The 144,179-nt window shown below is 29.4% G+C and overlaps 17 protein-coding genes across 20 annotated transcripts in view; 7 read left to right on the forward strand and 10 right to left on the reverse strand.

The window, feature by feature from the left end:
* The first annotated feature begins 816 nt into the window (after positions 1-816).
* On the forward strand, positions 817-2,210 carry LOC115715585 (early nodulin-like protein 8). Its single transcript, XM_030644223.2, has 2 exons — positions 817-1,230; positions 1,607-2,210. The coding sequence occupies exons 1-2, from the start codon at positions 1,011-1,013 to the stop codon at positions 1,984-1,986; spliced, it is 600 nt and encodes a 199-aa protein (XP_030500083.2). The 5' UTR covers positions 817-1,010; the 3' UTR covers positions 1,987-2,210.
* Positions 2,211-6,603: 4,393 nt separating this feature from the next.
* Positions 6,604-10,908, reverse strand: LOC115716250 (N6-adenosine-methyltransferase MT-A70-like). Its single transcript, XM_030645009.2, has 7 exons — positions 9,617-10,908; positions 8,701-8,799; positions 8,501-8,584; positions 8,035-8,390; positions 7,709-7,925; positions 7,512-7,591; positions 6,604-7,212 (listed from the first exon to the last, which is right to left on the reverse strand). Exons 1-7 carry the CDS (start codon positions 10,754-10,756, stop codon positions 6,915-6,917), a joined length of 2,274 nt encoding a protein of 757 aa, XP_030500869.2. The 5' UTR covers positions 10,757-10,908; the 3' UTR covers positions 6,604-6,914.
* A 1,485-nt stretch (positions 10,909-12,393) lies between these two features.
* On the reverse strand, positions 12,394-19,095 carry LOC115717268 (oligopeptide transporter 7). Its single transcript, XM_030646237.2, has 7 exons — positions 18,874-19,095; positions 18,253-18,785; positions 18,056-18,153; positions 14,906-15,475; positions 13,594-13,849; positions 13,191-13,373; positions 12,394-13,112 (listed from the first exon to the last, which is right to left on the reverse strand). Exons 1-7 carry the CDS (start codon positions 18,908-18,910, stop codon positions 12,528-12,530), a joined length of 2,262 nt encoding a protein of 753 aa, XP_030502097.2. The 5' UTR covers positions 18,911-19,095; the 3' UTR covers positions 12,394-12,527.
* Positions 19,096-21,322: 2,227 nt separating this feature from the next.
* LOC115717192 (protein yippee-like At4g27745) lies at positions 21,323-22,918 on the forward strand. Its single transcript, XM_030646152.2, has 4 exons — positions 21,323-21,560; positions 21,939-22,004; positions 22,120-22,258; positions 22,481-22,918. Exons 3-4 carry the CDS (start codon positions 22,166-22,168, stop codon positions 22,706-22,708), a joined length of 321 nt encoding a protein of 106 aa, XP_030502012.1. The 5' UTR covers positions 21,323-21,560; positions 21,939-22,004; positions 22,120-22,165; the 3' UTR covers positions 22,709-22,918.
* A 303-nt stretch (positions 22,919-23,221) lies between these two features.
* On the reverse strand, positions 23,222-26,739 carry LOC115717191 (serine/threonine-protein kinase WNK8). The gene is made up of 7 exons (XM_030646151.2): positions 26,109-26,739; positions 25,703-25,740; positions 25,357-25,584; positions 25,050-25,270; positions 24,813-24,970; positions 24,278-24,710; positions 23,222-24,181 (listed from the first exon to the last, which is right to left on the reverse strand). The coding sequence occupies exons 1-7, from the start codon at positions 26,196-26,198 to the stop codon at positions 23,463-23,465; spliced, it is 1,887 nt and encodes a 628-aa protein (XP_030502011.2). The 5' UTR covers positions 26,199-26,739; the 3' UTR covers positions 23,222-23,462.
* Positions 26,740-30,740: 4,001 nt separating this feature from the next.
* Positions 30,741-34,923, reverse strand: LOC115716394 (plant UBX domain-containing protein 10). The gene is made up of 4 exons (XM_030645180.2): positions 33,855-34,923; positions 31,750-31,920; positions 31,407-31,610; positions 30,741-31,253 (listed from the first exon to the last, which is right to left on the reverse strand). Exons 1-4 carry the CDS (start codon positions 34,668-34,670, stop codon positions 31,023-31,025), a joined length of 1,422 nt encoding a protein of 473 aa, XP_030501040.2. The 5' UTR covers positions 34,671-34,923; the 3' UTR covers positions 30,741-31,022.
* Positions 34,924-35,278: 355 nt separating this feature from the next.
* Positions 35,279-39,000, reverse strand: LOC115717358 (uncharacterized). The gene is made up of 7 exons (XM_030646327.2): positions 38,855-39,000; positions 38,662-38,733; positions 38,127-38,212; positions 37,967-38,039; positions 37,346-37,499; positions 36,558-36,599; positions 35,279-36,448 (listed from the first exon to the last, which is right to left on the reverse strand). Exons 3-7 carry the CDS (start codon positions 38,201-38,203, stop codon positions 35,571-35,573), a joined length of 1,224 nt encoding a protein of 407 aa, XP_030502187.2. The 5' UTR covers positions 38,204-38,212; positions 38,662-38,733; positions 38,855-39,000; the 3' UTR covers positions 35,279-35,570.
* Positions 39,001-40,372: 1,372 nt separating this feature from the next.
* Positions 40,373-43,404, reverse strand: LOC115716944 (aluminum-activated malate transporter 10). Its single transcript, XM_030645870.2, has 6 exons — positions 42,805-43,404; positions 42,554-42,694; positions 42,194-42,466; positions 42,009-42,103; positions 41,768-41,911; positions 40,373-41,398 (listed from the first exon to the last, which is right to left on the reverse strand). The coding sequence occupies exons 1-6, from the start codon at positions 43,142-43,144 to the stop codon at positions 40,871-40,873; spliced, it is 1,521 nt and encodes a 506-aa protein (XP_030501730.2). The 5' UTR covers positions 43,145-43,404; the 3' UTR covers positions 40,373-40,870.
* A 13,225-nt stretch (positions 43,405-56,629) lies between these two features.
* LOC115715670 (transcription factor bHLH157) lies at positions 56,630-60,797 on the reverse strand. The gene is made up of 10 exons (XM_030644328.2): positions 60,127-60,797; positions 59,698-59,787; positions 59,512-59,611; positions 59,343-59,384; positions 59,185-59,244; positions 58,058-59,083; positions 57,855-57,956; positions 57,610-57,780; positions 57,333-57,461; positions 56,630-57,246 (listed from the first exon to the last, which is right to left on the reverse strand). The coding sequence occupies exons 1-10, from the start codon at positions 60,234-60,236 to the stop codon at positions 57,052-57,054; spliced, it is 2,025 nt and encodes a 674-aa protein (XP_030500188.2). The 5' UTR covers positions 60,237-60,797; the 3' UTR covers positions 56,630-57,051.
* Positions 60,798-65,921: 5,124 nt separating this feature from the next.
* LOC133038523 (uncharacterized) lies at positions 65,922-67,106 on the reverse strand. Its single transcript, XM_061116691.1, has one exon. It carries the CDS (start codon positions 67,104-67,106, stop codon positions 65,922-65,924), a length of 1,185 nt encoding a protein of 394 aa, XP_060972674.1.
* Positions 67,107-91,132: 24,026 nt separating this feature from the next.
* Positions 91,133-93,377, forward strand: LOC115717109 (BTB/POZ domain-containing protein At3g05675). 2 transcript variants are annotated; one of them, XM_030646053.2, is made up of 2 exons: positions 91,133-91,295; positions 91,889-93,377. In XM_030646053.2, the coding sequence occupies exon 2, from the start codon at positions 91,951-91,953 to the stop codon at positions 93,247-93,249; it is 1,299 nt and encodes a 432-aa protein (XP_030501913.2). In that variant the 5' UTR covers positions 91,133-91,295; positions 91,889-91,950; the 3' UTR covers positions 93,250-93,377. The 2 variants fall into 2 exon arrangements, with proteins under 2 accessions (XP_030501913.2, XP_060971985.1); XM_061116002.1 differs by having other exon boundaries at positions 91,156-91,295; positions 91,921-93,377.
* An 850-nt stretch (positions 93,378-94,227) lies between these two features.
* Positions 94,228-96,712, forward strand: LOC115717316 (uncharacterized). Its single transcript, XM_030646284.2, has 3 exons — positions 94,228-94,696; positions 95,137-95,285; positions 96,295-96,712. Exons 1-3 carry the CDS (start codon positions 94,520-94,522, stop codon positions 96,431-96,433), a joined length of 465 nt encoding a protein of 154 aa, XP_030502144.1. The 5' UTR covers positions 94,228-94,519; the 3' UTR covers positions 96,434-96,712.
* Positions 96,713-107,010: 10,298 nt separating this feature from the next.
* Positions 107,011-109,176, reverse strand: LOC115715666 (dof zinc finger protein DOF4.6). The gene is made up of 2 exons (XM_030644324.2): positions 108,936-109,176; positions 107,011-108,454 (listed from the first exon to the last, which is right to left on the reverse strand). Exons 1-2 carry the CDS (start codon positions 108,957-108,959, stop codon positions 107,438-107,440), a joined length of 1,041 nt encoding a protein of 346 aa, XP_030500184.2. The 5' UTR covers positions 108,960-109,176; the 3' UTR covers positions 107,011-107,437.
* A 3,566-nt stretch (positions 109,177-112,742) lies between these two features.
* On the forward strand, positions 112,743-113,663 carry LOC115713673 (uncharacterized). Its single transcript, XM_030642158.2, has one exon. It carries the CDS (start codon positions 112,743-112,745, stop codon positions 113,661-113,663), a length of 921 nt encoding a protein of 306 aa, XP_030498018.2.
* A 20,215-nt stretch (positions 113,664-133,878) lies between these two features.
* On the forward strand, positions 133,879-138,137 carry LOC115715981 (uncharacterized WD repeat-containing protein C3H5.08c). Of its 3 annotated transcripts, none has more exons than XM_030644660.2 (9): positions 133,886-134,037; positions 134,153-134,306; positions 134,667-135,878; positions 135,965-136,055; positions 136,153-136,310; positions 136,397-136,448; positions 136,691-136,770; positions 136,875-136,968; positions 137,070-138,137. In XM_030644660.2, exons 3-9 carry the CDS (start codon positions 134,721-134,723, stop codon positions 137,600-137,602), a joined length of 2,166 nt encoding a protein of 721 aa, XP_030500520.1. In that variant the 5' UTR covers positions 133,886-134,037; positions 134,153-134,306; positions 134,667-134,720; the 3' UTR covers positions 137,603-138,137. The 3 variants fall into 3 exon arrangements, with proteins under 3 accessions (XP_030500522.1, XP_030500520.1, XP_030500521.1); XM_030644661.2 differs by having other exon boundaries at positions 133,890-134,037; positions 134,189-134,306; XM_030644662.2 differs by lacking the exon at positions 134,153-134,306 and having other exon boundaries at positions 133,879-134,037.
* Positions 138,138-141,868: 3,731 nt separating this feature from the next.
* Positions 141,869-143,288, forward strand: LOC115717018 (MYB31 transcription factor31). Its single transcript, XM_030645946.2, has 2 exons — positions 141,869-142,276; positions 142,402-143,288. Exons 1-2 carry the CDS (start codon positions 142,144-142,146, stop codon positions 143,160-143,162), a joined length of 894 nt encoding a protein of 297 aa, XP_030501806.2. The 5' UTR covers positions 141,869-142,143; the 3' UTR covers positions 143,163-143,288.
* A 667-nt stretch (positions 143,289-143,955) lies between these two features.
* LOC115717017 (uncharacterized) overlaps positions 143,956-144,179 on the reverse strand; it is a 3,994-nt gene continuing 3,770 nt past the window's right edge. The window contains exon 12 of the mRNA XM_030645945.2: positions 143,956-144,179. This exon is cut by the window's right edge and continues 286 nt beyond it. Coding sequence (XP_030501805.2) covers positions 144,113-144,179 — 67 coding nt within the window. The 3' untranslated portion in view covers positions 143,956-144,112.

The following is a 144,179-nucleotide window of genomic DNA, read 5'->3' on the forward strand; positions in this document are numbered from 1 at the left end:
TCTCTCTCTCTCCGCCCACCCAAACCGCCGCCCACCCTCAACCATCATCACCCACCGACCGCCCCAGCCGTCCACGCAGCCCCAACCGACATACCGACTGGACTAAAGACTCAATTGGTGTGGCAACAAATCACCGGTGGCAATGTCTAAGGTAATTTTTTTTTTCAATTTTTTCATGTTGGTCGGGCAGATGCCGTCTGATGGCAGTCCAATTGCTGTCCGATAACATGAATATGTATAACATGAATTTTCTGTCAAAGGTGAGTTCGTGTTCTGTTTTTGAGAATCTCAAATCTGTAATCTGGGGCAAGGTCCGATGTAGGTCTGATAGGGTCCGATGGGATTAATGAATCTGCAAGTTTGCGAGGTAGGAGACGTTGATCCGATGGGGGGTCCGATATGGGGTCCGACGGGTCCGATTGTGTCTGATGAGGGGGGGTCCGATTGTGTATATGGGAGGTATTTTAGTGATATCATAAAAGTTGTCATATTCTACAAATATTAGTTATTATGAGTTTAGAAAAAAAAATATTTAAGCACATGTAAGCATAAAAAATTAAATTTCCCATTTAATAATATTGGAAAATTTTTAACAATTCAAAAAAATTTAAAATACATAATTTAGTACAAAGTAAAATTCAAGACAAAAATCTTTATTAGCTTAATAATCTTATATAAGAGATCACTATTTTTTTTAATTAAAATGAAAAATAAATCTTTGGATTGATTTATAAATTGTGTTTGACTTTGACATTTTAACTTATTAAAAGATCTCTAAAACTCAGCAAAGATAAAATCCAGCATAACTTGTCCCCTTAAAAGAAGGGTATTTAAGTAAAATTACCCTTTATGCCATCTGTCTATAGAAACAAAAGGCCATTAATTTAAGATTGCTAGTAGTGACTCTTTTAGTACTCCTCATACTTCTTTGAATCACTTCAAAATTTCATATTTCAGAGGAAAAAAGGGAAAAGAAAAAGGAAACCTTAAGGAAGCTTTGAGGAACAATAATGGCCATTTTTAGGACTTGTACTACTACTACTACTTGTCCTACATATCAACTCTTATTGGCTTCTCTTTTGCTCACATTATTATTTCAAGCTAATAAAGTCTTGTGTTCTAAGTACAAAGTTGGAGATTTAGATTCTTGGGGAATACCCACTTCAGCAAATCCACAAGTCTATGTCAAATGGTCAAAATACCACACTTTCAAGAATGGAGATTCTCTATGTAAGTTTTCTCTTTTTTCAACATTTTAACAAAAACCCATCTGAAAAATCACACTATTTTTCCCCATTATGATATTTGATCACTAAAAAATTTCATTTTTTTCCGTATAAATTTCTCTTATGCAACATTTTAACAAAAACCCATCTGGGAAATCACACTATTTTTCCCCATTATGATATTTGATCACAAAGACTTCATTTTTTTCATATAACTTTCTCTTTTTCAACATTTTAACAAAAACCCATCTGAGAAATCACACATTTTTTTCTATACAAGTTTCTCTTTTTCAACATTATAAAAAAACCCCATGTGTAAAATCACACTATTTCCCCCCATTATGATAGTTAATGACATAAAGATTTGATTTTTATTTCAGTGTTTTTGTACCCACCAAGTCAAGATTCAGTGATTCAAGTCAGCAAACAATCCTACAACAGCTGCAACCTTAAAGATCCAATTTTGTACATGGACAATGGAAATTCTTTGTTTAACATAACTTCAGAAGGAGAATACTTCTTTACAAGTGGAAAGCCTGGTCATTGTGAAAAGAAGCAAAAGCTTTACATTTTGGTTGGGAATGGCACTGCCACAGCATTCTCTCCCTCTTATGGTCCCTCTGCATCAGACTCTGCTGCACCTTCATATCAAACAGCCTTTGGCACCATCCCAGCTCCACCTTCTTCATCATCTTCATTGAGTTTTTCACTTTCCATGGCTGTTTGTATTGGATTTTTGGTACTTTGCAATATTTGGTAAAACCATATGAAAACTACACCCCTTATATTTCTGTTTTGGGTAATTTTGATATTGATATTGGTTTATGTGAAATTATTGGTTTTGTAATTCTTTATTGGGGATAAAAAGGAAAGATTTTGTATTTGTATTGACAAAGATTGAAGCTTGAATTGAGTTTTACAAAGTTGTTGTATAAAGTTTTGGAAATTTATGTATTAAACCCTTATACTTAAAGGGTTGTTATGTAGATTTTCTATAATTTTTTTAGGCTAATTATTTTTTTTTATCTATCGCATATATAAGTTGTAACATATTTAAGATTACTTGTAAATTTTTAAAAAAATTTAAATAATTTATAGTGCTGAAAAATAATTACTTTTAATATTATAAATTAATTTATTAAAATCTATATGTAATCTTAAATAATTATAGCGTACACAATTATTAAAATAAATTTAATTAAAAAATTCTCTTACATGCTGAAATAAATAAAACTTTTACTGAAATTTTGTTAAGAGTGCATTGTAAACTCATTCGTAAATTTTTACTTCCTTATCTAAAAAGACAAACACACATTTTAATGAAAGAAGTAAAATTTGACAAAACAAGAGAAAGTAAACAACACCCTTTTCTTTTGTTTTTGTAAATTTGTACCCTCATCATTTTGATATTGATATTTGTTTAAATGAAATTTTTATTGGGGAAAATGAAAGATTTTGTATGTCGATGCTATAAACTATTGAGAAAGAATGAAGCTTGAATGAAATGTTTTTGAGTTTAACAAAGTTGTATAAAGTTTACTTCTTTATCTCATTTTTGGTAATTTCTAAAAAGATAAACACACATTTTAATGTAAATGAACTAAAATTTGACAAATCAAGAGAAAGCAGAAATAATAGACATAGACACAAAGACCGGCAATTAAGGTGATAAAAGTGAGGGGCTTTGTTATTGAATTTGCCAGCTGGGTTTTGCATGTTGCTTCGACAGTGTCCCATGTTAGTGGGTCAGACATTATATATTTATTTATCAAAATGACAGATCTTCCAAGTTGAAATGTTTTGTGGCTAACTATGAGCTCAAAGAGAATAAAAGACAAAACAAGGCCATACTTGAGCATGTATGTTTTAGTTTCTCAATGTACACACTTGAAAAGAAAACAAAGAAAAGTGAAGGAAATTATAACTTTCCCAATAGCATAATAATATGAGTATGAGTGAGTAAATACCATTGGAAATTAGGCATGTCAAAAAGATCCATTTAGTTGGAGCGGGTTGGAGCTCCGACTCGACGAATCATCTCTGATCCGAAACATTCGGATACTTATTGGATCTTGGATCAGATCCGCTCCGCCCCGCCTTATTTTTTTCTGAATCGGATCTGATCCGACTCGATTTCAATTAATTTAAAAAAAAAAAGAAAAAAACTTAATTTAAGACTCGGATCCCTTGGGACCTGGACTCGGACTCGGACCCAGACTCGAAGCTACACCCGGACCGGGACCCGAGACCCAGACCCGAACCCGGACCCTAACCCTGACCCAGACCCGGACCCGGACCCGAACCCTGACGCGGGACCCAAACCCAAACTCGGACCCCGAACCCGAACCTGGACCCGGACCGAGACCGGGACCCGAGACCCCAGAACCCAAACCATGGACCCCAGAACCCGGGACCCGAGGCACCAGAACCCGGACCCTGGACCCCAAAACCCAGATCCAGACCTCGACCCGGACCCAGTCCCCGGACCCGGACCCGGACCCGAGACCCAGACCCAGGACCGGGGCCGGGACCCGGACCCAAACTCAAATCCAGACCCGGACCCGGACCCAGACCCGAACCCAGACCTCGGACCCGGACCCGGACTCGGACCCAGGACCCAGACCGGGACCTAGACCCGGGACCCGGGACCTGGACCTGGACCGGGACCGGGACCGGGACCTTGACCCGGACCCAGACCCGGGACCGCGACTCGAACCCGAACTCGGGACCCGGACCCAAACCCAGGACCCAGGACCCAACCCCGGAACTGGAACCGGGCCCGGGCCCGGGACCCCGGACCGAGACGCGGACCTGGAACCAGGACCCGGGACCCGGACGCATTGATATAAAATTAAAGTGGACATAAAATTATAAGATAATATTAAAATTCTCAAAAAAAAAAATAGTTAGGTCGGATCAGATTCGATCCGAATAAGTCGGTCGGATCAGATTCGATCTGAATTAGTCGGGTCGAATCTGAAACGATCTGAGTATCTGATCTAGCGAGACGGGGCAAGGCAGATCCTTACATGATCTGGATCAGGTCGGATCATAGCCGGATCAGATCCGACCCGACCCATTAACACTCCTATTGGAAATTTCTCGAGTAGTAAAGGGTTGTTTTGATTGATTTTTTAGTTAGTTTTTGGCATTTAAAAAAGATTTGGTCAATTTTTTTTACACGATCTCGTATGTTGTAGTTATTTAGCTTTATTTGTAAATTTTAAGAAAATTTTGAATGGTTTACAGTACTAAAAATTAGGTTTAAACAATTACTTACAATGCGTATGAGAAAAAATAATTGTGAGTGCAACAAAATATGTAAATTTTATGTTCAGCATTGTAAATTATTCAAATATTTTTGAAAATTTATAAGTGATCCCAAATAACTATAACATACAAGATTATGAAAAAAAAAATTACTAAAATTTTTTTTGTATGCCGAAATATATAGAAGATTTACCAAAACACCCTTTTAGGGGGTGCATAGTAGACTTACCCAATACCATTTTAGATGTTTTATAAACAATTATAAAATTTAGACTTTATATTTTGTTGATTAGAATTCAGACTTTGTATTTTTCAAGATAGGACAAAATAAAATTTAATGATAATTTATTTGTGAGGTGTTACATTTTAATTATCGAAAATTAGGCTTAAAATAATATCTTGTCTCATTTTGGATATGATATTTAGCCTTATAATTTTGTAATTTTTTTTAATAGAAGGTGAAAACTTTATTAATTTATAATAACCAAATCAACCATTATAGAAGAATGTACAACATTAAGAATATTGCTGACATTAAACATACAATCTGACCAAGAACAAGAACAAGAACCGCGAGCAAAACAATGAGCGGTTTTGTTAGCAGATCGCGTAACAAAAGAAACAAAAATATTAACCAGACAATCTAACAAACTTTTACAATCTAAAATCAATAGACCAAAAATAGATGCTAAAGATAAAGAACTTTGGATAGCTTGGACTACAACAAGTGAATTCGATTCAACGATGACATTCAACCACTTTTTCCACTTGATCCAACTTAAAGCCTCTTTGATACCAACAGCTTCTGCAACGGCTAGTTGAACATTTCCTTTTTCAGCCACCACATCACTGTACCACTATCAGAAATGTGATATTTTTACTATTTCGATTAAAATGATTGTTAGTGCTTGAAAACTACTTTTTCTCTCAATGTGTCCAATAGAAAAGTGATGCACAACGGTCTTGGCTTCCTTCATGTGAAATTTCACTTTTTTTTCGAGATGTATAGAGTGAGATTTTAAGATAACACTAACAAGTGTAAGAGTAAGGAAAAAACTTGTTAAAATTTATCTTGAAAAAAAGAATATTTTCAATTTTTAAATTAGGGGGTCATTTTAATTAAATTTAACGAAAAACCAATCTTTACATTGACATCTTAGTAGTACAAATTCATTGTGACTAGTAGGAAAAAATATTTCGAAATAGGTCTAGGTCACATTCTACAAAGGGGTACCACTACCATAAATATCTGATTTTTAATATTTTGATTAAAATTATTGTTAGTGCTTGCAAACTACTTTTCTGCTCAGCATGTTCAATAGAAAAATGATGCACAACGGTCTTGGCTTTGTCCCTGTAAAATTTCAAAAAAATTCGAGATGTGTAGGTTGAGCTTTTAAGAGAACACTAATGAGTATATGAGTAAGGAAAAAACTTGTTAAACATTTTACTGAAAAGAAAAATATTTTCAATTTTTGAATGATGAGGCTATTTTAACCAAATTTAATGTCAAACTAATAATATTCTGAAATGGCTTCGGGCCACATTTCACAAATGGGTACTACTATTAAAAACTAGAAATGACCTTTACACACGATCCAATAAAATAGAGGTCTTAAACCCTTAAAAATAGACGAGATCTTGACAAAATTTAATAGAAATTGTATGTACCGTCATTTGTAAAAATTACGCCATCCACATTTACTTTGATTGTATTAGTTTCGGGTTTAGACCAATGCTCTCCCTACTGTGCATTTCAGGAGGCTGCAGCAAGGGCTCAAAAATATGAGTTTGAACATAACTCCATTGAGCAAGGTCTGAACGTGCACTAACAACAATTTCAGCAGCTGTCCCAACTTAACCGTTCCATAATAACTCATTTCAAGCTTTCCAAAGGGACCAAGCGATCATTTTAAACCCTCCTCTACTAAACCCGACCGCCCTCTGGGAAGAAGACTCAAACCAACGGCTGAAATCCGTGCCAATGGTTGCTGCAGAATTCAAACCAGAACCAACAAGATTGTGCAAAACACAGCCCAAGGGAACTGGAACATGTTCTTGTAAATTTTATTTCAACCTTTTTGAATGAGAGGGTGGGAAAAGACAATTGTGGAGCAAAGGGATTAACAGCAGCAATAAATAATCAAAATCTTTTACATCATTTTAACCAAAAATATGGTATTACATATCAGGCCTAATCTAATAACAACTCTTATACAATTAATTTGTTAATATTCCCTTTTCTTCTTTCTCTTCATGAATAAATTAATATAACAACTTGAAACAAATGTAATGATATTGATAAGGTTCTCCTTCAAGCTCTCAAGAAATTGACCATAAAAAACTGGACAATGTTGATTTTCTTCTCTGTATGAAAAGGCATAGCTGATGATGCAACATTGAATTTAGTGGTTTACTTCAGCTAGTCATTTCAACATCCACACCCATTGGCTTACTATCTTCGGAAGCAGCAGCCGCAGCATAGGGTGCTGCGGGAGCTGCAGGCTCTGTAAATTGAGCAGGGGTTGGCTTTGGCTGCTCTGTTGGGGAAAATGGACTCCTCATAGGAGCTGCATTGGAGTCAATATCCATAGTCGAAGCTCTTGGTGGAGAAGAAGGCTGAACTTCCACCTCGGGATAGGCAGCCTTAAACCTTGCTCGCAGGCCTTCATCGACTAGGCGTACTCCTTGCAACTGATTCCCGAGCGACATCCACCTGATGAAAGATGATAATTAAGGAAACGTCATTAAGCCAAAGAAACGCATAGGAGAATGAGTAGTCCTCAATGTATTCGCCCTACTTGATTGTTTAAACTCGAGGTTTCATGAAGCTACAGGCTACACAGAATTAGATAAATTTAGACTGCCTAACAAGTATGTATTATAAATTTAGATAAGTTCGTCTCTTCAAGCTATGCGGGTGATCAAGAAAATCATTGCATAGGTTTGCAGCAAAACGAAAAAGGGACTTAAAGATATTCATGTAAGAAGTGTAAAAGTGAGACAAAATATTACCCTGAATGAGTATTGTGCATGCGAGCAAATAATTCGAGCTTTCTCGTCCTTGGACTTATTCGCTCCAGCAGAGGATACATCTGCACGAATACACAAGAGATAACTCAACTTACATTAAAGTAAACCTGAATAAGAACATAAATAAGATTATATATCTATACTTCAAAGCTTCTAAGGTGTATTTATGTTCTACTAACCTCATCTGGCTTACGACTTGTCTCTCTAACCTCTGCAACGATAACATCAGTATCAATATTCCTGTTAACTATTGGATCTCCCTTGATTCCAACGAGGCAATGCTCCTTGCTATGATTCAGCCAATGACCAGTTCTCCCTGTTCTAATAATTCGCTGGAGTTGATTAGTCTTTACCCAAATAATCTCCTCGACACGCTTGTATCCCCAGAGATCCAAACTGAAGAAGTATAAAGATATTCAGATTCTTCTGATAAATAAGCACCAAAAGGATTGCCAAAAGAGTTTATAAACCAATTGATTAAATGATAAAACATGGTTAATCATACCATTCGCGCCCAAGCTCCATTGCACGCCCGGTGACCCAAAGAAAAATCAGACCATCAGTTTGTAGTGCAGGAACATTAAGATTTCGCATTTCATCATCAGCCATAGTCCCATATGGTAGTTCCATATGAATATCCCATGGTGGGTCTGCCATAATAACTCCAAATTGTCCTAAAATGTCCATTCTGAAGTTACGAATGTCACAATTGATCCATTGCGGTTCACCAAGCTCCACTTGTGAACAATATTCTGCACGCTGAGGCTTTAACGGTTTGGAAGGTGCAAGAACTGAAGCGCCCATTATCATGGGTGACACATCTGGTGTTGGATCGAGCTCATAATGAACATACTTGCACGTCTATAAATTGAAAGACGGTCATTACTCCACATAGAGATCATAACATCAATAATGATAACCAATACATAACCGGGTGAAATTGATCACAAAAGAAGTAAAAAATTATATACCTTCATGTGACGGCAAGTATCCAAGAAAGAACAATCTCCTAAATTGATGTCGGTATGTGGAGCAATTATTCGTCGAAAATGAACCTAAAAAGAAGTTTTTCAAAAAAACAATACTAAGAAAGGACATTTACTGAATATAAACGAATAACTCATTCTCGGAGGGTTGCTAACAATAATGGCACACTGTATGGCTCACTAACCTTCTCACATGCCACAAAGGAACCACATTGTCGTCGACAGTCTTCTTTTGTTAGGGATGAGCAGTACTCTTTAAGTTGGGAACCACCTTTAGTTTTGAACTGAATACAATAAGAGCATTAGTGTAAAATTTAAAGAAAACTTTAAACAGGAGAACCGAAATAAACTATAAAAATGTCTGAAATCATAAGAAAAACACAAAGGAAGCACATTCAAGAGATCAAACTTGGTTTTTTACAAACATTAGCAAAATCTCAATAACTTTAACTAGTAACAGAAAATTTGAAAGTTACATCAGTTCTCATGTCCAACAATATCATAACAAGGCATCAGTGATTTCCAATTGTTAAGGTAAGTTTGAATATGCTAAGCAAGATCAAAAAAGTTAAGATGCATCATCCAAGTACCTTTTACATGGACTTGAGTACTCTTCACTTACTTATCTAGCTCTCTTGACTATCAAAGCAAAGCCAAAAATACAAAGGCTAATTTAATTAGGATTTGTCTGCCCCAACTTTGACATTTGGTACCCCCAAACTTCACAGTTAAAAATTCCCTCGAATTATTGAGATTGTTGAATTTGAGAACTTTCCGTTCAATTTTACTTAAGGGTGTCTAACGTGGAAAAAAGTTCAGAAAACACGATTTGGTACATGAACAATTGCCTACATTAAGCATATGTCAGTAAAACTAAACGGAATTGCACGGAAATCCTTAAATCTTTCAATAATAGATGTTCATGAGTCAATTTGGTACATGTCAAAGTTCCGGCGAGATAAAAAATCATAATTAGCCTATTTTGTATATACAATTACTTCTATCAGTCACACTATACAACACATAAATATGCATGCTTCCAAATCAAACTAAAGTCTTTCTCCACAATATGCCAATACAAGAGGCTACAAAAGAACAAACCTTAGCAGCAACAGCAGTTTCCTTAGCAGTAGGCCGATGAATAAGGTCCAAAAGCTCCTCACCAGTTTTAGATTTCTGCAATTCTTTAAAAGACTTTTTATTCAAAAGTGCCTCAAGATCCTTCAAATCATCATCTTCACTCCTAAGTCCCTTCTGTGGCATTCCATTAGAGCCAGAAGCATTAGGACCCAATGGAGGTCTATGAAATGGAGGAACACTCATTCTAGGCACTCCCATCATCCCCATAAGTCTAGGAGGACCACCACCACCACCCCTAGGACCCATCATTCCTCCCGGACCACCCCCGGGAAACATCGGGGGAAACCCGGATAAATGTGGATCATTTGGGGCCATCCACATGTCTGGCATTGGTCTCCCAAAAACTCCACCACTAACATCAACCATCTGATTCCCATTCCCATTCCCATCAACCGAATTCGATTCGGGTGGCTGGTACTGGCAACTCTCAGGCAATTCCTTCAATAACCGAGTTCTATCAATAGCCAAAACCATAACCCTAGATTTCCCACTAACAACAAACTCCTCCAATTCAACCCCACCATTCTCCTCAGCCATTGATCTCAGAGCCATTTCCACAGCAAGTATAGCCCCAGACTCACCTCCCAACTCACGCAACGCCGCCTTCTCCGACGGCGTAGCAGACTGGTCATTCTCCAATTTTCTCAACACAGTCGAAGAATCAATTGGGGAAAAAGGAACCCTTTCAATCAAACAAACCGCCACCATCGAACGAACCACAGACAACGGACTACCGCTCTCATCAATGGGGCTACTGCTGCTAAACTTCTCGTTCTCCGAATTCGAACCCAAAGGGGGTTTATTATTATTAGGGTTTTGGGTCTTGGAAACAGGGCGAGTTGATTCGAGGGTTTTTCTGGGGTTTGGTTTAGGTTGAGGGAGTTGAGGAGTGGGAATAAAGGGACGATTTTCGAATAAAGATACAACCTTTAGAGAAAGATCAATGGTGGAAACAATGTTGGGTTGGATATGAGCTTGAAGAGATGAGAGAAGCTCGAGATGAGTGGCGTGGTGGGTGTTTATGCGAGTTTCTAAGGTTTGACGGAGTTCTTTAATGGTGGGTAGAGCGTTTTCGTCGTTTCCATCGGATTGGGTTTCCATTACTGGTCTCTCTGATCTGATCAAGCTCACTCTGTTTTTTTTTTTTTTTTCAGTTTGAAAGTTCAAAGGTTGTACTTTTATGTGTTCTTGATATGAGTTCGATAAACTGGGAATCAGTAACCAAACCCAAACCTAAAGGCTAAGTATGCTAAGGTGACGTTTGGTAACATTTTTATTTTCTAATTTTTTAATCACGTAAAATTTTTGTTTTTAAAAATTTTGGAAGCGTTTGGTAACACTTTTTTAATTAGTTTTTTGTTTTTAAAAGTAGAAAAGTGAATTTTTTTTTTTTTTAAAAATATGTTCTATAAAACTGTTTTTACTTTTCAATTTTATAATTAGAAATCAAAATATTAAAAACAAAAAAAATTACTTTCAATATTTTTTTAAACAATTTTTTTTTCTTAATCAATCTTTTAGATTACGACCAGACCCGGACCCAAATCCCCTCCCCACAGCCCGACTTTTAACTTAAACCCGAATCCGACCCCGGACCTAAACCCGACTTAAATAAAATCAAAAAATAAAAATAAAAATGAATTTTACAAAACACACTTTTATTTTCTGTTTTTAAAATTGAAAAACAAAAGTGGTTACAGAATATATTTTTGTTTTTCAAAAATAAATTTTTTAAAAACAAAAATACGTTCGGTAACCATTTTTGTTTTTCAATTTTAAAAACAGAAAATACAAGTGTGTTCTGTAAAATTTATTTTCATTTTTATTTTTAGATTTTATTTACGTCGGGTCTAGGTTCGGGGTCAGATTTGTGTTCAAGTCAGAGGGCGGGTTCAACGCCAGGACCGTGGGGGGATTTGAGTCCAGGTCATGATCGAATTCCAAGATATTGATTAAGAAAAAAAAAGTGTTTAAAAAAGTATTGAAAGTGATTTTTTTTGTTTTTAAAATTTTGATTCTCAATTAAAAAATTAAAAAGTAAAAACAGTTTTATAGAACATGTTTTTGAAAAATATTTTCAATTTTTCAATTTTAAAAACAGAAAACTGATTAAAAAAGTGTTACCAAACGGCACTTAAATTTTTTCACTAAATTTTGAGATATAATAAATTATACCAATTATTGACATGTAAGATTTAAAGATATTTACAAAAATGGAAATTTAGAAGGCATTCGATACATATTAAAATTTGAGTGACACCATTTGGTATATAGATAATCAACACATTAACAAAATTGAAGAGAACAAAATCCTTACTCCAATAATTTTAATAATTTTAGAGAATTTTTTACTATTTAAAAAGTTTAGGGCATGATTTTATACACGTTAAAATTCAAAAATTCAAAGATCAAAAAACATAATTAATTTTTTATTTATTTAATATTAGTAAATGAAAAGATATTTGATTTAATATTTACTTCACACTCGTATATATTAATTATTAAGGATATATATATAAATTTATTTAATTTAAATCGCTAACGAGAATTTTGAAAACTGTGATTGAACCATAGAATTGTAAATAGTTCAAAATAATTAAACCATTGACAACATATTTAGTTTGGTTTAAATTAGTTGAAATTTAAAACTATAAATTGCAAATTATATGGACAACCATATTATTTATACATAAAAAAAAAATATGCATATTTACACAAAACTCAAAAGTCAAAACATCTTGAATTAAAAAAGAATTCAAAATAAAAGATTTTCCTTCCATGTTAATTTACATAACAAATCTTTGATGATATTTACACATTCTTTGTGAATTTCTTCCATCTAAATAATTCTTCAATTATAAACCGGACAACCTTAAATAACAACACTTTTAGCAGTGGGACAAGAAGCTAAGGGACAACCATCGAGGTCATTTCCCCACCAATTGAGGCTAACATCCTCCAATCCTAAGCTAAAATACAAGAGCACACCCATGAAGGCTAACCCGGCATCAAGCGCGCCAGATAGAACATAGTTATGTCGACGCCACCACTCAGGTTTGTACCTATACACAACAAAGCCAGATAAAAATCCTGCAAGAATCCAAGTGGTGTAGTTCACTGCCGTAGCGGGTGGCATCATGCCCGTGGCACCTATCAGCACGGGCATGTTGATGAGCCTAATCCACTCTTGTTGTGGGAAAGCCTTAGTTGCAAACCAAACTAGTATTGGAGCAATTGCTCCCCCAAGAAAAAACCAATTTACAGCCTCATATGTCCCCAAATTACCAAAAATTCTACGTGGACCGATCAATCCCCAGATGACAGATGCATCGTAGAACACAGTGTCTGATGGACATGTCCAAAGAGATGATGTGTCTTGACATATGTCAGGGATGGTCTCAAGCAACCACCAAGCTGTGCCCAAGTAGACGAAAGCCGCTATGAGTGTTCCAACTACCTAAAAACACACGAAAACATGTCAAGATTTTGAATTCGAAGCAATGAAAGAAGAAAGAAAGAAATCAAGAAAAATGACCTGAGCCATGAACATTGTTCTTGGAGGGATTTTCATGTAGTGACCAAGCTTGAAATCTTGTAGAAAACTAATGGCTTGTGTCATACTTATGTATCCATAAACCTTGAAACACATGTTAGCAACAGGGTAACCCGGATAGATATACCCAATTATGTACTCCGTTATGATGTTCAATCCTGGAGCCTAAAATTGAAAAAAAAAAATAAAAATTATTCATATCATAATTAGAATACGAAAATTACTTTCAAGCTTCTCAAACTCTAAAAACCCTTTTAACAGAAGTCAAATTTAGTAACTTTCTTAAGAAGAATTTCTTAAAAAGCTAAAAGCATAAATAATTAGAAACTCAGCCAAACATGACGATAATAAAATTAAGTCGCTAGATTTTTCAACTTTTTCTTACCTGATTCGTGATGGCGGTAATGATACCGATGGGAAGAGTGAAGAAAAATGCAATAGCACAAGCTAATAGAACACCCCACCAAGGCAATTGAAGTTGGTCATTGTAGTATTCACAAGCAAAAACAGTTGCTGCAATGTTTACTAAAAGAATGACTATAAACCACCACTCAGGCACTTGTTTATACTTTGCCATGAGTTTAGTGTGTATGTCCATTTCTTTATCTGCAAAACTTGATTTGCTTTGCTTCCATATATCCCTGCATATTCACACATCTAAATTTTAGTTTTAAGAAAAGTAGATGTTGAGTGAATGAGTGTGTTTAGAAAGTTATTTGTTATGAATATTAAAATGAGAATATTGTGTGCAAAATGTATATAAAAGAAGACAAATTTATCAAACACCTTTTATAATAGTCTTCTTTTACACTATAACATCAATCTAATGTTTTTCTTCTTTTATTTTTTAAAAAATAAATAAATAATAAAAAATGAAATTCTAATTTGAATTTTTAAAAACCTTGTTTGAATTATCAACAACCTGTTCTGAAATGTTATTTTACAAAATATAACATAAAAATATATTGTTATAAAAGAGTTGATTTTTAATCGTAACTCTTAAAATATTTACTTATGTTGTCAATCATTAAGTTAAGTATGGCACTCTATCAATGATATTTTAATCTTTACTAATTGAAAACTATTGGATCAACCCTACTATAAATCTACAGGCATGAACAAAATATATACTCTAAACGAGATAACATATGCTGCGACACTTTATAATAATGATAGGGACTGATAATAAAGTTTGTCTTGATGTACTTTAACTTTTAATAATTGAAACCGTTTAATCAATTTAACTACTAAGATATAATTACATAAGATACTATTGTTTGTAAAACAATTACATTTTTACGTTTAAAGATTTTTTTTTTTTTTTATATTTTTACGGTTTTTTATAAAAACAACACGAAAACACTAAGAAAACTACATGAAAGTAACACCAAAACAAAACTAAAAAATAACATACAAATAACAAAAAATCAACAATAAATTAACAAGAGTACAATATAACAAGACCGTATTTTCTGTAAATAAAATCAAAAAATTAAAAAATATTTAAAATTCCATAAAACTGTATTTTTATATTTTTTTTGTTATTTTTGTGTATTTGTGAAATAATTCCAACTATTAATCTATCATAAATAAGCGAAATATACACCCTAACAAGACAAAATATGCTCCTATACTTTATTATTATATAGTAACATAGAGACTAGTAGTAAAAATGAGGTGTTAAAATTTAGGGTTACCTTCCATGAAAAAGAGCAACATGAACAATTGTAGCTGTAAGAGCTGCAAAGCCAACACCATAAGTCATAGCAAAAAAAGTTGTAATATAGAGTGGACCTTCTTTCTCATAAGCACTCAAATCAAGGTGAAATTTTGAGTCAATGATGGCTGTGATGTTGTATTTCTGACCGTCTGATCTGAATAAACTGTCTGAAAATATTGGAAATGTTTTGGCTTTGTACACATTAAGCCAATAACACAATGGAGTCAATATATACATGACCAAAAAAAAACCAGCTGCTACATTAGCTGTGGCAAACCATGGGCTTGCTAATGGGCTTCCAAGGTAAGATGAGATTGTGGACCAGTCAAGCCCAAAAGTACCAATACCAAGCCCGTATAGACCTGAGCCCAGTTGTTGGGCCAAGATTGAGTTTGGAAATATCCAACATATCCAAGAGAGTGATGTCAGCATTTCGAAGAGGTAACCTGGGAACACATAGTAAGCAAAGCTGCATATGAAGGCAATTATAAAGAACTGTGTACGTGTCACTCCTCCATTGGTTCTTTTTTCCTTCTCGTGTAAGGCTCTGCATCATACAATTTATTCGAAAATAAATAAATAAATAGTAGAAAACAAATGGAGTGTGATTAATTTTAGAAAAAATAATTTGTTGAAAATAAATAAATAAATAAATAAATAATTTTAATTTTTGACGGTAATAATACTAAATTTATATTCTTAAAATTTTTATAAGTAGGTTAAATATTAAATTATTATCTACGTATTATTTTTTTATTAGTATATTTAAATTAAGTTTTAAATAAAAATAAATATTTAATAACCTAAATCAATTAGGGACTGTCATGCAGGTATTGAGTTGATACTTAATACGAAATTTTAAAAATATAACTTAAGTATTATTACCGTAAAAAATAAATTTTTGTAATTAAAAATTAAATTTAAGTATTTGTAGCTCACACCTCACAATAAATTTGTAAACAATTCTAAATATATAGTTTATATTATTGAAAGTAAAGTTAATTATATATTAGTTGCTTAATTACTATATATATATATAAGAAAAATAGTAGTGAGTGTTTAAAATATTTAAATATTATTTTTTGTACTATAAATTATTTTATTTTTTTAAAAAAAATATTTACAAATAATCTTATATAATTGCAACTTACGTAACTATAATAAAAATCATACTAAAAAACTCTCCTAAATAACATTTTAAAAAGGTCAACGATAAACTTACCCAATCTCATAAAACTTGAGTTTGTAGGAGTAGGAGTAATGTGATGATCATCTTCACTTTTTGTTTTTAAAAATTTTTTTTACTATTCACTAATCACTATATTAATGGGAAAATTGTAATTAATTAAGGAAGATGTGTCCCCACACTAATTTCTTTTTTTTTTTAAAAAAAAAAAAAACAATGTGTGCCAATAATTATTTCAATTAATTGCATTGAATTTTATGATGTCGACCTTTTACATGGTCAACCAAATAATTAACAATTACGTACTATACCTACAGAATCTACTTTTCAAAATTATAGATATTTTGGTATTAAAAAAAAAAAAAAATTAATCTAATATTCTTTTATATATAATTATGTATGTTTTACAGTTATTTATTTAAGATTATTTATAATTTTTAAAAATTTTCGAACAATTTATAGTATTAAAAATAAAATTTATTACTCGTATATAAATTTTATTTTCGATATTACAATAATTTTTTAAAAATTTATAAGTGATATTAAATAATTATTACGTACACTAATATTAAAAAATTATACTAAAAAAATTCTTATTGAAACAAATAGGGATTTATTGAAGTAACCCTCGTAAAATAAAATCATGTAGATTCTATTCTAAAAAATAAAAATCATATTATTAATGCATGAAATATTTTAGGTTAGATATTTATTGTATAGTACATGCAAGTTGCATCAACATAAATAGCCATACCGTATATATAGATTTTTTTTTATGTGATTAACAAACAAAAACGTGTATATCATTAATTATTTCTTGTACCAATTAAACAACTCATCATTATTTGGACATATATTATTATATCGTAACTCACCAACTAATTATTTAATATAAAAAAAATATATATTTATTTTTTTTAAAAAAAAAAAATCAACGTGCACTTCACACAAAATGATCAAAATAATAATTTCATTATTGCATAGAAGAAGAAGAATACAAAATACATAAATAAGCCATGTTGATGTGTTAATATCTCTTAAGAGAAATGCTAAAAGGCATAAGTGGTGCTAAGCACCCTCCTACGTGTTAATATCGTTAGTCTAATTAAGTATTAAGTCCCATATAATTTAATATAATAGTTTTTAAATAATATCGCTAGCCAATTGCTAAGCGACACGTCGTAAGAGTGCTAGGCACTACTGGTGCCCAATAACAATATTCATCTCTTAATACAATTTGTGGGATCAAATTAAAATATTTATTATAATGAAAGAAGAGGTTATTATAACTAATTATATATATCACTTCAAATAATAATTCATTTATTCTTTTTTATTATTATTTTAAACTTTTAAGCTATAATACAATAAAGATACAATAATATATATTGAAATTTTTGAGATAATTATTACAACTAATTATTTCCTTCACATAAGACTAAAAATATTATAATTTATTACTTCAAAGTTCAAAGTTTATTCTTATTATAATTTGTTTTTTTTAAAAAAAATTTGGACTACATAAAAGTTATAGAAATATTTTTAGTATCAATAATTAACTATTTTATATTAATTAAGACAATTTATTGTTGATTAGTAGGATATTAATTAATTAATTTTAGTTACAGATAAATACAGTTTAATTTTTAATAATAATAATATCAAAATATATTTTAGAAATTTTCATAGATACTTATTCACATGTTATTTTTTATTAATATATTTAAATTAATTTTTAATTAAAAATTTAATAACATGAACTAATTATAAACTACTACCTGACAATTTACTTGACACTTAACGGTCAAGTATTTACAGAAATTCTAAAATTATAATTCAAGTATTATTACTATTAAAAATTAAATTTAAATATTTACTTACAAATAAAAAATAAATTAAATATTTACGTCATAAATTACTCTCGACTAAATATATAATTACCTGAAGAGTGAAACTTGAACCAAATTTGATGGCCACCACATGGCTGCTGGCTCCACCAAATACCTTCTATAAATCCCAGCCCAACCAAACCCCAATACCTACCATTCAATTTCATTTTTTTTAATTTAATTAAATATAAAAAAATAAAAATAAATTATAATATTTGAAATTAATTAATTATTAATACTATTACTTACTTGAGTAGTTAAGATGACAATTAATGACACAAAAAAAGTAATGTGTTGTTTGAAGAAAATCTTAACCACCGTAACTATATGGATAGCATAGACGGTGCCGGCGCCGGAGTTGGCGAAAATCGTGATGAGCACGTGCTCTTTCACGTTAAAAGGTCCCGGATTGAGTGTAAATTCCCACCTAGTTCCGGTCAAGAATGTGCGGCGAGTGAGCTTAGATGCCATGAGCTGGCCGAGCGGGACGACCGCGATTTGGGCTGAGATGGCGGTTATGGAAAGAGGCTCTTTTCGGTACCAAAAGAATTGGTTGAGAAATGAGAGGAGAGCACAAGAAAGTGTTCCTAAGAACCACATTCTAAAAGTCAACACCGGCATGGTGGGATCGTCTGTGGTTGGCACCGTTAGAGCTACCTGCTCTACCGGTGAGTTCGTCTCTTCCTCTTTCTCCTCCTCATCTGAAACGACTATTGTTTTGGAGGAGGAGAACGAGGATGAACTTGTTGGGCCATGTTCTTCGTCTTTTTTGGGCTTGAGAACTGGCCCAATAAAAAAATTTATGTTAGTTATGTTTTTTTAGTATGAAAAAGAATTGAAGAAGAATATGAATAATTATAATTAACTTACTGAATGGGGTTGTGATTTCAGAAGAGGATTCATCCATGGCGATATATGTTGTGAGTCTTTCTTTTTTTCTCTCTCTCTATATGTTTAATATATATGTATATATAGAGAGAAATATGGTGATTGTAATTTATGGAGAGAGAGAAAGAGAGAGTTGGTATGATTTTTTTTTGGGTGTGGGAAAGAATATAAGGTAGGAAAAATATGTAGTGTTGGATTTAAAAAATAAATTTTAAGAAATGGATTTTGTTATATATACTACATCAATAATTCAAGAGGTCTTTAGAGCAAATAATACATAATAATTCCAATAGATTAAATAATAATAATAATAATCTTTAAAAGCAAAAAAACAAATGTAGGACATAATAATAAATATATAGTAAATATCATTATGGGATATTAATGTGTCTAGTATTATTTTGAGGTGGTAAATATTAAACGGTACCAATGGAATCGATTTAAAAAAGACCTAAAGTTAGGGATTTCTTAATGTTGATACTTTCTGTTTCGTCGAGCCCTGGGCTTGTGGTCCTCCTTTGAGTGTGGGTTCAATTGGATGAATCTGTCAAGTCAAGGTCAACGTACGTAGCAGCAAGGAAGGTGCATCGCCTATTTCTCGTTCTCGCTCGGGAGCCAAAACGAACACGCCTGCTACCTCCTCAACACGACATTTGGCAGGCAACACTCTAAGCGAAGAAAGAAAGGCATGGAGTATGAATTTCCATTACAAGAAAATCATAATCAAGAGGTCCTTTATAATTACAAATCGACAGGTATGTTTATTCCGGTCTCAATACAATTAGGTTCATAATAAAATTTTGATATGAAAAAAAATTACTTTTAAATTTTTTAAAAAATAAATAGAAATTTCATTAATAAGTAAACCAAACATAATTTATTAAATATGATATAAATCCTAATATCTCCTTCAACTAAATAACCTATAAACTCCCAACAATAAAGCATCAAGATATTAGGAAGGAAACTAGACTTTCATCCCGGGTGAATGTGTGTCAAATCCCACCAATCAATGACAATCAATTAAAAATTTTCAAATAAAAATTAAATAAAAATACCCAATTTATTCAAAATATAATAAAGAAGAAAAACACGACAAACCATGTTCAAAACATATTTAGTAAATATATGAAAATTGTATATTAGAAAAATGTATTCTAACATAAATTTTATGTTATAATTTTTCTGCATATATGATTTATTTTTTTATCTTTAAAAAATAATTAGAAAAAATTAATTTAATTTTACTCATATTTTTAATCATCAATTTATTTTTAGTTTAATGATTTTCTAAAAATATATACATAAAAAAAAAAAGTATGTTTTAAATAACACCCGCAACACTAATTATAAGGTAATAGTACAAATATTTGTGTCATCATTATTTATCGTGTGTAACAAAAACTCACATAAAAATCACTTTACAATATTGTGAATAGTTTGATAATCATTTTTAATGATCTAAAAAATTCAAGGAATATACTAATACATAAATTATAGTTTGAGAGACAAAAACGCTGATACTAGTTTTAGATATATAAAACATGTAGATTACACAATTCTCTATCCCACCTCTAATGAGGCATACACAAGGATAGAATGATAGTAAGGACTCGAATAATTATTAGAAGAGTGTTAATTATTATTTCTTAATCAATTTTTATGTCTGAAATTACATACTAAAATATATTTTAATTTTTTTTTTCATAGTAGTATCTGTTATAGTTACAATATTATTCTTGTAAATTTTTTAAAAATTTTAAATAGTTTACACTACCGAAAATAAAGTTCTTGATATTTCAGTTTACCATACTTGTTTAAAAAATTTCAAACTTTTGGCACGGTAAACTATTTGAAAAATTTTAAAAATTTTAAAAATTTATAGGGATGATGTTAACACTATAATGAACATTGTCATGAAAGAAATTAAATAAAAAATATTTCGACATGTATTTTCGAACATTGAGGTTGACTAATAGATAATAAAAAATTAACATAGCACTCCTTTAATAATTAATAAGGATGAGAACAGAAGAACACTCCCCGCTTATTATCGACCCGTTTTACATCCTTACATCCAACATGAAAGTTCTTTTTTGGAAAACTTATAAAAATATTGGAATTTGGGTTAACTTTTACAAAAATACCGTCACACGGAAATCTTTACAAAAATACTGTGTTTTTGTAAAACACCAGTAAAACACAAAGCAGAACAGCTCAAAACAACAGTAGACACCATTAAAACACCAGTAGAATACCAGTGAAAACTTAACACAGTATACTACAGTTTGAAACTTATAAAAAAACAAAGTAAAAAAGTAAAAAATACCGCCTGGCAATATTTTTGTAAAAAAATATCAAAAGTTAGTATACCATGTAAATTTCCCTCTTTTTTTAAGGGACTTTTACCAAATTTCAACAAACGACATTAATGATGAAATATCATTAGAATGAAACGCAGTGTCGTTTTTCTAAACAACACTTCGTATCAATCTTGTCTTCTTTTTCCATTAAAAGAAAAAAAAAATGAAAAAACAGACAAACACAATTTTCTTACCATTTCTGAAATTAGAGAAAGCTTTAGAGAACCCTAACAACACTCTCTCCTCTCTTTCTCTCAATTTTCGATTCTCATCAGCTAGAAGAACCCAACATGGAAAATTCTCAAGGTACATAAAACAACATCAAACTCTTCTTTTTATCTTCATCGAGATCAAATGATAATTCATAATTATGGAAAAAAAAAAAAAAAAAAGATTGGTTTTTTTTGGTATTAAATGAAAAATGAATTTAGGGGTTTTACTCATTTTTGTGTAACTTAAAAGACCCAGATCTTCAAAAATAATAATTTAATATCTTGAACCATTTTCTATTTATGATCTTCTATGTTTCTTGAAATGGGTTGCTTTTACTGTAGTTGTTATTATATTATGTTTAAACTTCTGACAGTGTTGGTGTCCTTATCAATTACCATTTATATCTCTTTCCTTATCATTTATGGCTTTGACATTATTATTCTAATCTAAACTAACTCAATTGTGTTACAGATTATTGGCCCCAAGTTTAGTCGGTTGTGAAAATCTTATTAGTAATCACATTTGTTGTTGAGTAAGGTGAGGTTATGGCTTATCTATGGTCTCTTTAATTTAGTGAATTTTATGTTTTGTTTTGTCTTTTCTTCTCAATATTGATTATTGCTATGCTTGGGTTATGTTATGCTCTCAAAAGGGTCTTCATTTTATTGGGGTAGTTTGCAAGCTGGTCTTGTGTTTTGATGGCAGAATTGGTTGGGCCAAGGTTGTACAGTTGCTGCAATTGTAGGAATCATGTTGCTCTTCATGATGATGTCATTTCTAAAGCTTTTCAGGTGAACAATTTAGTGTTGATGTTACTTTGAGTTGATGATTTTAGTGGTGAATTGCTTAACCAAACTCTACTAGGTGAACTTCTTTCGAATTTTTTTAATGAAACACAAGCCAAATTCTCTTATGTGAACTAAAGACATGTGTAGTTGATCATTTGAGTTTTGGTTCTGTTATTACTGCTAGTATTGGAAAACAAATACAATCTTGATGATGATGATGTTTAGGGAAGGAATGGGCGAGCGTTTTTGTTCTCTCACGCGATGAATGTCATGGTGGGAGCTAAAGAGGACAGACAACTAATGACCGGTTTACATACGGTTGCTGATGTCTACTGCTCTGATTGTCGAGAAGTGCTCGGTTGGAAGTATGAAAGAGCCTATGAAGAAACACAGAAATACAAGGAAGGAAAGTTCATACTCGAGAAATCGAAAATAGTAAAGGAAAACTGGTAGTTAACAATGGAGAAGGTTTCTGATTTTCCCGTTGGACATATCGGTGAGTGTGTAAAGGTTACTCATATGTGTATTCTCAGCAACTGAAAATATCCTCAGGTCATCATTGGTTATGGTTGTGCATTGTTCTTGTGTGGATATGTGTATTGGATTGGATGATTTCTTTTGTTAATAAAATGTGAATATAATAGTGAAAGTTTGTTGTGCTCATCTGAAATTGTATAATTCTGTGAATGGCTTAATGGTTTTGATTGAACAAGTGACTGAAATCATTGTTTAGAAATTGATTATCTGAATTTGAAGGATAACCACTCAATCATGAAATTTGAACATGGGAAAACCATAAAGGAAGAAAGAACTCTCATTTTCTAAGATTTTGCTTAATGAAGATTTTGAGTTTCTTCCACTTTTTGTAGATTTTGAGTTCATTAAGCTTTTATCTATAAAGATTCAGTTGTTTGAAAAGAAAAATAAACATTCAGTTCAGTGAAAGAGAATGGGTAAATTCAATAATTACAGTAAAATTATCAAATTAATAAATTATAATGAATTCAATAACAATTAAAAGAATGAAGAAGACTCAGTTTTTCTAAAACTAAAAAAACCAATGAAATTCATCTTGTTTTAAGGAAGAAAATAAAAAAAGAATAATGAAAACCAATCATTCCCTCAATGTAATCAGAGGAAAATATTGTGAAGGAAAAAAAGAAGCAAGAATCAAACATATAAAGCCACCCAAAAGAAAAAAAACAAATCAAGCAGCAGCTACTTTTTTCTTCATTATCCATCTCTTTTTCGAATTTTCGATAGCTTGTTCCCTCAAGCTCATGAGTTCAAGACAGTATTGCTGATACTGAGTGTCAATTGCATCAAGCTCCTGCTTTAGCTCCTCATAATCATTGTTCTCTCCAAGAGACAAGGATTGCATACTTGCCAAGCTAAAATTTTGTGATAAACCCGAACAAGAATCATAATACGAGAGTACAGAGCTCTTTCCGGTTGTCTCAAGTTTTCCTTCATGAAAATTCTCTTCCTGCTCATGATTGTACTCTGAACCGAAACCACATCTTTCTGATCCCTTGAAGAGTTCATCAAGTTTGTATGACATATTCTCACCATACTCAGCTGAGATATCTGAAACTTTGTTTGCACAATCTTCCAATTGTGTCAGTTCGAGAATATGTTGACTGTCAATTTCGTGTGAAAGAGGTGTGCCTGGTACTGAATCCCAAGAACAACTTTCATCGTTTACAAGTATAGAACAATCATCGGTTGAGCTATCTGTTCCGGTTGACAAGTTTCCAGAGGTGAGTTTCCAGCTGGGCACAAGCTTCACAATCAAGTTGTCAAGCAACATGGCTATGACACTAATATCTTCATTTGTGAGATCAAGTTGCTCAACCATCTCTCCAGCAATTGAGACTGTGGTGTCAGAATCAAGAAAGAATGCAAAATGGATATTCCTTACCCGACCTGTTGTTAAAACCAAAAACAAAATTAACACTTTAACACTTCAATGAAGAACAAACTACAACAAACAAATAAACCTTTTGTATCAAAGATACTTACCACAAGAATCAGCAATCCGCAGAGTTAATGAAATTGTATTATCATCATCCTTCTTCCCCATTAGCCTGAATTCATTATTCTTAGTGTGCTTCCATAGTTCTGCACTTGAAATACTAGGCATGCCACTTGCACTTTTCAAAACTGAACCAATAGTAGAATGCTTTTTGCTGATAGAATCTACATCCATCGGACGATGTTCAGAACGTTGTGGTTCAGAATTCATTGGAGCATGTGGCGAGTCAACTAGTTTAGGAGTAATAGCAAGTATCCCATTAGGTTCCTGGTCCAGATTCACAAGATTTTCGGTAGCAAGAAATGGATCTTTCAAAAGCTCAACAGCAGGCAATCTCATAGATGCAGGAACCAGACACTTCTCGATGAACTGCTTGACTTCGGGATTATTAACTTTTTTAAGGGAAGCTGGCTTTATTCCCTGCAAAAAGAGAATAAAAGAAGTTGTTAAATCGACAATTACTATTTACAAATCAATCATGTTAAAACCGAATACTCAATATTCAAGCACTCAGCTACTTACATTGGTAACCTTCTTATAAATCTGAGCTGGATTTTTGCATTCATTGTAAGGGTATTCACATGTAACCATTTCTAATATACACAAGCCGAAAGAATATATGTCCACAAGTTCATTGTATTCTTCTTCGTAAAGCTCGGGAGCCATAAACTCAGGAGTGCCTGGACAAAAGAAAATTAACACAACTTTCAGTTGAATAATTTATCCAATATCATACACAAATAAAATAAAAAATGTTACCAATGACACTGCGAGCAGTGGGTTGTTGCATCACTACTGCCAGTCCAAGATCACCGATTTTTACTTCTCCAGTATTTCCATTAACAAATATGTTGTCACACTTCAAATCTCTATGGATAATACAAGGATTGTGAGAGTGCAAATAGTGCAATCCTCGAAGAATCTGTCTAGCCCAGTTCTTGATAGCTTTCAGATCAACGTTTTTATGCTTCTTTCGGTACCTATATTAAAATTAACAATAAATAAAACATGATACAGGATGAAGGCAAAGTACAACCGAACAAAATATTATCGAAACAAAACTCACTTTCTCAAACTGCCAGATGTAAACAGCTCAGTTATCATATTAATAGTCTTGTTAGTATCATCCACCCAAGAGTAACAAAACTTCATAATATTCTCATGTTTCAATGACTTAAGCAGATGAACCTCAGAATACAATCTTTCCAACTGGTCCGGCGTTTGCATTAAATCCTCAATACTCACTTGGTTCCAAGCTACTTCTACTCCATCAATTTCATCAAAAGCCTTATATCTAATACAGGAAAAACATAATGACAAAACAAAAATCAGAACTTAAACACTCAGAGAAGCGAAATTTCTTGCGAAAAAGTAATTGAAATTTCAATAATAAACAAAAGTATAATCCATACACAGTCTTGAATGCTCCCCTCCCCAAGACTTCTTCATACTGTAATCATACAAAGGAAAATTAAATCAAAACCAAATAAATTCAGATACAAAAAACCAATAAACAATGAAAAAAAGCAAGTATGAAATCAAAACCCAATAAATTCAGATACAAAACCCAATAAACAATGAAAAAGCAAGTATGAAATCACACAACACCAAATATTACCCAACTAATCAAATTAGTTCAGCACCAACTAGGCTTAAAATTCTAAATAGATAACAACATTTAGACAATGATAAAAATACCAACATAACATAGAATAATTACAAAGACTAAAAATTTAACAGAAAATTATCTAATTTGATAATAAAGCTACAATAAAAATTGAAATACAACAATTCAATACAGAATTTCGATTCCATTACCCGCAAATATCGTCCAGTTGGATCTTTCTCCACAACATCATCGAACCCAGAATCCGAAGTTCCACGCATTACAGCTGTACGCGAATCCATACCAAACCCAAGAAAAACAGAAGAAGAGGAAAAAGAAGAAGAAATCTTTTGGAGGGGCAAAGAAAAAAAGAAAAAAAAACCAAACTAGAAACACAATCGCTACTAGAGAACAGAATTAATTGAAGGAAGAAACTTTTCAGAGAATGCTTCACATGCAGCGGAGTAAGAATCGAATGCCGATCGGAAGCGAAACCGGCAGCCTAGAAAACAAACCCTAGAACATCCAAATCCCATAATACCGAAATTTCTGAAATCAACGAAGCTCGTAACAATCAAATCTAACCCAGGCTCAGCCATATTAGCTTTATCAGCATTTTTTGGACCATAAAAAACCTAAAATTAAAAGGTTAATTGAAACCAAAATGAACACAAACCGAAACGAAACCAAGAACAATTGGGTGAATTGAAGCGCTGAAGTTGAAAGCTTTGAATCAACTGAAGGGAAATTAGGGTTGAATTTTATGAGAATTGGGGATTTTTTTGAGGTTGGTGTCGAAGGAATAAAAGAGGAGAATCTTTCTCTTTTTATGAGCGCGAGTATAATCCACCGCCTAAATTCAGCGCGTTGACTTATATATATCAATAATTTAAATATTTAAATATAAAAATGATTTTATTTTATTTTTATCTTTTTAAAAAAGGAAAAGATTATTATATGATAACGCGAAAATTACTCTTTATCGAACATTAATTAATTAGTTTTATTTTCTTTTTTTTAAAAAAATAGTTTTATTTTCAATAAATATGATTTTTTTTAAAAAAATTTGCTTAATATTTAATACTATTTTTCTTAGGCCGGAACATAAAAACCGCTAAACCGTGGGAACCGCCTAACCCATTAGAATCCGCCCGCATGGAAACCGCCCATTAAAAAACCGCAAAAATTGGGTTGGGTTGAGTTTTAACCCGTTGATTGGCGGGCGGGTACGGGTTAGCCTAAAAGGAGCGGGTCCAACCCGTACCCGTTATTTATTATTATATATATATATATGTTAAAAAAATTTATTCCTAAGGCTGCCTAAAACAAACAAAAAAAAAAAAAAAAAAAAAAAACCTAAAACTAATTGTCGCACTATGTGTGAAAATAAATAATTGTCTTATAGTTATCTAGATGGTGGCTTTAACTTGTGATAGTAAACCAAACCAAAGCTTCAATTTTGGTGATAATATAGTATACCACAGGTTGTATTTGTATGGGGGAAGGGAGGGAGATATTTTTTTGCTGAGTAAAATTTACATATGTTGTTTAAGCAAAAAGTGGAGTCTACACTTGTGGCAATATACTTTGGAAGTTTTAATTTTTAAGCAACCCAAACCGCCCACAAAACCGCATAAAACCGCCCTCTAAAAAACCGCCCAACCCAAACTTTTATTGGGCAGGTATGGGTTGTGATTTTAAAAAATCGCCAAATAAAAAAACCGCCAAACCGCCCAAAAACCGCCCAACCCAACCCATGTGCAGGCCTAATTTTTCTTTTGAAACAAAATTAAATACTATTTTTAAAATTAATATAATTACTAAATTACTTATTTTTCTCCCAAATTTGAGGATAATGATTTGATTTGATATTAAAGATAATTTTTAAGATATAACACGTCAATTTAATAATAATAATTTAGTAAAATGGATAAAAAATAGATAGATTTTTTTTTTCATTTATGTATTCTCTTATTATTATTTTAATGGTAAATTCTGAGAATTTTAAAAGAAATGTGTATAAATTTATCAGCAATAATTTAATTTTAATAGTTTGAGGTTAAATTCTTTATTAATTTTAAGTAATTTATTTTTTAAAAAATTAAATTAGAGATAGTTTTCCAAAACAAATAAATTAACGTTTTTTTTTTCAAGATAAAAACAAAATGGGGGTTATTATTCTTATTCAATGACTTGATTAATTAGAGATACTAAGGGGGTGTTTGGAATGGGTTAATGCTAACAAGGGAAAGGTAATGTGAAATATTACCTTGTTTGTTTTGAGTCTTTAGCCTTGGAATGTTATTCCCTTAGTATTATAACTACCCTTGAGGAGGGTAATGTTGATACTTTAAAAAAGGATAGGATTGAATCATTACCTTCTATTATATTAATTTGAATAGAATTTTTGAATTAATTAATAAATTTAAATACCAATAATATTATCATTTATTATAAATAAAATATTACAGTATATATTAAGTTTGTGAGATCGGTTTTTTTTAACTGAGTTATTTTTATATTATTAGCAATAATATATGTATATTCATTATACATAAATTTTATGCGGATAGTGTACACATAAATGACATAGCAAACAAAAATAAATAATATAGTGATAAAATATATTAAAATATTCATTTTAATTAATAAAAAATACAATAAAATTTAATAGGGGCTTTTTCATTTTTACATTTCAAAATGCTTTTTTTTTTTTTATTTTGCATTTTTACGAAATTCTACATAGAAACTTCTATTGCAACTAACGCTGCAACCTAAATTGCAATAAAAAATCGTATAAAACCCATATTGCAACTAGCGCTGCAACCACTCTAGAAACCCAAACCGTAAATTTGAAAAAAAAAAGTTAAAAAAACAGTATATGAGATAATTCTCCAATTTAATATTTACTAATTAATAAATAAATTTCTTTAATAAATAATTATTTTATTTTTATATATAATTAACATTAAATAAATATATATAAAAAATATTTTTATTTTAATTTTTTAAAATAATATATAAGATTCCTGTGCTCAACCAAACACTTTAATTTGATTAACAGGAATATGATTACATATTACCCTACACAACCAAACACAGTTTACACATTTCCCTATAATCATATTCTCCTTCATAATATTCCCTATAATCAAATTATTTTGAACACCTCGAACCAAACGCCCCCTAAATAAATGAAATAAAAAAAGAAGGTAATCTAGAATTTAATAATTATAGTTATTTAGGGAATAAACAATAAAATTAAGATTAAAATATAATTAGTGGTCAGCACATAATTCCAAATCCATTAGAAACGTTCAAACTTCAAATGTCTTCCACTAATAAAAGCCAGCCAAACAGCAAGGCATTGTAGCTCAAACGGTGCCGTTTCATTAGCTTGTTTTTTATTGTTTGATTATTATAGCAAATAAAATGGTCATGAAATGGTGTCTTAAAATTTTCAGTTTGTTATAAATGGTTTTTAAATTATTCACAGTATTATAAAGAAAAATTTACAGAAATACTGGAACTTGGGTTAGTTTTTACAAAAATACTGTCACATAGAAATTTTTTCAAAAATATTGTGTTTTTATAAACCAACAGTGAAACACAAAACAGAACAACTAAAAACAATAGTGGAACAGCTAAAAAACAACCGTAAAACAACAATAAAAACTTAACACAGTACACAATATAAAACTTACACAGTATTTTTGAAAAAAAAATACAGTATTTTTGAAAAAAAATTCCGTCCACAGCATAAAAATAAAAAACTTGAAAATTTCAGTATGTGGTGTTAATTGTTCTTATTATTAAATTGATTATTCTGTGAAGTTTTGTCATGGCAAACAAAATGATGACACTAATTGCCACATAAGTAGTGTGACAAAACTTGATTGAAGGACAGGTTCAAACTTGGGCATAGGTGGACTAGGTCTGTGCCTAAGGTTCACCTAGCCTAGAAATCCAAAAAAGATTTTCTCTTTTTAAAATTACACAATTCTTTATTGATTTTGAAAAATACAATATTTTTTAAATAGGCCCAAAATTAATTTTTTTTTTTTTTATGACTCACTAAAATTTTAAGGGCGATCCTGTTAAAGGACCAAAATCCTAACGAACTAAAAAATTTAAAGGACAATAATACATAAATTATAGCTTAGGAAGTAAAAGTTCTAAAGCCAAAATAATAATAACAAATTATGATTTAAAAAGAAAATTGAGGAAGTTAATAATTGTTTTTCTTTTTGATATAATATATAATAAAGAACATTGGTCAAGAAACTCATACTGCTTTTGAGCCAAAATTCAAACATAATTTCTAACCATATAATTAGAGCAAACATCCCACAACCTAATCTATAATTAATTAATATAATTATCATTATATATAATTAAAAACAAAAAACACGTTTGCAACAACATTAAAATCATTATTTCAATTGCCATGGGCTCATTCTACTAAAAGAATTTTCACAAGAAAAGATTAAGACATAAGAGAGGAGAGAAATGGGGGTTGGTTGGGGCTAAACATTCTAATTTCTATCTAAAACAATTTGAGATAGAATGATATATATAAATATATAAAATAATTTGCAACGTAAATATTAGTTGTTAATAAACACTTAAATTTAATTTTTTAACAATAATAATACTTAAGTTATATTTCTAAAACTTCCGTAAATACTTCATCGTTAAGCGTCAAATCATTATCCACATATTATTTTTTTATTGATATATTTAAATTAATTTTAAATAAAAATAAATAACTTAATGACATAAAATAATCAGAAACTTTCACGAGACTATTGATTTGACACTAAACAACCAACTACCTATAGAAGTTCAAAAAATATAACTTATATATTATTACCGTCAAAAATTAAACTTAAATATTTATTTGCAACTAAAAATTAAATTAAGAATTTATACCGCAAATTACTCTTATATATAATATATAGCTATGACTCACTTCTCCTGAACCAAACATGAAATGGTTAGATAGAAGAGGTAAAATTTCAAGTATATATATATATTCTCAACTATGGAATTCTCTCCTTAAACTAATATGTTTCTTCATAACCAGTCACTCTTAATAATATCATCATTACATGACTAAACCCCTTCTATGAGTTTGGCTCCACAAAAAGGCTGGCTTGAGGGTGCAACCCGGCTTCTTTCAAAGATAGCGCCAGCTTCTCGGGGCCATAAACCATGCGAGGGAAGTTTGAGACCAGGCTGTAATTCTCCACCTCTAAACATCCCAATGAATCGACATAATCATACACGGTCTGGATTGTTGCTGTGCTGTCGAACCTTCTTTCCTTGCGTTCTCCGGTTGGGAACCTCACCAAAACCTGGTTTTACAAAATGTGTATTAGAGAACTTTCCAAAAGGAAATAGATAGAGTACAACGGCTGGTTCCCGAAAGGCAGAAGAGCTTAAATCAGTCAGAAGAGAAGTATCAAATGAGACAGTTAAAACTACTTTCTAAGCTGAACAGGAATTACCTGTGTTACATTAGGTCCTTTTTCAGGTTCAGCACCAAGGGATAGGGCTTTTTCTTGTCGAATCCTAGCGAGCGCAGCTGCTTTCTCCTCTGCTTCACGTGCTGCTCTCTCACGAGCCTCTTCTTCCTCTTTGCGCTTCCTCTCAGCTTCAGCAGCTTCTCTTTCCAGACGTTCTTGCTCCTCTTTCCTTTGGCGTTCCCTAGCCTGGTGGAAACATTGGAAAAAAAGGAAAATAATCAAGAAAAAGTATTCATATCTAATCATGAATCTTAAGAGCACACACCATGAGATAAGACATAGACCGGGAAAAATGAAAAACTAAAAAAAGGGAATGAAAGCATACTTGATCAGCTTCAAGAGCAGCTCTATAAGCAGCATCTTGCTCTTCCCTTAAACGGATGTTGCTTCTCCTTTCCTCTGCGTCAAGCCTTGCTGTAACGAGAACTGGAGCACTTTCTTCAAGCACTCTCTGCAATACTGTAAGCAATTCTTCAGGAGTTTTCGGACCTTCAACCTGAAAGCAACAGAAAGTAATAGGCAATAGGATTAGTAAGGTGTGCTAGCATATATAATAAATAAAAAGGGTATTTGAGTCTTTGTTTGGGAGAAAAGTTTTGAGTGAGAAATGGTATGCAACTCTTTGCATCAAAGGGGCATAAGGGCTCCAATAGTTTGTAATTGGTTCTCTCTTATATTCAATATAATTTTCCTACTGTTTGTGCTATTTGCTACTGGTTTCTCTGTGTGTTTTGCTACTGGTTTGGTTGATCGAAACAGGGTCTCATCAGAAAGACTTCTAAATTAAAGCAAAATAAACACACCAAAAGGTTCTCAGTTACATATGGACTACGAAGATAAATCCTACTGTTACCTACATGATGCTATGCTACAATAACTGGTTAAATTTGAAAAGAATCGACTTAACCCAGCATTCATCATTCAGAAAGTACATCACTCAATGCATCAGCAGGAGAAGCCTCATTAGGGAGTGAGAGTCCTCACGGTTTAAAGTTTAAAGTTCTGCAGGAACTAAAATGAAAGGGCAACAGCCCAAATCTCATAATTGATTTTTAGTGCTGGAATCAGTTTCTTCATGATACACTAGAAGACCATACATGTAAAATTCTGTTTAGAAAGCTTAATAGCTTACACCAATAATAATAAAAAAAGCTTTTCACCATTCCCTTTCATTTGGAAGGATCTAGTCCATTTGAAGGTGTTACGTTTTCAGTTGGCAACTTACTCTTAGTAAAGCTAGACACTAAGAAGACTCTTCAAGAGGGACAACCATTCATAAATATTGGTGTATTCTCTGTAAACAGGTGAAGAATCCAAACACCATCTCTTCTTTCATTCCCTATTCTCTTCTATCTTCTAAGTTTAGTTATAGGCCATGTTTTTGGGAGAATCGGGGGTGTGGTCACACTGTTGCTACAACATTATGTCTTATGGAGAAGGAACACGACCCAGTTCTAGTAGGAGAAAGAAGGTCTGGAAAGTTGCTATTTTAACTCTATGATTGGAATTCTAGCTTGAAAGAAACAGTGGTATCTTTCAAGCATCAAATCAAAGTTGTCGAAAATTGGATAATTTTATAAATCTACAGCAATAGCATATTCTATATTGATTTTTCTTTCTCTGATTCATTATGAAATTGGAATCTAGCTGAAATTTAGACTTTTGTCCATCCTTTCTGTAAACCAAAAATGATTTCTCATAAAACTAGTGACTAAAACGCTACATCTACATGTTGGCAAAACTTCATTAAAGCATTGAACTAAGCCAAATATCAAAGCCAGTGGATACGAAAAATGGCTAGGATACCTATTACAACTATATGGGAAATAGACCTATGTTAAGAGCAAAAGTGATGCCACTACCTAACAAGTTCCCTTAAATATATGTATATCATGTCCTACAGTAGGAGAATTTTTATACATTATAATTATAATAGACACCTTATGAATAGTTTACAATACCGATAATAGAATTCAAACAGCCTGCAACAGACTATTTTCAACTTGATTTTCGATATTGTAAACTATTCCCGAAAAACAATCAGGTGCTTATTACAACTATATAACTATATGGTAAAGTGATGCTGTCACCTAACAAACTCCCTATAAATACATAAATATATATCCATATCCTACAGTAGGAGCATTTCTTATACTTATAATAGACAGATCTTATGAATAGTTTACAATACCGAAAATAGAATTCAAATAGCATGCAACAGACTATTTTCAACCTTATTTTCGATATTGTAAACTATTCCCGAAAACAATCAAGTGCCTATTACAACTATATAACTATATGGTAAAGTGATGCCGTCACCTAACAAACTCCCTATACATACATATATATATATTTATATATGTCATATTTGCATTAGGAAAGAAAACTACTTTAACAACAAGAAAACTTGAAGAAGAGATAAGTGCATACCTGCTGAAGTAAAGCAATCCTCTGATTAGTGGCAGCCATTACAACAGCACAGAAAGGAAATCTAGAAGCTTTCAAGCTATTACTCATCTTAAACCCTTCACTAGCTCGAATACTCCCACCCCAAGACACGAAATTTTCATTAACAAAAGCCACCAACACCTCCGAACAGAGTGTTCTTTCACAGAACAAAGGAGTATCTTGATGATCAGGCGAGTGTAAATACACAAACAAAAGCTTAAACTCATTCCTCGATCTCTGTAAAGCATCCATAAACCCTTCACTAACGAAATTGGGTCTTCTCAAACCATAATCCCTCTCAAAACCAGCAACGAACTCCATTGCTTCAGATGCAGCAGCCGAAACCGAAACCAACGGTGTTGTAGACGATGAAGAATCCCCATTCCTTCCATGACCTAATCCAACAACACCCAACGAATACGACAAAACACCACCGGCAGCCCACAATCCCAGCCCAATCGCACCAGAGATTAACCCTAGACTACCAGAAATAACAGAAATCGGTAAAGTAATTATCTTCCAAGCCAAACCAGGTTGACCAGGGACTCTCACCGAAGATTCAGGAAATTCAGAACCGGAGGAGGAGGAGGAAGAGGATCTTCCTCCGGCAACTCCGGCGGTCGATGGTGTTTGAACTATGGGAATCTCTTCCGGTGGAATGGAATTGGGAGAAGTGTAATTGGAGATCGCGAGTTCGAGGTCCCAACCATGGGCGGCGAGGATCTCGGTACACAAATCGGAATCTTCTAAACCTGTAATGGCTTGAAAATAAGCCACCTTGTCGGCTACATCAACCATATCTCTGTACAGATGAATCAAAGAAAGGGTTTTTCTTTTCCAGTTCGATGAATCGAAGAATTTTCCCCAACAAAAAAAAAATCGAAACGATGGGAAATCAGAAAATTTTCTTGAAAGTTCGTTTTTTTTTTTTTTTTGAAGACGATACGAAAACACAGTGCCCTTTCTTCTCTCTCTCGTTTCGGTTCTGTACTGTGAATTTGAAATTCCAAAAATAACCTCCGATATATCAAAACACTGTTAGCAAATTTAAGATATTGGTCCACTTAATATTATTATTTATTTTAAAATTGATAAATTTTTTTAATTTTATAATATTAAAAAAGATTTTGGAATAATTTTTTAATAAAAATATTAACTGTAACAATATAAAAATTATCAATTGAATTCTCTATTTTAAAAAATAATAAATTAAACTTAGTATTTTTCAAAAAATAATTCAATTTTTTTTTATATAACTAACTTAAAAATAATTTCTAATATAACAATACAAAAAATATACCTAATTTTTTTTCATGATTGAGTAATCACTAACTTTTATTTTGATAAAAAATTAATTCATTGTACTAATTTGTACAATTTTAAAAAATATAAATTTAAATTTATCATTCAACAAAACAAGAATTTACTCATAAACTTTTACAAAGCAATAAGATCTAAAATAATATTTGCCAAAAAAATAAAATAATTTATTGCATGAGTATACATATGAATTTAATAATTGACAATTCCCAAGAGAGATAACATAGAAAATATTGGGAAAAATGAACCTAGGAAGTGACATTTTTCACTCACTTAAGCTTTTTCAAGGTCTTCAATACATTTTCAGAGTCAAAATTTGAGTGTTCAAAAATTGCATTTATGAACATTTGTGAGTGAGACTCACCTATGTTGATTCATTCACTCAATCTCTTCAATCATAACCTTGCTCTTCTGTTCTGTTTTTTTATCCAATTTCCTTCGCACACTAACATATTCCATAGCCGAAGCCGAAGCCTTCTCCGCCCTCACAATGGCGGCCAAGGAAGACCAAGCTTCGCTAGGTTGCTCGTGTACCCAACACATGATAAAATATATCTTCCTCTCGGCTAGTTTCAGCTTATTCCTGATCTCTACCTTCTTTGTTTTCTGTGGTTTCTCAGCCTTAAGCTCTTTTTCCCCGGTTTGAACAAGTCTTTGCAAGTCGGAAAGTAAGCACAATAGGGCATTGTTACCTAAAGTAAGTAAGCTTACTACATCATCAATAAGGCCTAAACCGAATTGCAAGCCTCCTATCTGTCTGTAAGCCGGGGAACAGGTTTGCTCGAGGCAGTAAGACAAAGCCTCCAACACTGTTTCGGGTTGTGCACATTGACCCAATACAGATGACACGCTTAACACCACCAAGGCAGATTCTGCAGCATTTGATTTCCAATCACCATTGTAGAGGCGTAGCGTGAAACAATAGCTGTATATAATGTCAACGAGATGTACAGCTAAAAGTGGCGACGGTTGTGTGGAACTTAGATTGCTGAGTGGAGGAAGTGGGGTATCTGGGCCAGGAGGAATTTCGGTTTGGTTGCTTTCTAAACTGGATTCTGGTGATGTCATTGTTTCCTCTTCGTTAACTGGCTGCACGAGTTGAGTACCTTCTCTGCTGAGTGATATCGTCCTTGCAGAAGGCCTCAGCCACCATGGTTCCCAAGGCTCAATTAACTTACTCAATTCTCCAGATGCAATAGCTCTTTGAAATTGTTTCTTTTCTTCTGAAGATAAATCATCGAAACTGATTTGATCTCCTGGAGACATGAATAAAAAACTTACTTTAGCTTCAAGCAATGTAGCATGGAGACTTAAAACGGGAAAAGATCATAAATTCACGATTCAAAGATAGACATCGAAACATACCAGACATAATCTTGTTAATGGTCTCCTCAGAAAGTGTTGAATCTGCCAAGAAAGAGAAAAACTAAGCAGAATACTTAACTAATTGGAAGATAGAAATTATGCAAAATTGGGAACCTCAAGGCTTTTGGTGATTGTATTCTAATACCATGCTAAGCAATATTGAATCAAATCATCGCTTGCTCACCTTTCTTGCCGCTATTTATATGAAAATACAATAGATGATAAAATCCAATAAAATACCCTACAAATATTCCAACCTAGTAGACGAGAAACGCCTTTTTTTGTGTGTAATTTTCCTCTTAATGGCATATGAGAGTCCTAAAAAAAATCGAACCGCACACATAACTAACGCCAATCAATCTTATGAGAAACTCCTCTTATATGATTGTATTGGACACATATTCCGAATAAATCCAACGAATCTTCTAGCAGGTTGCTAAAATCTATTAGTGTATTCTAATACCATGCTAAACAACATTGAATCAAATCATCGCTTGTTCATAGAACTTTCACAACGTACGAATATTACAACCTAGTAGACGAGAAACGACTTTTCTTTTGTGTAATTTTCCTCTTAATGGCATATCATATGAGAGTCCTAAAAAAAACCGAACCACACACATAACTAACACCAATCAATCTTATGAGAAACTCCTCTTCGACAATTAGAAGCAGGGTATTTCTACTATGAGTAATCTAGAATGCAAGGCCTGTCAAGATAAAGTGACCATGCTTTAAATCATATCTTTGTAGGGTAGAGAAGGGCTATTATGATTTCAATTACACACCTTGTTCATCCATGTCTTCTGTTTCTTCTTCTGAATGAATTTTTTTTAGTATATCCAGCATTTTCTCTTTAGTTTCATCATTAGGTTGCAGATGTTGAAGTTCCGCAACAACATTTTCCCGCATAAAGGATTCAGTACAACGAAGACTATGAGACTGTTAAAAGAAAAACAGTTAAGAGTATTACAATATAAATAATCAGCCAAAAGTCTTCATATGTGTTCAAAGAAAAGATTTCTAAAAAGAAAGTGAACTCAAAATATACAATGACAGTTGTAACAAATGCGAAAACTGACCCGAAACAAAGACTAAAAAAACAACCTTTTTTTTCTAAAGTGGTCGCGACCTAAGCATTTGCTATAACTCGCTAACATACCCCAAGTTAAGAATAAGTGGCAAAAAATAAGAAACCTTTATACTCACTCCTAAGTCATAGCTTCATACATCAATGCAAAAAACCAAATAATGGGGGAGGTGGGATCATTCATATAAAATTTTCACCTTAAATCTCATACAATAATCTTGGTAACTAAAAGAAATAAACTTTACAATATTGATTCAACAAACAATAACAGTTCTTTTTCCTCTTCCGCAATAACATACCAATTTGAATACAAGCTCACCTTGTAGCAGTGCAAAGAACAGTATCGCGAATTGCATCGAGGACAAGTATACTGGGAAAATTGCTTCTGACATCTGAATTCTTAAAAAACATCATCAGATAAAGAGTAAAATCTGAAGAAAAGAGAAATGAAAACATAATAAGTTTTCGGTAGAACATACACATGGCAGATTATTCGAGGAGTATCGAGAGGAGACGACGTGGAAGGTTTATCAGAGGTAACAATAGAGTCTGCCATAGCCAAAACCTTCAAAAAAAAATCTCTCTGTAAGCCAGAATTCTTGGCAATGCTTGAAGAGCCTAAAAGTTTCAACAACATTTTCCTTTTTTCCTTCTTCTTTTTACAAAAACTAACTTAACTTAAGAACATGCTTACTATATCCACTGATCAACAGAGTATAACTTTTGAAACAAGAGACCCTAATAACCAGAGGTGGAATAACCTCATACATGAACTAAATTCAGCTTGAATTTATGTCAATTGGGTTTCATATATCTAAAAACTCAGAATCAACCAATAATACACAGATAAAGATAAAATGTCTCAAACAGAAAAAGGGCATTCTTAATTTCACTTTATTTAGTTCTTAACAAGATAAAATAGAAAGATTCAGCAAAACCCCAAGTGGGTTCAAAACCTCAAATGGATGAAATGGGCACCATTCATAATGATTCAAAAGTACAAAACAAACTTACCAAGGAGCAATCTTGAGAAGCAAGAGCCAAAAGCAGCACCTAATTTGTTCAAAGTTTATAACTTTAAGACACCTGAAATAAGAAATATAATAGCAAATAACATTACAAATTGAATTAGCAATAAGAGATATCGGTTGAGTAAACAAATATGTACTAAGAACTGTGTTATGAGTGTAAGAAAGAAACCACTGACCAACTATACGATAGGAGGAGGAGAAGCTGCCGATTGCGGCGGCGGAGTGAGATACTCAGAGAGAGAGAGAGAAAGAAACTTGTTCTATGATCTTCCAGAGGGAACTTCTACTTTGCTTATTTTTTCAAAAGAAGAATTTATATTTATTTTAGAATCAACATGTGAAAAAAAAAATAAAGGGAATAATTACATAAATATCTTTTCTTTATTTTTTTTTACATTTTTACAATTTTTCATAAAAATAACAAAAAAAGTACAACAAAAAATCAGCAACAAACTAACAAGGGTACAATATAAAAAGATTGTATTATCTGTAAATAAAATCAAAAAAACCGTAAAAATGTTTAAAATTCTGTGAAACCGTAATTTTGTAATTTTTCTGCTGTTTTTGTGTATTTGTGAAATAATCCCAAAAATAAACCCAATTTTGTATGCAGCATGATTGGACCTAGGCTAAACCGGGGTAGGTCGTCTAAATAAAAAAATATCTTTTAAAAGTACTATTTATTCTTATAAATTATAATAAGAGTCCAAAATATTTATTTTTATTTTTTTAGACTTATTTCAACTCAGGCCAACCTTGAGATCAAGTTATTATTAACTTTTATTTTAATAAAAAAATTAGTTTAAGGTACTATGTTATACCAGTTTAGAAAATACATGATCTAATTTATCATTTACCAAACAGAATATCTAATTAATAACCTTTACAGAACACAAGTCCAAAAAAGTATTTACCTAGGATTTATAGGCACTTGAAAATTAAAGAAAAATCAGATAATTTAGCACTAAAATTAAAAAATAAAATAAATATATATTTAGCATATTTTTTTTAAAAAAAAATAGAAATATTTATGATACACCCTTAAAAAGACCATTTTGGTAACTCTTAATCTGATTCAGCATGCAGAAGAGGAGAATCTTTTAGTCTAATTTTTTTTTTTATGATCGTGTACGTTATAGTTATCTAAAATAGTTGTAAATTTTTTTTAAAAATTAAATAGTTTACAATATCAAAAATAAAGTTCAAATAGTCATTCAGTATTCACCACGCGTTTAAAAAATATCACGCACGTAATAATATATTTAAACTTATTTTTTGGCAATATAAATATTACAGATAATTTTAAATAACTACAATAAGCATAATTATAAAAAGAAATAGACTAAAAAACTATTTAATATACCAAAATATATATGTATCGAAATAAGTTTTTTAAGGGCATAATATTGAATTACTTAAAAATATATGCGTCAAATTTGAAAAATGCTATCTAATACCACCATCTAATGTAAAGTATTATATTATTATTGTTATAATTAAGGATTAAATTTTACATATTTTAGTTTAATAATTATTATAAAAATCTGCAAATTTGTAATGTTACTTCAACTTTGAGGTGTTATTTGGTGGAGATAAACTTCTTTTAAATGAAGGATTATTGTTGTTATTTTTATTTTTATTATTACAAATTGAAAACTAATTATTTGCAAATACTATGATGTAAATGAATACTATAAAGCAAAGATTCTTACTATTCTTTCATAATTACAATAAAGTTCAAACCTTTGATAATTATTCCTTGGAGTTCATTCAAACAATCCATGTTATCACACATCAACAAATCATGTGATAAGAAAAGTTTGTTAAATGGGAATAGTCAAGACAAGTAGTACTTATCACAATCTTCTTGATATTGACCAATAATATTAATATATATTTGTAGGGATATGATTTTGTCCTGTTATTGTACTTTCACGGATTGTAATCCGTGATGTACGACAACCATTAGATGAGGGAGTTATTTGATCTGACGACTGAGATTAATCTAGGGGTAATTAGGGTTAAAAAGTAGAATCGTACCCTGACACTCATTTAATGAATCCTGAGACCCCATCTAATGTACCACGGAATATATTCCGTGAAATTACATCACAGAACAAAATCATACCCCTATATTTGTATCCAAAATTAGATCATATTTATGCAAAATAGATATACATAACTAAAATAATCTAAACCCTTTGAAGGGTTCTCATAGTTTCATCTTCTTCTTTATGTTGATCTTTCTCAATCACTTTATTCTTGTTCTTGTTATTGTCACTTTTTTTCAACTTCTCATCAGTCATAGGCTGAAAATGAGCCAAGTCAGCAAGTTTTTCAACTGATTTAACTGTGCTTTTGATCCTCACTGTGATTTCAATCAACAAAGATGTTAATGTCACCAAAGGAATTATCTCCATGAGAGGAACTGAGACTGGAACTGAGGCTGCAACATTACTCGAATCATCATCATTCGCCTCGAGTTTTGGAGTTGAATTTTCGGGGAGTGGTAGAGGCAGAGGAGTTGACACACCAGGAAGAGATTTCAAGTCATTTTGTAGCTCTTCAACTGAAGTGTTCATTTGTTCAACTAAAAAATCCAATCTTGATGATTTCTTCATAGTCTTCAAAATGGTAGCTAGCTCTTTCATAACACTTGTTGAGTTTGAGCTTACTTCTAAACAAATGTTGCTCAATTGCTTCTTCAGTTGCTCTGGTGCCTGTTTTTTTCAAATTCAAAATTTGGTTAATAAATTGTTTCAGTCATTTATACATTACAACAAAAAGTTACCTGTAACTAAAGCATAGTATTTAAATATAAGTTATCACTAATTTAATTTTAGTCGCAATAAATATTGCGACTAGAAATACATTTAGTCATAACAAATTGTAATTGTTATTAATACCTTTAGTCACAAACCTTTTAGTCACAGCATAACAATGATGATTTACAATTACTTACAATTTTTTTTATTTTAGTCATAAGTTTTGTTGTGATTAAAATTAAGATTTTTTGTAGTGATATCTCAATCATATTACTATTTTTAAGCTAATTGCTCGTTTTCATTATTTTGAAACTCGAGTTTTACCTTATTTTCAGATTTGATGCAACCATTGAAAGCTTCAATGCAATAAGCGCAGCCTCGCATTGCTGCAGCGATTTCAAGGTATTGATTCCATGGATGTCGAAAGTTAAATCGGCCATGTGCAGGTTCCCACCTAGCAAAATTAGCCTAAAAAACAAAGAAAGAAAAAAGATCCAAACTTTAATTACCTAAGTTGAAAATTTGATCAAATCATTAGAAAAAGCATGTGTAACTAATTTGTTACCATAGTATCTTCTGCAGCTTTTGAACTCAGTACACATTTGTAACTTTTCTCAGATTCTTTATTGTTGTTACCACTAAAGTAATCAGCTATACAACCTGAAAAAAAAAAATAGCTAAAAGGGTTAGACAAATGAAATTTTCATGTTTGGTTAGTGAGAAAAGTTTGTATCTTTTTTCTTTTCTTACCATCAAGTGAGTCACCAAGTTTGTCCATGTTCCTATTGATGAGTGTATGGAGTTCTTGGCCAGCCCAAATGGGACAAACAGTCATAATTACAAGAATACACAATGAAGTTCCAATGATTATGGTTGATAATCTTTGATGAGCTAAATCGAATAGCTTATCAACTCGATAACCCGAAATCGAAACAAAGCTGAAAGTGAGGATGAAGATCATAGTTCCATAATCAAATCTTGATTTTACTGATGGAATAAATCTAGAGAAAGTTGCTGCAGAAGCTGAGAAAAGAAAACAAAAACAAAAAGGTTACAAATTAGTAACCAGAAAAACAAGGCAAAATTTAGTATCTTTATCTTATTACATACCTAAAATAAATACAGAAACTCCCACTATGAAAGGCTCAACTTTATCTCCTGAATGTCTAGCAATCCAATGGACACCAATGGCTACAAATCCAGCTAAAAATGTCCCACAAATTCTGTTCAAACACTTACAAAGTGTTGCACCTGAAATTACACAACAATAAAAAATTCAATCTTTGTAGTAAAGATTCAAACTTTATCAAGTTTTCTTTATAAAGATTCAAACTTTATTAAGTTTAGACAAAAGGGTTTACCAACTGTATTTTCGAAAACTACAACAACTGTCATAACTGCCCACATAGCAGTTCCTCCAACACCATCATAAAGAGGCCTCATATAATAGAAGAAAGAAACAGCAGTAAGAGCTATACCAACTTTCAAGCAATGGATAACTTTTCTTGGATCATTGCAGCCTATTTTCCAAGCATTATGGAAGAATTTCGCAGGTTTCGAAAATATCCATATGATTAGACCTTTCAGACCAAGAAAAAATTTGCTGAGAAGGCCTTTTTCTGGTGCCAAAACTTTGGTTGAGTCATCATTGATTCTTATACTCCATTGGACTTGACCACTTACTTCCTTCTCTATAGCCATTTCAGTTGAGTTTGATAAGATAACACTTTGTAGTGAAGTGTTATGGTTGATTAAGGTGAGAAAATAATGTGTTGTTGTTCAAGTATATATATACAAAGTTTTTTTTTTGTCTAAATTAAAAAATAATGTAGAGAGCAAATCATAGAAAGGTTTTAATTAAAAAAAACATGTTATGGTGTATGGTGAGAGTAAAGGCTATAAAGGGTATTTTTTATTGTGCTTAATTTTTTTAATAAGGTTAGGTAAGGTTTAGGACATGAGTGGCCTAAAATAGTCACCTTCTCTACATTAGATTTCATTGCTTAATTTACATGAAAAACTTTAATGTGTTGTGTCCATTCATAGGGCATATACCCTTCTAAAAAGTTTCAATCTTTTGTTTATTCATGAAAAATCAATTTTATTAATTTCCTTTTGTTGTCATTTTGACTAAGATGCATTTTTTGATGGAGTAATGCTAATTGACTAAGTGATTAATGCAAATTGTACTAAATTACTGTGTGTAATGGCAAAGCTAGACCGAAATTTAATAGGGAACCAACACATGTAAAAATATAAAAATTATTTATTTTTATTTTTTAATTTAAAAAAAATTGGAGGTTGCTATAACACCCTTTGACCCTCTTATCTTCGTCATTGTATGTAGTGTTAGTTAGTGATCTTAGGTACCATTGGTGCTCTTTTGCACTACTCTTTCAAACGAAAGGTGCATTTTAAGCTGTATTGGACACAAAAATTGTTTTTTTTTCTTAATGAAAGTTTCTGTAACGTTCCCGCTTCAAATTTTCATTGGGTCCTTATACCCACGGAATAATGGCTTTTCTACAGATCAACACGAGTGTTTTCAGCGTGCTTTGTCCTCACTCGCACGCTTCCTGAAAAAACTTCCCAGGAGGTCACCCATCCTAAAATTTTCCCAGGTCAAACACGCTTAACTGTGGAGTTCTTTCGTGATGGGCTACCGAAAAACAAGATGCACCTTGTTGATATAGGTAGTACCAATCAATCCATTTAAGCTCTCTTCAACTGTGCAGTGCCATACCTACACAGTCTCAGAATCATCACACTTGACCTTCCCCAGGCGGTGTGGGATTGCACAGCTTACCTGATATTTTTCCTTACGGATCACGGGACTACTTACTGTCACAGTTTCATTGTTCGAAATTGAAATGCAACATTTAGCAGCTCGAGCATTTGCCACTATCAGACTCGACCCTGATCATAAGCAGATTAAGTCTATGTTTAGAACACACTTAGCTTAAGAGTCCAATTTTTTTTTCTTTTAAAATGATACATTTTTTTTACTAATTTTAAAAAATATTATATATATTTTTTTAAAATAAGAACCTAAAAATATTTTTGTATAGCAATATGATATTATCTCCTAATATAACTTTACTTGTCAAATCAAACCGTCCAATGCAATTAACTACCAAACCAAAGTTATATTGATAACTAAACTTACTTAACAAATTATGCAAAAACAAAAAAAACTAAAAGCTTTTCATTTTAGATTATCTTTGAGATTATAAGAGCCACTACCCTTGTAGTTTTTGATTTATTACTTATTTTGGATACCACATGTCACTAATTTATACATCATTTTTTTACAAAGAATTTATATATATATCTTAAAACTATCTCTTTCATAGCCACCAATACTCCATTGATAGAGACTTTTTGATGACCTAAAACCAAACTTTGTAACAGATTATATTTAAATGTTTAAAATATATATAAATAAATTAAAAAAAAAAAAAAAACATCAGCAACAAGAGCACTATATATGACTTAAGCCCTCTTAAATTAATTAAACACCTTCTCTCATGTACGTGGTGTACTAAATTATATTCTAATATATATTTTTTCTAAGTGGATCTTTGTTGAGTATGAATCCTCTTTAATATGTTTCCATGGATAAGAAGATAATAGAGATTAGCTTAAATTAATTCATATTGATATATATATATATATTATATAATATAGGATAAATAACGGGTATAAATATTCAATATTTATTGAAATAACACTTGGAAGTAACTGATAGATCTAATGATTTAAAATTTAGACCTTATATGTGTCATGTTTAAAACAATAACAAAGTTTGTAATTACGAAATAAAAAAAATTACAATTTTATAAACATTAAATTTATGTTATTTATAAATTTAAAATTTTAAGTATTTATACTACTATTTTACCTTATAATATATAATAACATTAATATTATGTGTACACAAAATACTAATCACTATTTTAGGTGCAAATATCATTAATCAATACATAAAACACTTTTCACTTAGTGTTGTGATTCATAAACTTTTTAAGTATTTCATATTCACACATTGCCACTCATTTTATTATTGATTATGTTTTTTTAATTTATTTAACAAAAGTTTCTCTTTTTTTTTTATGTTGTGATAAGTTCATCCCACTTATTTCAATCTTCAAAAAGAGATATCAAAAGTGAAGAAAATCTATGTGTAATATTGCAAAAATTATTAATATACTTTATTAAATATGGAAGTTTACTTTGGATTATACTGTAATGTAGTTGAATATTTAAATATTAATTACATGTGTGATTAATTATTTAAATTAAAAATTTATTTAATTAATTTATATCTGTTTAGATATTACATTATATATATGTGATATAATTATTAATTAATAACAAATGTGGAATTGTTCAAGCAAAAAGTCATTTCGGGTGAAAATATTAGAGAGAGGTATCTTAGAATTGTGAGGATTAATTAAAGAGTTTAGTGTGTTTAGGGGGCTAATTAGTCTTATGATTTTAATAACCATCTTGAGTCATAGGTGGGTGTGTGTGTTGGAGGTCCGGGTTCGAGTCCCAAGTAAAACATGATTGTAATATATAAAAAACGCTTAAATAAAAAAAAAAGTCTTATCATTTTAATCAAGTGGGTTAAATTAGTACTCATTTAGATTAAATTTAGGGTTAGTGGCTTAGTTGACACTTAGCCATTTAATTATCCTTCTCATAACCTTATATTATTTTCAATACCATTTAATTAATTAATCAAAGTCAAAAGTCAAAACTCACATCCTCTCTTCTAGCAACCCTACACCACCGCCATCATTCATTTTCATTTTTCTTCACCTTAAAGATAAGTCAATACTCAATCTATTAAAGAGAAAGTTGGACTTGGATTCTTGAAGGTTTAGAAGGGATTTCTCTTTTATTAGAGTAGAACTCGGAGTTGAATTGGATTGAATTATGCTAAAAGTAATGATATGTTTAGTTTTAGAATAGATTAAATTATTTTCTTTCGAGCACAGTTTTAAGTTCGGTCTCAATAAAAAAATAAAACAGAGCACCTAACAATATATCTTCACATACTAAGAATTACGAGATCACCCCTTTTATTTTGAGGTGACGGAAGGATCGTACCATTCAAACTTTTACTTTTATCATTTTTCTAAAAAGTTAGAGAAAATTGCAATCAATAAGAAAAAACTTCACAAGCTTTTAATTAAAATTAAATTAGAAAATAAAATAATATTATTTTTATAAACAGATTATATTTTTATAAATAATATATCATATATAATTAAATATATATTAAATATAACTAAATTCGTAATAAAATAATTTATTATATTTTTATTTAATAAATAATTGAAATACTAAATAAAAATACTTAAATAATATAAAATTATTTATGTTAAATAATAAAAATTCATGGTTGCTACTCGGTGCGTAGTGCATACAAGTTGATACAAGCCTCAGAAAGAAAATTGCTACTAATTCTTTTGTGTTATGGCGCAAGCTCTGGAATTCTACCACTGAAAGCTCTCAACTTGGTATAGCAAGCTGCTTCAAATTGTTTGCCCACCTTAACTCAATTAAGTGGTAAGAGGATCCTAGTTCAAATCATGTGTCTGATTTGTCAAAGAGATGAGGAAACTATTTTCCATGCGCTTATTTCCTGTTCATTCACTTCTCAATGCTGGTGGAGGCTTTTGGTTGGGGTTAGGCTGATTGTTGCTGCTGATTTTTACAGTTAGTTTTATCAAATTTTGCAAAGATGCAATAAGGAAAAGTGTGGGGAAACTGTTATGTTGTGTTGGGGGAGGCTCAAAACGAGTTGGTTTGGAACCAAAAGTATGCTACGGCGGATGATATTCTTATCTCATCTACGAGTTGTCTTGTACAATAAAAATCAACCCAAAATAGAGGTACATAGGCTTCATTTTCAGTTTTTAAAGCTGGTGATGGAGTTGAATTTCAAGTTGAGCCGCAGGAGTATACAATCAAGGTAACTGTTGATGCTACCATTTTTCGTGATCGAGCTGCGTTTGGTTATGGCATAGTCACTCGAGACTCTTAAGGGGAATTAGTGATGGCTAAGTCGGGCAGTTTTGCTAGTATAGACAACAATTGGTATAAAAGAAGCGCTAAGCTAGATTAAAACTCAAGTATGCTAGAAAGTAAAGCTGGAGTCAGATTGCTTGGTAGTAATTCAAGCTATTCGAATATATTTTTTTAATAAATAATAATTTTATTTTTATGTATAATTAACATTAGATATATAAGATTTCTATACTCAGTCAAACAATGTAATTTAATTAACAGGAATATAATTACATATTACACTACATAACCAAACACAGTTTACACATGTCCCTACAATCATATTCTCATTTTTTGAATATTCTCTATAATCATATTATTTTGAACATCTCGTACCAAACGCACCCTTAAGACTTGTTTTACGACATAGTGTAATATATCACATGTATAAATTAATTTATAATAATAAATCTAATTAAGACTAATTAGATTGTGATTTAATTAAAACATATTTAAATAAAATAATTATTTAAAATAATTAAAACTTTTATTATACAAATTTAAGTTCCTGCGGATCCCCATTTAAAACTAAACAATTTTAGTTTACAAACAGACTAAATATACATCATAATATTTTGTTTATAATAATGATAATATTATTGGTATTTAAATTTATTTATTAATTTAAAAATGCTATTCAAATTAATATAATGGAAGATAATATAATTCAATCCTACCCATCTTTTCTAAGGTATTAACATTACCATCATCAAAATTAATAAGGGAATAACATTCTAAGGCTAAACCCTCAAAACAAACAAGATAGTGTTTCACATTATCATTCCCTTACTAGCATTAACCTATTCTAAAAATGTTTTAATCACAATTTTAATAAATTACAATTTTAATTAAATTTATTATTATAAATTAATGTATAAAAACACATAATTGACATTTCTAATTGATTAGGGTAATACACTATGACATAAAATAAGTCCCAAGTGTTACTTTTATATTATTATTCGGATATAAAAATTAACTATATACTATAAACAAATATAGCATAGAAAAATATCAAAACCCAAATGTTAATACATACACAGCAAAAATTTAATGAAATTTAATTAACCTAACCTCTAGTGGAGAACCCAATATGCCATGCACTAAAATATGTTTATTCATATAAAATAAAATAAAATTAATACAAGGCAAATTAGGTCATGAATAGGACAATCCAATCCAAGGGTCTAAATTTTTAATCACAAATATATAAATTTATATATATATATATTATGGGGAACATTATTAAAGAATAATAAATGAAATCATAGGCTAATTCTCTATTGTGGTGATTTCATTTCAATGGGAACATCACTTATCAATTGAAAACTATAGACAGCTGCATGCATTATTTGAAAGGCTAATTTAGTTATCATAAAGTCTAGTTTGCACTATGTCTTTCAAAAATATTAAAATAAATAAAAGGTTTGTATCTTTTGGACTCTGTATTTTGTATTATTTTTTATTTGAACTATATTTATAAAAAATAATTTTTAGACCTATTTCATAAAAAAAAAATGAGAAGAAGAAGAAAAAAAAAGTTAAACTTTGATCTTTAAAATTGAGTTTGATCACAATAAATTTTTAGTATAACTAGATTCAAAAAATTCATTAGCTAAAAAAGCCAATTAATTAGCTCTAATTTTGACAAAATAATATAGTAAAAGTTGAGTTTAAAGACATAATGTTCTCAATATAAATGTGATTTTTGTGAGGTTAATTAAGATTTTTGTATTTCGAACTTTAATATGTACTAAAATGTATTTATTTTAAAAATTTTAGGTCGTTAAAAAATTTTATTGAACGATTATAATTGTTAGATTCAAGGATTTTATTCAAATTTTACTAACAGATGCCCAATGTGAATGAAAGTTCAGGAGACATATTTGGTGTATGTTAAAATTCGGGAGACACAATTTAGTACATATTAAAGTCTAAGAAGCACGAATTGGTACATCTACAATCATCATGTTAGTAAAATTGAACGAATTGAACATAAATCCTTGAATCTAACAATCTCAATAGTTTTGAGAGAATTTTTAACAACCTAAAAAATTTGAAAAGCATAATTATAAATGTACGTCAAAGTTCGAAAGACATAAATGTCAATTAACCTTTTGGTAATGTAAGTTTATTACTTCAACAAAAATCCAAAAATTAATTTTTCAAAATTTTAATTAAGTTCAAATATGTAATAGTACAAAATACAGAATGCCTTATCCTTAAATGAGGAGTGTTAATTACAACATCTTATTCAACCTCTACGTGTGAAATCACATACTGATTTTTTTTTAAAAAAAAAAAAAAAATTATAGCGGTATTCATTATAGTTACGGTATTATCCCTGTAAATTTTTGAAAAATTCTGAATAGTTTACAGTACCAAAAACAAAATTATTGATATTCCAGCTTACCACGCGTGTTCAAAAGATTTTAAGCGTATTTTTCGGTACGATAAATTATTCGAAATTTTTTAAAATTTTACAGGAATAATATTGTAAGTATAACAAATACCATCATGAAAAAAAAATTGAAAAAATATTTTAACATATATATTTAGACACAAATATTAACTAAAAAATTATAATAAAAGATTGATGGTAGTACTCTTCATCATCAAATTGGTGGAAAGAAAAGCAAACCTCTAATAATTTAATTATTATTATTATTATTATTTGCTAGATAATTTAATTATTTTAATTTATATGGTACTAAGCAAATTTTGACCTTAAAAAGAGGACCGTACATTTTTCTCTATAAAGTTTTAAACTAGCACACACGCTCATATATTTAACCCCACCACTAAAATTTCTATATATTATTATTATATATACAAATTGTCCTAAAATAAAAAAAATCAGTTAGAAAATAAAATAAAATAACATAGACATGTCTTAATCAAATTCACCCACCTCATCTCCATCTCCAAGCAAAAAGGGTAGGCACAACATAAGCTTGGTTAATTAATAATTAATCTTCTTCTAGCAACTTCATTTTGGTTAGATTAATCTTTTAAATAAATAATATGTCATATAAATATAATTTTTTTAAAATAAATTACACAATTTTATTAATAACAATCAACTAAAATTATAATTTACAATTCAATCAGGACATCTCTTTTATAAGAGACACAACTAGGATTAGAATTAAAAAAACGAGCAAAATAATCCGTCGCTTAATTCTCAGATCATTTGACAAAAAAAAAATAAATAAATAAAATTTGATTAAAAAGATTACATCATTACAATTAACCTTAAAAATACTTATATTCAGTTTCTTCCACTACTCAGAAGACATAATAGTAAAAACTGTTGCATCAAGTTCATTCAATCTTGTAGCTTAAACACTCAATTATTGTGTAGGGTACGTAACTGCACTACTAACAATCTCTTTAATCTCTGAGAACCATGTTATTCACAAATACTAACAGCGATTTGATGTCGAACCATCACAGAACAAAGAAGAATCAACAACGAAATAAAATAAAAGAAAACATAGCAATGCCACACAGACAAGACTAAAACACTCAAAATTAAGTCATAAAGATAAGTCTAATCGTAATAGCAAAAATTAAATCGCAATAGCAAAACATAACCCTAACCAAGCTGTACATATATATGCCTAAGGAAGGCTAGCGAGTGGCCGAAGAAAAAAGACAATATCTTGTAGCTATAAATTTAGGAACGAGAAACTCTAATTTTTTAAAATATTAAATATTATATGTAAATTGGTTGTAATATATATTACTCTACTGCATTAAATAAATAAATAATATGTAATATGTAATTTTTTAAATATACCACTTTAGTGCATGTAACCAACAAATTCTAATTTCAATTTTGGTATCTCTCTTTAATTCTATATTAACTTTTTATTTTTATTCTTGCAAGAAGAGCATAAATAATTAGCAAAAAAACAATGCATGTCTTTGTATTATGCTCAAACATACAAATTATAAAATAATAATAATAATAATAATACAATGACAAAAACAAAGTTACACATAAATTTTTAGTCACACCATAAAGAAAATTTTAAATTTTAGACATAAAATGTATTTTAGTCAACTTAATATATATATATATAATGATACATAAATAAATAATTTTATCACAATAAATAGTAATTTTGTAGTAACAATATAGCTAAACTAAAGTATATGAAGATTTTCTTAAGAGTTAATACCATTTTGGATATTGTATTTTGTAAAAGTTATTGATTGAATACTCTATTTTTTAAAATGACAAAATAGTACAAATAGGACTTTAAAACTCAATTTTCAACAATCTTTTTATTTTAATATAACTTATTTGAAGATAATTTACAGAAATAGATGTAAAAAACGTAACAAGTTTTATCATAACATCTCTATATCGAGTTATTATTAAGTTTTATTTTGATGAAAAATCAATTTATGGTACTATTTAGTTCTATTTAATTTGGAAATATTAAATATAAATTATTATTTAACAAAATAAATAATTTAATTAATAAATTTTACAAAATAGATAGTCTAATATTTAACCTATTTTTAATAGTGAAATCTCTATATATATACAAACCTAAGCTAGCTATGTCATTATGTAACATCTCTCTCTTACTATAAATAATAATAAGAATAATTAATTTTGTTTGAGTATAACTAGAGATATATTCTTCTACCTAATAACTATCTAGGTATATATGAAAGCATTGGTAGTGCATGGTGACCAACATAACATACATAGTTGGGTTTTGATTTGAATCCTTGAATTGAAGCTTTTGTTTCAATAATGTTTTCCTAGATTTTTTAATGATTGAATGGTAAATATGACATCAATTCCTAGATATTAATTATTGGATTCATATATAGAGCAACTTTAACATACAACACTATTTTTGTGCTAATGTTATTTTAACACAATATTTTTTTTCTCACTTTCCAATCACAACACAAAAAAAGCATATTGATCACTTAAAAAATAGAAATAGAATATTCTTTTTATCATTATATTATATTATTAACTCATTTCAATTATTATGTTATATTAGAGATATTATTATGAATTATTAATAATAATGCTTTAAAAATTTAATTAATTGAAGTTAAAACAAGTTACACCTAAATTTAAATTAGGACAATTGTAAGATCTAAATTAAAAAATTATATATATTTATTAAATATATACTCTTTTTTTTTGTGGAAATGTATGTTAAATTAAAATAAATAAATTAAATTTACATTTTTTAAAAATTAGAATGTATATATGTAACGTCCCCGCTCCAAGCTTTCATTGGGCCCTTACACCCACGGAATAATGACTCTTATACACGAGTACGTCACCCTGACTGCCTCATGGACTGACGACTGACCCTACAGACCAACACGAGTATTTCCAGCATACTTTGTCCTCACTCGCACGTTTCCTAGAAAAACTTCTCAGGAGGTCACCCATCCTAAAATTGTCCCAGGCCAAGCACGCTTAACTGTGGAGTTCTTTCGAGATAGGCTACCGAAAAATAAGATGCACCTTGTTTTTCGGTAGCCCATCCAAAAGAACTCCACAGTTAAGCGTGTTTGGCCTGGGGTAATTTTAGGATGAGTGACTGTAACGTCCCCCCTTCAAACCTCTATTGGGCCCTTACACCCACAGAATAATGGCTCTTATACACGAGTATGTCACTCTGGCTGCTTCCTGGATTGACGACTGGCCCTACAGACCAACACAAGTATTTTCAGCGTGCTTTGTCCTTACTCACACACTCCCTGGGAAAACTTCCCAGGAGGTCACCCATCTCGAAATTGCCCCAGGTCAAGCACGCTTAACTGTGGAGTTCTTTTATGATGGGCTAGCGAAAAACAAGATGCACCTTGTTGATATAGGTAGTACCAATCAATCCATTTAAGCTATCTTCAACTGTGTAGTCCCATACCTACACAGTCTCACAATCATCCCACTTGACCTTTCCTAGGCGATGTAGGATTGCACAACTTACCTGGTATTTTCCCTTACGGATCACAGGACTACTGACTGTCATAGTGACCTACTGGGAAGTTCTCCCTCACTCGCACGCTGAAAACACTCGTGTTGGTTTGTAGGGTCAGTCGTCAATCCAGGAAGCAGCCAGAATGGCATACTCGTGTATAAGAGCCATCATTCCGTGGGTATAAGGACCTAATAGAAGCTTGAAGCAGGGACGTTACAATATAAATTAATATCATATTATAAATATTTAACATATTTTAAAAATATTAGTGTATTATAACTAATATTTTTTAAGAGTGAGATGTAGTATTGTCTACATTGCATGCCAAATATGGCCTATAAAAAGCTAAAGTAATAGAAGAAATAAATAAAATTTTTATTTTTCATGTACAAAGGTTTATATTTGGCCCTGATGAGTAAGAGGGAGCAACGGTTGCTGCAAAACCTAAGGTGAGTTTGGACGGAGCGACTGTCAGTGTAGATCTTGGTGGTAATAACAAATATTATCAATTTGAACTTTGTATTTCAAATATTAATTTTTTGACCTAAATTAATTAAACCACCTCTCCATAATGAAATTCTTTCCATTGCTTTGTGTTTGTGTTTGTATTTTGTGTTAGAAAAAATTGACCTTAAACGCCTGAAAACCAATAAACCTAAAGAGAGAACAGATAATGAAACGAGGATTAAAATAAATATTTTATTAATGAAACTTCAACAAATATAAGATGTTATACACAATTAGGAAAACCAGACCATCAGACCTTGTTCTCAATAGTATGAACATAACATAATTATTAGCCAAAGTACTAGTGTGAACCATTGACATTCTTAGAACAATAACATGAATTGAAATTAAAAAAAAAAATAGATATTACACCATAAATATCATAAATAATCTACCCAAGAATCTAAAAAAATCTTGATATTAATCTTGTTAACGATCACTAAATATGTTTGTGTGGTTTATGTTTATATCATTATGAACATCTCTCCTACTAATAATACGATTAGGGTTGGTCTTAAAATTTAGTATAGCAAAAAAAAAAAAAAACCCTTATCTAGAAAAAATATAATATTTTTTAAAATTAGTAAAAAAAAAAAAGTATAATTTTAAAAGGAGAAATTTTTTTCTTGGGTCCTAGACTAAGTAGGTCCTAAGCACAAACCTAACTCACTTGTACCAAGTCAGGCCTGAATATAATCAACTCTAAGATAAAAAATACTCAAAAATAAATAAATTTATTTGCAAATCGTTTAAGTAAAGATAAATTAATATTGTTAACGAAGATTTGCAATCTTGAATAATCAAACCAAAATAAAAAATCATAGAAACAAAATGACGAATAGCTTGAATGACTATAAGACAATCTAACTTTAAGATTACCTCTTTATGTGGCTGCGCCTCCCATATATATATTTTTATATAATTTCTCACTTTTATTATATTTTAGGTCGGAATATATATATATATATATGTATATTTTTAATTTGTCCTTTTTAATTAAGTATTGTAGCTTCCACTTCTTCTTCTTTTATTTTTTTTAAAGCATCATAATTTGTGTAATATTTGTATATTTATATTGTTGGAATTCATGCAGTAATGTCATAATATTAGACTTTAATTTGTGGCTTTTATTAGGCTTTCTAAGAACTTTCATATTATAACACATATTTAAATTATGAAATATTAATACCTAGAATGATCTTACCATGAGAGAGAAACAATATCATAACCAAATCTTTTTGTTTAGGAACAATATTAGGAGTTGTTTAGCATCATAATTAAAAAAGTGTTTTTGAACATAAGTAGTGGTGTTTGACATTAGTTTCATATAACCAAATTATATATATGTAAAATAATAGCCATTTAAAAAAATTAAGAACAACAAAATATTTTCTAGAGTTTTCATCATTTTTCCCATCAATTACTTTATTTTATTATTATTACAAATTTAAAATATTCATCTTTCTATAAATATATTATTTAATTTTTTATTGATATTTTTTTTTTTCAAAAAAATCAAACCAAACAAAAACTACAAAAAATGTTTTGCATTTTCATTTTTTAAGACACAATTTTAAAAACAATAAATAGAAAATTTCAGTATTAATCTGTAAATTAAATTGCAGGTACACTATTTATTAGTATTAAAATACTTTTATTTGATATTATATTATTTTTAAATAAATTTATGCTATAAATTATATTTAGTCTTATAAAGTATAGTAAGAATAGTAATAATTAATTCACTCATCTTATATAGCATCTCATTAGTTAATGGTATTCAAAAATATTCTATTTAAGAATAATTTTTAATTTATTAAATAATTATTTTTTTTAAATCTCAATTTAAGTTAGTTATAAAGATGAATAATCTCTAAATTATAATTGATTATACATTTTTTAAGTCTCATATTAAAAAAATATACCTTATAAAAATGATTACATCTTATTCAAATATATATATTATAACTTTATTTTTGTAAAATTAAAAAATTTATTTTACATTTGAATTACATGTAATATATGGATAATATCATCTCTATAATGTATTTACCCAATTATAAAGAGCAAATCAATGTGTCAAACAATCTATAAATATTTTGTAAATAATAGGTATTAAGAATTTTTATTATTATTATTGTTATATGTGATACTAAAAAGGGCAAACCTCTGTTTATTTATAATTACCTCTAAGTTGAAATATAAAATTTTTACATAATAGACCAAAAATTTTAAAGAAATTTACAAAAATTTGTTAACATAGAGAACTTTTTATTTTTACGGTTTGACTTTTTTATTTATAAAAATACAGATTTCAATATAATTAGTGTTTGATATTTTTTTTTAATTGATTTATAATTGTTACGATGTTAATTTTTTCATTATTTTTTGTTATTTTATAGCTTATTTATAATTATTATAAAGTTGATTTCTCATTAATTTTTTTTAATTTTTGATGAAAAATTTGTATTTTTGTAATTTTAAAACTTTTAAATCGTAATTTTATAAACAAAAACTTTAAGCCATAAAATTACAAATAAAACATAAAAAAAAAAATTAGCTTAGTATATTCTTAAATAAATAAAGGTTTTACTATATATATTAGAATAATTATTATATAAAAACAACACCATGAAAGAAAATGAGCTATTATATTTATATATATTGTTAGCCTATATCACTAACCAATTTATCACCACTTTCTAAATATTAACATGTTAGAACATAAAAATGAACTCAAAAACAAAATCTTCAACAAAAAATAAACCAAAAATATATATATATATATTTATATCAAGAGAATTAATTCACAATGCCTCCAAAAATCTTCAAACTTCTTCTTTCTCCAATTAATGGAGAATTACTTGCAAGGATTTTGTGGGCCAAAATGATCATCTTCTCTTCTCTTTGAATGTCTTTTTTCTAGTCTACAAACTTAACCAACACTTAGTTTCTGTTGCAAGGTATGGCCTTTTCTTTGTCAAAAAACTCTCTTCTTAAGGCACCATTTTCATACTCGCCTAAATCTATAAACACAACCCGAGCACTTGTTCATCAGTGAAGTGTTTCGGTTAAGCAAATTGGAGGAGGAAAATTCGGTTTTTGGTAATTGTCAAATAGAGGAATTCCTCCATTCATAACAACATTACTTGGTAACTTAGTAGAATCAATCTCATTTGCAGCATTTGTTTGTTGAAGAAGTTGTACGAGCGACCAAAATACATCGATTCTTGTTATGTGATTACTAGCCTACAACGAAAGAAACATAAGATCAAAACCAATCTAGAAAAAGCCTTACATAAATTTGATCTCAAATTGATTGAAAAAGCTTTTACCTCAACAATAAAATGAGCCCATATTTTGTTATTTTCGCGTACTTCCATTACTCCCTTCAATATACTTAACCCGAATCCTCGAATCATGTCTGCTATCTCGAGAAACAATCCATGTTCCTCGCAAAGCATCTACAGAACAACAAAACATAATTAGTCATTGAGAAAAGTTTGAGCTAATTAAGATGTTTTTCGTGAGATTTATATTACACTTAGTAGCTACCAGTCATCAAGCCTGTAATTAGGTTTTGGTGTTCATAAATCTACGAGTTTTACTTACTTCAATAAGCATTTGGCCCGGTGGATTAAGGTCCTCGACGATAATAGGGCAAGCCATCGATTGACCCCCAACTTCGAAAGCCCATGTAACTCCACCACCACCACCACCACTAGTGCTACTGATGTTGTTGTTGTTGTCTCTTAGAATGGCGCCATTGTCATTGTTGATCAACTGAATTTCATTAAAGTTTGTTAATTTCTTGTACTAGTAAATGAAAATCGAGTTTTAAGTGAAAAGTTCATTACTTTAGGCTTATTGGATTGCTTGAGCTTGTCAGCGTATTTTGTCACGCCTTGCAAGAAAAGCATGTACTTGATCGTTCGGTCCAATAAAGAATCAATGCTACACTGTTACATTACATTACATCAAAGCAAACATGAAAGATGTCAATAAAAATTTCGAAAACTAATATGCTGTTGAATCTCGAAATGACAGCAAAAGATTGTACCTTTCCACCACTAGGAATGATGCCTCTTAACTCTTTGATTCGGTCTTGGATTAGCTGACGATCCTTAGGTCTCGGTCTAGTACTCTCCCCCGGCCTCGCCCTCTTCCTAATAACCTTTTTAGGCTCCTCACTCGCCATCTGCGATTGAGACAGAACAGTGCTGCTACTACTTCCACCAATGATGCTATAACTATCATCAATCCATAAACCAACTTGTGATTTAGGAACCTCCTTTGTTGTGTTTTGAATTTTCCTCCTTTTAATTGGTGATGAAAATGATTCATCTTCCAAATTTGATTTAGTCAAACATGTAGAAGAACTATTTGAACCAACCAAAAGTTGTTCAATTCCTAGCTCTGAGAATAACCCTTTTCGGGGATAAGATTTCAACCCCGAAATGCATTTTCCTGATGCAGAACTTGGCATCATAATCTCATTTTCATCACCCTGAATGATACCAGATTTAACATAGCTTTGAGTAGATTCAGTTGGTATCTGTTGAATTGCCTTATCACCATTCAGATCAGGTGATGATGAAGAGGCAAACCACTGTGAAAGATCATCCAATTGCCCCAACAAATCTGTTCTGAAATCCATTGGCTCAAATTCCTCGAACAACTTCTCGGGAAAACTCTCCAAGCTATTAGCTTTTCCCGAGCACACGAGTTGCTGCTGCTGCTGCTGCTGCTGAGACACGAAAGAATCTTGATTCGACGAAGCCAAAGTAGGATATTCGGTACAGAACAAGTCATGATCATCAAGAAAAGTTTCATTTTTTTTGTTAAAAAATGACATCTTTTCCCAATCCATATCAGATACAGAGCAATTGTTTTCCCCGAAAATTGGAGGAATGAACTCGCTACTCGAATTTTGTGATGAGAATAAAGAAGCAAACAATCCATTTATATCAAAGTTCTCAACTTTTTCATAACAATGAGCATTTTCCAATGTGTTAAACACATCAACATTTTCGGTTTCTTGAAAAACCCTCATTGTTTCATTAACAAAATCCAAGCTCTCAGATATCTGAACCAACAAAAACAACAACAACAACATAGGATTAATCAAACAACAGTTCAATCACACAACACAAACACTAATCAAATTATTACAAGTGTTCTTCTAACCATCTCAACAGATCCGAAATGTACTACTCCTCGCGATTCAACCGGAACAACCACAATTGTCTGCAAATCGAGTTTGATTGTTACTAATTCTGAGTTCTAAACTAAAATTCTACAAATTTCATAACACTAACAACACAATTTTGTAATAAAAATGGTACCTTTATTCCAGAAGAAAACTCATAACAAACTTCAGAATCATCCTATATAAGAGTGAAAGAAAATTCTCAATAAGGAAACATTACAATATAACAACAAAAATTCAATCTTTTTTTTCCTTAAAAAACAAAACCTTTGTATAAAATATCAACTTTAACAAAAAAAAAATACCTGAAAAAAGTGATTATTTTGAGTAGATCTGAAGGAATTCCATTCCTCATTAGCTTGAATCCATTGGTATTTTCCATTCAAAGCAGTTTGACCAATAATTCTACATTGACACATTTAATTTATTTATAAGAAAAATGTATAATTAATTAATTGAATAATTAAAAAAAAAAAAGTTTAGGATCATACCCTTCTCCAAGCATATGGATTTTTAGAAGCATATTTTCAATGACTGCACCAACTTGGTCCTCAAAGTAAGCATCTTCAAGAGACAACAACCTAAGACAATTCAAAAGAACATAATTATTCATAGAATTAGCTAAATTAATATTGACAATATATGTATTATTTTCTTAATAAAGCTTACTTTTTTATAATGTTAATTAAATGAAATTTCACAAAACTTTACAAAAATGCAGATTAAGAAAAGAAAATCAACATTAACTTTTCTTCTCTTTCTCTCTTAATAAGAAAATGTTTTTAAGAGAACACAAATCTCAAATGTGACTGATTTTTTTTTTTTTTTTAAAGTTGGAGAATTGATGAACAAAAGAACAAAAGGAATATGTTGTAAAAGAAGAAAAGACAAAATAAACATTAAAAAAAAAAAACACTTACATGGGATTTCTTTGGTCAAAACACCAAAAAACACCATAAGACCAACCATTACTAACACAAAGATTCTTGAGTGTTCTTCTAAGTACTGAACTGTTCTCAGCTTCACCCATTTTTCACCAACTATGAAATTAATTAAAAAAAAATAATAATAACAAAACTACAAAGCTCACTACTCCAAACCCATAAAACGACACCGTTTAAGCCAAACCCAACCAAACTAAGAGAACTGATAATTTGATAAAGTCTCTTACCCACAAACCAAAATGACACAAACTCAAAACCCAACTCTCTTTTTTTGTTTTGATTAATAAAATATGAAACTTTCTTCTCAAAACCCCAAAAAAAAAAAGAAACCCAGAAGAAGAAGAAGAAGAAAGTTTAAGTCTTTGGCTTTAATGGAGTTAAAAACAGAAGGTGACAGTTGAAAGAATCTGAATGAAGAACAAAAGCTGAGTTTTTTATTTATAAAAACTCAGAGTGTTTGTAAGAAAAAGAAAAATTAGGAACAGAAAAAAAGTGGTCGGTGAGAGAAAGTGATATAACTATGTAATGTATTAAAACCATGTTTATAAATTATATATATACTTACAAAAAACAGGTTTTTTTTTATTTTTTTTTTATTTTTTGGAAAATGAAAAAAAAAATCCCATAAATGTAAATGATTTGTCTTCAAAAACCCAAAATCTTAAAAGAAAAAAAAAACAAAATTGTGATAAGACTCCGAAGTTGGAGGGGAACACTAAGATCTTAAGCATTTACTATGTTAATATCTTTGTCTTTGGACTTACAAGGCCAATGGTCCCCATTTTTTTTTTGGAGGGGACAACTTTCGGTTTGGTTTACCGGTAATAGCCGGTAATTATAGTTGGTTTTTTTTTTTTTTTATTTTGGGTGGTAAGTGAAATTTGAGAAAGTAAAATTAGTGTATTGGAAATTTATAATGATTTAATGTGAAAAATATATAGTTGGTGATTTGGAACTTTAATAGTGTGATATTTTGTGGATTTGTGTTAATTTGTGATGAAGATTTAGATGGATAATAAATCTAGAGAAAATCTAGGGTTATTTTTCCTTCTACAAACAAAATAATAAAAAAAAAATCTAGAGGATTGATTTACATATATAGATATAGATGAATGAAAATATGTTGTGTTATATAGTTTGTTTAGTAAATGGTAATGGAAATTGGAATAGAGAAATCATAATTTGAATTATGTTGTTTATATAAATTACTAATTGGTAATAAAAAAAAGTAGCAGATGGATCTAATTTATAATATTTAATTTTTTACATGTTAGTAATATTGTTGAGCTAGTGATATGTAGTTATGTGTTAATTTTTAAGGTTGCTTTTTAATTTTTTTTTTTTTTTTGAAGATTGTTATTCTAATATAACTTTGTTTTTTGGTTTGGTGTTGTGATATTTTTTTAGATTTGGTGACAACTATTATTTATGGGAAGGTGTTCTTTCAATGGGATGAGGCTCTGTTTGAAGTTGTTATAGCTTTATTATCTAAATTTTCGGAGGTAGTTTTGTCCCATGTGGCTTGTGTTTAGATTTCTGCAGCTCATGGTCTGACAAAACATGTCTTTCGGTTAGACAATGAGCTATTCTGGTTCGAGGAGGTTCCACCGCTGACTGTAGTTTGCTGCATTGTTAATCTTGTGTGACTATGTTCACCACGTCAAAAAAAAAATGTATTACATAACAAAGAAATGTGATGAGGAATGCTATAAATTGATTATTAGGTTTTGTTTAGATTCTAAATAATTTAAAACAGAGAGAGAAAAATAAAACTTTCGTATTTCGATTTAATATATGTAAATTGATATAATTCCCTAAAAAAATAATTTGAGTTTTTTTTATAGAACACACTAAACATAGTATTTATAATTTTATGAAATTTAATAAATATAAATATATTCAAAAAAGAAAACATTAAAAAAAAGTCTCATACCAAATTTATAAAAAAATTATTTTTTTTAATATTTTCATACTATTTTTCTCATAAAATAAAATTTCCTTAATTAATTAATTAGTAAAATCAAGAACCACACAAAGCCTAACAAATGATAAAAATTATTTTTAATTTTTTAATTACAAATAATAATAAAATTATAAAAAAAGATATAAAGAAGAAAATATCATAGAAGAAAAAAATTATTAGATATATTTTTAATCATTAAAATAAAAGAACACTTAGAAGTTAGAAAATTAGAAAAGAGTACTACTTAATAAAAATGTCATACCATAACATTATATTTTATAAGAATATAAGAAATATTAATATTTCTCTTTGTTAATAATATATAGAGATCACCTTAGAAAATATATATAGATATATATATGGGTTATGATGAAATACTCATTATGAATTGCATAAATGATAGCATAATATATTACAATTTTATTCATTGAACAAATAATGTATATATATATATGTATAAGCATTATGATATATAATTAGTCAAACATAACACAAATAGAACCAATTTGGTAATTGATCATGTAATAAGCAAAGAAATCGTAAACAAGAAGCCATGAAAAAATTATATCGATTCATTTCACCTAAAAATAAAAGTGTAAATAAGATGCTCCTCATGATATAAATAAAGTAGCTAGTAAAAAAATACTAATTAATTTGCATGTAAAAATTTAAAAATGAAGGGGAAAATGTCCCTCTCGAAACTACTACATATAACTAATTTAGTTTATATTTGATTGCAGATAAATAACTATACATTAAGTGTCAAGTTAATAGAGTTGAGGCTAAATTTTGCTTTGAAAGTAATAGTTTATTTTTGTTTTTAATTGGGTTTCGCGGATACATAATGAGGCAGCTCATGCTCTTGCTAGACGGGGTTTGTCTTATATATTTGTAATGGTTTGTTTCGTTTCTGGGAGGTGAGTCCCTACGTGCTCACCAAATTTCTTATTTTAGCTAAATGAAATTTGGTCTTTTAGCAAAAAAAAAATATCAAGTTAATAGTCACGTGACAATTTTTGATGGGTCTATATTATTAAATTTTTATTTTTTATTTAAAAATAATTTAAATATATCAAAGCCAGCCCTGAGAATATATGAGCCTATAGCAATTTAAATTTTTTGGGCCTTCAATTTCAAAAATATATATAAAAAAAAATATTAAAAAACAATGTTATGAGACTCAAATCCAAACTATTGTGTAATGTATCATACACCTCAGCCAATTATGTTGTTTACAATACATTTAATTTTACTTAAATAAAAACCTAATGAAAATTTTATTTTTTATTTTAGGTCCTTAGAAAGTGTGGGCCTAGGTACGGCCTAGCCCGTTTCTACCTATCATGTCTATGTCTAGGACTAACCCTACTTAACACTTAACGACCAGGTACTTACGAAAATTCTAAAAGTATAACTTAATTATTATTATCGTTAAAAATTAAACTTAAATATTTATCAGCATGAATTTAAATATTTACGCTATAAATTGCTTAAATAATGTGTAGAGTACGTAGTAATGTACGTATATAATATTTGTATCCGTAAATATATGATAAATACATGTGCAAAAGGTCCATTAATAATTATTATGGTGAATTAATTAAAAATACAAACCCTAGAGATATCGAGTTAATAAGGTAGTCTGCAATATTATTAATTCCATTCATTATGAGATATATAAATATATATATATAAAAATGTATATATATATTTATATATGTATTGGGGTCGGGCCTAACTGAAAATATAGGTAGCACAAAGCTCGAGTCTTGAAAATGACAACTCCTCTATGTGCATTATATCACAACTTTGATATATGAATAAATATTTATACTTTTATATAAATAAAACTAAGTATATAGATTCACTATATACAATTAATTAATATTTGGTTGTATAAGTTTTATTGACATTTGTTATATGTATATTGGCTCTTTTAGATAATAATAAAATAATTTGCTATTATATATATATATTATTATTGAATATTTAAACTTTGGTTACTATCACTATATTAATTATTAATAATATCATATAGGAAATTTATATAATAGATCCTTATAAAGTTGTTTGGTTAAATTTCTTATTTCTTTCAGCAATCAAAAAATATGTTTACTCTAATTTTTTTTTATAAACGCGTGTTTTGTAACTATTTAAGATTATTAGTGAATTTTTAGAAAATTTTAAATTTTAAAAATAAGATTTAAGCAATTATTTATCATGCGTATAAGAAAAAATAATTGCACATACAACAAAATATAAAAATTTTATTTTTCGTACTGTAAAATAATAAAAATTTTCTAAAAAATTATTCTAAAATAACTATAATATATATGATCAAGGACGGACCCGCTAGTATTAATGTTAGGGCTATAAGCCCCACTAATAAAAATGTTATATTTTAAAAAATTAAATGTAATTTTTTTAATTTAATAAATATAGAATAAAATAGTAGAGAAACTTCTATAAAATTAAATAAATCTAATAGAAATAATTATAATATAAATATAAATATATTTAAATAATAAATAAGTTCCCATCAAATAAAAATTCTAAATTTTTATGATATATAATCATGAAAAAACTTAAACTAAAAAATTCCTATAAAACACCCTATAATTTAGACTTATATATATTGTTATATCTTTTTAAATTTCATTATTTTTTTTTTTTTTTGATGCAACATTATTAATTAATCTAGATAACTGGTTTTTTCGTAGTATGAGCTTATACTGAGTGGTCAATACAAATTGTATAGAATTTATATATTATTATATATTATCATATTCTTTATCTGTCAGTTTTATGAATTATTAATTATATATTAAATAAAAATAAAAAATATATAAATTAACCTGGCCACCACTAGATATTACAATCATCACATGATGTCATTATTATTATGAGTATATAATATTTGTCATATAATAATATATTTATATATATGTGTATCAAAATGATCATTCAAATTCAAAATATATTAATATTATTACACCTAATAATGTTCTCAACAAGTAGAAAAATATCATTTAAAAATGAAGCTATAGGTAGTTAATTATAATCATTTTTCTTACCCTCAAGTGTTAAAATAATTAATGAAAATTAATAAATTATACCATATGATTGCATTATTCTTTATCGGATTAATTTAAATTTATTTTGAGATTGATAAGTGAGACTCGAATTAAAAAAAAAATTATGCTCGATCGAACGAATTTTAATTAAAGAAGAATAAATACTTATTTATTAGTAATTTATATGTGTTTTATGGAAATACTAGCTTAATATTATGTTTTAATACTCTTTAGGTATACATTTGTTTATATATAAAAAAATTTAGTCAAAATATAACATACATATATAATTTTAAATTTTAAAATATGTAAAATAAATATTATAAAAAACATATTATAAATTAAAGGATTATAACTAATGTTATTTTTTATAATAAATATATAAAACTAAAATTAAAGTCCCATAGTGAAGCCTAGGTGACTCAATTGATCATCCTTGGAAACTGCAAAACCCTAATTAATTAATTAATTAATTAATTAATTATTAAAAAACCTAAGTTTTTGTGGCTAATAATTATTAATTATAAGCTATATATATTGGTAGGGTTTGTAGGGATCAATTTCTGGTTTCATCTCCTGCCATTTTTAATCTTGTCACCCACCCCAAACCTCGTTTATATCAATTAAAACCTATAAATAAATTAATAATAATAATAATAATTTATTATTTTATTTTATTAATTTATTTGCCTATATTTTTTTTGAAAATAAACGTAGGTTATATTAAAATAGAACTAGACCTCATGGTCGTTACATAAAATGTTTTCCGGAACAGAATTGATCGGGATCGATCCAAACACTTGGTGGGTGAAGGCCCACTTAGCGACATTGTGTGCCGCAAAGTTACAGTTCCTACTAACATTTGAAAAATTACAACACATTAAATAAGGAGAAGACTTAGAACAAAAGGAGACATAGTTCTCAAGAGCCCAATGAGTCGCCTTCCCATTGAGAGCGTTGATTACTAGTCTCGAGTCACTCTCCACAATAACATAATTATACTTTAAATCTAAAGCAACCGACACCGCCAAACAACAGGCCGCCGCTTCTCCGCAAAGAGCTTCCGAGAAATCCAATCTAGCCGTGTGAATAGAAACCACCCTCCCTAGATGATTCCTAGCAACAACAGCTATGCACATACTCTCCAAACCCACGCGAACATCACAGTTTAACTTTATCCAGTCTAGCGGTGGAGGCATCCAGGTGTCCTTCTCAGGCGGAGTAGGACTATGCAATAGAGAAGTATGTGCATCTGCAAAAGAAGAACAAATATGGTCAATATATTTAAGAACATTAGGAGTGCAATTATTATGTATGACGTCGTTGCGCATCCTCCATATGTTGTCCACTACAAACGAGGCATACAGGAAGACATCGTCCACTCGGAGACCCCGGCTGTTAAGGCTCCAAATGAACTTCACCCAATCCCAAACACGAACACCGATGTCACACACAGGGAAAATCCCCCACGGAGACGACCTCCATAAGTGCATCGCCACATCGCAGGTAAGAAACAAGTGTTCCATAGTTTCCTCACCCCTACCACACAACGGACAACTGGAATCATCAATCTGAAGTCTTCGTTTAATCACAGCTCTAACAGGGAGAGCTTGGGAAAGAATGCACCACCAAAGAACCTTATGTCGCTCCATGATTTTACTATTCCAAAGTTTATTCCAGAGCGCGGGGGCAACATTACACTGGGGAGCTCTCTCCAAAGCCTGGGACAGATAAGCCGATTTACTAGAGAATCGCCCATTACTTTCCAAGGTCCACAACCAACTATCCTGACCCGAACCTGGGGGGGAACCATTTTTCAGAATAGCTATCACCGTCTCTTGGTCAAACAGATGTTTAAGCTTAGGGACGTCCCACCCTCCCGAAGGCAACAAAAGATCAGCAACACAACTATTATCCATAGCAACACTTTGGTTTGGACATAATATATCTTTCTAGCTATGTTATGTCATAGTCAATTATTAATTACACACCAAACATTATCTGATAATTATAACACACTCGACCTTAATATATAATAAAATTAACTATTGGTTATTAGTGGAGTCCATCATATACCATATCTATATCATTTTTTTTTTTTTATCAATTCTATATTTTTAACAATAACGTTAAAATTTAAATATAACTTTTAAGATTTTTACCTTTTAAATTTTTACACATATTTTTTTTTGGTCGTTAATTTTTTTTAGTAAGATACGGTGATAATAATAGACGAGATACAATAATGACAATGTCTTGAAATTATAGAGAATTATGTTGATTGAAAGAAAAAATTTTTATTTTTATAAATATATAAGTTTTTAATAGAACAATTTAAAATTCTATCTATATATACATATATATATATTAATCGTATAATTCTTAATAAATAAATAATAGAATTTTCTAATCCTTTTAATAAAAGTATTTTTCAATAAAAAAAAATAAATAAAACTAAAAGTGTTTTATTTTATGGTATACAGTCTTTACTGGCCGGAAAAATATATTTAGTACTTTATATTTTCAATAATACTTATTTGGTACTTTATATTTTGAAACTGTACACATATTTGGGTAACTTATATAGTAAGTATAATTAATATAATTTTATTGATTTAACCAAACAGTTCTCAATTATATGTAATCAAATAATTAAATTTGAATTTATGATTTATAAAATTGAAGAAAGTTAATAACATTTTAATAAAAAATTTAGAGTTTAGGGTACCAACATATGATTTTAAAAACTATGGTACCAAATAAATATTATTGAAAATATAAGATATTAAATTTGTATTTATATAAAACATAAGATACCAAATATTTATACACTCTATTATATATATTTATAAGCAATTAGATAATATTATTATATATTAAATTATCTTTTAAAATTATATTATTATTTATTATATTGATAAATAATTTTTTTTGTGTTATTATACTAAAATAAAATTAAAATATTCGCTCAAAAAAATAATTATATTAGTTAAAAATAAACGAGGGGAAGTGGGACCCATTTTAGAATGTACATGAATAATAATTTGGTGAGAGTAGGTTGAAATTGATAGTTCTTCTTGAAAATATAAAAAGAATATTCAAGAATATCTAAACACATTATATATATATTTATTTGAATAATAATAATAATAATAATGTACATTCCAATCCCACGTACTTTTTCTAAAATAATAATAATGAAAGGCTTCACTGATTTTATTCGTATGATTTTTTTTTTTTTTGTTATATATATATATATATATCTTTCCCTATATATATTATTTATATTATAATTAAATTAACTAATAATAATTTTATATAATCGTATCATATATATATATAATTGGAAGAAAATCATGTATATTATACAGTACATATACTACTCTATAATCTATATATAGAGGGACAAAATGAATCTGATATTGGATGTGATATTGGCCCCAAAAATGAATAATATATATATATACATAATATATAGGTGAACCATACCTAATTTGGATGTTGCCAAAACAGTACATTCCAATATATATATAGCTTCTTTTTTTTTTAATTTAATTTATATATTATAATTACATATATTTATATATATAATAGCTAGGGTTCAGTCTCAATATATATATAGTTGCAGCTACAGTATCATGATTATAATATATATATATAGATGTAGGGTATCCAAAGTCTATAAGGCTCTGGAAATTGAAAGTAAAAACTTTGTAAAAATATAAAATAAATAAATAAAAGTGTGAAAACAAATAATGAGAGAGACAATATCATAATTAATTCTATTCATAATATAAAACCAAAGAGAGGAATGTTGGTGCGCTTAATTGGTACAACTACACTACAACTGCATCACATATATATATATAAAAATATATTTATATATGTATATATATGGGTCCCCATGCAAATAAGTATGAGAATCTTGACTATTATATATTTACTATTTACACACTTTTTTTTTAGAAAAAAAATATGTATTTACATTTCTGATATATATTTCCCACAATATATAGAAATATATATTAATTATAATAAATTTTCATTCAAAACTACATATTTATATATATTATATTATGGTAATCATGAGCTAGATATATAAATAATAATCATCAGTTAGTGGTCATGTAAAAAATTTATAATATTTATTGAAATTATTAGTTAAAAATATATAACAACATTAATAATAAAATATTTATCTTGATAATAAAAAATATATAACAACAGTCACTTTATATAATTACACCCAATAAACCCTAGCTATATATTCCATCTGTCAATATATATATATATATATTTATTTATATATATTCTAATAATAAGAAAACAGCTAGCAATATATCAAACATGTTCTGGTTTTTATAAATTATGAAAAAAAAAAAATTAAAAAAAGTTATATATAATTATTAATATGTGGTTATTACTAATTACTTAAGCCGAAATATTTAAAAAAGTTACATGTAATTATCAATGATTGTGTGAGTTGTTTTACTTTAATTTCTTACAACATATTCATATTGTTGTTCATTTGTTAGTCAACAATGTTAATTATAAGGTTTTTTTTCTTTTTCTTTTTTGGCTTTATTTATTTATTTATTTATTTTTTTTTTTTTGTGGGTGGGTATGTGTCAGAAGTAGAGGGTTATAAAGAGACCCACAAACTTATTCATTACAAAGATGCAAACTTTATAAAATTTCCCTATATATTTTCTTTATTTTTTTTTAAAAAAAATTAATCTTTATGTATATATATATATGTCATCACTTAAAAAAAAAATGATCTTTATTTAGCAAAAGAGGTTATAATTTTGTCTCCTTGACACAACACACGCTTAATCATAACCGTTGAGAGATATGAAGTCAACGGCATTATTAATAAAAAGTTTTTTATTTTTTTTTAACAAATTAATTAATAAAAAGTTTTTGCTTGCATGCAAATACTTTTTTTTTCCATAATATTATTTTTCTACTAAAAAGTAGGGAATTAAATCCAATTGCAAAGATTATAGCTTTGTTGATCATATGTTTTTTTTTCTTTTTTGGGTACTTTTTCTTTAATTTTTAAATTAATATTATAATAGATCACTTTTTGGGGTTAATTTGATGATTTTACATATAAAAAATGAATAATCAATTAATACTATAATGGAAACTTTTAACTAATAAGCATATATTATCCAATAATAATAATCCAAGTAGTGTTGAATTAATGGGTTGCAATAAATATATATAGAATTAATTAAAGAAAAGAGGGGTCCTACTTATGATGATTGAATGGCCAAATTCAAATCATACTTATAAATGATTAATTATTATGTCATTTTTCAAAATTTTCATATAATACAAATTAGCTATGGATTTTTTTTTAATTTATATATATATGACATATTTTTTTTCTTTATAGGAAAAAACATGCTTTGCCTTAAGGATTTAATTAAAGGACAATAAAGTGAGTTTAGGGGGGCCAATTTTAGGAATACAAGACAAAATATTAGTGATTAGTTATCATATTATGTTCTCTTTAAACTTAACAATGTCACATGTATATGTTTGCCTCAATAAAGAAAAAATGTCAAGAAAAAGTTTAATCTCATGTTTCATATGTACACCTCGGGAATTATATATACAGTTAACAATAATTTATACATAATTATTATAATAATTATACAAAAAAATATTGACTTTTTGATTATAGATAAATTAGAACTAATAAGTTACTACTAACTACTATTAAGGGCAAGTTAATTTCATATATTAAGTACTAATAATTTCATTTGAGATAGATTGTGTATCACAAAGCAACAATTCACCAGGTTAGCGTGTTCCTGAGGCTAATTGTTTGTTTTGTGATGAAGAATTAAAGACACACTAACACCTCTTTTTCGGCTGCTGATGTAGGACGCAAATTCAGACCATTGTAATTGGGTAGGTATGGCCACTTAGTTTGACGACTTAGATATTACTACTGTCCTCGGGATGTTCTTTCAACAAATATTCAACATCTCGCAATAAGGATCTTGTAGCTGGTCGTAATACAAAGATTTTGATCTTGTAGCTGGTCGTAATACAAAGATCTTGTAGTTGATTGTAATACAAAGATCTTGTAGTTGGTCGTAATACAAAGATCTTGTAGTTGGTCGTAATACAAAGATCTTGTAGTTGGTCGTAATACAAAAATCTTGTACCCGGTCGTAATACAAGGATCTTGTAGATTGCCGTAATATAAGTATCTTGTAGTTAGTCGTAATACAAGGATCTTTGTATTTTAAATATAAGGTAGTTATTTATTCTTATCTAAATATTCAATTGTACGTGAAACATGGGTATTAACCACCCACTACTTGTAACTTCACATTAAGATAGCATTGAGTAACCACCATCATATTCCCATAAATAGGTATTCACTCAAAGGGTGAGGGGAGGCAACTCCAATGTATAAATACTCTACCAAATTGTAAACACAACCGAAATCCTGTAATGTCCCTACTTCAAGCTTCTATTGGCCCCTTACACCCACAGAAATGACGCTCTTATATACGTTACCCTAGCTGCTTCCTAGAATAACGACTAACCCTATAAACCAACACGAGTATCTTCAACGTACTTTGTCCTCATTCGCACGCCTTTTGGGAAAACTTCCCAAGAGCTAGGTGAAGCACGCTTAGCTATGGAGTTCTTTCATGATGGGTTACTAAAAAAGAAGATGCATCTTGTTGATATAGGTAGTAGCAGTGAATCCATTTAAACTTTCTTCAACTGAGTAGTCTCATGCCTACACAGTCTCAGAATCATCCCACTTGACCTTCTCCAGGCCATGTGGGATTACACAACTTACTCAATATTTTCCCTTACGGATCACGGGACTACTAACTGAGGTGAAGCACACTTAACTATAGAGTTCTTTCATGATGGGTTACTAAAAAAGAAGATGCATCTTGTTGATATAGGTAGTAGCAATCAATCCATTTAAACTTTCTTCAACTGTGTAGTCTCATGCCTACACAGTCTCAGAATCATTCCACTTGACCTTCTCCAGGCCATGTGGGATTACACAACTTACCCGATATTTTCCCTTATGGATCACAGGACTACTAACTGTCATAATCACCCCTTTACGGGGCTTGACGTCCTCGTCGACCATACTTTTGGCTGGGTCAAGGCTGTAGCGACCGCATTAGTAAATTGGATTAGAAAAGGCAATTAGCACTAATTTCTATTATTTTATTATTATTTATGAATTTAATTATTTTGGACCCCAATATTTAGAAATAAATATTAGAGTTGTAATTTCTCAATTTCGGAGATTTTATTAAACTTTAGGGGTATTGTTTAATTAATACGAGATATATGCAATTTTTGTAATTTTTGCTCGGCGACAACGGAAAATGCGATGGATGGCTAGTTTGATCACATGGGTAAGTTTAGAACCTTATTTTCTTAGTGGGAAATATTTTAGAGAAAATAAAATATCGGGGTTGAGCGGGGATATGGAGTTTGACCATTTTACCCCTAGTCTTGAAAATACCCTAGTTTTATGTGTAAGGGCATTTTAGTAAATTGCCATGGGGAGAGTAGGTGGCAGCCTAGGGTTGTGACACCTAGTAATTTAATCAACTCAGCAAGGGAATTAATCAATTAACTCCCTTTTCATTTGAAATAGAAAATTAAAAGAAAAAGTCAAACCTAGAACTCTCTTTCTCTCTTCCTCTCTTTCGGCTGAGGTAAATCCAGGGCAAGGGCAATCTTTTTCTTCCATTTCTCTGGAGTTTATCAAGGATTCAAGGTTGTAGTAAGTGAGGTAAACCCTAGAAACCTTTACCTTTTGAGTTATGAGTTTTTAGTTGAGTTTACTTTGGTTTCAAGCATGATTTTGAATTATGGTGGCTGTTAAGTTTAGAAATGGTTAGGGTTAGGTTTTTATGCTCAATATTGGTTGATTAAGAGTTCTGATAGTTAACTTTGATGCTTGGTATTAGTTTTAAGCAAGCTTGAGTTTTGAAACTCAAGCTTTGAGCATTAATGGCAAGTTGGAATTTATTGGCTTGTTCTGTGATTTTCTGGTTGGTTTAGGTTGTAAATGCACTGTACAGGTATACTGGAAAGTTTGGTGAAGTTTGGTTGAGTTTTGAGGTCATGGGGGAATTTTTCGGGTTCCCAGCACAGAACCGAAATTCCGGTTCTGGGGGACCTGTGGCAACCTTTCGACCGGTTGGTGACCCAGAACCGGACTTCCGATTGGGAACCGGTCTGCCGGTTGGGGGAATTTTTGGAACCCTAGTTTTTCCCAAATTTGAGATATTTAGAGTATTGCCATGTGGTTTATTGATAGGGAAACTTTTAGTTTCAAGCTTAAGTTCCCGAGTAGTGATTTAGCGAGTCACTCATCTGTGTTACAATTAATGTGATTAGGGCATCCATTTAGCACGAGAATTTCCGTTCAGGTCGGCCAGCACATTTAAATTTGGAAAAAACAGGTAAGAACTGTATATAGCGTGTTATATGAGATATATGCATGATGTATGTATGATTGTATATGTTTTGGGTGATATCATAGCGACACAACAATTGTGTCGGTTCGACAGTACAGGCATCGTACTGGTTAAGAGTGATATTCACCCTAGAGAGTATTAATTGGCGCTATCATAGCGGCACAACAATTGTGTCGGTTCAGCAGTACGGGCACAGTACTGGTTAAGAGTGATATCATGGCCAATTGTACTCTTGGGTGCTATTGATGCTATCATGGCGGCACGAACATAGTGCCGGTCCTGCAGTGCGATCATAGTGCTGGTAGTGGGTGATATCATGGTCAATAGCACCAACCATTAAGAACGTTCTTAATCAGTTGATAAGCCTTGTAAATAGGTGTATGGGCGCCTAGTTACAAGTCGAAAGTTGTATGATATGTTATATGCTTTTCTTACTGAGTCTGTTGACTCATAGTTCTATTTTCATGTGAAGGTAAAGGAAAGGCGATAACTGAACTGGAGTGAACCTGAGCTCGAATGGGATTGTACATGTCAAAGTAGCGCGACCTGGAGTGTTCGGTCTCGGGACATCTGGGAATTGTATTTTGATAGTCGCTGTGCGACCGGAAAAATGTGTATTTTGAAATATTACTTTTAAAAGTTTGAAAACGGGATCCCGGTACTTGTAAATATTTAAATATATTATAAAGTTTATTAATTAATATAAAAGTTTTAATTTGACACGTTTTTCAAGAAAACTCTTCGATTAGCGAAGATTGCACTGTAATTGAAAAAACACTGTAGCACGCCTTAGCATTAGGGTGTTACAAAGGCTCTGATACCACTTTTAACATCCCCACTTTAAGCCTCCATTAGGCCATCATTCCGCGGGTGTAAGGGCCCGATAGAGGCTTGAAGCAGGGACGTTACAATAACATCTTAAAAATTAATTTAAATTTATATTTTATGTAGTATGAAGTAAAAAAAAAAAAAGTAACAATAAAAAACATTGAGTTTAATAATTAAGACACTAAATACAAGTTTTATTGGTAGAGGTTCAAATAGTAAAATTTAAATACTAAAGTACACATGCTTTCATTAAGAATACATTTGGGACTAAGCAAATTATATATTATTATTTGGAGGTTATAACTTAAGAGAGTTACACTAGAAAATAAAAATAAAAATACCAAAAAATATCAATGTACAACAACAACAATAAATAATTATTTACACTATATTATAATAATTATTTTTACGTAAATATAATATTTATAAATATATTATAATTTGTAATAAAATTATTAATTTTACATAAATAAATTTAAACTAATTAGGATTTTTGCCCCTTGAATTTAGACATGTATCAAATCATGTCCATTGAACTTTTTTTATTATGACTGATCTAAATTAAAATTTTATTTTTTTATAATAAATTAAAAATTATTAGATGGTTATATATCCTAGAATTTAAATTGACATAGAGTAACTTAGATGGTTTGACTTTTACAATCATAATTAATGTGTGTTTGCTTCTTAAGTGGGAGATAGAGTTATATATAGAGCTTTTAATCTTTAGTGGGAATAAAATGATGAATATTCATCTTTAAACATTTTTTGTGAGCTTAAGAATATAACTTACTCTCTATTTTTTTTAAAAAAAATATATAAGTTTGACCATTTTACTAAAAAGGTAGCACTATGTAGTGAAATATAATATATAATATATAATATATATTTATTAATTTATATATATGATTTAAGTCTAAGTGAGATTCGGTTGAGAGGAAAATGTTTAACCTTTATAAGATTTAATGAGGATTTCTTTTGAAATAGTCATCATTGAAAATAATTATTATCTTAGTTTATTATAGACATATCTTCCCAATTGCACTTGAAAAAAATTATAAATTTGATAATAAAAGAATATATCATATAATTTTATTAATTTATTTATTTTTTATGTATATATAAAGTCTAAAAACGACAAAAGTAAATTTATTATTGATCCACTACCAATGAAAATTTACAATTGGCTCACCCACAAACGACAATGCATGACACAAAAGTATACATAGATTTAATTTGGTCTTTTACTCTTTAGAAAGTTTTAAATGAAAAGTACTATAAATAATATTATGTTTGAAAATAATTATACAATTTTATGTATTTATAATAATTATACTTTTTAATTCTCATATTTTTTATTACTCAAAAATTTTAATTTAAAATATTAAATATTAAATATTATTATTTTATTAAATAAAATATTAAAAATTTATAAGTAATTACTATCTTATATTTAAATGTACATTGTATTTTAAAAAATAATTTAATTACTATAGTGTGTAATTACACTATCATGTAATACATTACTTAATTTGTTCTTAAAACTTTGAAATATGTATAATTAAAAGTATGTACAAACAGAGAGGAACACACATTGAAATAAATTAATTTTCTATATAACAATTAAATCTCCATATAAAATTAAATAAATTTACTAAAAATTGATTATAATTTTTTTGAAATAAATATAAATATTTTTTTATAACAATTAAGCTTTATATCTGATCTAATCACTGCATACTAATAAAAAAAAATGCATACGAATTAACTTCTAATATTAATAAAATGTCTATTTTGCCCTTCAAAATGATTGAGATTACTTTATATTTATATGTGTCAATTATTTAGCAAAGGTTCACAAAATTACTTATTAAAATTAAAATAGATAAACTTATAAAATATGAAGAAAGAATATGGTATAGAGAAAAACTTCATTATGTTTTATTTTATTTTATTTTTTGTATATTTCTACAATATTTTCTCTACATTATTCTACTTTGTTTTTTTTAATAATTAATATATCTCTCATATTTGAAATAAATAAAATTGTAAATAGTAGAGACAATATTTAGTCTTTATCACTAGGGAAGTTTATGGTGTATATTATATATGGTGATAAAAAAATGTTTAAATAAATAAATAAATAATAAATTAAATTTAGTTATATATTTAAAAAGATAATCATAATATAAAACTAATTAAAGGAAAAATAGTTCTGAAAATACACTATAATGATTAGTCAAGATAAAACCAAATCTTTGTAATATTATTGTTTGTGCATGCTTATAATTAATTTGTAATATATTTTTTTAAATTAGCTCTTCTTTTAATAATAATATTCTAACTAGGATAATGTGAATATTATAATTAAACTAAAAAGAACAAAAAACCAAAAAGAATAAAATCAAATTATTTGGATCCCCTATGCCCATCTAGAATTATTCAACCTGATTTTTAAAGAAATGTGTTTGGTCCAATGAAAATGAAATGAGGTTTTGTCCATGTTATAATATAATAATATAATTTTATTTTATTATTTTATATTTTATTGGACAAAATTTAAAGGTGAAAATTACAAAGGAATCTCAAGACTCCTTTTTTGAAGGAAGGAAAGAGATAGAGAAAGCTGACAAATTAGGGCAAAATAAAGCTTTATTGTGTCCAATAAAAGTGTGACATGAATTGCTAAATCTTATGCTCTTCTATCATATGTTACTATCAATCACACTATTCCAATTACAAAAAAAAAAAAAAATTATAATTTAATTGTACATTAATTACACAATATTATATAGATTCATCTCCTCTTCAATTTCATATCATAATTTTTTAAATTTTTAATTCTATATAATAAGTAGTTTATATATTGGTGGGAGCTATGTATTTTTATTGTTAATTAAGATTTAGAAAAAATAAATAAATTTGAGTCCTTAATTATATTATTTGAAGAAATTAAAATATAGTAATTTTAAAAAATATCAAAAAATTATGTATTAGAGAAATTATAATTTAATTTATATATATAATTACACTTGCTATTTTTTTTTTATTTTTTATTTTGAAAAGTTGAATATGAAGATGTTTGAAAACAACTTTTTATATTTTCAAATTATTATTCTATATAAGTAGCTTATATGATGGGAGCATGTATTTTTATTGTTTAAGATCCATGGAAATAAATAAATTTGAATTGCGTTCTTATTCGAAGAAAATTTAGAAATTTTAAAAAATACCAAAAAATTATGTATCACATTTATTTTTTATATGACTGTCTATATTGTAATTATTAAATATTTTCTTTTGAAAATTTAAATATTTTCATTGTGGTGAAAAGATGTTTCAAAACAATTTGTTTCACGATTGTATAAAACTCACATCGAGTTTAAATTTTATATATTATTTTTTCTAAACAATACATTTCTTTTTTTAAAAAAAAATATTGTAGAAGATAAATACATTAAAGCATAAAACGATAATTCTCATACACGTACAGCCTCTCGAGAATAAATGAGTGTGACCTTTTTTACGATGCAATTAGGCAAAATTAATTGTTAATTAAGTCGTTTTAAACTATAGTATAGTTACATAAGAAAATATTATTTTTTTGTGTTATATAACCACAAGTTATATGTGTGTTAGATCTATAATAGTTAAGGCTATATACGCGCTTATTACTTAGGGTCCACCTAGCGCAAGACTAAAAAAAAAATAAAAAAATACATGTATTCTTGGTTAATTATAATTTTTGTTCTTAAATTTTAATATGTACTAATCATGTCCTATAAACTTTTAAGGTCTTTAAAAATTCTCCTCGACTATTAAGATTGTTGGATTTAAGATAAAAATCTAATAATTGAATAAAATTAGATTCTTGGTTAATTAGTACAATTGAATAAAATTAGACAAATATCCTTAAATCTAACAATCTTAATAGTTCAGAAGAATTTTTAATATAGAAAAAAAATTTAGAAGATAAAAATCTTAATCACGCTATATTCTTTTAGTAATTTTTCATTTTTCTTAGAAAGTAGTCTAATAATTTTGTTACGAATTAGGGCATAATATTAGTTTTAGGACCGACCCCAATAATAGTACTATTCAAATAAATATGTGAACCCATAAAATGCTATTATATAATTTTTTATTTTTTTTGAGCAAGTGGATTACACTGTGTGTGTGAAGAGATGATCATGTTGAGTACTATATATTTCTTATCTCCACTATATAAATTTATATATAGCTATGCCCACACTATAAAAAGAAATAATATATAAATAAATAATTAATTTTTTTTAGATAGTGAAAAATCTTTAGAAGAGAAAAGAAAGACCAAGTTCAAATTTCAAGTTATGTTCATATTTGTGTAATAATGTCCTATACTATCTAATTAGAATCTTAGGGGTGGACAACCTTTGAATGAGGTGGACTTAAAGCTATATCAAATTAGGAAGTTTTGATATGACTATTCATGTTATATAAATATATATATGTATAATGTATATTTATATCTTATATATGTCCAAACATAACAACCATAGAAAAGCTAGGAAAAATTCATTTTAAGGAAAATTAGACTTTTTCTTTAAGCTATATGTATGTTTGGAAAGATTGAGGATTAAGTGGTGGGATGAAGAGTGGTGTAAGAGCACTCCTAATGGTAAAAGTAAAAGGTAAAATATATATATTTATTAATTAATATATATAAATGAATAAATAAATATTATTTGCAAAAATAAACATATAATATATATAAAATATTATAATATACCGAAATTTTATGTTATTGTTATTGAAAGAAGAGGACTCAAGTTCGAATCTCTGAAAAATAAATATATAATAAAAAATCCTAAAATTTAATTTTAGAAGGTTTGTTATAATTTTTAAGGGTCAATTTGTGAAAGAATTAAAATATAATTTAATAATTTTTTTCAGAAATCAGAAAATGTATTACAATAAATCAAACTAATTAAGTCACTAAGACTAGTTTAATGGTGATATGAGAGAAGAATGGAAAAAAAAAAGTTATGAAAAGCCTAAAAAGCTATACAAAACTCACTTTATGACATATAAGATAATCAAACTCTATATTCCCTACTAATATGTTTAGGTCAAATTAATAAAATTCTACTTTTAATTAACACTCTCGATTCTTTTTTATAAGTATACTCAATTTTGTTAATTTTTGACACCACAAAATTTCATTACGAGTTCTCTACAAATGGTAAACTAAAAATCAAGATAGTTGAAAAATAAATCTTTAATTTACTCATTTTGGACCGAGTTATCCACCTATAAAGCGCAACAAAGGTGCTAGAACAAGTGTGCAATTCCACCCATTACATATCACCCTTAAATATAATTTAATAATTTATATATCTCTTAACCTTTTATTAAGATAATTTCTAATTATGTTGAGATTATTTTAATATTAATGTTTGAACATTGTGTTATTACTTCTTAATTGATGTATGAAATGACAATTGTATTATTATTATTATTATTATTAATATAATAATAATAATAATAAACCTTTCACTAAGTAGTCATTTATATTATTTTAGACTATTTCTATGCCAAATAATTGAATTAATTATCTAGCACACTTGGTAGATATAATAAATCATAAACAAGGAAATTTAAGACTCCAACTATCACTAGTAAATTGTTATGATGATTTTGTTTCAAATTTAATTTTCTTCAATTAATTTTATTCTCATTTCTTACAAAGCAATCAAAATTACAAATTTCTAGTGGCATGTAATATTGCTAATTTTTAATTCTTCATAAAAGATTTCAACTCATTATTGTATATTTTTCACCAATTTGATTACTTCACCCTTTTACTAGTTATACATAATTACTTTAATTTTTTATCATAAATAATAATAATAAAAAAAAAAAACTACTACACTTGAGTTCATGTAGTCAAACCCCTTACTTAATAGTGTATAGTTGACTATGACTGTTAAAAAACTTAGAAAAAAATAATATAAAAAAAAGAAAAAAAAAACTGCAAAGATAAGATATATTCTTAACCATTTAATTTTTGTATCATTTTGTTCCAAATAATCATATCTTTTTTCCTTTTTCTTTTTAATTTTCAACACACAAATAATTATGTTGAGAAAGGAAGGGGAAAAAAAAAGAAAAAGAAGTTAATTTGGAACTCAATATTTCTGTCCCTTTTTTACATATTTTTTTTAAAATGTGAAGGTTGTTTTCCCCTAGCATTTTAAAATATGACACAAAATTAGGCTTCAATTAAATTTACATTTAAGAGACATGAATAAAAAATCATTCAGTCTCTAAAATTACATGTTTATTCTTTGTCTTTTTTTTTAATACATATTTTAAAATTTCAATTAGAAACTGATAACTATTCATAACGTGTCACTTTATTTAAAATTAAGTACTTTAAAGTATTCAGTTTTTTCAAAAGACAAAAAAATACACCATATGATGTGTTATAAGTATTGAGTTTGTTCAGTACACTGTATTGTGTCGTATTGTATTGTATAAAATTATATTAAATTGTGTTTTATATTATATTTTTATGTAATACTATGTTTGATATTAATTTGTATCCGTATATAATTATATAAATATAAATTAAAATTTAACATAATATTATATAAAAATGTAATATAAAATATAATTTAATGTAATATTATATAATCTAATATGAGCTACCACGATGTACCAAACAAGCCAATAGAAAAATATTTAAACACATATATTGAATTTAATAAATAGTGTATTAAAAAAAAATTAATAATTCATAGTGTCAAAATTAGTATTTAACACATAAATATATCAAATAGTATTGCTCTAAACCAAAAAGGATGGATCATTTTTTTTATAGAACATCTAAGAGCATTTTTAATGACGTGTCAAAAATATGAAATATAATTTTTGTAAAAAATTATTTCGATAATAGTATATTAAAAATTATGTTAAACTTAATACATGTAAAAACAACAAATAGAATTACCAAAATAAATATATATTTTTTATTTACAATATTATCATTAGCATTAGTAAGTGATTTTAATATACATTTTCAATTACAACATTACTATTATTTTTTAAACTATATAATTAATATATTATAAAATTAGCAAAAATAATAATTAACGTTTTTGTCAATTTATCTTTTAAGTTGCTATTATACATTAAAATAAATATAATTTACTTATCTTTTATGTCAAATTGACATCACATTTTTTTATATTTTTTAATTCAAAATTAATAGAAAAAAAATAACTTTAATATTTATTTTCACCTCCCAATACTAATATTACAACAAACATAACATTTATTAAGAAAAGGTAAGAGATAGATGGAAAGGAATAATATTTAAGAGAGAAAAGAACCAATGAAGCATTAATGATATAATGATGAAATTGGGCCAATCAAGAATGTGGTCTCCTCCCTCTCTTAAATGGGCCCCCACTCCCCAAGACATTGTGGGCCCCACCAATCCACCTTAGGAATAGTATGAATGTACATACAAAAATAATACAAAACAAATCCAAACAACTTTGCTTCTCGAATTGGACTCTCTCACACTCACTTAGAGAGTGACTGATTTTTTTTATTTTTTAATAATAATAATAATAAAAAAAATCAGTAACTTGCATAGTAAATATTTATATTTCTCACCCTTTTAAATAAATATATCAATTTAATTTTTGACGGTAATAATATTAGTTATATTTTTAGAATTTTCGTAGGTACTTAGCTGTTAAGTGTCAATCAATGATCACGTGTCAGTACCTGATTGGTCCATCATTTTTGTATTTAAAAATTAATTTAAATATACCAACAAAAAAAAAAATAATACATGCATAATGATTTGACACTTAACAACCAGGTAGTTATAAAAGTTATAGAAATATAACTTAAATATTATTACCGTAAAAAATTAAACTTAAGTATTTACACCACAAATTACTCTAATAATAAGAGTTAATACTGCTTTGGATTTGAATATATGTTTTACAAAAACTACTGATCATTGAACCATCTATTTTTATTAAATGACAAAATAGACTTTATATTTTCAAAAATAGTGCAAATAGGACTCTCAGCTTAATTTTTGACATTTTTTTGTTAAATATAACCAACTTAAAAATCACGAATAAATGTAGAAAACATAATCAGTTTTGTCATAATACTCTACATTGAGTTAGTATCAAGTTTTAGTTTACAAAAAAAGTAAGTTTAGGGTCTTATTTAATACTATTTTAAAAAATATATAAGTCATTTTGTCATTTAACAAAACCAAAAAGTTTAATTAGTAATTTTTACAAAACAAGTCTAAAATAGAATTGAGTGATTCTACAATGCACCCCCTTAAAAGGGATGTACTGATGTACCCCTACTTGTTTCGGTATCTAGAAAAAAAATTTAGTCTATTTTTTTTTTTTCATATTCATATGCGTTATAGCTATTTAAGATATCTTACAAAATGTTGAGAAATTCAAAATAATTTATAATATAGAAAACAATGTTCAAACAATCTATTTTACACGCGTGTAAAATAAAATAATCACACATGCAACACATTATTTGAACATAATTTTCGGCATGTTAAACTTTTCCAAATTTCTTAAAATTTTACAGGTATGTCTTAAATAACTATAATTTACATGACAATGCGAAAAAATTTGACTAAAAATTATTTCGGATACTAAAACAAAAAGAAATGTATCTCTATATCCATTTTAAGAGAGTGCATTAATTGTAGAATTTCCCAATATTATTAATCCTAACAACAACAAGAATAATAATAATAATAAGTCCCAAACACAAAGCTTCAAACAATCATTGTTTTTAATTATTATTATTATTTTTATTTTTTTTGGTGTATGTGATAGTGATATATAGTGATATATAGTCTGGCCCTAACTCTAAGCTAAGCTAAGCTAATCACTTTCACTGTCTTCTGTGTTGTGTGTTGTGTGTTGTGTTCTGCCCTATGTGCCTATGCACTCATCAGAGAATGTCTCACTTTTCTCCATTTTGGGTAACGTATTTTACCCTCAAATAACTCTATAAACACTTTTCATTTTTATTATTTACCATTCTTTTTTTAAAAAAATATTATTATTCTAAATGCCATATAGTTTTGATTGATATATATATATACTATGTTTTGTAATTCCACAATTATTATTTTATAAGATTATTATTGTTGTTATTGTACCTTTTGGTATTTCCAAGAACATGAGTCAATGGTTTTGGTATTTTTGTCATAAAAAAATGAGTAATGGAATGGTCATTTATTATTATTATTACTATTATTTTGGTATATTCCTTTTCTCTTGTATGATAATGATGAATATGATAGTGTAATTGTATTGATTGTTTTACACTCTATTCAAATTCTCTTAGGGTTTTTTTTTAAAAAATAAATAAATAAAATTTAAGTTATTATTTTGTATTCATTTAGATACAATATCTATCCACAAAATTTGTCAAAAAAAATAAATAATATGAATTGTATTATTAACACAATTATCACTTTTTTTAGGATTTCTTACTCAGTTAACAACTTAGGAAAAAATATTGGAGCTTTTTCATTTTTACATTTTAAAACAGTTTTTTTTTTTTTTTTTTTTTTTTTGCATTTTTACTAAATTCTACATAGAAACTCCTATTGCAACTAGCGCTGCAACCTAAATTGTAAGAAAAAATCGTATAGAAACCCCTATTGCAACTAGCGCTGCAACCACTTTAGAAACCAAAACCGTAAATTTGAAAAAAAAAAAAAGTATATAAGGTAATTCCCCAAAAATATTTATAAGTGAGTTATTTTTTTCGCGATATTGCATACACTTATATTATATACAATTTATATATTATATAATAATTATTTATGTATTTAAGTGAGATAATATTATTTTAAATTATATAATTACGATTAATTACATGTAAAAATTGTGTGTAATTTGAATGTATCTTGTGAATTATAAAGTATATTACCACTAAGCCCAACCAAAAGTGGTAAATTTCTTAATTATTTTTGTAAGTGAAATTAGAACGAAAATAGGTGAGTTTTGAGAGAAAGAGACTTGACATTCTTTATGTCATTTTCAATTTGGTTTCAATTAATTAAGAGCTTTCATTTTATTCCATTACATCATCACATACAAAGTAATAATAATATGAAAAAGAAAGAAGAAGAAGAAGAAGGACCATCTTCTTCAATAATAACTATTATAATAAGAATAAGATGAACGTAAAAATAATATATTTAAAATTACAATTGAAATATTATATAGTAAAATTAAATGTTAGTTTCTATAATGGTCATAGGCATAATTTAGTGGTTTCGTACTTCTCTTCACAAAGAAAATATCCTAATTTCGAAAAAATCAGTTTCCACATAATTAATTTAATAATTATTATAAAAATATTGTTAATTTTTTACAACCCTATCGTGTAAAATATTGTTATTAGTCATTAATAGTATCATACACCACTATAAGATAAGACTAATTTATATATAAGTACACCAATAACAATATGGCATCTCACATTGGTGTTAGACACAATAAACACCTTCTAGCATTTATATCTTAAGATTCTAAAACGTTCGTAAGTAAAAATACCTTCTATTAGGGTTCTAGAACTTCCTTAGGTAAAAATATATTTTGAGGTTTTGAAATTTTCGGTTGCAGATAAAAACCTACTTATAACTCTCAGTTTTGAACCAATCACAAGGTAATACGTCGATAATTAACTTAACACTTAATGACCAAACACTTACAAAAATTCCAAATTCTTAACAAAATATATTTTACTACAACCGATAATTATATTTAAGTATAGTTACATTGCAAATTACTCAAATCTTAAGAGCACCTCTAATAGTTAAATTTTAGAAAATATTTTCTTATGTAGATTGTTTATTTGGTAAAATACAAAGATATTATACCATACGTTAGGGTTTTAGAACTTCCACAAGTAAAAATACCTTTTGTTAGTTAGGGTTCTATAACTTTCAATTTCAGATAAATACTTAATTATAACTTCTGAATCTAGCCCAATCACAAAATGACATATCGATACTCACCTAACACTTAGCCCAATCACAAAAATTGTAAATTCTTAAGTTATACTTACTTTAATAGAATTGTTAAAAGGTATTAGTGGTGTCTAGCACTTTCTTTGGTGTAATTATATATCAGGTCATATATAATTTAAAAAATATATCTTTTAAGTAATATTGTTAACTAATTTTAAAGTGTCACCTATAAAAAAATATTAGGTACTAGTGGTGCCGCATGATAACGATCTTAATTTAATTACTAGTAAGTATTGAGAAGAAGTGAGTAGAATGAATAGAGTGACAGGTGTCAGTTGGTGAGTGAGATAGATGGGGGGAAATCGGAGGGCCATGATTGAGTGAGGAGTAGAGGATGATTGCCGGTCCTTGAGGGAGCAAAGAAGGCGGAGTTGTTCAGCTTTTCTTTTTAATTTTCTTTGGAATTAATGAACAGACTCAGTCTCTGGTCGGAAAAGGGAATATGGTTATGGGGGCTCTCTATTCTGTGCTGGGCTCCATTATAACCCCTTACTGTGGTCCCTCTTTTTCTGCCACGTCATCACTAATGCTGGCTTCTATGATGACCGTGTCAGGTAGGGATGATGACATCATACGTAATCACTCTCTCTCTTTAATAAAAAAAGTAACTAAAGGGGTGTCTAGTTTTGTCCTTTTCATTCTTAATGCTTTACACGTGTCTCTTCTCTTTTGTCGGCTGCTTTTGCACGTGTGAACTCCATCTTATAACATCAAACCAATTGGGCTTCTTAAACGGCCCACTTTGGATTAGGGCTTTCTAACCTATTTACAAAAATATGTGGAGAAAAAAACAGGGATAATTTCACAAATGCACAAAAATAATAAAAAGACGGTTTCACGAAATTTTAAACATTTCTACGATTTTTTTGATTTTATTTACATAAAATACGGTCTTTTATGTTGAAATTTTGTTCATTTGTTGTTAATATTTTGTTATCTGTATGTTATTTTTTTGATGTTATTTTCATGTTACTTTTAGGTTGTTTTATTGTTGATTTTATATTGTTTTCGTATTATTTTTTAGAAAACCGTAAATATGTAAAAAAAACATTCTTTGAACGTAAAAATGTAAATATTTTACAAAAAATGGTACCTTATATAATTATTCCAAAAAAATATTTAATATATATAGCGTTCAAATTCAATTTCACTATATATATTTTTTTAAAAAAAAAAACGTTTAAAATATGAGATAAATTTCCATAATAAAAAAAAATATTATAAAAAAACTTAAAAACTCGTATAAACTTTACTTTTATATAATCAAATCTAATTTTTGATGAATAAATTAGTTTCTTAATAAAAATATCAGTTTCTATGAATGATCTTTGGTGAGTAATTTATTTGAAGATTAAATATGAATTTTGAAAATTAAATATACATATACATGACATAGAAAATATCATAAAATAGCTTAAAAACAAAAAGATGCTATAAAAATGACTAAACTTAAAGCTGTCCTATTTAAGTAAAAAGAAAATTAAAACCTATTTTGAGTGTAAATTCTTAGGCTGTTTGTATAAATACTTGTTTTATATTAAAATAAATTGATAAATAATTGGATAAATAACATAGCAATGTAATTTATTTTAATAAAATTTCGAATAACAATTTGTATCAATTTTTTTATTTGGTTTTTTTAAATATATGTATATGTATATTTTTTTTTGTAATTATTGAGAAGTTTTGTAAATATTCTTTTATAATTCTCTCTCTATCTTAATAATGGTATTGAAGTGTAAAATTGTTGGAATGTATTGCATGGTACAAATATACAAACAATATAATGTATAATCTTTGTGGGCCTAAAATACAAACATTAGGCCCAAACAGAACAAGTCGGTATGGACCAATCTTGTAAGGGATAAGTTAAGAATTATATACATTAATTAAATATATGTGTAAAATAATTTTAATTAATAAATACCTTTTATAATCATAGTATTAAATATAATCTTATATAACTTATTAAAATTATAGTCCCTACCAACATAATAACAACATGATTTATAAAAATTGGATATAAATTAAAAAATAAAAAATAATTAAAATTAAAAATAAAAATAAAAAATAAATATACAATATAATTTCCTTATATATTCCCCCATGTTAGACATGTACATATCAGTGTGATCATACCTATAAGCCAAACGTTCTTTACAATACAAAATAATAAAGTTTTGGTTGGCAAAAGTTAATATAATTTAGATTAATTTACGTTATAAATATTTAAATTTTAATTTATAAAAATAACCGCAAATTACCTAATAAATTACTATTATTATTAACCAATATTCACTTGTTTGAGACTTTTTCATAGGGAATTTTACAAAAATACTGCTTTTTGACCAAAACTTTACATTTTTACTGGGACACGGCAAAAACAACTTTTGTACTGCCCAAGCCCAATTTCATTACTTTTGTACTGCCCAAGCCCAACATCATTACTTTTGTACTGCCCAAGCCCAACATCATTTCATTTCATTTATACTGATATATTATATATAGTTTTATTTTATTTTTGTGGTCTAACTTCTTATTAAAAGATAGGAACACATCACTGAAAGCAACAACATGCACTTCATTATATATATACACTAACATATATATTACTTGAATTTTTACAAAATAATGATTTATTAATTTCCCAGATTTTTTTTTTCATTGCATATTACATATTTATACTGTCCTCCCCTTTTTTTTTTCTTTTATACTGTCAACAACAAAACAAAAGTATGAGGCCTCCATCTTTGACAATCACAGACATAACCACCACAACAACACCAGGACACCGGAAAATAACCATTAATTCCGACAAGAATAAACAAAAGCAGTAAAATCGACGTCAATAAATAATCATGGCAAAACAACAGTAAAACAACACTAAAACAATCAAACAAAACAAAAGAAAAAAATGATTAAAAAAAAACAAACAATCTGCTGCACAACCTCCACACCAGATGCAAAATCAACTATATTTGCAAGTCTATACCTAGAAAATTATAAAAAAAAAACTACTAAAACAACACTGAAACAACACAAAAACAAATGAAGCAAAATATAACTACTTAGAAAAAGATAAAAGAAACACACACCTCAAAACTCTCTTGTGAGTGAGCTCGTCAAATATATTGATCATGAAAAACAACAGTAAAACAATACTAAAACAATACTAAAACAACACAAAAACAAATGAAGCAAAAATAACTACTTAGAAAAATATAAAAGAAACACACACCTCCATCTTCCACACTCACAGACATAACCATCACAACAACACGAGAACACCCAGAAAATACCTATTAATTCAAATAAATAAATCATGAAAAACAACAGTAAAACAATACTAAAACAATACTAAAACAAAAAAAACAATAAAAAAAAATGATCAAAAATTAACTATGTTGTGCACATCCTCAATACTAAATGCACTATATTTGCAAGAAAAGTTCTAGAAAATTAGAACAAAAAAAAACCACACTAAATCTTATATTTTAAAAAAAAACATAACTAAGAACTTCAAAAAATTAAAAAAAAAAGAAGAAGAAAAGAAAAGAAGATGAAGAAGAAGAACTAAGAACTATCACCTTCATGGTCTTCCTTCCCCTCATCATCTCAGCCATAAAAACATAGCTTTTATTTGGGTAATATTATAGATTTGGGAAAAAAAAAAAGAAAAAGAAGAAGAAGAAGAAGGTGAATAGTAGATAGATTAGTAAACACATAAGAAGAGAGAATAACCACAAAAAATTTGACCCAAAGACAATAACTGGATGTGTTTTTTTTTTTAAAAAAAAAAGAAGAAGAAGAAGAAGAAGAACATAAGAAGAAGAAGATGAATAATTAAATGGGATAGTAGGTATAAAAACGTGGTGTGAAAGAGAGTAATTGTATTGATATAATGATTAAATTGAATTAAAAGAAAAGAAAAAAAAAAAAAAAAAGCTGCCACAAATGTGACAATTCCCATCACATCATTTTTTTTATTGATATAATGATTAAATTGAATTAAAAGAAAAGAAAGAAAAAAAAAAAGCTGCCACAAATGTGACAATTCCCATCACATCATTTTTTTTATCACTTAAAATAAAAAAAAAAAAAAAAAAAAAAGCTAAAGTTTTAAAGGCAGTAAACTGCCAAAATAAAAAAAAAAAGACAGTATAAATGTTGCAATTTCCGTGCAACAGTAAAAATGTAATAAATGGGGAAAAAATAGTAGTGGGTGTAAATTTCCCTTTTCATATGTACACGAAATATGTTTCTGGGCCTAATATCAGCTTGATCTATTTGGGCCTAATACCGAGCTAATATATCCAGCAAATATATAGGCAATAACTTAAGAAACACATTTTTTTTTTTTTTAGGAATAATTATGTAAAGCACCATTTTTTTTTGTAAAATATTTACATTTTTACGTTTCAAGAATATTTTTTCACATTTTTACAGTTTTCTAAAAAATAACGCAAAAACAACATAAAATCAACAAGAAAACAATATAAAAATAACAAAAAAAAAATAAATAATAACATACATACATATAACAAAAAATTAACAACAAATAAACAAAATTTCAACATAAAAATACTGTATTTTATGTAAATAAAATCAAAAAAATCGTAAAAATGTTTAAAATTCCGTAAAACCATATTTTTATTATTTTTGTGCATTTGTGAAATTAACCATTTTTTTAAAAATAAGAATAAAGATAATTAGAGTTCATGATGATTACATACTTTTTAATTATATCAGAGAATATTTAGCAAACATTCATTTAGCCACATTATAATATAAGCTACAAAATTACATAACTAAGAAATCTTTACAAAATTACATCTTAACAAAAGTTATAAAATAGAAATACTCCTACTGATATAATTATCAATATCACATCTTGATAAAATTCCTCTAAGAACATTGACAGTTACTTCTAATCACTTTCAATTATCACAAAATTATAGTCCAAAACTATTGAAGTCTCTAATCTAATATAAATTTTGAAATAAAAAAATTTAAAAAATAAAAAATATTATAAATTATGAAATAATAATATTAAGTGTACTAATATAAACGTGCCACATGTACAAGAGTAGACCCGACCTTAGGCATAGGCAGGCTAAGCCTGTGCCTAGGGCCCACCTAGCTCAGGGCCCAAAAAAAAACTTCTCTTTTTAAAATTACACATTTTTTTTATTAATTTTAAAAAATACCACATTTTTTAATAAGGGCCCAAAAATAATTTTTTTCTTATGACTTATTAAATTTCAGGGTCAGTCGTCAATTATAAAAAATAGATGACACTTTAAATTTGTTAATAATTTAATAGTTTAGAAAGTCTTATCACTAAAAATTTAACTTAGAGGATTAATTACAAACAAAGTAATAATTGAAGTAGTTTAGCAGAAAAAAAAACTTTCTCTAAACATATTTTAATTCTTTCAAAATACTAAAAAAAAGTATTTATAATAGTCTTTTTATAATATAGATTCTCCAAATAAGAAAATAAAAAAAAGGGAAAAATGAGAAGGGTATTTATGTCATTTCATTTCATACATAGGTCCTTTCTTTGTTTCTCCTCTTGGATTTGCTATCTCTGATTTCTGAACACAAAGCTCACTTCCAAACATCATTAACCTAAAAACAGCAACTTTGCAGGTTTCACTTAAATCAAAATCTAAATGGTCAAACCTCAAAATCTCAAGGTCAGTTGCTTCTCTTAACAACCCTTGATTTTTTCCCTCTTTTTTTTTTTAATGGGATATTACCCAAATGAATGAATCTAAATCAGTGATTTTGTTTGTTGTTGTGATAATTAGATTGTTCATTTGTGTTGTTTATTCATTTTTAGTATTCTGTTCTTTGTTAATTACTATTCACAATCAAGATTTTTGTATACCCTTTTTATAAGTTGGTGATTGGATTGCTCATTCTGAATGTTTTGTTATGAAGGTGAGTTTGAATGATCATGATTTATAGATACCCTTTTGAAAGTTAGTTAATTGTTCTGAGATTTAGATTTGTTCATATATATTCCCATTATGAATGGTTTGTGATGAACTTGGCTTGTTTAATTGTTTAAATTATTGTTGGGTTTGTATGAATAAAAACAATTTTATCATTTCTAAATTCCCTTTTCAAAGTTGGTAATTGTTCTGAGATTTAGATTGTTCATATTGTGTTTGTATAAATGCTTAGTTGAAGTTGGAGTTGATAGATGGTGTTATTGAATCAATCCATAAACATTTTTATGAACTTTTGTTTGATTTGTTTTCGATTTTTCGTCTTTGTGTAACAGTTTTTCGGGTTTTGCTTTACATTTCTGTGAAGCATGAACAGTTTTTGTGAGGCTGTTTACACATGGAAAATGCTTCAATTATAGCTAAGCCTTGTAAACTTGGGGAACTAGGAAGAAAAAATGATACAATTATATGTTTGAAGAACAAAGAAGCAAAACCAGAATGGTTCTATTCTCATTCTTCTATTCTTGCAAATAGAAGTAAATACTTTGCTCATCAGTTATCTCTTCCAAACACTGGTAATCTTATTGAACTTCAATGCTCTGAATTCAACTATGATCACCATATCAAACTTTTGAAGTTGTTATATCTCCCATCACATTTGATTTTGGATTCGTTGAACTCGGTTGCATCAGCTGTTGGTGTTCTTGAATTAGCTGTTTCTTTTCAATGTGAAGAGATTATACAGTGTTGCATTCAGTACTTGGAGGCAGTTCCTTGGGAAGACAAAGAAGAAGAGCAGATTTTAAAATCGGTTTCAAAGTTGGGGCCAGTAGCTATGCCTATATTAGCAAGGATTGAGCCTGTGGATTTTACTGCTACAAAAAATGTTTTCGTGTCAGCTGTTCGGTTTGCCATGTCTATTAATCAACCTTGTCCTCCTTTCGGTGATGAGCTTAAAACCTCTGCTCAAGAACAAGTTGAGTACATGCTCGGTGAAGATGAGGAATTACCATTGGTTACTGCAGATGATGAAGTGAGATCAGTTGTAATAGAGGGTCTTTCGAAGTTATGTAAATCGTTTGAAGATGAATTGAGTTCCTTGATTTCGGATCCTAATCTTGTATTTGAAACAGCAGAGGAAAAATTGTTGCATTCTTTATCTGATCTTGAATGGATGTGCAACATACTTCCTAAGATGGATTTAATGAAAGATTTTGTTTCGAATTGGACTGAAATCTCTGCTAATGTGTTAGGCGTTGTTGAAGATCAGAAACTTGATTTTCTTATGTGGGGTTTGAAAATTAAGCTCATAGAAATTACTGCTAAAGTTTTGGATGCAGTTGGTTATGGGAATGTGATTCTTCCTTCGCCATACCGAGCCATGTTACTAAACACATGGCTCCCTTATATAAGGAAAATCAAACCTATTTTGGATTCGAAAGGGAATGAAGAGACTGGTTTTCCTTACAAGATGGACGACGAATTATGTCAAAGCATTGAAGGCGCGATTGTTTCATTGGTACTGTCACTACCGTCGAATGATCAAGCTGATATTTTTGCAGATTGGATGAAAGCTGATCAAATTCGGTATCCCGATTTGAGTGAAGCTTTTGAGGTTTGGTGTTTCAGAACCAAATCTGCAAAAAGAAGATTGGAGGGTCTAAACAAAGTTGATAATGCTACAATAAGCCTTTGAACTCTCAATAAAAGTTCCATTTTTTTATTATTATTGTTTTCCTATGAAGATTATAACTTTGGCTGCAAATGTATAATTTCTTGTTAACAATGATTGTAGTATATGACTAATTTGATTAGACCTTCAAAGTTGGTATCACTTTGTTATTTTCTTCACTATAATAATATTCAACCCATCTAACCATTTGAATAGTAGAATTCAAAAATCAAGCAATTTTGGTATGAAATGATGTTTTGTATTTTCAAACTAGCTCCTTATTTAAATTCATAACATGTTATAATGATTGGTACACATATTGTAGTACAAAATTTGTCAATAAATCACTCTTTTATATATTGAGATCTCTGACTCGATAACAATCTATATAACTCGAAACTCTAGTGGTTTTCTGCGAGTTTTTCGACGAAAAAAAGATGCTCTTTTAGTGTTATTTTGAAAGAAAAAAGTATCAAACCTCTTCATAATAAGAAAAGATGAATACCGTAAATTTTGTCTATTATAATACAAAATAGTTGAACGACTTTTACTAAGATGTCAAAACAAAATAAAGTAAAAGTAATAAAAGGATAACAATTTAGAGTTAAATTTATTGATTTTCCAAAATGAGTAGTAGAAACCACATTACTTTTTGTTAAATTGGAGAATCATCAACTTACTACACAAGAGTGGATCAAAACACACATGTCACTCTTTTTTCACTTTTTTCTTTCATCCAAAAAAAAAATACCAAATTATTTATCAATTGAACACCTAGTAACGACAAGTCGTTTTTGTCAATAAAAGAAGTAAACGACAAGTCATTTTGTTAATTAAAGAAACAAACGACAAGTCATTTTATGAAAGAATAAAAACGACAAGTAATTTCCGTAAATAAAAGAAATAAACGACAAGTCGTTTTACGAATAGAAAAAGTAGAAAACGACAAGCCGTATTTCAGGAGGGTCAAAAGGCCAACAGTCAAAGACCAAAAGCTTATAGATATTTTGGGGATTAGATCAAGAACCGTCGATTTCCATCATCATCATCATCACCACCGTCACAACAACTCCTCTCTTCTCTTCTCTCCCAGAATCTCAAAACTCTCTCTCTCTCTGTGGTACCCAAAACCATTAACAATAAAAACCCCATTCGCCATAACCAAATCCTTCTCTCTCTTTCTCTCTGTGTAACCCATCATCGTATCTGAATCGATTTCTGATTTTTCTATTTTTTGTTTGGTCTGGTTTGGTTTGGTTTTGAATTGAATCGATAAAGGAAGAAGAAGAAGACGATGTACGTACAGGCAGTGCCACCCACGGATCTGAATCGGAACACGGAGTGGTTCACGTACCCTGGGGTTTGGACCACTTACATTCTAATCCTTTTCTTCTCATGGCTCACCGTTCTATCTATTTTCGGTTGCTCCTCCGGCATGGCCTGGACCATCGTCCACCTCGCCCATTTCCTCGTATGCCCATCTTCTCAAATTTTTGTTTTTATTGATTGTTTTGATTTTTCAAGATTCAATTTTTAATAATTTGTCTAGGTTTTTGACTTTCTATTGTTGGGCAAGTTTAAATCGAGTTTATTAGGATTAATATCATGTTTGAAGCATTAAGTGATTTGGGCTTAATAATTTGGCTTAGTTAACATTTTTGGATCCCAATAAAATTGCTGCACATATTCAAAGCCTATAGGTCAATAATAGATATTGTTTAATTTTATGTCTTTTGATGATTTTTGATATAGAAAATTAAACATTTCAATTGGGTATATTGATACCTTAATGTAATTGATGCATTTCCTATATTAATAACAGTCTGTCGTTTCTGGGTTTTGGGCTATTCTCTTGCTTATAGTGGTAGTTATGTTGGTTGGTGTGGTTGATGATCTTTTGTTTTGTTTCAGGTTACCTACCACTTCTTTCATTGGAAAAAGGGGACCCCATTTGCTGATGATCAAGGTATTTACAATGGATTGACTTGGTGGGAACAGATTGACAGTGGCAAACAACTCACACGAAACAGAAAGTTTCTAACTGTTGTTCCTGTTGTGCTGTAAGTACTGATCATTTCAGGCTTTTCACCCTTTTTGTTGTGCAATCATATTTGAATTTCAGGATGGTATTATCTCCATTTTATGAACATAAGAACTTTTTTCGTCTTGCATCTCTGTGAGTTTTTCAGATTTAGGTTGGTTACTTTCAAGTTCTAGTAATTTCATTTTGTAGAACTTTAGGCACAGACAAAACCTGCCTAGTGAAATTTAATGACTTAGCTTGGTGTGAGATTTGTCCCAAAATAAGGCTGCTCTAAGTATAATTCGGTTTTTAGGAGGGTGGGCTTTGAGATTGTTGAATCTTATGAACCTTGAGTCATTTCCCTTAGAAAGAGCGAAAACACACCCTTTGTATGATGTACTGCAACAAAAGAGACTTCATGGACATGGTGGTATCACTGTGAGGTGCCATGTCTGTTAAGTTCATACTTCCACCGATAGGTTTTTACCGTTGATTTCTTTACAATTTTTAGTTGGGGGGGTTGCAGGTGAAGAGCATAACATTATGAGTTAGTTAATGCAGATGCAACTCGGCACTATGAATGGATTGTGATAGATACCTTAATGTTGTGTTTTGTGATTGCTCACTGTGTTTCATTTTGTCACGTAAATGAAAAAAGCAAATTGTTTTTTTTTTTTGTATGATCAGGGTTATGTTTTCTGTTGATAATGAAATCGAAATCTTGCTTATGCAAATGCGATGCTTACTTTCCAATTGAAATTCAAGAAAAAGGGTCTTGTGTAGGGCTCTTAGGAATTATAATTTATGACACAAGTGGTTGAGGAGCCATTCGAATAACAAAGTGGTCTGTCGTGTGAGTCCTTGTCGCTTAATACCATGGGGTTAGGCGAGAGAACCTAGCTTTGGAGGGAAATCATGTTGATTCATTAGGACTTTGTATTCTTATATGATGCATAATGAAATTCTATGAACATGTGAAACAATGAATAAACCGAACAAAAGACTGATATTTCTCATGCTGTTTCGCTTTGGCTTTGGCTACACAGGTACTTGATAGCCTCTCACACGACAGATTACGAACACCCTATGCTGTTCTTCAATACACTGGCGGTTTTCGTGTTGGTGGTGGCCAAGTTCCCAAACATGCACAAAGTTAGAATATTCGGTATCAATGCTGATCATTAAGATTTGAGTTACTACTACTTCTAAACAGAATTACATCTTGGATTCACTCTGGTTTCAAATCATTTTGACCTTTCCAATTTTTTTTGTTAAAAACTTGGAAAAGGAGTATATTATGTCTAATGAAAATGAGCTCTTCTTCTTCTTTGTTTTTTTAAAGCATTAGTTGTAAGTTACAGATAACTTGAGGAGAAAAATGTTTTTCAATGCATTTTGTGGTTATACGAGCTGAGATAATCTCCAAGAATTTTACTCCTCAATTAAATTGATAATCATTTTTTATTTTATATGTCCACACTTATTATTATATATATACTTGTAAAAAATAAAAAGAGTAAATAAAATCATTTTTAATGCTGGTTTATAAGAAGCATGTATTTTTTTTTTTTTTTGCTTCAAATTTTAAATTCATCAATAATTATTAAAGGGGCATGTGATATAAGGTGTTCAAAATAATTTGATTTATTAAAATAATAAAATGGAGAATATAAATTGTCTGTAAACTTTGTTAATTGGATTATTATTTGGCTAAATAAAAGAATATAATGAGTTGAAAAGATTATATTATACTAAACAATTCCTAATTTATATCTTAAAATGCACATTATAACAGATTTGAACAGAATAGATGATTCTTGAATATGTCGTCTTGCTTAATTTTTTTTTGCTAAAAAGGAAACTTCATTAAACCAGAAAAGAAACTGATGCTTACAAAGGGAAGCAACTCCCTAGAGCCAAACTAGTTTGACAGGATAGAGGTGAATACAAGGGGATTCACCTCCCATAAACTAACAAAACCAACTCTCGAATTATTTAAACCCCACTTAGCGAGGGCGTGGGCACCCCTAATAGAAGTTCTCGAAATCCAATGAAGATCAAACTCAGTCCCCTCAATTGCTTGCAGAAACTTTGAGAAAGAAGAGGCCATGGACCAGTTAGGCACCACCTTTGCTTTGACTGCCTTGGTTAATGCTTGGCAATCGGAGAGAATGACTCCCTTGTTGAGACCCAACAGATGAGCAACCTCAATCCCCTTCAGAGCCGCCAAGAGTTCCCCATGAATCACACTAACAGTCTTGCACTTGTTCACATACATCGCTATCACTTGTTTAAATTGATCCTTGACCACCACTCCCATAGCCACCGATTCCCTACCAAAAGCAGCATCCACTTCAACAAGGAAACCATCCGAAGGATCATGAGAAAAACTAGGACATTGGATGGGAGAACTATCTTCCCGAGAAACCAAAGCCATCTTCCAGAAAGAGTCAAAATCCCTGTTCAAAAGCTTAGACATCATCTCCACCTGCATTGAACCACCATTATGAAAAGCTTGATTTCGGAAGAACCAAACTTTATAAAATAGCACCGCAGCATACACTCTAAACTCAGCAACCATCCGAGGCTCGAAATCATTGGTGAAAGGGGCATTGAAGATCCAGTTGAGCACTTTCCTCCCATCACTTAGATCGAAAGCGTCAATTCTAATGCCCCACTTAGAGAGGAACCAGAGTTTCTTGACTACGTCGCAAGCACCAAAAAGATGGGCAGTAGAATTAGCATCAGGGACATTGCAAAGGCAACAAGGACCCCAATCATTACCAAAGATGGTCGACAGTCTAGAACCAGTAGGCAGAGCATCTCTGTAGAGCTTCCAAAGGAAGAGTTTAACTCTCGGGTGAAAGCTACTTTCCCATAATTGCTTATAGATAATGTCGTCAGAGGAGAACGACTTGCTGTTGAGAGCCCAGTAAGCAGATTTCACAGAGAAATTACCGCTCGGAGAAGCGGTCCAAACAAGAGAATCTTGTGAGGCAAGATCCAAGGGGTTAGTCAATTGGATATTTGCCATAGTCTGAGGAGAGAAAGCCAAAGACAGAGCCTCCAAACTCCACTCCCCACTGTCATAATCAACCAAATCAGAGATAGCCAAGTGCTTCCTTTCCAAAGGATTTAAATCCCGTTTTCCAATCCTCAAACAATCGTATATCACCCAATCACAAACCCACAGATCTCTATTAGAATTAAAACTAACCCTCCAAGCGGCATGATCCTCAATAAGGTATTTAACGTCCCAAATTCCCTTAGCCACAAGGGAGGAATTTCGTTTCTTATCAGCTGCAAGAAAGGAAGTCGAGGGGAAATATTTCCCTTTAAGCACCTGAATCCACAAAGCATCACTCTCCTTAGCAAGCAACCACGCCAATTTAGCCAAGAGACAAATATTGTTGTGACTAGATTTCCTGAAACCAAGACCCCCACAAGACTTGGGTTTGCATATGTTGTCCCACGTGACCAGAGACAAGTATCGACCCCTACCAGTATCCCCAGTCCACCAAAAACGTCTATAGAGACTATCAAGCTCAGCATGAATGGCCGCAGGGAGCTTAAAAACCGCCATAGAATACAGCGGAACCGTCTGAAGAACATTTTGGATGAGGACCGATCGAGCCGATTGCGACAAGAGCTTAGCTTTCCATCCTTCAAGCCGATTAGCAACCTTGTCCACCACATATTTGAACTTGCTCACACTATTGCCATGAATGAAAAGGGGATTACCCAAAAACTGCTCATCTCCATTCATCATTTTGAACCCGAAAGAATTAACAATCTCTGAACGAAGGAGATGACAACAGTTATCAGAGAAAGTGATCTTAGTCTTTTCGAGATTTAAACGCTGGCCTGACCAAGAGCAATATTTATCCACACAATCCCATAAACAAGTCAGAGATTGAAGGTCTGCCTTAGCGAACAAAAGGGTGTCGTCTGCGTACATCAAGTGGGAGATAACCGGCCCATGGCGAGAAACTTTTACCCCTTCCAGGTTCCCAGACGCTTCCTTGGCCAGTAACAACCTAGAAAGCACTTCCGAACACAAGATGAATAAATAGGGGGACAAAGGATCGCCCTGTCGGATCCCTCTTTTAGGAGTGAAAGTTTTAGTAAGACCACCATTGAGCAGAACTTGAAACTTAACCGAACGGATGCACCACATGATCATGTTCACAAATCTAGCATCAAACCCGTTTGCAAGAAGGACGGCTTCAATGAAACTCCACTCCAGGCGATCATAAGCTTTGGACATATCGCACTTTATCCCAACATAAGCAGCCTTACCCTTCAAAAGGCGAAAATAGTTAATTACTTCATGAGCAATTATGGAATTTTCAGCAATCCATCTCCCTTTCACAAAGGCAGATTGATTTGGAGAGATCAAGTTCTGCAACACATTACGGATCCTATTCGACAACAGCTTCGAAATAATTTTATAGGAAGTATTACACAGACTAATAGGCCGGTAATCGTCAAAGGTGGATGCATTAGAGCGCTTCGGAATCATGACAATAAAGGTGCGGTTTAGCTCAGCCACAAACCTCCCTGTGCGAAAGAATTCCTGCGCAGTATTCACCACATCACCACCGACAATATCCCAGAAAGATTTGTAGAATTTACCTGGAAAACCGTCGGGGCCCGGGGATTTAAGAGGAGGTATCTCCCAAACAACTCTCCTGATCTCCTCATAAGAAGGGATCGCCATAAGACTCTGATTCTCCGCTTCACTCACCAAGGCCGGGACCAACGAGTATAAGTCATCAGGAATAGAAGGGAGGGAAGATTCAAAAACCTGCTCGAACTTTCCACGGATATGCTCCTCAATCACTCTTCTATCATCCAGGCAAACCCCTTGATCATTTCTCATAAACCAGATGAAGTTGCGTTTTCGCCTTATGACCATGGAGGCATGAAAGAATTTAGAGTTTCTATCCCCTTCCTTAAGCCATAATTCTTTAGATTGTTGGCGCCAAATTGAATTCTGTCTAGTTTCGATCTCCTCCATCTCGAGCATAATAGCTTCTTCCAAAGAAGCATTCTCCTGGGACGGATTTTTCTTTTGAACCTCCCGTAGGACCTTTTCCAACATGTTCAATTTCACCTTACAGAAACCAAAATATTCCACATTCCACTGCTTTAAAGCATTCGCAGTTGAGGTCAATTTTTTTGACAAAATGAAACTATGATAACCATTAACCGCCACAGCCCAAGCCTCCCGCACCACCTTCTCGCATGTCTCATCACGAGACCAAGCATCATAGTATCGGAAAGGCACCCGAATATTATCTCTGTCTCGAATCGTGTCAAGGACAATAGCTGAATGATCCGAATGTCTAGTCGCAAGCGTTTTAATTCCCGCCTTCTTGAAATGAATGACCCACTCAGTCGACCCCAAGGCACGATCAAGTCTTTCTCTAATGAGAGTTTGCCACTTTTGACCATTAGACCAGGTAAAGAAGGCCCCTGCACCTTCAATATCGACAGCTCCAGTTTCAAAAATGAAATTACGTAGGCCCCTGCCTTCCCGTTCCGTAACAGGGAGACCCCCAGCTTTCTCTTCTTGAGACAGAACCGCATTTAGATCTCCAATGAGCACCCAAGGAGATATCTCGCCCCCAAACTCATTTGCCATCTTATCCCAGAACTCATCCCGAAGCTCTCGTTGAGGAGGAGCATAAACAAAAGCCCCTATCCAGAAAGGTAAGTTTACCTCGCCCCCGACCTGAACAACAATCTTATTGCCATCCATGTTTCTCAATTGAATATCCCATCCTCTTCTCCACATCAAGGCAATCCCTCCAGCCGATCCAACAGCCGAATAGGCCAAAACTCCAAAAAACCCCAGCCTGCGACTTAAGTTCTGCATCTCAATGCTCGATTTTTTCGTTTCCATGAGGAAAACTAAATCAGGATTCTCGCTACGAATCAAGCTACGAAGCGAGTCCAAAGCCCGAGGCTTTCCAAGCCCCCGGCAGTTCCAAGAAAGAACTAACATTGGGGGTTGGGGGGCATGATAAGGCCCGCCTCCTCGGCCACAGTAAAATCCGAAACCTCCTCATTAGAGACAATCAACTTTTCCAATCCCTGGCCCTCGCCATTATCTTGAACGGAGACATCATTCTCCTCCTCCAGTCGACATGGTTTTTTCCCCAAGGACAATGAAGCAAACCCAGTAAAAGCATGAGAGTCCAGCACACTCTCCCCAACTTCCTCGATCCTTCTTTTCTTACCACATCCAGCACTTGAGTTATTAAACTTTGGAAGGCCCAAACCTTTTTTATCCGGATGAAAAGGCTTCCTAGAAATCTTGGGCCTCATAGCCTTGTGGGCCTTAGCCAGATTTGGGTCAAGAGAGCTTTTAAATACCATGGCCAGGTGCTTCACCTTATCTTCCAATTCATTTATGGGCCCAATTGAAGAGGAACAATTTGGTATTGATCCTTTAGAGTCATTGTTACACGTGGCGGCCTCTACTTGTCCCCCAAGTAACTCCAATCCACCCAATGCCACCTCACAGGTATTCGTACTATTGCCATGCACCAACGTTGTGCCACTACCCTCTGTACCTTGTACTACTGTGCTATCCGCCAGGCTGCCATCCACGATCTCCCTCGACTCCTCAGGTACCGGAGTGATTGGGGTCCCATCTCCGGCCATTCGATTTTCCGATGGACCAGCGTCAGCATTCATCTCGGCCAGAGCTTCACGATGAATTTCCGTACCAACCAAAGCGGGTTCGAAACCATTATTAGCTCGCAATAGTTGGTTTCTAAACTCCTCCTGGGCTCGAACCTCCTCCATCTCTTGATTCATTCTGTTCAGTTCATACGGAGCATACCCCGAAAAGCAATCCTTGAACCTAGCCCCGAGGCGCATCCAAGGACCGTACATCGGAACTTTTTTACCGAAGTCATCCGCGATCATCCTTCTTTCTCTTTGGCATCTCATAGCATCATGTCCGATCACTCCGCAGTTATAGCAAACTAGAGGGAGGTTTTCATATTTGAAATAGCACCACAGACACACACCTTCCTCCATGGGCAAGAAAAGACCCACCAGCATAGGCCTCTTCAACTGGACAGTAACTCGAAAACGGATGTACTCCCTAGACGGAAAACCATTCCTCCACATCCTGTCAATAAGAGCGTCCTCACCAATACGGTCTGCGATCGCCTTAGCATTTTTCATGGTCCAAAACCTAGGAGGAATCTCATAGACCCGCACCCATAACGGTGAAGTCGAAAAGTCCACCGCTCTCCAGCATCCATCCTCCGGTAAAGGCTTCGCAGCTAAAAAACCATCTCCGATCTTCCAAGGAGCATTATCCTTAATCAGCTCCGCCTCATGACGTTTAGTGAGCCGGAGTAAAAAGGTGTTACTCGCAACTTCTTCAAGCTTCCAGCCTTTCGTCAGTCTCCATTTCCGAGCGAGAATATTACGTAGGAGGCCCAAGAACATAACCTTCTTGGACATCAAACGAATAACCACTGTCCTATCGACCACATCCTTTCCAAGGTTAGCATCCGCCACCAGAGCTATGGACATCTCCTGAAAACCCGAGGTTACCGAATCCATCATGACTTCTTTTCCTTTCTCAGAAGAAACACCTTCACCTTCCGAAACCACTTTCTCTCCGATAAGAGACTGATCCAACTCCATCAAAAACCAGAGAACCACCAACGAACACAAGAAACACAGAATACTGAACAGACGGACGCAAAGGCCACTAAAAGCACAAAACTCAGCACCACCAAGAAACTCGTATACAAACGATAAAGGGATACACAGAAACCCTAGCCACGAAAGGGCAGATAACTAAAAAGGCCGAAAAATTAATTTGAGTGGACTTCTTTGCTGAAAATCATGTTCAGCTACTTGGACTGGACCATGTAATGTTGATGAATGGAGCATGTGTTCTTGCTTAATTTACTTTAATGAAATTATTCAATTTTCTCAAAAATAAAACATTTATAACAATGAATAACAATTGTTTTTCTAATATATAAATAACATGATTATTATTGTTTTTTTATATATATATATAAAATTGTTATTTTAAACTTATGTATGCAATTAATGAAATTGTCTACAATTCAAGAAAATCATAGAGAATAAATTTCTTTAAAAATACATAAGTAGAAAGAAACTAGAAATTTTATTTAATATATTACGTGATGGTTATTACATGTGAAAATAATTAAATTTGATCAACTAAACAACAACAATATGGAGAATCAGAAGGTGATTTAGATGGATCAAGAACACATTCAACATTAAATTCACTGTAATTTTTAGCTTTGCAAGGTGCCCCACATTCTTTTTTCTCTCGACATTTTCGATCAATATATACACAATCTGCTCCTCTTACTTCTTCAACTCCTACAAAACCAATATAATACACATATTAATTATACATATATATATAAATAATATATATTTATTAGCCCCTCTAATTAAAATATATATATATGGTATTTTTAAAAACTACTAAAATATATATATATATTTTTAGAAAGAAAATATTCTTTTGAACCCTGAGTTGGAGTGTGCCCTAGAGCGAGCCTAATTCACCTTAACTCAAGCTCGGCACTAAATAAATTCTGAGCTCAATTTTAATATTTTTTTTTTAAATATAACTAACTTGAAACCAGTTTGTAGCAAGAACAAATAAAAAAAATATAATCATTCTTGTATACCACTTTCAAATTAAACATCAAAATCTATTTTGTATCATTTTGAAAAATAGAAAATGTGATTTATAACTTTTGTAACACATGGTTTGAAAGAATATTTACCTATTTTTATATATAATAAAATGGAGGAAGAAATTTTTAAGGCTAATCATATAACATTATATATTTTATAAATAAATAAATAAATAGATGGTATGGTTATTATTACAAAATATATATATAATAAAATCAATTCATAACAAGATTACTACTATATTGGAATGAAGAGAAGTGATGAAAAATTGTCATAACATATAAAAATGTTATAACTATATATGTATATATTTATAGAAAATGATAATAAAAATTACATATATAATATGAAGAAAGATAGATGAATATTTATGTGTGTATATACTATATATATATATATATATGAATAGAAATTATAGTTACCCAAGGAGAAAATTAAGAACACCATAAGAAGGATGATAGTCATGTTGTGCTTGGAAGACATATTGATAAAATAGAAGAAGAAGAAGAATAAGTATAAAATTAGATTATAATAATAATAAGCTAATTGTTATTTTTTGAAATGTGTTGTGAAATCTCAAAACTTAGCTAGTGTAATTTATAGGCAAAATTTGATCTAGCTAATAATTTTTAAATTTTGAAATAATTAAATAGGTGATCGCATTAATTATTAATTAAGATTTTAAATTGGTTTTCAGTTTTAAATTGAATCAGGAATTAATTATATTAGGATATATATATGTTTATTGCAAATTTAATTTTTATTGGAAATCCTCGCTATATAAATGATAATGATATGTTATTACTATATAATTATATATGTTACTAAAATATTACAGATTTTAATAAATATGATTATTGATAATAAAAAAAATTATATATTTATATAAGAGTGCTTATTATTACATGAGTTTTTTTTTTTTTATCTTCAAAATATATTATATGGGCCTAGGCTTAAGTAATTTTTTATGTAAATATTTCTAATGCATTTTTTTTTTGGGGTATTAATTATGAGTTTTTTTTTTACTTATATATATATGCAGTATAACAAAATTCTTTTAATATATATCTACAATATATACACAGATACCTTATTACAAAAATAAAAATTATAACAAACAAATAATATTTATTAATGATAATAAAGACTATTAATATATACGCAAACTGCAAAGTTATTAATATTAATTATCCACACAAAAATGCCAACGATTAATTTAAAAATAAAGTCTGGATCAATATTAATTAAGATAAATTCTCTTAACAAATTAAGAGAAATATATAAATATAATTATAAAGATGATTATTGCTTATAGTTCAAAAAAAAAATCATATAAATTAGTATATGGTAGTGAAAGAAATTAGTATATATTATTCACACACAAATTAATTTTATGGTAGATAAATTAATATATATTATTATATAATATATATATAGTTCAAGAAAATCATAAATATATAGTAATAAAATATATATAATTAGTATGCATGTTTTCATTCTTTATAAGTGTAATTATAATACATATAAATATATATATATATATATTTGATCTATATAGAATTTATTATTCATATATAGTATATAATTGCGGTATAATACATGAATCCATTTTGTTTATTAGCTAATATATATTTATTATTAATTAATTATTATATTTGATGAATAAGAAAGCAAATAGTAGAAATTACAGAACAAATCATAATAAATATTTATTATTGAACCGTTATAAGATATATACACACATAGTCATATAATATATATATATATATATATATCATGCTCGCTATAAGTGGCTTACAGCAAAGAACCAAAGACCATTTATACATATATGATCATATATATATGCATGATATGATGATATTCTATATACATACACATATAATTAAATAAATAAATAAATAAAAATGGAAGGTGTGCATATATATATATATATATATATAGATCTGGATTGGAATATGGATGATGAAGTTAGTGGGGTGTATTATTCTTGATCAGCACACTTGCCAAGGAGAATGTTTTGTGGGACCCACTCATTGGACCAGTGAGTGAACAAAATAAACATATTTCTCAATCTTATATATTCACTCACAAAATTCAATTATATATATATATATATATTTATATATATATATATATATGAAAGAGAAGAGAAAATTGAAAGCAATAATAATGAATGATCATTCGAGGGAAATAATAATGAATATTGTTGTGTTGGGTAAGTCTACATTACGTTAAAACAAGATTCTATTCATTTTTTTTTATCTGTTTTGATATTTTAAAAAAAAATAATCTATTTTTGAATAAGTTATAATTATTTAAGGTTATGCATGTATTAATTTTTAAAAAAATTTAAGTAATTTAATATTAAAAATAATATATTGTTACACATGTAACTATTTTTATTGTACCTGTAATAAATAATTATTTAAACTTTATTTTCAATATTATAAACTATTAACAATAGTGCTACAATGTATTTGTGACCATAAAAAAAATTAAACTAAAAAAATTCTTTTAAATACTGAACAGATTTAAAATCTACTATAAAAAATTTCTAAACTAGATCATCATATATATATATATATATATCATCCTTATTAGTAGGTGAGATTTTTGGTTGAGGCAGGTTAATTAATGCCCTAATAATTCCTCTACTCTAATTTTATGTACCTACGTTTTAAAATAGAAATATTTGAAACATTATTAGAATTAATTTACATATTAATTATCATTATTAGTGATACATATTACATGCATGTAATGTAATCACGTGGTACATTTCGAATTATCAAGCACCAAATCTTTGCAGTTCTCTCAACCAATTTAAAAGTGCCACGTGGCTCGGTTTAATCAAAATGAACCATATATATTTTGAAACTTTACAACTAATTGCATCCATTTAAACTAGAAATTTCCACTATTTTTTAACATTATTTGTATATAGTGCTTCATGTGAAGATTTGCTGTACAAGCCAAGTTGGTGTAATTAAATAAATATTATTATATAAGATAATATATATTAATTAATTATAAAATTAGGGTTATAAAAAAAAAAGTACAACAGTGCATATCCATTAACTACTCTTTCCATACAAAAGTTTTACATTATACCAATGCCAACCAATAATGACACAATACATAATAGTACAAATTTAATTATCATAGAAAGAAAAATTACATACATAATAATATTAATTAAAATACCCTAAATTAAATATAAGAAAAATTGTTATTGGATTTCATGACCTTGAAACTCAGATAATTGTACTATAGTACATATCCATTTTATGAAGCCAATCTAAAATAAGCTTCAAAATCCCACCATATTATATAAATAATTGTATCACCCTCTATGATAATCTTTGTTAGCTAATAATTAATTATGATAAGAGAAATTAAATCCAAACAAACCATACCCACAATGAGAAGAAAATTAATAATTAACAAAAAAAAAATTGATTTTTTTTTTTACCACCCTCCACCTAACATTCCAGTCCAATACCCAGTTGAGTCACCATTCTCCTTAATAATATTATTATTTTGATCAATAATTCCAGAATTATTATTATTATTATTTTGTGAAGAAACTTGCTTCAAATCTTCAAAAGGGAAAAGAAGCCTTCCACTACCACTATTATTATTTTCATGGACACTTGGCAAGCTCCCATAGGCTGATGCTGTATTAGTAGTAGTAGTAGTAGCACTAGTGGTATTGGGCCCAAGCCCATCAAGTGAAAAATTGAGACTGGGCTTAAAATCAGGAATTGGAAAAAAGCTATTGAACCCTCTTGAAGTAAGCCCAGTGAGAAGCTCTAAAGCTGAGAAATGATCACTTGTATTAGTAGTAGTAGTAGTAGTGGTGGTACTAGTAGGAGAAGTATTAGAAGAAGGATTAGAAATAATATGGTTAATTTTTTGGTCATTAATAATGGGTGGGTAAAAACCAAGGTTTAGATCATGGGCTTGGGTTTGGGCTTGGGCTTGATGGGCCTGATGGGCCTGGCCCAATTGATTATGAACTAGATCAGGAAGCCTAGAATTGATGATAATTTTTGATGATGATGAAGATGAGGATGGTGATGATCTTTTGTTCTTCCTTGAACCACCACCCACTGGAATGCTTCTGAGGGACCCACCTTCAGTCCAATACCTTCTACATGTCTTGCAAAAGTACCTTGGTTGAGTTAAGCTGTAGTTGTTGTAGTAACAAAATTTTGTGTTGGTTGAATTGCACCTTGGGCAATTTAGGGCTTGTTGATGATGATCTTTATTTTGTGATGATGGCTTCATCATGCTTGTTTTTGATATTGATGATGATCTCATATCCACCAAATTAGTATTATTATTATTATTATTAATTATATTATTATTATTATTATTAATCTTACCACCTTGTGATAATGATGATGAAGCTTGAATATTATTGGTATGAGGCTTTGGGCATGAGTTTGTGATTATTTCTTCTATTGGCTTCACCACAATTTCCTATATTAATTTCATCACACAAAAAAGTAAAATTTTATTAATTAACAAATTATTAAGAATAGAATAATTAGGGCAAACAAAAACAACACAAAAGAAAAGATATTTAGTTTTTTTTTTCCTTAATAATAACAGAAAAGACAATGGAAAAGAGAAAAGAAAAGAAAAGAAATTGAAAAAGGAGATTTACTCTTTGTTTTTTAAACACTACATAAGCAAAAGATAAAGATAAAGTTTTTTTTTTTTTTTTGAAAAACTGATAAAAACTAAATCCAAATTCAAGGTGGGGACTTAATTTCTTCCACTATATGAACATAATAATCTTTTTTCTCAGAAGAAAAAAAATATAAAAACACACCCTTTTCTTTAAATATATTATGTTAAAAATCCCATAAAAAAGATCATATTTTTAACTGAAAAATATTATAAAAAACTAAACTTTATAATTGTAATACACATAATTGATCTATATATATATACCTACCTGTGGCCAGTGAGCTGTATCCATGAATGAAACTGAAGAAGAAGAAGAAGAACAACAACAAGAAGAGAAATTGTTATCTTTAAAGATTGAGAGAAAAAAAAAGTTCACTTTTTTTAGAGAGAGAAACAGAAGTGTTGTAAAAGAATGTTTCTAAGAGAGAGAGAGAGAATTTGCTTTGGAGTTTCTATGTGTTAGTATGACCCTTGCTTTATGTGTAGTGAGTATGAGAGAGAGAGAGTCCTACATTATTTTGTGTTCTATAATTATGTGTATTGTAATAATAATAATAATAATAATAAAAATATTCTTTGTTAATTTTTTTATAATTTGGATTTTATTATTATATACTAAACTTTCTTAGTGGGAATATTTGTCTGCAAGGGTTTAATAGTTTAATATAATTATCACATTTTAAAAAGTTTTCAAATGAAACTTTGTGGGTGGCTATAAGGATTTATATGTTCACATATATAGAATATATATATATATATATACACATGTATACACACTACTCATATTGATGGCTTTTTTTTTTTTTTTTGCTCTTTTCTGACCAGAAAAACTGGGGTTAGGTCAAATATCTCTAAGTATAATTTTTGGTAAGCAAATTAAAGTAAGGTTTTTTTTTTCTTTTTGGCTATAGGTGTTTCTTGGTCTGATTATCTTGATCAATATGTGTTTTTGTATGGTGGTATATATAATTATAAAGCAAAAAGTTGAAAAGAAAAAAGAAGAATTGATTATTAATATCACTTAATTAAACTCTTTTAGTTAAATTCATAATTATAAAAATAGAGAAAAATAATTTATTTACATTACAGATATAATGATGTTGCCTGCCTCCATAAAATTGACTATATATATGTGTGTATATATATATATATCATCCAATCAAAATTGTTTTCATTTTGAAAACTGACTACAAAATTAATCATTTGATATAGTTTGTCAATTTTTTTATGGACCAAAAAAAAAAAAAAAAGAAAAAATGGGACTTAATTGTCTAAGATAATATATAATTAATTATAATCAAATTATTGTCAAAATGTTGAAGAAAAAAAAACTAAACAAAAGCCAATTTGGTATATACAACTGAAAAATAATAATTAATTATATGAAACATAATAATATGAATAATTCTCATTCCAAAAACCTTGAAAAAAATGTATAATGATAATTATTATTATTATTATAATTATTATTTTTTATTGGAATTAGAAGTATTGAAAATTATTTCTCATAGTAAATGTAGTGTTTGGTAGTGAAAAATAATTATCAAAATAAAATTATTGTCAAAAGTGACACCAAAAAAAAAATTATTATTTTTTTAAAAAAATATACTATATCAGTGTATATTTGTATTATTATGTTTGGAAAGCTGGTTAGTTATTACTGAAAAATAATCAAAATAATATAATCGTCAAAACTAAATTATTTTTTTTTAAAAAAAAAATAAATGAATAAAACCCTATACTATATCAGTGTCTATATTTGTATTATTAATTTTCTTTGGCTGTATGTTGTTGCCATTTACTCAATTTTGAGATCCTTTTTTATCTAAACAGAGAAACAGAAGCCATAAATTTGGACCCAAAATTGTATGCAAAAGATTTTATTAGAGGAACATGAAAAAGAGTGATCTTGACTGAAATGTTTTTACTTCTTTTTATTATTTTTTTCATAGAAATAATGAAAATAAATAAAAGAAGCCAAACTTTTAAAGAACCCCATTATTAATATTTGCTTGCTCTAGCCAAACAAAGGTGCAGTTTCATTCTGAGGTTGCATTATATTTACCTTTTTTAAGTAAAAATCATTGTTTTAAAGAATAAGGTTATAAATTACCACTAATTAGTATGAGTGGATATTATTAAAAAAAATGAGTTTTTAGACTTAATTTTTCTATTTAATTAAAAAAAATATTTTATTATTTATATTATATGAGATTAGATTTGTTCTGAAAAAAATAAAACAAATATTAGGTAGAAAAATAAGAAAAAAAAATTGAGGCTTATATATTTTTATGAAAACATTTTTTGATATAGTGTAATTTTTTTTTTTTAATTAAGTATAGAAATTCGAATTTTTCTTTTGTTATTCGTCGTTGGATCAAAATAAGTGAAATTTTTTTAATCACAACTTAAATATTTTGTGACTAAATGTGAAAATGTTACTTGTGACAAAACATAATATTTAGATATAAATCGTCACTAATTTAATTTTAGTCACAATAAATTGTAATTAACTAATATATTTAGCTATAAATTTTTTAGTCACAATATAAGAATAATAATTTATAATTAGTCACAATTTTTTTATTTTTAATCACAAAATTTTATTATAACTAAAATTAATTTTTTTTTAGTGAGTAGATGTATGTATATATATATTTATATATTTTTTGTAGTGTCATTGATTATAATTAGTACTAGAGACTATATCACTATGTTAGGTGGCTACTACAATTATGGGTACAATGATGTTCTTGTAATTTTATGTATGAAAATATTATGTGCTACAATAAGTTTCCAACACTTGGCTTCATATATATATGTTCAAGATTATATAAATATATATAATAATATATATTTATATAAATGCTGTAAGTCAATCTTCTACTCCAAGTATAAGAATTTTTGGGGCTACTGCTCATAATTATATTCCTATGATATATATCTTCTTCATTTTTCTTTTTCATATATATAAGAAAAAATATTTTGAATTATTCCTATGATATCATTAATACTATATAGCACACATGTATACATATATATATAGTGTTAGTGTTAAATGTTAATGTTAATTATATATATGCTTTTGGTTTGGACTTGTAGGCACATGTGTGTATGCACATAATTATAAAATTAGCACAAAGGAAAAAAAATCCATAACTTATTAAAAGAAAAAAGATATTAACTTTTCCTTTAGTATGTTTTTTGCACTTAAAAAAAAAAGTGAACCTTTATCTTTTATCCATATATCTATTTTGTCTTGAAATTTTTTGACTACAATTTAATTAATTATATATATTAGTGTCTGTTGGAACTTTGTATGAAATATGTAAAAATAGAAAAGTGAAGTGTGTGAGTAGGAGTCCCACATGGGATAGAAACACTACATTTTAAGTGTATATCTAGTGCAAGTTTGAGATATGGGTTTGGGCCCCAAGGGGTACCCAGTTTTGCGCGCATGGGTGAGGACTCACACACTGGACCACCACACACGCGCGCGCGCGCGCCGCCGCCGCCGTCCGACCGGACCGGGTTGGCGGGTGAGGTGTCACTTTATTTTTTGAAGAAAAATTATTTAATTAAATAAAGATTTATTTTTATTTATTTATTTATTAATTAATTTTTTAACACGTGATCAGAAGAGGTAAAACGCGATCAGTCAATGATCCGCCTTTTCCTCCCACGATCCAACTCCTCCCACGATAATATTACCGTTTTCTTACCGTTTTTTTTTCTTCGATCGACTTCTATATAAGTCGTATCAGAACAACGTAAGAATATATCTTTTCTACATTACAAAATTCTTTTCTTTCTTTACGATTTTTTCTGAGAGCAAACAGTAGGGTGTTACAGAGCGATACAGTTCGGTGCAGAACGTATCGTACTTATACAGAGGCTGTTTTATCCTGGGGACGCCGTGGTTGCTAGACTGCCGTGCACACTTCGGGCAGAGCCGCGAAACGTCTTAAAGAGAGCGACATTGTCCGCGACTCAGCCAGATTATTCTATCGGTAATTCGTTCCAATTTCACTGTATTTAATTTCGGTATAACAATTTTAAGACGTTCAGTTCTGCTATGGCTGCTACCGATGAATTTTCTGGTTCTGCTTCTAACGATATTAACAAGCCTTTCCGTTTTGAGGGATTACATTTTAAGCGATGGAAACAGAAGATGTTGTTCTACCTGACGATGAAGAAAGTTGCTTTCGTTCTCAACTTTGCTACGAAGCCAGTCGTCTCTGAAGCTTCTACCGACAAGGACAAAGAGGCTGAACGCGAGAAGCAACAAAAGGATTTGGACTCCTGGGTCGAAAATGACTTCCTCTGTAAGAATTTTATTCTTAACGGTTTATCTGACGATCTGTATGACTATTATAATTCAGATAAATCAGCAAACGAAATATGGGATGCTCTGCAAAAGAAATACGATACTGAAGAAGCTGGAACTAAAAAGTATGCTGTCAGTCGCTACCTCAAGTATCAAATGGTGGACGACAAACCTGTGGAAGCCCAATCTCACGAACTTCAGAAAATTGCACATGAGATCATCTCAGAAGGTATGACTTTAGATGAACAGTTTCAAGTTGCTGTATTAATTGATAAGTTACCCCCTTCCTGGAAGGATTTCAAAAGTACTCTCAGGCATAAGACTAAGGAATTTTCCTTAGAAAGTTTGATCACCCGCCTTCGTATAGAGGAGGAAGCAAGAAAACAAGACCAGAAAGATGAAGTGCTTGTTGTTTCAAACAACAACACTAAGAAATCCACACCAGCGGTTCTGAAGCCTAATGGCAAAAATTTTAAGAATCAGAACCGCAACTCGAATTCTAATTCTAACCGCAACAACCCTCCTCGTAACAATAATCAGAGTTGGAACCATAATAGGAACCAACATGGAAGGCGACCACCTCCACATAAACGTAATGACCCCGCACGCTTTTGTGTTACAACCGTAACAAGCCGGTCATATGGCACGAAAGTGTCGGAACAAGCCTAGCTCTGCTCCGCAGGCTAACTTGACTGAAGAAGCTTTTATAGCTATGATCTCTGAGATCAATATGATTGGTGGATCAGAAGGATGGTGGGTAGACACTGGCGCCTCTCGCCATGTTTGCTATGATCGTGCTATGTTTAAGACATACACTCGCCGTCGATGACAAGAAAGTGTTGTTGGGAGATTCCCACACCACTATTGTTGCCGGAACTCGGAAACGTGGAGCTAAAGTTTACCTCGGGAAGAACCTTATTGCCGAAAGATGTAATGCACACTCCCGAGATGAGAAAGAATGCGGTTTCTGGTTTTTTGCTTAATAAGGCTGGGTTTACTCAAACAATTGGGGCTGATTTGTACACCATCACTAAGAATGGTACTTTTGTGGGGAAGGGTTATGCTACTGATGGAATGTTTAAATTAAATGTTGAATTTAATAAAGTATCTTCTTCTGCTTACATGCTGTGTGATTTTAATGTTTGGCATTCTAGACTTTGTCATGTTAATAAACGTATCATTAAGAATATGAGTAATATTGGCTTAATCCCGAAAATGTCAGAAAAGGATTTTGAAAAATGTATCTTTTGTAGTCAAGCAAAAATAACTAAGACACCACATAAATCAATTACTAAAGAAACTGAACCTTTAGATTTGATACACTCTGATATATGTGAACTTGATGGAACGCTAACCAGAAATGGTAAACGTTATTTTATTACTTTCATAGATGACTGTTCTGACTTTACTTATGTGTACTTGATGAATAAAAATGATGCACTTGACATGTTTAAATTATTCGTAGCTGAAATTGAGAATCAATATAATAAGAAAATAAAAATGCTTCGTAGTGATAGAGGAACTGAATATGAATCAAACTCGTTTATTGAATTTTATAATTCACATGGTATGATACACGAAAGGACTGCACCATATTCACACGAAATGAACGGTAAAATTTGAAAGAAAAAATAGAACATTTACTGAATTAGTTGTGGCTATTTTGTTGAATTCTGGTGCTGCATCTCACTGGTGGGGTGAAATTTTATTAACTGTTTGTTATGTTCTGAATAAAGTTCCTAAAACTAAGAGTAAATTTTCACCTTATGAGATCTTAAAAAATAGGCAACCAAATGTGTCTTATTTTAGAACCTGGGGTTGTTTAGCTTATGTTAGGATTCCTGATCCTAAGAGAATAAAACTAGCTAGTAGAGCCTATGAATGTGTATTTATTGGATATGCGGTGAATAGCAAAGCATATAGATTCTATGATCTGAATGCACATGTTATAGTGGAATCTAATGATGCTGAATTTTATGAACATAGATTTCCTTTTAAATTAAGAAATAGTGGGGGTACATCTACTAGCAATGTTCCTACCATTAGGGATAATGAGCACACTGAGAGTAATGAAATAGAACCTAGAAGAAGCAAGAGAGCTAGAGTAGAAAAAACTTTTGGTTCAGATTTTTGTGCTTACACCTTAGAGGAGGATCCTGCCAACCTCCAAGAAGCTTTGTCTTCCATAGATGCCGACACCGTGGCAAGAGGCCGTTGATGATGAAATGGACTCAACTTATTAAGAATAAAACCTGGCATTATACAAACTTACCACAGGGTGCAAAACTATAGGTTGTAAGTGGATTCTGAAAAAGAAATTGAAACCTGATGGAACTGTTGACAAATACAAAGCTCGCTTAGTAGCAAAGGGTTTTAGACAAAGAGAGAATGTAGATTTCTTTGACACCTTTTCACCTGTCACTAGAATAACATCCATTAGAGTTTTAATTTCTCTGGCTGCTATACACAATTTAGTTGTGCACCAAATGGATGTTAGAACAGCGTTCCTTAATGGTGAATTAGAAGAAGAAATTTACATGGATCAACTTCGAAGGGTTCGTGATCCTGTGCCAGGAACATAAGGTTTGCAAGTTAGATAAATCCCTGTATGGTCTTAAGCAGGCACCTAAGCAATGGCATGAGAAGTTTGACAATTTAGTTATCTCAGATGGTTTCAAAGTGAATGAAAGTGACAAATGTATTTACTATAAATCTCATAATGACATTTGCACAATTATTTGCCTTTATGTGGATGATTTGCTTATATTTGGTTCAAATATCCATGCTGTTAATGCTGTGAAATCATTATTGTGTGCTAACTTTGATATGAAGGACCTCGGAGAAGCTGATGTAATCCTTGGTATTAAGATTACTAGGTCTGAAAAGGGAATTTCTTTGGATCAATCTCATTACATTGAGAAGATTCTTAAGAAATATAATTACTTTGACTGTAAACCTGCTTGCACACCATATGATCCAAGTGTAAAGCTATTCAATAACACTGGTGACGGTGTGAGACAATCTGATTATGCGAGCATCATTGGCAGTCTTCGATATGCCACTGATTGTACGAGACCCGACATTGCCTATGTCGTGGGATTATTATGCAGGTTTACCAGTAGGCCTAGTATAGAGCATTGGCATGCTATTGAGAGGGTAATGAGATACCTTAAGAGAACCATGAACCTTGGATTACACTATCAAAGGTTTCCAGCTGTCCTTGAAGGATACAGTGATGCAGACTGGAACACTTTGTCAGATGACTCCAAAGCTACAAGTGGCTATATTTTTAGCATAGCTGGCGCCGTTTCTTGGAAGTCAAAGAAACGGACTATTTTAGCACGATCCACCATGGAGTCTGAAATGATAGCACTAGCCTCTGCTAGTGAAGAAGCAGGTTGGCTTAGAAGCCTGCTAGCTGAGATCCCTTTATGGGAAAAACCGATACCAGCTGTGTTGATCCATTGCGATAGTACCGCGGCTATTGCAAAAGTCCAGAACCGTTATTATAACGGTAAGAAACGACAAATCCGTCGTAAGCACAGCACTGTTAGAGAGTTCCTCTCAACAGGAGCTGTTAGAGTGGATCATGTACGCACTGATGACAATTTAGCAGATCCTTTGACGAAAGGACTAGCTAGAGAGAAAGTCTATAAAACTTCGAAAGGAATGGGACTATTGCCCTTAGAAGAATGAGTCACTCATAATGGTAACCCAACCTAATGACTGGAGATCCCAAGAATTAGGTTCAACGGGTAATAACAAATTATGAGTTGATATGTGTTGATCATGCTATAGTTATACGAGAAGCATGAAGTCCTGAAGCGATAAGAGGATGAGTTAATAGAAACTCTTAATGAGATCTATACTCTATGTGGAGTGGAGTACCGAGCTACAGGAGTACTCTTGATAGACTCACCTATGTGAATGTGGGAGTGGGGCCGCTTCCTATGAAATTTGGGGCAAAATTTCTAGAGCGTTCACTATACTGGGATAGACGTGCATGGCCATTACCGCACGGGCTTATTTGAATACACCCTTGAAAGATTGGTGCGTGGTACGACGTTAGAGATAGAGTTCAAGACTTCGAGTCACTCTAGTAAAATCTAAATCGTATTCACTATGCAAGATTCAAATCGAAAGATATCTTTGCTGAAGCACTGTCTTATAGTTGTTGAGGTTGCTCGAGAAAATATTTTTAAAAATTTCAAGTGGGGGATTGTTGGAACTTTGTATGAAATATGTAAAAATAGAAAAGTGAAGTGTGTGAGTAGGAGTCCCACATGGGATAGAAACACTACATTTTAAGTGTATATCTAGTGCAAGTTTGAGATATGGGTTTGGGCCCCAAGGGGTACCCAGTTTTGCGCGCATGGGTGAGGACTCACACACTGGACCACCACACACGCGCGCGCGCCGCCGCCGCCGCCGTCCGACCGACCGAGCCGGGCCGGGTTGGCGGGTGAGGTGTCACTTTATTTTTTGAAGAAAAATTATTTAATTAAATAAAGATTTATTTTTATTTATTTATTTATTAATTAATTTTTTAACACGTGATCAGAAGAGGTAAAACGCGATCAGTCAATGATCCGCCTTTTCCTCCCACGATCCAACTCCTCCCACGATAATATTACCGTTTTCTTACCGTTTTTTTTTCTTCGATCGACTTCTATATAAGTCGTATCAGAACAACGTAAGAATATATCTTTTCTACATTACAAAATTCTTTTCTTTCTTTACGATTTTTTCTGAGAGCAAACAGTAGGGTGTTACAGAGCGATACAGTTCGGTGCAGAACGTATCGTACTTATACAGAGGCTGTTTTATCCTGGGGACGCCGTGGTTGCTAGACTGCCGTGCACACTTCGGGCAGAGCCGCGAAACGTCTTAAAGAGAGCGACATTGTCCGCGACTCAGCCAGATTATTCTATCGGTAATTCGTTCCAATTTCACTGTATTTAATTTCGGTATAACAGTGTCAACCATAAAAAGTTTTATAATCCATAATGAATGGATAATATATTTTTCCAAACAATTTAAACATATATAACATTGATAAATACATATGAATTTTTTTACAAAATACATAATTTAAAAGAGTTCTACTGATACACTATTTATTTATTTTAGTATTTAAGAATAATTATTTACATTATAAAATTTTAATAAGTCAAATATAAAATTTTCAAACTGTTTATTTTTACATACGTATAAAATAAAAAAATTTCACGTACAATAATTATTGATTGAATTCTATTTTTCAGTGTACTTAATTTTTTCGAGATTCTCAAAATTTTAAAATATATCTTAGTATAATATATAAACAAACATAAATTAAAGATGATAACTATAATACATGTGTATAGTTTTTCTTTTTTTAAGAAAAATAATACATATGTTAAAATAAGGTTAAGCCAAACACAGCCTTAACCCATTCACATGCAAAGCACAGATGATCATTAACTTGTCACTTAAGATTCGAAAAAAAGCGTGTGAGTAACACGTGCGCCACCCTGTTGTTGGATGAAACCATCATGAGATTGAATTTTAATCAACGGCTCTGATTTGTTCACTTTTTTGTCTTCACAAACAATCATATCTTTCCATTGATTTTAAAGTGGGACCCACACGTGTTCCTCTCTGAACAATCTCAAAAATTATAGATCTCTCTTCACCATTGATGGGTCCCACCCCACACTTTAGGTGCTTTTATTACCCTCAATACTTGCCACGTGGTGATCATTGGACCGTCTGATCCTTAGATTATTTCACTCTCACACTCTTTAACTACCTTATTTAATCCTTATTTTAACTTTTCTTAAAAATTAACATTAAAAATTAATTCTTTTGTCCTATACTGTCACCCAATCATTCATTCACACACAAAAAAAATTTAAACACAGTTTTTGAGACTAAACAAGATTTTCTTGTGTTTCTAACTAATTATTTATTTGGATTTTTTTTAATATTATTTTAAAGCTTATATATGTAACTAAATTTAGGAAAATAAAAAAAAATGCAAAACACTATGTGTGGTTGGAGTGTTAATAGTTTTTTTTTTTTAATTAACACTATTCAAGTTGACTGTTTAATAAAATGTTTACTATTTATGGTCGAATTTTAAATAATAAAATGAAAAATGTATTAGTTGGTTTTTATTGAAAAATAAATTTACACAAAGTAACTAAAATTCAACTTTTTTAAGAACTTTGTTTTTTTTTTTAGGTTTTTTATTTGTATTTTTTATTAGAAAAATAAAGTTATTCCACATTACTTTCATGTAGCCGCAAAAATGTAATAAAGAAAAAAAATTGTAGATTTGTATTTTTGTAAAATTTTTGTTTATTTTTGGTATTTATGAAAATATCCAAAAAAAAAGTCAAGGTTATTTGATTTAATACTAGAGGCTGCTTAAGCTAATATGATGAAGTGACTTGTATATATTGACATTTGAAACAAAAACAAGAAATGTAATTAATTAGTGAAAGTAATACAATTCCTATAAGTATATAAGTGTACCCAACTTCTTATTAATTAGCTTATAATGACATTTGTGGATTAAAAATAAATTTTAATTTAATATATTGGTACTTCTGTAGTACGTTCAGTAGTTGCATAAATAGACTTTTATTTATTTATTTATTTATTTTTGTGAATAACGGCGAATAGGGACCGTAGGATATGAAGCATCTTTCAATGGTGGGCCCCAGCCCAAATGTAATAAGCAAGCAATACCGTTGATTTTCGGCCCAATGAAATACACACAACGACGTTGACTGGAGAATAGCCCACACAAAAAGCCCATTTTGTGACTCTTGTCAGTCACTCAGTCAGCACCACCACTTTTTTTTTCCCCTTATAAAATGGGCGGTGGTAATGAGTTGTAAATGGGCCCACTATATTTTTGGATTGTGGGCCCCACACAACTTCATTAATTGTATCAGAACCACAGCCGTCAGATCAAACGAATGTTCTTCCTTAATCTAACGTCACGTGATCCTTTGTCTGTCCCCACGTGGACCTTATGAGAGAGTGTGGAACACGTCAGCATAAATATTTTTTTGATTAAAAAATTAAAGAGTGAGATTTCCCCCTTAGTTGGGTTTAGTTGAGTTTAAAAGGTTTAAGTTAAGACTTAAGTACTAATAATGAACATATTTTTCAAAAAAAAAAACTAAATACTAATAATAAATTGTGTTCTTCAAACTTTAATATATATTAATTTGTGTATCTTAAATTTCTGTCTCAGAGTTGGATAAAAATTCTTCAATTCAACAATCTTAATAATTTGATGAGAATTTTTAACGACTTAAAAAATTTAGAAACACAATATAATATATGTCAAAATTTGAAGATAAATACTAATTAACCTTAATATAAGTATGAAATATTGCGTTATGATTAGTTAATAAATTTGATGAGAATTTTTAACGACTTAAAAAATTTAGGAACACAATATAATATATGTCAAAATTTGAAGATAAATACTAATTAACCTTAATATAAGTATAAGATATTGCGCTATGGTTAGTTAATAATTTTTTATATTATCTAAGAGTACTGTTATTAAGTACGAGTAATATTAAATACGATATTTTACGATTAGTAGACGAACTTTTAAGTAGTATTTAATACAATTATAAAATGGCATCTTACAATTGATTAACAATTTTATTAAAATATAATATATTATTAAATTACACCATTAATTACTAATTCTGCTATCGAATTCTAAAATGGATTTTTTAAAGGGTTAGGTCATTTTATGCGGGGTCAGGTTGTTTTGGGTCTAGTTCAGTCGCTATGGTGGTCTAGGTCTAAGGCGAAACAGTGGTTTGTGGTGGTAGACAGTTGGGGAATTGAATATAAGAGGAAACGATTGTGCGGCGAACTTTGGATTGTCGTTTGTCATGTGTTGATACACCAACTTTGCTATTGTAATGGTGGTAGAACTTTATTCATTAATGGTAAGAGATTTTAGTCTTGTTTCTTTTTAGAACGTTGGAGGAATGTCAATTGGCTCAAAATACGTTTGTGTTAGTAGCATGACTATCATTGCCTGTGGTCAGCTCTGCGGATTCTCATATTTTTATTGGCCTTATAATTCAAGATGCTTGGTTATGATTGTTTTTGCTATGGTTGGTTATGACTATTAATCTAATTTTTTATTAGGAGATATTTAGTTCATAATCATTGATAAGTGTGATTTGTCACATGTTTATTTAAATTTGAGATTTAACATTTTTTGCTTCTTTGATCCTTCAATGCTGGCAACTTATTAATCTTTTAGTTGAAGGTGTTATTAATATTTTTATTCATATATTTTTCTAAACTACATGAATTTGTCCATTTTGTTGATTCCTTTTTTTTTTTTTTTGAGCTATATGATTGTGAGGAGGATAAATGGAATTAGTAATGTGATATTTTGATAATTAGTCAATTTCGTCCGTCGGATTGGGCCACATTTCATTGAAGAAAACCATTTAGGAAATATTTTATAGGGCCCACTAAATCTTAGTTGCACACTATTATAAATTATTATTATTATTATTATTATTATTTATGAAATTGTGATTGAAAAACAAGGTAAAAGAATCCAAATATTTGTGATCCTTCAAATTAAAGAATATATTCTTTTCAAATAAATAAAAATATGAACTCTTGTTCTAAAAAAAATAAATAAATAAAGTTAATTAGGATTTTTGCTCATGAATTTTGACATGTACTAAATTATGCCCCCTGAACTTTTAAGATCGTTAAAAATGCTCTCTAAACTGTTAAGATTGTTGGATTTAAGGACTTTTGTCTAATTTCATTTAATTTTACTATTTCAGTGAATTGTTTATGTACTAAACCATGCTCCTTAGACTTTAATATCTACCAAATCATGTCCCTCGAACTTTGACATATACTAAATTATGGCCCTTGAACTTTTATCCATGTTAGATTTTTTTTTTTACTAAAATTGAAAAAAAAAAAATCCTTAAATCAATAATCTCAATAGTTTAAGGATATTTTTAACAACATTAAAAGTTCAGGGGGCATGATTTGGTACATGTCAAAGTTCAGGGGACAAAAATCCTAATTACCCAATAAATAATAATAACCTCCATAATTTTATTCTTATTGATAAGTTAATTTTCTTAATAGCTCAATTGTAATTATCATTTTGTTTTTCAACGGTTGGTGAAGATTTGATTAATAAATAACTATCATCTTTTTGTAAATAATATAATATATTGAAAAGAAAAATAATATACATATAATATACCTAGGTATTACTAAACAAAAATTTGTACATGCTTAAGAGCTAAGTATATGAGATTTTATGGAATTTTAGAAGGTGTCCTTAATAATAATACAACATGCATGTGTTCAAATTTGATTGAACATAGGAAACAAATAAGTAAATTAAATTTATTTAAAAATTAATTAATTAATTAATAGATTTGAGGCTATAATTGAAAAAATAGGCAAGGCCGGCGCACAATAAGAAAAAGGACCACATTTATCTTATACCTAACTATAGTATCATTTTTTCCTCAATAGAAACTTTATATTATTATTATTATCATTTTTCAATGTGACATTATTATATGGTTAAGTGTTTGAAAATTTAATCAAGAATATGATTGGAATAATCAAAATGGATTGAAAGAAAAAGTATCAAAATCAATCAATTCACTATTGAAACTTAAAATTGTTTTCATTTAGATACTATGGATTTATATGTCCTTTAATTTATTTAGGACATATCCTCATGAAAATTTCACATCTACAAAAAAAACAGTAACCATCTAAATATAGCATAATGAAAAAGTTGCTCCAATTTTTGTTTTAGATAATCATGAACAAAATTTTAATATTTTTAGTAATTATTATATATTATGATTAAAAATGACATTTAATCACAAAAAAATTATATTGTAACTAAATAATTTTTTTTTTTACTTTTGTAGGATCATCATAATTATTTAGGTTATTTGTATTGCACAACTAAATAAGACTATTTTTTATATAAATCATACATATTTTGTTTAAGGATAATTACATAAAATACTATTGTTTATGAAAAAAATTATATTTTTACTTTTATATATTTTTATTATATTTTATAGAAACAACACGAAAAAAATAAGAAAACTAAATAAAAAAAAAAAGGAAAATAACATCCAAATAACATACAGATAACAAAAAAAAAAAAAAAATAACAAGAGTACAACATAAAATGACCGTATCACAAAAAGTCGTAAAAAAATTTAAAATTTCGTAAAACTGTAATTTTGTAATTTTTTTTTGTTGTTTTTGTATATTTGTGAAATAATCTCTTTTCTCTACATTCAATTATTCATAGTGTTCTAAATTAATATAATACATTATAACACAAACTAAGTATCGAACGACTATTATTAGCAACATTTTGAGGTATAAACTTTTTAAAATTGAGAACAAAAATTAGCCAAAAAAAAAAAGATGTAAACAAGTAAGACTACTAATGGGAAGGAAAGGTCAACTAGAGATTTGGATGTTGTAACTAATGAATAGAGAATCATACAAAAGAAATTAGAGCCACAAAGGTTGGTGGTATTGGTGCCCTAATAAGAGGGCCTCACCACAACACTTAGGCCTAAGGTCTTCAACCCCATAGTCTTCCCAAATAGGGCACAGATATGACTAGAGCTCTTGGACCAATGCCCCTTTCAAAAATTAAAAAGAAAAAAAATCACATGTGATTCTTTTAAATTATCTAGAAAAAAGAATATATATTAGGTTGAAAATGACAAAGAGATGGGAGTTTCTTTCATTTGGTTTTGTATGGGCCTCATCATGTCTGGCCCATTGTCACTCAAGTTAGGCCCCAAGACTTTCTTAGATTGGGGCCCGGTCCAACTGTTACTAATTATTTTTTTTAAAATAATATAAAAAGCTATATACCAAAAATCTAAAAAAATAAAGTTCATAACAATAATTATTAATATTATAGGAAGAAATATATTTCTTGTAACTAGATTCCACATGTCAATTTAAGTACTCACTATAAACATTTATTATTATTATTAATAATGTAGTTTGATATATCTAAATATGATTTGCAATATATGAACAATATTTGAGATAAGAATTAGTGGTTGGAAAATTGAATAAATATAGTTATTATAATTAGTAATAATATAGAAAGGACTTAGCTAGCTAGGTAAGGTGGTAAGGCACTTGAATTCTTAACTAAACAATAAATAATATTAGGTTTTCAATAATATTAATTAGTTCAAGTCATCTTACAATATGCCAAACCTATATATTTTAATTCAATAACATTATGTCACCACACACCCATATAAGTTAGGCTAAGGCCCATTACTTTGGCTTTTTGATAAAATATTTTAAAAATATTTTTTTGTTAATTTGTTGTATTTATATGATTGCTTTCTATAGGATTATATATATGTATGTATATGTATATGTGTGTGCATGTGCATTTGTTTATAAAAATGCCAAATAAATTAAAGCCACAATGGTTGCCCATACATACTATTAGTGCTTAAGAGAGAAGCAATTATATTATGGTCCACACTATTTTTATATATAGTTGTTTTGCCTTTCAAGATGTCAAAAACAGCTCTCAAATATTCAAACTTTTAGCTACCAATTGTATTATATATTTATATATATTGCTTAGTACTATTCCTCCACTAGATATATAATTATTACTATTGAAAAATATGAGTAGCCGTGGTACTTTGAATAAGTTTTTGCACCATGAAAAATTCTCAATATATATTGTCACCATCTCATAACTAATTCAATAATATTTGTGTGTGTTAAAAAAAAAGAAGAAAAAAACATTTAAATAGATGGGACAAAGCCTTAAATGTTATGTTAAATAGAGTACATAAATCTCCACATAGCAAATTACGTAATTTGCATAAATATTTAAATATTTAAGTTAATTTTTTAGAGAAGTTTTATAAATATAACTTAAGTATTATTATTGTAAAAAATTAAACTTAAATATTTAATTATAATTGAGTTAAACTTTAAGTATTTACGCTACAAATCAAGTGATCTTTTGACAAGAAACAAAAGATCAAGTTATGATCAGGGCTAGCTATGAGATTGGGTGAATTTTTAAAAAAAATAAATTATTGGGCTATTTATAAAAAGAAAATGTTGTATTTTCAAAAGTTAATAATTCTTTTTTTCAGTCTTTAGATGGTCGTAGACATAAATTTAGCCCGCCTTAGTGCAAATTAGACCTGGTTATGACCAAGCAACAAAAACTACTTACCAAAACTTGCCTTTGAGAAATTTTGTAAATATGTATATTTATTTATATATAGAATAGAATAAAAGAATAAAACCCTAAGGTTGCTCATGGGATTTTTCTCTTATTATATTATATGTATGTAGTGTTAGTGTTCCGAAATTAATGCAGGGTCAAAGGTCAACTTAGTTCAACACATGAATATATATATATATATATATACATATATATATATTTGTGAAGAAAAGCAAAGAAGTTGTATGTAGATGAACATTGAGATTTGAGAGATTGAGGTGAGTTTCTTCACGTATGAAAAAAGATTTAATATATATATATATCTTTATATATTAAAAGTGCCTATCTAACGTCAATTCTTGGTTTAACAGAATATACTTAAAAATAAAAGAATATTCTGTTAAATTTAACGATTAGGTTTGATCTCCCGTTAACAAATAAACCCAATAATTAAACCAAAAAATTAAACAATCATTTAAATATTAATAATCTCTTTTTAAATTAAAAAAATCATCTTAGCCACATATCTCTCTAACAAACCTATCTTGAGAGAATATTAATATTTTTATTAATAATCTCTTTTTAAATTAAAAAAATCATCTTAGCCACATATCTCTCTAACAAACCTATCTTGAGAGAATATTAATATTTTTTTTATTAATATTTTTCTCTAGATAAGCATAGGAAGCAGAAATACTACTTCTATCTTTGTGTGATTGCAGATATACCACTTCTGTCATTGACCCACTTTTTAGCTTTATAAATGGAGATATTCATATAATATTAACACTTTACAGAATATTTATAGATATAAACTTACATTACAATGATATGTTAAAAAAAGAACTAAATAGAATAATCTACTACTCCAATAATAAATTTATTTACAATTTTATAATTACACTAATATTATTTTTAATACATTATTAAATAATATTTCAAATATAAATATTTAATTTTTTCAAACAAAAAATTTGCAATCTTTAAAAATAAAATAAATTCTAAATCTTAAAAAGACTAAAATCTTAAATAAAACTAGCAATACGTGGCTAAAACTAGCAATACGTGGCTCGACACGTACATTCACCTAGTATATTTATATATATATATTTGAGTGTGGCGTATTGAAAGTAGAGTTTAATTAGTAGTGGTTGGAGTTGACGTATATGTATATATATATATATATTGTTTGGTTGGTTGGTGCTCATCAATGTATATCTCTCTATCTATCTATTATCATATATTAGAGTATTCTAGACTACACTCTCCTACATAATAATCTCTATTTAATTATTTATATATCTATATATTTTTTAAAAATAAATATTAATATGTACACACGATTGTATAGTGATGAAAATATAATAATGGGATTCTATCTTAAAATTAATAAGTGGAGTAGTTAAATTTAGTTCTGAGTATAGCGAGTTAAGTTTGTGTTAGAATTCACTTAGTCGAGGGCCAATAAAAGAAAGTTATCCTTTTTAAAATTATACTTTTTTTTTTTAATTAAGGATTTAATTTTTTTTTTCTATGATCTATTATATTTTAGAGTCAGTCTTAGGAAGATGTGGTTGTCACTATCAAATCAGAGTAACATACCTGCAAGAATATGGTTCTGTCGTTCTGATACTACATTGAGAATTATAGGGGTTTCATCTTAAACCACTTGATGATAAGTAGAGTATATAATATATATTCTTATATATAACTCAATATTTTATCATTTATATTCCATGTGGGATGATGTGGCACAATAAGATAATACTCTTAGGTAACAACATTGTTTTTGAAACGTTTTTCTTTTTTGATGAAAAGTGTTTTTGAAACTTCAGAAACTTAAAAATAACTTTTAAAACCCTAACTATTAAAGGTCTTATTATGCGTAATATTGTTATTAAATATTTTAAGGTAATCAATAAATACCATATCGACTTGACCAGTGGCTGAACTATGAAGGGCCACTCCTCAATTTTTTTATAAATATATATTTTTAAATTTCTCCTTATAAGTTTACTTAATTTATTATTGAATCATGTGGTGTGTTATGAATAGTTAATAATTTTTATATTATTTATAAATGATAAAATCTTATATTAAATTACAACAATAATACTTTGTCACCTATTTATTTAGCTATTGTTGCACTTCACCTATATATAATTAACACTTAACATAATTATTAACTATTAATAATTTCAAAGTGATCAATTTCAATTTTATATGTAGGGTGTGATATAATAATAAGTGAAGTCTATTATATATAAATATATATATACAAAATTAATGTTATACTCTAACTAATATATAGAAAAATGACATTTTTCTATATTTTGGGGTCTTGTTGTATAAAAACACAAATAATGCATATATATTTTTAAATTTAGACCAGCTTATATAGTTTTATACCCAATATCGAAACTCAAAATAGATAATAATATTTAGCTAATTTATGTTTTGGTAACTCTACATTTTAGTAATGCACTTTCTCAACTGTTCAAATTAACCAATATTAATTACTTTAAAAATAATTTCTGAGAATTGTACACCTGTAAAAAAAAAAAAAAGAAAAAACTGGTACTAAGAAAAATATAATTTCATATTTTAATTTATGATATCAAAAATAAAATTTTAGGGAATCAATTTATATTCTATTTTTTAATTTTCTTTTATTTTTACGATTTAAGTTGTTCTAATAATTTTTACGTGGGTTGCTATATATGTAGATTTAAATTACAATTTAGGTTACTAATTTGTTTGGTTGCTATGTGAGTTGATATATAAATTTTTATAAAAATATTAAAAAAAATTAAAATATAAAAATAAAAAAAATCTCTAAAATTTTACTACGACCACACTTATAAAAAATAAATAAATAAGTTTATAGTTTTTTTTAAAAAAAGAATGAAAAAGAAAAAAAAAAAGGAAGCATTTTCTTAAATACTATTGTGAATAAATTGCCATGCATGGTTAATTATTAGGTCATATTTAGTTTACAATTTAAATTGATTTATTGTAAATACCTCATGATATATAATTCAATACGTTATGATAATAATAATAAGAGTAATTTGCGGTTTAATTTTTTGTTATATACCAAATATATAAGTTTAGTTTTTTACGGTAATAATACTTAAATTATATTTCTAGAACTTTCGTAGGTAACTGATCGTTAAATGTTAAATTATTATCCACATGTCACTTTTTTATTGGTATATTTAAATTAATTTTTAAATAACAAATTATAATAGAATGACCTGAACCATTTAGAGACTCTCACACATGATCATTAACTTACACTTAATGACTAGATGTTCCAGAAATATAACGTATTATTACTGTTAAAAATTATACTTAAGTATTTATTTAATTACAATCGAAAATTATACTTAAGTATTTATATTGTAAATTACTCTAATATTAATAAAGTTATGTATTATTTATTAGAAATTTATGTAGTAAACTATTTTAAAGGGTCGTTCTGGTAAATTCTTTATCTATTTCGACATCTAGAAATTATTTTTAGTATAATTATTTTTTATGATTGTGTACATTGTAATTATTTAGGACAATTTGTAAATTTTTAAGAAAATTTTAAATAATTTGCAAGCAGTTTGGTCGAATTATAACATATTTTTACTAATTCAATATAAATATCGAATTACAAATATTTAATTACAACCCGCTTAATTAAAAATTAGAAAAAATACTAAAACATGTAACAATATATGTAAATTTTATTTTGAATATTATAAATTATTCGAATTTTTTTAAAAATTTAAAAATAATTTTAAATAATTATAACACAAAAAAAATAATTAAAATACTTTTTGGTATGACGAAACAAGTCTATTGAAACACTTTTTTTTAGATGGTGTAGTGTAAACTTACAACTATTATTTAGTGAATTATTATTAATATCTTTCAAAAAAAAGAATTATTATTAATAATAAAATTAAATTAACGCGTAGGTTGACTTGTCAAATTGTTATTACTCTTTTTCGCGGGTCAACTACGTTTTCTCCTTCACTTTTATTTATTTATTTATTTATTTGATTATTTAAACTATTATTTTTTGACCATATACCACATCAAAGTTAAAAACATCAAACTCTAACCATTTATCACTAAATTTTAACCATGTATATTAGGGGTGACAAATTTGATACGATACACAAATACAAATATAATATAAATTTTATAAGGTTAGAATCAGAAAAATTAGACGTTGGTTGAAAATAGATTAACACAACTACTAAATTTTAACCATATTTAGTAATTAGTAGTGTTTATTAAACTATCCACACGGTATAACCATTCGCATTGTATCATTAGTGGCACACTTACTTTTTTTAGTTAGGCAAGAACAAAAGTAAATTTTTTTTAAAAGAAAATACTCTTAGTGAATTAAAATTTAAAACTTTTGTCCTCTATCATATATATTATTTAGCTTAACCATTACATCAAAGTTAATATTATGCCTATATATGTCATAACTAACTCAAAAATATATATATATATATATATATTTTTTTTGGATTTTTTTGGGTGACTGTCCTGCCCTGCTTCTATATGGGTCTGCCATTGCGTACACTTGCAAAGGGAAGGGAGCATGTGGGGTCATTTGTCCCCTCTTAACTTTTTATTTATATAAATTTTGTATATAAATTTTTGAATATTTTATATTTTGACCGCATAAAAATAATTTTTTTCATCTTTGTCATTACAGATTTTATATTTATCTATATAAAATTTATATTTTTTAATTTTATTCTTACATATATTTATTTTTATTCACATAGAATTTGTATTTTTTTAATAAAAATTATATTTTTCATTATTGCTTCAAAAAATTTTTTTGCCCCTACTAAAATGTTAGGCTAGCTCCGCCACTTCCTGCATACCACTTCGTATAAAAATGGTGGCTTGAAATTTTTTATGGTGCGATTATGATTTGTAATTTTGTCCAACTGGCGATGCAATGTAATCTACAGTTTTGAATTTAATAATTTCAGTTCAAGATACACCACATTATATATTACAAAGTTACTAATTTTTTCAATTTTCATATAAGAACAAATATATGTAATATATGTGTATATTACATTATTTTTTAGAGATAATTTAATATAATAATTTGATGATTAGTATATGTATGTTATAATGTTAAAACTTTAATATAATCTTTTATTTTGTATTGTTAAAACTTCATTAGATTGATTTTTAAATTTTTATTATATTATTTGATAATAATAATAGTGTAAATCGTTCAAATTACACTTGATTTTTGCAATTTTAAAATCTTTCGCTGAGGTTGCAATTTGAAAAATTACAAAAAATATATATGTAATTTGGTTTAAAAAAAAATTACAACTCACACTACCCCGTACCGTGACTACCTTAATGGTAATATTTTTGAGTTTATATAATTATAATATTATATAATTTATAGGCCAATATTATAAAATAAACCAACAAGGCAAAACAAGTACATAATAATAATTAAAAATAAATGGAGTTTTATTGGTGAAATTCTCAAAGTCCAAGCTGTTTTTTATTATTATTTTTATTTTAAAAAAATATATTATTTTGTTTTAATATATATATTTTATATTTGGATGTAGTTGTCAAGATGTGAACTGTATATTGATGATAACAACGAACCACCGTCCAAATATTTAAGATTCATCACTTTGTAAAACTTTTCAAAAAAATATATATAATAAAAAGAAAAGAAATACAAAAAGTTAATTATATATATGATTAATATTATTTTAAATTCTATGTTTGTAAAAATTATTAGTTGAATGATCTGTTTTATTAAATGATAAATTATATTATATATTTTTCAAAATAGTATTAAATAATATTTTAAACTGACTTTTTATCAAATAATAATAATAATAATAATAGAATTATCTTTAAGTTGATTATATTAAAAATAAAATTGTTAAAATTTGAGTTCAAATGTCTTATTTGTACCACTTTAGAAAATACATAATCTATTTTTTCATTTAACAAAATAGAATGTTCAATTAATAATTTTTACAAAACACATAGTCCAATTGATATCAAAATATATATATATATATATACTAATATAATTTATTCATTATTTCGAAGAGAATTCTTATTTACACACTAAACATTTATAAGGATTAAAGACACCCATAATTTATTATTTTTATAAAATATAATATATATTTTTAAAAATATTATTTTTCATCATCCTCACATTTTTAAAAAATACATATATAGAATAAAAATAACATATATTTTAAATATCAAGAGAAAAAATTAAAAAAAAAATTATATAAAAATTTTATTAGAAAAGATAAAAATATATACATTATTAATAAAATGGTAATACCAAAAAAAAAAAAAACTACATAGCTATTGAAATTGACACAATAGTATGGAAAAGGAAATTTAAAAATTATTAAGAGTAATTTTTCAATTAATTTAAGTTTATTTTAATTTAATTTTAAAGTGTATTTATAAATTTATGGGGTGCAAATAAAATGTCGTTTACTTTTAAATAAATTTTATTTTATCTTTGAAAGAGGTAAAAATAAGAAAAGTCACTATTAATCATTTAATGGAAAAAGGAAGTAAAAATCTTCAATTAATTTTAGGGTGCATTTGAAAGTGTGTAATTATTTTGCACTATGATTACTAGTGTAGTAATTACACTTCATAGTAACTACATTTTATTTTAAAATACAATGTGGGTTTAAATATCAAATAATAATTATGTGAATTTCTATTATTATGTTTGGCAAGACCATTAGTAATTACACAATAAATTAATATTGTAATTATTACCATTTTATAACAAATATTAAAAAAGGATAAATTTTATTAATAACATTTATAGTAAAATCTCTTCATAAAATAAACTTAAACTTCATAGCAATTTTGTAATCAAAATTTAAAATAATTTTTCTTTATTAAGACCATTTGATTGTTTTTGTATTCTATATATATTGAACTATTCTATTTAGTGTATGATATTCCAGCTTTATAAGTTCGAGTAGTTATTATTTTTATGTTAATTTAAAATTAATTATAAAATAAATTTAAGTATTTTATCAATTAAAATTTATGCTAAATCATAAATAAATATACTAGATAATTTATTTACAGTTCAATCCTAAATTTAAAATAATTTTTTATTTCATGGTAATATTTATTGTATTTACCATAGTCAATGCCAATTTTCTTAATGCATATACTAAAATATTAAGAACTTGTACTATTAATCATGCTCTTTAGTGTCACCCTTTAATTTTGTAATTTTATTTAATTTTCAATCTCAATAAAAATGAAGTCTTTTTAGACTGAAAAATATTATAATAAGAAAAAAAAAATTAGAATATTAAAAGAATCTTCTTTTTGTTTTAAAAAAAGAATATTGAAAGAATAAATAAAAAATAAAATAATGTAAAGTGTAAACAAAAGTAGAAATTTCTACGTTGGAGCTTTGTGACAATAAAATCAACTAATTAGTCATTGGAATTAGCTCAGAACCCAAACTAGAACCACCAACTCACCAATTTTTTTAATTATTATTATTCATTTTTTATTATTAATAAAAGAGGAGTGCTTATTCAGTGTTCGAAATTATATGTCAGAATATTTTTTTATAGTAATATTCTTGTAAAATTTTAAAATTTTTTAAATAATTTACCGTACTCAAAATAGAATTCATGATATTATAGTTTACTAGTATTTAAAAAACTAAAAACTTATTTCAAAAAAAAAAAAAAAAAAAAACTAAAAACTTATTTCAAATATTTTTGAGAATGATGCTATAAGTATGACGAACACTGAAAAAATATTTCGATATGTGTTTTTAAACACGAAAGTTAACTAAGAAGCTATAATAGAAAATTCACGGTAACATTCCTCTTAATAATAAAAGAGAAGTGCTAATAACAACCTCTTAGTCAACCTCTACCTCCGAAATCACTTGTTGAAATATTTTTTTAAAATTTTTTATAGCGGTATTCGTTACGAAGTTTACCGTCCCGCTAACGCTATGTGATCCGGTCAAGGCGAATCGAAGGGTCTTTTTCCACTTGACAATCCTCTTCCATATCATCATATAGGCATATATAGGATTCACGACTGACGCCCCGTGTGGAGAGAGCCCTAAAGCACTGGTTGCAAGTTACTCCATCAAGAGAAGATAGAATCCGCCAAGGGCATTCCCAGCAACATTAGCTAGTTATATGCAAATGACAGCCAAGGAAGGAATCGGTTATAGTTATAATATCATCCCTGTAAATTTTTAAAAAATTCCTAATAGTTTGCAGTATTGAAAACATAGTTTATAATATTTCAGTTTACCACACGTGTTTAAAAAAACTTCAAATGTATTTTCGACACTGTAATCTATTCGAAAATTTTCAAAATTTACAGGATTGGTGTTGTGAGCATAACGAACATCGCAATGATAAAGAAAATTAAAAAAAAAAATTATTTCGACATGTGTTTTCAAGCATAAAAACTGATAAAAAATTGTAATAAAAGATTAAAGGTAACACTCGTAACAAAATGAGTGATAATAAAATAAAAAATAATAAAAAATTAAGAAAAACCAAACATTTAGTACCAACCGGTAGATGGTCCGAAATCAAACACCATAGGAAAATGAGTTACAAACTCCAAGACAGAAACAAAGACACAACACAACACAACAACATAATAACCTAAGTACCACTTTTCACTCTCTTCTCTTCTTCTTGTGACACCATAATCCAGGTATTTTTTTTTTATTTTTTAATTTTTGTAAAAAGTTTATTTTTTTTTATTGTTAAAGTTCAGGTTTTTGTAATAATTGTAATAATAAAAAAATATTCTTTGCCTTCTTCACAAGTGGGATGCTCATGTAGATTTGAACAAACATATATAGATATAGAGAGAGAATAAGAAGAAGAAGAAGGAAACAGATAAGAATTTGAGGAAGCGAAAATCCCTATGTGGGAAGACTTGATTTCTGGGTTTTGACCAAAATTTTCGTGGTGACCCAGGTGAGAAATAAAAATTCTACCTTTAGGGTTTTTTGGGGGATTAATCAAGCTGTTGTGAAATTGATTTTTTTTTTTTTTGTTTTATATGTTTTGATTTGATATAAAAATCCCTTTTTTTAGGAAAGTCATTAGATTTGTACTTAATTTGGAGTTAGGAGGAGTGGTTTGTTTGTTGGTTGAGATCTTAATTTGGGATTTTTTTTTTTTTTTTTGCTATTTTAGTTTTGGATTTATTAGTTTTGATTTGAAGTAAATGAAAAGAAAAACGTGAACCCTTTTGTCTATTTTGTCTGAATTTAAGTAAAGTTGTTTGCTTTTTTTTTTTTTTTTTATTAATTGTTGTTTGAAATTATGTGTCAGAAAATCCGATCTCATGGGATAATTAAGCAAAAATTGTTTAAGTGTAAACAAAAGATGATGAACTGTTTGAGTTTGGAGCGAGATGATCAATTTTATGATGCTTATGAGGACCTTTCTTCTGTTTCGGATTGGGATTCGGATAGTGTAGCAGAGGATTGTAGTTCTAGTATTTCGAGTAGATTAAGGTATGAAGTTTGGGCTGAGAAATTAGGTGGTGATGTCTTTGAACGCCGTAGGAAGTTCTTGAAATGGATGAGTATGGGTTTGGATGAGGATTTGACATTAATGGAAGATGAAAAGAATGTTCTTAATGATGAAATTGAAGTAGAAATGGATAGGATAACCGAAAATAGTGGAGCGGTTTTGAGAAATTCGGGTTTCGAAGAAGAAGGGGTTTCGTCGAGTGAGTCTAGTATGTATTCTTCGTCGAATGAAAATGGTGGTTCTGATAATGGTCATGAGTTTTGTCAAGGGGAACTTGATAAGAATAGAATGCTTGGTAGATTTTGCGTGGCTAATTCCGATCAACTTGTTAGTTCTAAGGCGTTTCGGGGGAATCAGAGACCTTCGCCTTTGGTTCAGGTTCAGGTTCAGGTTCAACCTTTGAGGCAGAGAGAGGTTGAGGATGCTAGATACTTTTTTCATGTTAAGAAGACGATTAAGAGAGGTTGGTTAAGAAAATTCGGTGTTGGAATGTGTGTTGTTGATAAAAATGGACTCGGGGTTTTGAATCCCCGTCCTATTGGAACAACAACAACTACAATGGAAATGGGGTTGCAAAAGGTACAAGTTCAGCTGTATAGAAAGCGAAGCAAGGAACTTTCTTCGCTGTTTGCTGGACAAGAGTTTCAAGCTCATGAAGGTTCGATTTTGACAATGAAGTTCAGTCTTGATGGACATTATTTGGCAAGTGCGGGTGAAGATGGTATTGTGCGAGTGTGGAAGGTTAGCGAAGATGAGAGATCGAACAAATTTGACATTGTTGGCGATTGTTCTTCTTCACAATGTTTCACTATTGATAATGTTTTAAAGTTATGTCCTTTGGATGTTGTTGATAGTGGGAAACATAGTAAAGTAAACGAATTGAGAAAATCGTCCGATTCTGCTTGTGCCATTTTCCCTCCGAAAATATTCAATTTATTGGACAAGCCTCTACATGAATTTCGAGGACATAGTGGTGACATCTTGGATCTTTCGTGGTCGAATAAAGGGGTTAGTATCTTGTTCTCAGCTCGGTTTTATGTGAAAATTGTTTTCATTTCGATACTGATGTGATTTTAATCTGTTTTGCCCTGCAGTTTCTGCTATCATCGTCTACTGATAAGACCGTTCGATTATGGCAATTGGGATATGAAACATGTCTTAGAGTCTTTTGTCATAATAATTTCGGTGAGCTTTTTGCTGCCTTAGAGATTTCGGTTGTTCAATATTGCTTCGGTTTCTCGTTGATTATTTATTAAATTTAAACCTACTGTTTTTGATGCAGTCACTTGTGTTGATTTCAACCCGATAGATGATAACTATTTCATCAGTGGTTCGATAGATGGGAAAGTTCGAATATGGGAAGTTCGTCGCTGTAGGGTTGTTGATTACATTGATATTCGAGAAATAGTCACTGCAGTGTCTTATTCACCCGATGGAAAGGTCGGTTTCTAGTAAATAGTAACAATTTTTAAGCTGCAATTTTCACTGATTTTGATCATCTAACATTGTCACCGAAATTTTTGCAGGGTGGAATTGTTGGCTCCATGTCTGGAACCTGTCTTTTCTACAATATCATAGGTATGAATATACAGTCCCAAACTCGAAATCTGTAAATATTAGAAATTTTGTGTAGTTGCATACGGTTTGTGAAAACATATCGTTAGTAATTACACCCGATTTTGATAGGGTTATGAGTATTGGAGAGTTGTAATTACACGGTCAGATAAACATACTAAATTGTGTAATTCTGAATATCATAGGACATGACATGACTATGATGTTTCTTCCCTTGTTTATGATCAAATTAACTTTATTTGTAGATAATCGTCTCGAATTCGATACTCAAATTTGTTTACAAGGGAAAAAGAAGTCTCCAGGAAAGAGAATAACTGGCATTAAGGTAAGTTGAACATATTTATATAACCTTTTGTTATGCTAAGAAATAAGCTATTAATTTTTTTTTTTTTTTATATTATAGTAAATTTTTTTTGCCTTATTGATCAGTTCACTCCTAGTGATCCAACCAAAGTCATGGTCACAACTGCTGATTCATTAGTCCGAATACTCTGCAAGAACAATGTAATCTGCAAATTTAAAGGTATGTTGCCAAATTCGCCTATTCGGGATTCTAAGTTTTATGTAAAAATGCAATCTTTATGTATGTAAAGGTGAAACCTTTTTTGTTTTTCGAATCATTAGGTATTCGAAATGGAGCAAGCCATATGTCGGCTTCTTTCACCCCAGACGGGAAACACATAGTTGCAGCAACCGAGGATTCGAATGTTTACATATGGAATTACACTAGCCAAGACAAGACTTCTTCGCACACGAAAAGCAATTGGTCTTCTGAGAGTTTCCTATCTCACAATGCAGTAATTGCAATACCGTGGTGTGGTTCGAAAGGTATCCAAGAAATAATCCCAACCCCAAGATTTGACGATCATTCGGGGGGACAGAAACTGTCTCTCTCGTCGCCTGATTGTTTCTCCTTAAGCGGGTTTTTAGAGTCTTTGCCAAAAGGAACAGCAACTTGGCCCGAAGAAAAACTTGTCAACTCAAATCCAATGGCGGTTTCTTCTCCATCAATGCGTTCGTCTAAGTTCAAGTTCTTGAGGAGCGCCTTGCAGAGTATGTCGGGCTCTCCACACATGTGGGGTAATGTGATTGTAACGGCTGGATGGGACGGACGGATTAGGACATTCCTTAATTACGGGCTTCCTATTCGTGTTTGAGAAACCTTGTACAGCGAGACACACACACACAAACACACACACTCGGTGCCCTAAGAATCGGCGAAAAAAGGTTAGTTTAGGATCAAATTATGCTGTATATGCATAATGGGCAATGAAGGTATAGATTTCAAGACATAATATTTATTTATTATATATATATATATATAAATATATAAATATATATTTATAGTTGAGTCACTTTGTATTTGTTTGAACTGGTATAATATATACAGGTCAATTATACAATTCTTTGATTTGTTATTCTCAAGGACTATTGGCCCCTCTATTAGGTGAGTTTCATGTGGCAATGGCCCCCTTTTGATTTGTAATTTGTATAAAAAAAAAAACAAAAGATTAAAAGTTGTGTATAATTGAGGTTGTTTGTGGGGCTTTTTTGTCCATAAAAGATTGTAATTTTTGGGTTTGAACTTTCATTTTTTGAAAGCAAACTTCTTTTGTGAGATGGGGCTCTTCTCTTCTAATCTCAAATGACACATTATTTATAAAATATTATAATATTTCTGCTTTTATGTTATTGTTTTTAGTTTTTCCATAAAGAATAAATAGTATTTTTTGCCTCTGAACTATGATTGATTCAAATCGAGTTTTCTGAATGATTCTCGATGTTAAAAGTTTTCCTAAAATATGCACGTTATTAACTTTGGGGACTTCTATTAGATTTCAAGTATTTGAATGATGAGATGTGACATTGACACATTGTTATTATATGAGTGAAATACAAATAGAAAGAGATATAATGCTAATCCACATAACCACTTGAGGGTGCGTGTGTGTTTGAAGTTTTGGGTTTGAGTTCCAGGTTAATATATGAACGCTTAAATCAAAAAAAAAAAAAACACATCCATATGGTCAGTCTCAAACTCAAGTTTTTTCTAACGTTGGCTTTTTCTCTTAGTCTTTGAAGGTTGTGCATTTTAGATTGACACTTATTATATAAATTTTGGCTTTTCCTCTTAGTCTTTGAAGGTTGTGCATTTTAGATTGACACTTATTATATAAATTTTGTTTTTATATATCTTCTGGGTGGTAATCTTTGAACTAATAATAATATTCTTATGATCTATCCTAGTAGAGAAATAGTCTAGAGAGGAGATTTAGAAAGACATATTTGGAAAGATAAATAAGATTTTTATTATTTGAAAACTTGATACCCTTAACATAAATGAGAGGCCATATATATAGGCCCTCAACAAACATAACATTACAAACCTTAATTATTATAGACAGAATACGTTAAAGACTTAAATTACATCTTTCCCTAGATAGGGAATCTCTGGCTTACCAAACTTTTTTTTTTATAACTACAAACAGACAAAATTTTCAGATGATTAGAGGAATCTCTGTTGTCTGAATGCTTCCTTGTCGTTAGTTGTTATTTTCTTACGAGAGAGAATCTCTATTGGTCTTGTGAGTAGTCACTGGTCAAGGCACACGAAACAATGGACTGACTTTTTTAGAAGTCACATGTCCACTTCATTATTGACATAGGACAAACACGTCATAAACATAGATGTGTATTTTTGCAGTGGTTCAGGAGTTTTACTAATTTTTGTTAATGGGCTCATGTGAGGGTCTGAGATTCATGTACTCCTCTATGTCACTATCGTCTTCTTGCCACGCTGATGAAGGACTTGTTGATGCAATAGGTTTGTTGTTGACAGGTGGAGAAATAGACAGTCCCTTACATATTTCTTCATCAATGTCATTGAGTTTTTCATCTTAGGTCTGAAATCAAGTTTAGATTCGGGTTTGAGATCGCCTTTGGGATTGAGGTCAAGTCCTAGGTCTTGATTGGGGTCGGGTTTGAATTCATGTAGAGGTCTCAAAGTATTGAAATATTTTATTTAAAATAATAATAATAATAAAAAATTCTAAAAATTATTTTCAGAAAACATTAACCAAACTCGTCCTGTATTTTGAAAATTATGAAAATTTGTTTGTGTTTTATTTCTAAAAATACAATTTTGAAAATAAAAACAAAAAATAATACGGAACACTCTTAGTATATAAAAAGTTGTCTTAAAATATGTAAGTTTTTACATGAATAAAATCAGCATTAAATAATCGTATAAGATTTAAGATAAGAAGAGAGGAGATCATAAGTCATTTTAAATCTTGACTTTGTGATGTTGAGTCAATTATAATAACTCCAAATCACACACAAAGTGCCTAAAATAAAACTATTATAGAAGTCCAATTAGTTTAGTTTTAGATTGGGAAATCTATAGAGAAAAAGAACCAAAAGCTAGGCTTCCTTTTTTGTGGAGTTGTTAATAAAGACCTAAAATTAATAGTGAGAGTAAACCACCACAATGTCCTGTTTAAGGACTATAGTCATGTAATTTTATATATATGGAAAAAATGTTGTAATATAATAATATTGCTTATTCTGTTTTGTTGAGAAAAAAATAGCTTAAGATATTAATTCCAATAGTGCATATGCAAATTCACCATTTGGGTATTATCATTATTTTTGTGCTAATAGAGTCTATTATTGACAATAGGTAAAAAAGAAGAAAAAAATTAGTTGGCAATAATGAGATTTTGATGTCACATATATCCTAATGTATATATATATATATATATATAGATATAAATATAGATATTAAATGCTGAATTATCATGATTTTTTGTAGTAAAAATAAATATGAGAGAGATACATATCATTTTCATTTTTTGTCGAGGAATTCTACTGTAATTTGTTATTACAACTTTATAGTTAATTTTTGTACCAAAAAATACATGTTGGAATATATTATTTTTATTTTTTTATGGCGGTGTTTGTTATAGTTACAACATCCTGTAAATTTTTGAAAAAATTCAAATAAGTTACAAAGGCGAAAATAGGTTTAAAATTTTTTGAACACATATAGTGTAACGTTCCCGCTTCAAGCCTCCATTGGGCCCTTACACCTACAGAATAATGGCTCTTATACACGAGTACGTCACTCTAGCTGCTTCATGGACTGATGACTGGCCCTACAGACCAACACGAGTGTTTATAGCATGCTTTGTCCTCACTCGCACGCTTCCTGGGAAAACTTCCCAGGAGGTCACCTATCCTAAAATTGCCCCAGGTCAAGCACGCTTAACTGTGGAGTTCTTTCGAGATGGGCTACCGAAAAACAAGATGCACCTTGTTAATATAGGTAGTACCAATCAATCCATTTAAGCTATCTTCAACTATGTAGTCCCATACCTACATAGCCTCAGAATCATCACACTTGACCTTCCCCAGGCGATGTGGAATTGCACAACTTACCTGATATTTCCCCTTACGGATCACGCGGGACTACTGACTGTCACATATAGTAAATTAGAACATCAGAAACTATATTTTCGATAATATAAAATATTCAGGATTTATCAAAAATTTACAGTTATAATATTGTAACTATAACGAATACTGTTATAAAAAAAAAATATTTCAACATGTGATTTCGAGCATAAAAATTAACTTAAAAATTGTAATTAATACTCCTTTAGTTGGAATAGAGACTAGAGAGAGTGATGGGTCAAAATTATTTTGGTACAATAGAATTGGAAGAAATAGAAAGTGAAGCCATTAATGAAAATCCATAGTAGGTTTAGCTTAATACTATTTTCATTAAAAGCTCTGATTAACATGGTGTATATATATATATATGTAGGTTGGTATACATTAATGCAGTTCTAATTTCAACCATCAATAAAGAAGTTGAGTCAATTTTTGTAAACAAAAATAGGTAAAGTGACAACCAAGAACCAACCATTAATTAATGTTACTTTCAGTAATGGTAAACAGCTCAACAATGAGTAAAAGCTCATCACATAAAAACAACATATCAATGGTGTTACAATTATCTCACTTGAGATCTTTACTAATTATTATTATCTCAACATAAACTTTATGATGTATACTAAATTATAAATTATAGAGAAATATCAAAGGGTATTAGTGGCATTTTGCAACAATTGAAGCAAGAACGGGTTTGGATTAAGACGAGTTAGGCCTGTACTTTGGGCTTACCCAACCAAAGCCCAAACTAATATCTTTAAATGACTTTTGACAATACTATATTTTTTTTATAAAGGGTCTAATAATTTTAATTTTTTTTTTCTTTTTTCTTTTATTACTAGTTCTCGTATCAAGTATCGAATCATACATATTACTGTCATTAAGAAAATTAATTTGACAAAGATTTAGTATTATTATATTAAATATAGAATTTGCATCTAAGTGTCACTATTAACAATTATTTGATATTATATATGCATTTTTTTAAAAAAATATTAAGCTTTGGCCACGCAAAGCCTAATGTTGGCAAAATTATTCTCTATCCTTAGACAATAAATGTAATATAATTGATTAAGAGATATGAAATTGAACAAAGACTTTATAGTAACATTCTCTCTCTCTCATAGTATAAAATCTCATAAAGAATAACATGAAGTAACAAACAATTATGTGAGCTTTTATTCTCTTTTATGTTGTTTCAAATCTTAAAACAAAACAAAACAAAACAAAAAAAACTCGAGTAATGGGAAGAACAGCATGTTGTTCAAGATTTGGTTTGCGAAGAGGTCCATGGACACCTAGAGAAGACACATTATTAGTAAACTACATTCAACTTCATGGTGAAGGCCATTGGAGAATTGTTCCTAAAAAAGCTGGTATTATAATAAAACATATCATAACACTTTTGTTTTGTATTTTGTTTCATTAAAATGTTATGTTATGTTTATGTTATGTTATGTTATGTTAATGTTATGTTATGATATTTTTGTGTTATGAAAAGGGCTACTTAGATGTGGAAAGAGTTGCAGACTAAGATGGATGAATTATCTTAGACCAGATATCAAAAGAGGGAATATCACAGCTGATGAAGATGATCTTATCATAAGACTTCATTCCCTTTTGGGAAATCGTTGGTCTCTAATCGCCGGTAGACTTCCTGGTCGAACTGATAACGAGATCAAAAACTACTGGAATTCCCACTTGAGCAAAAGACTCAACACCAACAACAAAGAAAGAACAAAGAAGAAACAACAACAACAACAACAACAACATCACCAACAGCAACAGCAACAGCAACAGCAACAGCAACAGCAACAGCAACAGCAACAGCAACAGCAACAGCAACAGCAACAACAACAACAACAACAACAACAACAACAACAACAACAACAGCAACAGCAACAACAACAACCGACGACTAAGGAGAATGGAGTTTCGGGAAATGGTAAGAAGGTACATTTGCCAAAACCTGTTAAAGTTTCAAAGTATAGTACTACTGCTCATGGAGAAGATTGTGCAGAAGAGGTTTTGAATCTTTATTATAAAGATGGTAACAAAGTTGATGATGATGATGATGATGATGATGATGATTATGATTATGATTATGTAGTCAACAACAACAAAAGTAATAATAGTAATAAAAGTACATCTTTGGACCAAATTTCACATGGTAAAGATGATATGCTAGATAAGATCTTTGAGGAATATCAGCAGCTTCTTCAGGTGGAGGATCATCTTCATTCTAATTTTCTCTTTTTCTGAAGATTCCCAATATATATATAATAATATATATGTGTGTGTGTATAAGGATATCAATACATTCTGTTGAAATTGTGGTTTGTATTGGTGTTAGTTTGTAAGGTATTTATGGATAAGATTTCATGTGCCCATTTCTTTTTCTTTTCATTTAGTTCTTTTATTCTTTGTTTGGAATCATATAATTTTAGTACGGAAGAAAATGATGTCCAAACAAATTCATTTCCACCAATAAAAAAAAAAAACAAGTTCACTTCCTAAATTGTTTTTCAGAAATAGGAACATTTTTTTTTTCTTTAAGTGTGAAATCAAATCCCTTCGATTCAACAAGGAGAATAATTTTTTAATTTCTACTCGAATTAAGATCGAGAAAATAAAGTTTTTCAATAATTGCCTCAAATTTATTCTCAAACTCCACTCATCAAAATATAGAATTACTTATGGGAGAACATGGCGATTTATAACCACTTGAGGCTAACTCAAGTGGCTATAAGAGAGTGCGTGTGTGTTGGAGGTCCTGAGTTCGAGTCCCAAGTTATGTATTGTAATATATAAACGTTTAATTCAAAAAAAAATATATATATATGGCGATTTATTCTTTCACAATAAAATGAAAGATAAAATTAATGATTTATTGGTAGATTAATAGATCATTTCGAATTAATATATACATCTCTGAATTATGTAAAAGAATGAAACTTTGGTACTTTACCGCTAAATCTATTTCATTAAGAATTGATGATTAACAATACGTTGGACTGAAAAATAATGTCTCCAAACCATGACATGAAGGAAAAACTAAACAAAATAAAAAGTTCCATTTGATTTCAAAATTGCCATTGGATAAAGCTACTTATTGTTTAATAGTGTATATTTCATATGGTAAACAATAAATTATACATGAATAATTACAAGGGAAATATTTTGTTTAGTATTTTAAGTTTGCTTTGCAAAATTTAGAAGGGCCATAAGTCTCCCCAAAGTGATCTTCTAGCCTGATGATGTAAAGTTGGGTTCTTACTC

Source organism: Cannabis sativa, chromosome 5, assembly GCF_029168945.1.
Source record: "Cannabis sativa cultivar Pink pepper isolate KNU-18-1 chromosome 5, ASM2916894v1, whole genome shotgun sequence".
Lineage (NCBI taxonomy): Eukaryota > Viridiplantae > Streptophyta > Magnoliopsida > Rosales > Cannabaceae > Cannabis > Cannabis sativa.

What these genes read in the sequence shown, in the direction of transcription:
- LOC115715585 (XM_030644223.2), top strand. Translation starts at nt 1,011, where the DNA reads ATGGCCATTTTTAGGACTTGTACTACTACTACTACTTGTCCTACATAT. An exon ending in CAAGAATGGAGATTCTCTAT is followed by an intron (nt 1,231 to 1,606) that starts GTAAGTTTTCTC and finishes TTTTTATTTCAG; the next exon opens with TGTTTTTGTACCCACCAAGT.
- LOC115716250 (XM_030645009.2), bottom strand. Translation starts at nt 10,756, where the DNA reads ATGGAAACCCAATCCGATGGAAACGACGAAAACGCTCTACCCACCATT. An exon ending in CCTTTGTGGCATGTGAGAAG is followed by an intron (nt 8,585 to 8,700) that starts GTTAGTGAGCCA and finishes ACTTCTTTTTAG; the next exon opens with GTTCATTTTCGACGAATAAT. An exon ending in ATACTTGCCGTCACATGAAG is followed by an intron (nt 8,391 to 8,500) that starts GTATATAATTTT and finishes TTCAATTTATAG; the next exon opens with ACGTGCAAGTATGTTCATTA.
- LOC115717268 (XM_030646237.2), bottom strand. Translation starts at nt 18,910, where the DNA reads ATGGATGAATCCTCTTCTGAAATCACAACCCCATTCA. An exon ending in GTTGCTCTTTTTCATGGAAG is followed by an intron (nt 13,850 to 14,905) that starts GTAACCCTAAAT and finishes GTGAATATGCAG; the next exon opens with GGATATATGGAAGCAAAGCA. An exon ending in GAACAATGTTCATGGCTCAG is followed by an intron (nt 13,113 to 13,190) that starts GTCATTTTTCTT and finishes GTGTGTTTTTAG; the next exon opens with GTAGTTGGAACACTCATAGC.
- LOC115717192 (XM_030646152.2), top strand. Translation starts at nt 22,166, where the DNA reads ATGGCAGAATTGGTTGGGCCAAGGTTGTACAGTTGCTGCAATTGTAGG. An exon ending in TCATTTCTAAAGCTTTTCAG is followed by an intron (nt 22,259 to 22,480) that starts GTGAACAATTTA and finishes GATGATGTTTAG; the next exon opens with GGAAGGAATGGGCGAGCGTT.
- LOC115717191 (XM_030646151.2), bottom strand. Translation starts at nt 26,198, where the DNA reads ATGGATTCGCGTACAGCTGTAATGCGTGGAACTTCGGATTCTGGGTTC. An exon ending in AGGGGAGCATTCAAGACTGT is followed by an intron (nt 25,585 to 25,702) that starts GTATGGATTATA and finishes TTCCTGTATTAG; the next exon opens with ATATAAGGCTTTTGATGAAA. An exon ending in CACTGCTCGCAGTGTCATTG is followed by an intron (nt 24,971 to 25,049) that starts GTAACATTTTTT and finishes TCTTTTGTCCAG; the next exon opens with GCACTCCTGAGTTTATGGCT.
- LOC115716394 (XM_030645180.2), bottom strand. Translation starts at nt 34,670, where the DNA reads ATGGTTGATGTAGCCGACAAGGTGGCTTATTTTCAAGCCATTACAGGT. An exon ending in GGATTGCTTTACTTCAGCAG is followed by an intron (nt 31,921 to 33,854) that starts GTATGCACTTAT and finishes TGTTGCTTTCAG; the next exon opens with GTTGAAGGTCCGAAAACTCC. An exon ending in AAGGACCTAATGTAACACAG is followed by an intron (nt 31,254 to 31,406) that starts GTAATTCCTGTT and finishes TTGTAAAACCAG; the next exon opens with GTTTTGGTGAGGTTCCCAAC.
- LOC115717358 (XM_030646327.2), bottom strand. Translation starts at nt 38,203, where the DNA reads ATGGCAGACTCTATTGTTACCTCTGATAAACCTTCCACGTCGTCTCCT. An exon ending in GTTCTTTGCACTGCTACAAG is followed by an intron (nt 37,500 to 37,966) that starts GTGAGCTTGTAT and finishes TTCTTTTAACAG; the next exon opens with TCTCATAGTCTTCGTTGTAC. An exon ending in AGAAGACATGGATGAACAAG is followed by an intron (nt 36,600 to 37,345) that starts GTGTGTAATTGA and finishes CTTTCTTGGCAG; the next exon opens with ATTCAACACTTTCTGAGGAG.
- LOC115716944 (XM_030645870.2), bottom strand. Translation starts at nt 43,144, where the DNA reads ATGGCTATAGAGAAGGAAGTAAGTGGTCAAGTCCAATGGAGTATAAGA. An exon ending in AGTTTTCGAAAATACAGTTG is followed by an intron (nt 42,695 to 42,804) that starts GTAAACCCTTTT and finishes GTGTAATTTCAG; the next exon opens with GTGCAACACTTTGTAAGTGT. An exon ending in AGTTTCTGTATTTATTTTAG is followed by an intron (nt 42,467 to 42,553) that starts GTATGTAATAAG and finishes TTCTTTTCTCAG; the next exon opens with CTTCTGCAGCAACTTTCTCT.
- LOC115715670 (XM_030644328.2), bottom strand. Translation starts at nt 60,236, where the DNA reads ATGGGTGAAGCTGAGAACAGTTCAGTACTTAGAAGAACACTCAAGAAT. An exon ending in TCATTCCTAGTGGTGGAAAG is followed by an intron (nt 57,957 to 58,057) that starts GTACAATCTTTT and finishes GTAATGTAACAG; the next exon opens with TGTAGCATTGATTCTTTATT. An exon ending in GGGCTCATTTTATTGTTGAG is followed by an intron (nt 57,247 to 57,332) that starts GTAAAAGCTTTT and finishes CTTTCGTTGTAG; the next exon opens with GCTAGTAATCACATAACAAG.
- LOC133038523 (XM_061116691.1), bottom strand. Translation starts at nt 67,106, where the DNA reads ATGGATAATAGTTGTGTTGCTGATCTTTTGTTGCCTTCGGGAGGGTGG.
- LOC115717109 (XM_030646053.2), top strand. Translation starts at nt 91,951, where the DNA reads ATGGAAAATGCTTCAATTATAGCTAAGCCTTGTAAACTTGGGGAACTA.
- LOC115717316 (XM_030646284.2), top strand. Translation starts at nt 94,520, where the DNA reads ATGTACGTACAGGCAGTGCCACCCACGGATCTGAATCGGAACACGGAG. An exon ending in TCCACCTCGCCCATTTCCTC is followed by an intron (nt 94,697 to 95,136) that starts GTATGCCCATCT and finishes GTTTTGTTTCAG; the next exon opens with GTTACCTACCACTTCTTTCA. An exon ending in ACTGTTGTTCCTGTTGTGCT is followed by an intron (nt 95,286 to 96,294) that starts GTAAGTACTGAT and finishes TTGGCTACACAG; the next exon opens with GTACTTGATAGCCTCTCACA.
- LOC115715666 (XM_030644324.2), bottom strand. Translation starts at nt 108,959, where the DNA reads ATGGATACAGCTCACTGGCCACAG. An exon ending in ATACAGCTCACTGGCCACAG is followed by an intron (nt 108,455 to 108,935) that starts GTAGGTATATAT and finishes AAATTAATATAG; the next exon opens with GAAATTGTGGTGAAGCCAAT.
- LOC115713673 (XM_030642158.2), top strand. Translation starts at nt 112,743, where the DNA reads ATGGCTGCTACCGATGAATTTTCTGGTTCTGCTTCTAACGATATTAAC.
- LOC115715981 (XM_030644662.2), top strand. Translation starts at nt 134,721, where the DNA reads ATGATGAACTGTTTGAGTTTGGAGCGAGATGATCAATTTTATGATGCT. An exon ending in CTTATTCACCCGATGGAAAG is followed by an intron (nt 136,311 to 136,396) that starts GTCGGTTTCTAG and finishes AAATTTTTGCAG; the next exon opens with GGTGGAATTGTTGGCTCCAT. An exon ending in AGAGAATAACTGGCATTAAG is followed by an intron (nt 136,771 to 136,874) that starts GTAAGTTGAACA and finishes CTTATTGATCAG; the next exon opens with TTCACTCCTAGTGATCCAAC.
- LOC115717018 (XM_030645946.2), top strand. Translation starts at nt 142,144, where the DNA reads ATGGGAAGAACAGCATGTTGTTCAAGATTTGGTTTGCGAAGAGGTCCA. An exon ending in AATTGTTCCTAAAAAAGCTG is followed by an intron (nt 142,277 to 142,401) that starts GTATTATAATAA and finishes TGTTATGAAAAG; the next exon opens with GGCTACTTAGATGTGGAAAG.